The 144,179-nt window shown below is 36.3% G+C and overlaps 4 protein-coding genes and 1 long non-coding RNA gene across 5 annotated transcripts; 1 reads left to right on the top strand and 4 right to left on the bottom strand.

The window, feature by feature from the left end:
- Positions 1-56,060: 56,060 nt before the first annotated feature.
- Positions 56,061-62,204, top strand: LOC143545789 (uncharacterized). The gene is made up of 3 exons (XR_013137492.1): positions 56,061-56,100; positions 56,302-56,381; positions 61,636-62,204. It is a non-coding gene; the product is annotated as an uncharacterized LOC143545789 (long non-coding RNA).
- A 17,224-nt stretch (positions 62,205-79,428) lies between these two features.
- On the bottom strand, positions 79,429-79,908 carry LOC143545795 (uncharacterized). The gene has a single exon (XM_077037613.1). It carries the CDS (start codon positions 79,906-79,908, stop codon positions 79,429-79,431), a length of 480 nt encoding a protein of 159 aa, XP_076893728.1.
- A 4,628-nt stretch (positions 79,909-84,536) lies between these two features.
- Positions 84,537-89,011, bottom strand: LOC143545793 (UDP-galactose transporter 1-like). The gene is made up of 5 exons (XM_077037611.1): positions 88,835-89,011; positions 87,784-88,033; positions 87,501-87,708; positions 85,839-86,070; positions 84,537-84,872 (listed from the first exon to the last, which is right to left on the bottom strand). The coding sequence occupies exons 1-5, from the start codon at positions 88,943-88,945 to the stop codon at positions 84,651-84,653; spliced, it is 1,023 nt and encodes a 340-aa protein (XP_076893726.1). The 5' UTR covers positions 88,946-89,011; the 3' UTR covers positions 84,537-84,650.
- A 7,395-nt stretch (positions 89,012-96,406) lies between these two features.
- LOC143545792 (phosphatidylinositol 4-phosphate 5-kinase 1-like) lies at positions 96,407-100,952 on the bottom strand. Its single transcript, XM_077037610.1, has 8 exons — positions 99,644-100,952; positions 99,400-99,564; positions 99,149-99,314; positions 98,956-99,066; positions 98,673-98,866; positions 98,455-98,585; positions 98,277-98,370; positions 96,407-96,995 (listed from the first exon to the last, which is right to left on the bottom strand). Exons 1-8 carry the CDS (start codon positions 100,738-100,740, stop codon positions 96,686-96,688), a joined length of 2,268 nt encoding a protein of 755 aa, XP_076893725.1. The 5' UTR covers positions 100,741-100,952; the 3' UTR covers positions 96,407-96,685.
- A 37,561-nt stretch (positions 100,953-138,513) lies between these two features.
- Positions 138,514-139,243, bottom strand: LOC143545794 (uncharacterized). Its single transcript, XM_077037612.1, has 2 exons — positions 139,110-139,243; positions 138,514-138,997 (listed from the first exon to the last, which is right to left on the bottom strand). Exons 1-2 carry the CDS (start codon positions 139,241-139,243, stop codon positions 138,514-138,516), a joined length of 618 nt encoding a protein of 205 aa, XP_076893727.1.
- Between the last annotated feature and the right edge of the window lie 4,936 nt (positions 139,244-144,179).

Genomic DNA, 144,179 nt, shown 5'->3' with positions numbered 1-144,179 from the left:
ACACTTGAGGTTTACATTGTCCTCAATGTAAGAATACTTAAACATTGTCCTCAAAGTTAAAATAGATAAAACGATTAATGAACATTTGGGGGACGGGGTTGAAATTGACTTTTTGACTATTAAGCAATTTTAAAATTCGGGGCTCAAATGTGGCGGTTCAACTAACAATTATACAATTACACTTTTAACATTTAAAGTAATAAAAACAAATTAAATTATGAAAATGAAATCACCTGATATCAACGGGTCTTGAAAAGGACTAGTTGGCTCGCGAACTCTCGTAAACACTCGTATACCCTTGTCTCAACCAATTACCAAACTGACAATCAAACCTTCAAAATCTCGAGACGTGTAGAAAGCATGCTTCTCACAAGTGTAAGACATAGGTCTTTTAAGAGTTATGAAAATGCTTTTCTATTAATTTTGTTAAAACAATTACCGAGCCGAATTAAGTAGTTTCATAAGAAATTTTTGTTAAACAAGTTAAAACATTTAAAGACCTAACTCACTTTCGTAGGAATCACGGTTGCATTTAGCGTATGCAACAAGCCCTTTAAACCTCCCGGTAGCCCGGGAAGACGAGTGGGGTCTCGTGAGGGTTTATAGTGAACAACACCCACAAAGTTCAAAATACAACATAATATACACGTACCTGGATTAACCATAGTAAAACGAACATGAAAGCACTCTGGGAAGCTAAACTGAAACCTCGTTTTCTGATAAAAACTTTGTCGAACACATCAAAATCCCAACTTTTCTCATGAAGTATCCCCGCACTTAGCTTTTGCTATGATGGTACGCTTAAAATACAATTAGTAATATAAAAATTAAAACAAAATAGAAACTAAAAAAAATATACAAATGTACAATTACCACCCTTTTGAAATTTGTATGGCATTCAAGGTGGGCGTCTAGCCCGCTCCCGTGCAACCTTCTCATTATAAGCACACGTTTCTTCAATCATTTAGATGTGTAGTAAAACACACTTACTTTCCTTATGATTTTATCATGGTTTTTATGCTTAATTGCTTATTTTATGAAAGTATTGGGGGTTAAGTGCAATAATTTACAAAGTTTAAATGTTAATTGTAGGTTTATGAAAGATGGTGAAAAAAGAGTTAAGTTGGAAGACTTTAGGGGCCTTTTTGGTCAAGTTTCAAAGCTACAACTAAAGGCCCGACCCAAGCCCACAAGTTAGAAGCCTTACATGATATTATATTAAGTTAATTAACTTAATTTCCAGCCATTATCCAGCCCTAAAAAACCGAAATAAAAAAAAACCCTAACTCCTGCCATAGTTGCGATCGGCAGCAGCAAAGGAAAAGAAAAAAAGAACTTGTGGCGGCTGTGGTGGCTGTTGTGACGGCTGGAGAGGAAGAAGAACACCAAGGAGAGTCTTGTGCAGATTCTAGGCATCAAATACATCCATAAACTCAGCTCAATAAACCCTAAGGAATCATTCATAAACTTTGTTTTTGTTCAAGAACCCTAACTAGTTGAATTGATCTTTTTCTTTGGATTGTTTTGCAAGTAATTGATTGTTTGACTTTGATTTAGTTATTCTTGGATCTTGAATGAGTTTGATTATGTTTATGTTGATGTTTATGATGTTATACTTGAATGTTAAGGGCTGTCCAAACTTAATGAGTAGCTAATCTTGTTTGTTCTACCTAGGTTTGATGAATATTGTTAGGTTTTGACTAGTAATATGGATTGTTAATGATCATGGCTTAAATTGTTAATGTAAAGTTTGATTTAATAGTAAATTAGATTGTGTTTAGTGGCTGTGTTTTGTTTGATTATACCTAATAACCTCGTGCTTTAATTAATTGAATCGGTTTTGATTAGTTGTTGCATGTTTAAGGCTCTTTACTTTGTGTTTAGGGTTTATTTGCGGGAAGTACAACCGTAGGGATAAGTGGGTAAATTAATTAGAGAAAATCAGTTGTGAAACACCTTCTTAGAGACCGAGAGGTGATAAGAAGTAAACTCGTCTCATTACTTTTACTTGTTAGAATTAAGATCGCGCGAGAGCGGGTTTTGTTCTTGTCGGGTTTGGGTGTTTGAGCGATTAGTTGGTCTAGTTTAAGTTAAGTTGAATTGTTCCTCTATCCTTGGTTGCATAGTATTCGTTTCCATTAGGCTAGTGTGTTGGTGAGACCTAGAGGTGAGTCGGTATTAGAACACGTTAATAATTTGTTTTCCCGGTTTGTTCTTAAAATCAACTATAATAAGTTAGAGTTTGTTGGTGAGACCGAGAGGTGATCAGACCTTCTTGAGCGAACCTTAGTTGTGTCATCCTTTAGAACCGGTATCGTAAGAGTTTTCAATCCATTGTCTTGTTATCTCCTTCAATATGATTCTTATCTAGGTAGACGTTTTTATCACTGCAGTCAAAGTTTCCAAAGTTTTGTTAAAAGTTTTCATTTAGTTAAGTTAAGTAGTTAAATCAAATCTAAAAAAAAATCAATTAAATATTTTGGTGAGTCTTGGTTAGAGTTTAGTGATTATAAACGTTTTCACGTGTCTTCGAGTTCGATATCCAGACTTTCCTCATCTGTGCTATACGCGACAGGTACACTTCCCGTTTGTGTGAACTAGGATAAGTTGTTTGGTTTTTAAAGCTTAGTTGCGACTTGTGTTTTATTTTTATATATATATTTTCGCATATCACGTTTGTTTCCAGTCTTCCGATAGGCCAGAATCTGGCCCGAACATCCTCAATCTCCACTCTCGATCATTTTGGTTGGGTGGATGTCTCACTTTCTTCTTCCTTGGCCGGCTACCTTTCTCTTACACCTTCTCACTATGTTGTTTCTCAAATCCCTTCTTATCTATCCTGTCAATCACAAAACATTCCTCTTTTGTGTGATCCTTGTGCAAGGATACACACTTGTCAACAAGAGGGTTAATAGATTTTTCAAACAATAATAACCGTTTATCACGGTCTCCAAACTTAATTCTCAAAACCCCCTTAGCACTGTCAATTACTGCATGTGATGTGGCAATGAATGGCCTACCCAATATGACTTGTAGTTGTGCATTATTGACACGTTTAGCATAGTCAAGTACAAGAAAGTCAACTGGGTAGAAAAATTCATCCTCCTGAACCATTACATTAGTCACCATGCCCCGAGGAAGTGTATGAGCTTGGTCTGCCAATACCACGGTGGTGTTTACCCTTTATAACGGGCCAAATTCATACTGATCATATAAACTACCGGGCATGATACTAACACATGCTCCAAGATCTAGAAGTGCCCGATCAGTTTTAAATTTCCCATTTTGAATTCATAAAAGCGGCACTCCCGGGTCTTGAAGTTTACTTGAGGTGGTATTATTGTCCACCTCCTCATCTCCCATGTTGGCCAATTTACCCTTTAAACATTTTTCACATGTGCAATTTTCACAAAAAGACATTTCATATGTTTTTGGTTCTGATTCATTTTGGAAAATTAATTCATTTTGACCGACACAATCACTCTCAACACTAACATCTTCCACCACCCCCTCAACAAACTGTGGTGGTGAATCAACTTCAACACAAGAAATTTCAAAATGAGGCCAAAGACTTACAGCATTGATGTGCACATTGTTTCCCTTTTTGGAGCTTGTGCAGTAATGGTTCGGGTTGACTGTAGTATCACTCGGGAGTTGACCTGCGCTCTTTTGCAACTTTGCCATATCTTCTGCGAGCTGATCAATCTACTTTGACATTGCCTCTGCTGACTTATCATGTAACTCAAACTGTTTCTTCGTTTTAGCCTTATGATCTGCCATTATCTTAATCAACTTTGAGTGCACCGACTCATCCGCATTTCCCGAGGACCCCCTCTGCTGGTCCTGATTACCCGGTGAATTTCCACCCCGGTTACCGTCTTTGTTATACCCCCGATTCTGATCATATGAACCCTGCTGACCACCTTGGCGGTAATTCCCTGCAATCTGTTCTGGCTCGATCCCTGAAAGTTCGGGTTCAACTGTGTCGACGTGTTCCCGTAATGAAAATTCGGGTGATTCCTCAAGCCCGGGTGATAGGTGTTTGAATTCAACCCTTGACCCTTAGAATCCCCGTAAGCATAATTAACTTCTTCGGGCTCATCCTCCTCGTCATCATCAAACTCGGGGCAATTTTCTGCCTTATGCCCGAGTTCTCCACAATCTTCACAAACCGGGAATTTAACACCAACTTTCCCGACTTCTTTCTTCTTACCCTTTTTTAACCCAGCCAGTTCACGTTCTAACTCAACAATTCGTTCATATTCACTTGTGACTGACTTAACTGACCAGGAGGAAGTACCAAGTCTTCGTCTATCAGCTGCTGCTTCTACCTTGGAATCTTCACACATGAACTCTAAAAATTCCCAATCATCTTCCTCGGGCTGATTCAACAACTGACCATTACACGAGGCCTTAAGATGCTTTCGGTCCTCATATGTCAAACCATCAACAAAGCACTTTACCAGTTTCCACAGTTCGATTTGGTGATGTGGGCATTTCCTGATCATATCCTTATACCTGGTAAAAGATTCATTGAATAATTCGCCCGAAAACTGTGAAAAATTACGAATTTCTATTCGGGCCTCGCTCGTCTTCGACTGCGAATAATACTTGTTTAGAAACACTTGTTGCATCTCGGCCCAATTTCTGATACTGTTTGTCGGTAATGAGTTAAACCAAAGTTTTGCTTTGTCTTTTAGGGAGAACTGGAATAACCGCAACCGAACCTCGTCTCGATCAAAAGTACCATCACCAATAGACCCGCAAATCGCCGAAAAATTGGTCAAGTGAGAATACGGGTCCTCCGAAGCCATCCCGTGAAAATGAGGAACAATATTAATATATGATGGCCGGGACTTAAAAGTTTGTCGTCCCGGCACTCGTTCCGGTGGAACCAATGGGGATGCTCCATCTGAAATAGCCGGTCTGAACCGACCGTTTACACCCTGAACCGGGGCTACATAATTGCTTCTTAGCCCCCCGGGGTTTGCAAAACCGCCCCGGTTAACCTGAATATTCCGAACTCTTTCGGGGCGTTCCGCCCGATTCACCCTATCTCGACCCCTTCCATTTCTGTTAAGTGGTTCAGCCCGTCTTCGATTAACGGGTTCTTCTACCTCTTCATTCCAATTATCATCACCCACATCTTCTCACTCAACATTCTCGTTCTCGTGCTCAACATTTTCATTCTCAGGCTCAACTGCCCGATTTCTCCTAACCCACCGATCCACCTCGTTCTCAATCTCAAAACCCTCGTTCCCATTATTATTTTATCCCTCTTATTCATCTTCTGTAGGGATACTAGGTTGAACATCATCAAGATCTCTCTGAACTCTGCGATTACGGTTATTATTTGGAGCTGATGGTCTGACTTGGTCAACGTTTCGGTTTCGGGTTCAGTTTCTGTTTCGGGTTCTGGAAGCACGAACTGAGTTATTTTGGTTGTTTTGGTTCAGTGGTGGAAGTATGTTATCTGGGTGAAACTCGCTATTTTGTGGGAGTGGGTCTTGGTTCTGGTTCACATTTTGGTTTTGGTTTTGGTTCTGGTTTTGGTTCTGGTTCTGATCTTCCATCTTTGAAATTTGGTTTTGTGCTCGGTTCTGCCGAGCTAACCTCTCGATTTCGGGCTCGTAAATTAACGGAGACCGTCGGCCCGAGTGGTAGGTGCGCATAAACCTGTTATCTGCACAACTAACACAACCCGCGTAAAATAAAGAAAAATACAATTTAAACTAAAAACTGAAAATTAAAAGCTAAAATTAAAACTCAAATAAACAAAAAAAAATTAACACGAAAAACACTAAGCACACTAACTCCCCGGCAACGGCGCCATTTTGATGACCGTCGTTTGAGTCAATCAAAAATCTAATTAAACTAAATAGTTAGAGCAAGTAGGGTATCGTGTCACAAGGAATATGTGGTCAATGCAATTCGTGTACAGATTTAATATTATGAAGTAACTAGTGTTTAATGCTGATCACACACGCAATTTAAGTAAATTTAGAGAACTAAGCAATGGACAAGTAAACGAGTTTTAAGCAGTTAACAAAGCAAATCACACCCGGAAATTCAAGTAAGCAACCAACAGTTATCTCATGCAACCGAACAGATTAATTATTAATGATTAACTAAAAACTGATCAATCAGACAAAACCTTAGACATCAACAATTACTTTACACACGGCACTGGTTATCAAACAGTCCTTGCCAATGTGACTCAGTTAAGGGCAATTGTATGTTTTATCGTATTCAATCACAGTTATATGATTAATTATCTAGCAACTGGTAACAGATCGTTCAGACCAACGTAAACCTAAATCAACCGAACACACAGAAATACCAAACATCAATAATCATATATCAATCATCAATAATTATACACAAGTGTTCTTAATCACATGAGAAAAACTGTAAAGATTACAAACTATACATCCCGGGTGCGATTATAAGAGATTAGCGGAGCCTTGACATCATTGAATCTTCGATATGGATGATATGAATTGTAAGGCCCCGAACCCGGTAGCCCTACTTTAGCGTCGGATTTACTCATAAACACAGTTCTTGCAATCAGAGTTAATTAAAACTTTCGCGGAAACGTTTACTTGAAGCATTCGCTACAAAACATTCAATCTCTTATCTGATACTATAAAACAAATCATTATATTTAAAACATCTTTTCTTCCATCTTAAGATGCCAGCCGTTCAATCCATGCCATGTGCCATCCTCATGCTAGTTCTTTGGTCTGATCACCTGCGTGCATACTAAAAGTCAGCTACGCTGAGTGAGTTCTAGTTAATCAAGCAACTTATCATACAACCACTACATTCATCATATACGTATCCGAAGACACTTAACCCACTGTCTAACCCGCTACTTCTCAACCACTTAATTTCCCCTACAGCTTAGCCAATTAATTACCCCTACAGCTTAACCATTAATGCCACTTATGCCACTTATGCCACTTTATGCCACTTGTGCCACTTTATGCCACTTGTGCCACTTTATGCCACTTATGCCACTTTATGGCACTTGTGCCACTTTATGCCACTTTATGCCACTTATGCCACTTTATGCCACTTGTGCCACTTTATGCCACTTTAATAACGAAGACACGCATAGACTCACTCTACCACGAGCTCACGTTATACCCCTAACTCTATTACTAGACCCCTATCCACTTCTATCACACTATACTTCTACTTGTCTATAACCCACTTCCTATCAGCACATTATTTACGTAATAAACAAGTCACATCATAACATTCATACACCCTATCAACCACTTGGAAATTTACTATCCTTGGCGATGCGTGCAATATCTGAAGATCGTTCACGCACCAACAAGTATTATATAATAGCTACCTCGTATAACATCTATAGCATACATTTACCACTTAAGGTAAGTGTATTCACACTTCACATCGAGTATGCACACAGCCCCGAAAACATAACAAGGAATGGGGCTAGAAACTCACCTGAACTCTGCTTCTTCTTTCGATAGTTGTAAATCCCTTCTTTAACTGAGCTCGGCTGACTGTATAAGTTACACGTATCAATACTCGCCTGATCTAATCTGGTGGCCTAGTATTAGCTTACTTTTACTTATCGCTTATAATTTATTTTCTAATCGAACTTGACTTTAGGCGAAGTTAAACCTTAGGCGAACTTAGCTTTAGGCGAAGTTAAACCTTAGGCGAACTTGGCTTTAGGCGAAGTTGTCATCATGCGAACTTGGCTTTAGGCGAAGTTGTCATCAGGCGAACTTGGCTTTAGGCGAAGTTGTCATCAGGCGAACTTGGCTTTAGGCGAAGTTGTCATCAGGCGAACTTGGCTTTAGGCGAAGTTGTCATCAGGCGAACTTGGCTTTAGGCGAAGTTGCCATCAGGCGAACTTGGCTTTAGGCGAAGTTGTTATCAGGCGAACTTAGCTTTGCAGGCGAAGTTCATCAGGCGAACTTAGCTTGCAGGCGAAGTTCATCAGGCGAACTTAGCTTGCAGGCGAAGTTGTCGTCTGCAGCTACTGTTCGTTCTTAAATCCCTTAATCACCTTCGTTTCTTAACCAAATAACTCAATTTAGGTACCCACGGGATCGTCTGACCAGCGCCTACAAACCCCAACCATCAAATAGACCTAACATCGGTGTTTAAAGGATGCGATTTAGGCATATAGGTTACGGGTTCTTTTTATCAATCGATTAACCCATCAAATCATAACCATTTTCAGTAAGATTAGCTTTGTTGGATTCGTGTTTACCATACAAACTCAGATCTATCATTTCTCAAATCAACCTGAACCTACACGAACGATTTCTAATTATAAACGTACCTTGAACGAGTCGAACTACGAACACGGTTAAGCCTCGATGTTGTTTTGGTCCGTCACAATGTTCCAGCACCAACAAGCTCGGGTTTTCGCCTTCGGATCTTGGTTTGGGTCGTGTGTGTTTTGGGTGTGTGTGTATGGAATATGTGAGAATAAGGATTAAATGGTGGTTAATGGTATTTATATTTAGGGATCATGGGCTTAAGCCCATGGACTCTCCTTCCTTCTTTCATAACCCAAGTCCATAACCCATATCCATAACCCAACACTAGCCCGACCCATACCAACTCCTACTCTATTTATTTATTACCCGATAACCCGAGTAAACTTTCCCTCTATTATTAAGTAATATAATTAATATCCTTTTGGAAATTTCGGGTTGTTACATGAATCATATGTAGGGTCTTAGCACAAGCTATGGTGGTGAAAATTGCCTCTATGGACTGCTGTAATCGCCTCTTGGTCATCAAAACGAAGTTAGGGTTCTTTATGATGAAAAAGATGTTATAAACCTAATTTTCCTGTTTTTTATGTCCGTCACGATACGCGATGGCCATATGACCATCTCATCGGGTATCGCGACTTAAGAAACCTCATATTCAGATTCCTCTCGTCGAGAAACCCAAAATTCATATATTATGGCTCTCGTAACTCATTTTCGAGCCTAGGATATGCTCGTTTTACTTCAGGGTCGCATTTTGACAACCCATCTTGTTTAGTTTTAGCGTCGGCTTATGATTTCTCATCCATACTCTTCCCGAATCCTTGTAACACTTCCCAAGACATCAAATCATGCTTCGGTCCTCCCGACATCAAATCATATTCAGATTCCTCTCGTCGAGAAACCCAAAATTCATATATTATGGCTCTCGTAACTCATTTTCTAGCCTAGGATATGCTCGTTTTACTTCAGGGTCGCATTTTGACAACCCATCTTGTTTAGTTTTAGCGTCAGCTTATGATTTCTCATCCATACTCTTCCCGAATCCTTGTAACACTTCCCAAGACATCAAATCATGCTTCGGTCCTCCCGAGATATCATTCCATGCTCGTACAGGTCTCTCATTTAGCATCTTTAAAGATCAATGACCTGAAATACAAAAGCACGTATGAAGTACCAAAGTTCTAACAGTATACTCAATAAAACTACATAATTAATACACTAATATATATACAAAATACCCGACCATCACATGTTTAATACAACTTTTCAAATATTCTTTCACATGCACCAACACAAACACAATCTTTTGTGATTTACACACAACAAACACAAACTTTAACACACTTTTACCATCATCTTGAACAAGAATTACTTTATTTTCTTAAAACTAGAAGAAAACAAGAACACGAAAACCACTTATTTTCTCAAAAAATCCGTCTTTTCACACACAAGACCAAAATCCAAGGTTATGACCCAAGATCTACAACTAGTAGAACCCGAAAGCTCTGATACCAATTGTAGGTCCCGTGACCGGATCAAAAAACACAACAAACTAAATACTAGTCGTTCTTGAATCAACCTCACAACTAGTTGGCGAAAGCAACTAGCTAGACCGAGATCTCGGATCTTGTGGTGATGCAATATGAGCCGAAAACTAAGAAAGAAAGCAAGAAGGTTGAGAGAGTTTTAAGGACTTGAAAAAATATTATGCAAAAGGGTTTATTCACAATGGTTGTGGAGAAATGAGTTAAGTGACCCTTTATATAGGGTCCCCTATTTCTCCAAGTTTACATAACATGATGCAAAATAAACATACTGAGGTACGTATTACACCGACTCTAAGCAAATATAAAACATACACAATCCTAAAACCAATATAGAATATTGGCCCTACAATGATTACAACAGAAAGCGTGCTACTTAATATTTTATTAAAAATACTCTTTATTTCTATTATTGGTTTCATCACGTGTATTACATGGGTTAAAAGGCTAGAAAAAGATAAATAAATAAATAAATTTAAAAGATCAAAATACCCCTCATATAGAAAGTAGATAGAGTTGTCAATTTAGACGCATTGGCAAACAATGAGAAACCTAAATGTTTCTCTCTAAACCGACCAGTTAATTTTATTATAACCTGTTTGAAATTTAACGTTTTCCAAATTTTTAATGCTCTAATCTCCATGAAAGTTTGTTTTTTTATATGAAAATAATACAACTATTAAAGCATATTTCACATGAAAAAAAGCACGTGTGTGATACACGTATGACTTAAATGAGAATATAACTATTGTATAAATGTAAAGAATCAGGTTTTGTAATTAGCACTTCTAGACTAGATTTTTGTTTCTCTTATAGAAAATTGTCCCTTATAGACTATATTTTTGTTTATTTCCATATCCCAATTGTTAGTTTATGTTTGAGCTATACCAAAGGCATGGTTACATAGGGTAAAGTTGGTTGGATGGTTAGGACGGAACATGAACCTCTGCACACACCTAGGGCCTTTTGGTTCACAGAAAGTTTATTTAACGAAACTAGTGTAACAATTCGGGTTTTCCGTATTTTCTTTGTAATCGTTACCCGACCCATTTACGAGCCGGGCTTTTTCATCAATAAAATTCCCGCAAATTATTGAGTTTAAATTTATTAATGTATTATTATTTTAATTATTTATAATTATATCTTTACTATACCGGCATTTTCAACCCAAAGTACAAAGTTTAACCTCTTTTGTACCCATCCTCAAACATCAAGGACTAAAAAGAAAATTATATTATAACCCATTTTTCTTTACTTGGATATCCATAACCCAAACCCATATCCATTTTGCTTTTCTTGAACCCGAATCCAAGAATCAGTATCTTGGACAATAATTCTCGTTTATTTGTTGAGATTGATCTTGTAAATCACTTAACTATGGTATTTTCGGCCTTAACCGACGATTTTATTATGTTAATTATACCATTCTTGGCATGTTCTTCCATATTAACCTAACCGACGCTCGTTAATCCTTGTTGGAAACGAAATACTCAATGATATTTCAATTAACTATACAGATACGTTCCTTATTAAGTGGCCGACCTTAACCCTCTATATAATTGGATCTGTTTCATCGTTTAACTGTTCGTTCATAACCATATTGCGCCGGCCTTGTTTCTGTCCGATTAATCCTTCTCCGTTCGTTGTTCGAGGTACTTAAACACATGGTTAGAATCGCGATTTAGTGTTTTTCAAAAGCCCCATAATCGATTTGTTTAATTATAAAGGGATAAACAAATCGATTTGATTAGGGTTTATAATCAAAATTGATTTAACTGCTTGTTTTTTCAATAATGGGAATTGGTTCTTAACGCACGTCGCTAGTAGGCCAGCTGGTTAAACACTTGATTTACGGGCGGAGGTCGTGGGTTCGACCCTTTGCCCCGAAATTTTTGTTTATTTTCTTATTTTTTTAGACATTTAATAAATATATTAATATTAATAATAACTACTTAAAACCATTTTAATAAAAACCGACTTTACAATACTCGTTTAACTCTCGTTGTCGTTCGTGTATATACGTATATGTAAGCATATACGTATATATGTGTGTGTGTATATATACATATATAATAACTTTACAAACTAATATTTTGATTTGTGTATATGAACTAAGTAAACTAATTTTATATATATTTATAAAACTAAAACTAATATTTATCAAGATATGTTTTCATAAATCGAACTAATTATTTTATATAATAAATCCTAATATATAATATTATATTATTATAATATTAACTTAATATTGTTTATCAAGTTGTCGTAATAAATTTTGCACTTTACTTAGCGTATCCGTTTTCTCTTTGTTCCTCATTAGGCTTTAACATTCGCGTGTGATTTCCTGTATTCTTGATATCTCAAGTCACCTCTGTTCGTCTTTGAGGTGGGTACCACATTCCCCCATATTTTACTCGTTTTTCCACGTTTTTGGGACATATGCGTAAACATATTTTTCATATATTCTTATACTCAAAACCGCAACTATTGTCTTATTTGCTAACGAATTTTATACCATACTTGTTATGTGCTTATTTTGCTTTACGTGAACCGCATTTGGAGAGGTCCAACATAATCTCAAAACAGTATGATCATACGCCGGTCGTTATAGCCATCGTGCTTCTCGACATCTCATTTATATTTGCTCATTGGTTAATTTGTTATTCTCATATGACTTGTTGCACTACTTACTTTGATATATTATATGTACACTAAACTGGTGTTTTGCTCAATCAACCTTGTGTTGACAAATCTACTTTATTTTCAACGCATATGCAGGTAATCATGTAATGTGAAGTAATTGAAGTAGGAAGATCACTTAAAGAATAATATTAGAGGAATTAAATGAGACAATTGTTTATGGTTTTTGTTTGTTCAATGCACTACTTGATTTTGTTTGGATATTGTATTGAATATTTGTTTATTTGAATTTATTAAATAGATAATGAAATTTATAATATTGCATGATAGTACCTCGAGAGCTGTAGCAATCAGTTCATGTCCCGGTATTTTCGCCGTAAGTTGGGGTGTGACAACTAGGAATGGAATTAGAAATGGAATTGAATGGAATCTTTTGAAAATTGATAAGGTGTTTGTTTGATTCTTTAATATTAATAACCCATTCATTCCAACCCTAACTATCTCCTTCCACATTAACTTCACCCTTCAACGAACAACAATTCCAATAATACAAGAAGTAAAGTAAAATAGGTCCAACAATAGGGAAATCCATTATTTTTATTGTCAACATAGGAATTCCATTTTGCCTTAAATTTATTTTGTAGTTCATCATCTAATGAGATGGCTTCTATTCACACCAAGCTCTCTAAAATGTGTATTTTATTCTTCAAGAAACCAATTATAATAAAAGGAAGATGTGTATGATTCTAGATCTTTTTAATTCCAATTGCACATTTTGGTACATTCACTATGAACCGGACATTGTTTGTTTTTCTTATATTGATACTTTGAAAACAAATAATTTTTTTTTGTTTCGTAATTAAAGGGTATTTATGTAATGTTAAACATTCTAACGGATGTTTTAAAATCCTTATGGTATGTAAATGATTAAACATTCCTTTGATCCGAGGAATTTGTGTTAATGAACTCTAATTCCTTGATCAACCAAACAAAATTTTGAAATAAATTAATTGCAATTCCAATTCCAATTCCAAATCCTAAGAATTCCATCCAAACAACCTCATAAATTCCAAGAAAAATTATTTTATGAGGTATAATGGAAAATTGCATAAGTCTAGAAATCCAAAAGAAATAAGGACATAAGAGTGGTTGGAGTGACCCTCCCACCTCTAACCATATTTTACCCTATTTCTTTTCCATATGGGCATCACATCATTCTGCCCCTAACCATCTTTTAACCCTGGAAATACTCAGTTGCACCATTATTTATATTTTAAAGAATATTGCTTTAGTACTCACAATCAGTCACTTTTCATTAATTTTCTAAAATAACAATAAATAGCATTTACTTTCTTTATTTATTTAAACGAAATTTCATAGCATAGAATGCTTGTTTAAACGCCGCATATATCTATGAGTCGTTTTACCTGTAGCTTACTCGTATACTAACATTTGAAATATGAATTTCAAAATTTTTTTATCCACAAAACTGGATGTTGCAGCAAGGAAAAAAGTATTGACCACAAGAAGAAGACAGCTAACTACAGAAAAACTCCTTGCAAAAGAAGCTAAAATTGAACTCACCATTGATTTGAGATCCATAGCTTCAAAAACACCACATTCTTCTGCACAACTCCAATCGAAGCCGAAGAACACAAGATGGTGCCACAAGAAACCAAGCCTATGTGTGACAATTAGACAGGATAATGGAGAATTTAATGATGTGCAACTATATGATGTACTCATTGTTGATGAAGAAGCTTTGTAGGTCCTCTTTGGAATGGATCTAACAATCTTACTCGGATCAATTCGTGTTGTTAGTAGCGAAAATCCCTAATAATACTCGGATCTCGAATCTTAGTTTATAATAAAAAGGAAAAGATGAAGTTTGGTAGTGGAGAGAGAGTTTCTCCTTATTTTCATGGAAGACTTTATTTCAAATTGAGTTGTGAGGGGTTGGTGGAGAAATGGGTTAAGTGACCCTTTTATAGAGACCCATTTCTCCAACTTTTACATATCGTACGTACAAAATAAATGTACTGAGGTACGTAATACACCGACAATAAGCAAATATAAAGACATACATAATCCTAATAATAATATATATTAATAGCCCTACAATCTCCCTCTATGATTGAGTATGTCAAGGAACCTTCATCAAGTTTTTTGTTTCGTCATTATTTCTTGAAATTTAGTATTTGTCTTGATCCAAAAGCTTGAACGAGATCTTGGACAAGTCTTTATTTTCCATACTTCGAGACTTGAACTATAATCTTACCAGTTAACCTCTTTATAATTAGCTTTGTACAGATCAATTTCAGTTCTGGCTCTGGTTTTTCCTAATATATTACACTACCATTACACTACCTGTTTTGTTGATATACTGTTGTCATGTACTATATTGCACGGGAAACTGGTACGGGAACGGGAAACGGGCACGGGTACGGGAACGGGAAACGGCAAAACTCAAAAAATCAAGAAACGGGTACGGCAATGGTACGACAATAAATGCATATAAAAATACATATATTATATATAATGTACCACAAAGCCCAAAATATATTCATACATCTTCCAATGATAATCAATCATAAGTCTTTCAAAATCAATCATAATCAATCATAGTAATAATAGAGAGGGTTAAATATTGAAATACACAAACTAATTTTAAACTTTTTATGTTAAAACTTATAAGTTTTGGGGACTAGATACAAACAATTAAAAGTTAAAGGGGTAAAATGTTAAAATATCTAAAGTTATTTAAACCTAAATAACCTAAAAGGAAGTTATACAAACAATCGAAGTTACAGCCACCAGATACTCTTCTTATTCCTTGTTTCCAACAAATACTACAGCTCCGGCGCCGGAATATGCCACCGGAAACCTTTAAAAAACATCCCCAAATTCTGGAAACGTATGGAAACGCCCTTTGAATTATCGAAACGGTTAGCAACCGTCCCCAAATCTTAGGAAAAGGTCAAGAAACGTTTCCCGGCGTCCCCAGCGAGTTTCCGGGACGGGGTACTGTAACATCACCAAAATTTCGATCCAAATTTGACAACTTAGGAAATGTGAGGGATCAAAAATAATATCAAGACAAGTCATGAGAAAATATTAAATAAGGAAATATAAGAAAAATAAGGAAATAAAAATATTTCCTAAGTTAAGTTTTCCTACATAAAGGAAATAATAAAAAAAGAAACTCCATCCCACATGGAAGGATGTAAGAAAATGGAAGCACTTTACTTAGGTATAAATAAGGAATATAAATTACATCCCACATGGAAAGTGGTAAAGAAATGTAGGCTATTTATAAGGAAGAGATTTTCCATAGTAATATTCTTTTATGCATATCATGCACCAAGTGGTCCTAGCGGAGGGTGCGTAGCACCCGACGCGCACGCGCTCGGGCGAGGACAAGGACAAGGACAAGGACGATGGCGATGGCGATGGCGATGGCTAAGGGCGTAATGTGGCGCTTTGATGGCGCACTTCGCACGCTCGCATCGCCACGAGCCACTTTGAGAGCCGCCTTAGTATTTTTGGACAACAAGAGTTAGACCCAGATATGACAAGCTACTAAAAGATAAAAGACTAAAAATGAAAAATAATATCCAGGGACCCATCGCGATACGCGATGAGTCCAAGGAAACGGGCATCGCATATCGCGTTGACCCGTGGCAGCAGGGCAGGACACGTGGCGACACGTGGCGTGATCTCAGCGTCGCGATACGCGACGCGGTTGAAGAAGGGCCCATCGCGGATCGCGATGGGACCAAAAATCAGCTATAAAAGGGTGAGAGCTACGGCTCATTTCTCACACCCACATCCACTCTCTCTCTAGAAAATTACTCTCTCTACCTCGTTTTACGTAGCGAACATTGTTTTGCGTGCCACCGACCTGACAAATCATTACCTCGTAATCCGTGCCAAATACCCGGTGTTTTCCTCGAAGTGCATGCCACCCAAAAGTAACCCGACATTCCGTCTCAAAGTACGTGCACTACCCGACGACAACTTAACACCGCCTCGATTTGCGTGCCAAGAAAGGTGGATCAGGAATGCCTCGATAAACATGCATATAGAGTAGAAGTGTTGCCCGTATAAATTTAGGAATATCTAACTTCGAATACCCGTGCGAGGTAGGGGTTCTGCCTAAGTTATTATTATATTATTATAAATGGCTTAGACCATAGTCGGTGGTATAGCCCAAACCTTGATTACGATTAAGAATAATATAACTTTTCTTAAGCAAAGGTTATAGTTAAAATAGTATTTCTTTAAGAAATATAATATTTATACAATGAATTATATTTAAGAAATCAATGTTCCTTCTTGAAGAAGAAAGTCAGTATAGACGTTTCCTCCTGAAGAAGAAACGTAGCATATAATTGGTAAATAAAGAAAGGGACTAAAGGTCCAAATGTTTTATATAAACAAATGATTTTATCAAGGTTAAAGCTATACAAAACAGACTAAAGGTCTGAAGCTAGATCGATGATCTAGTTATTTATACAAAATGTTATTCTCGTACTATAGGTCCGAGGTAACAAAACAAAAAGCAGAATCAGAAAACAGGAATCAGTAACATAAACTGATTATAAACAGAAAAGGTGAATACGCCCCAAACCTTTTATAAACTCGTTGATTCAGAATGATTGCATAGGATTTACGAATCCTTAAAACTTTGTATTACAATAATAAGAAACGGACACTCTGATTAAGAGTATACATGAATCTGGATCCATTCATACATGGTGTATCGGCCTTTCCCGAGGCCATGCATATCATCAACATGCCTTTGGAAGTCTACGGGACTGTTCAAAGAAATGATATTATGTATATAATTAATTGTACAAGGTACTTAGGGTAATTTGATCCCAATTTAGTTGGGTGCCTAATGAGTAGTCACAAATGTATTATTGTTGGTTTCACAAAGGTATTGAAAAGATATTTTTAGAGTCAGCGTCATTCACCCGCTATGTGCTGACGTATTTTCCAACCCATTTTACAGGAAAACAAGAAAGGTTAGAATAGACAAGCAAGAAGGAATAGAAGATTGGAGTTATAGTCATTAAATGCTATCTGGTGGCTCAGATATTTTATTTGAAAATATTATAAAGAATTATGTTTTCTAAAGAAATGTATTTAAAACATCAAACGGGTATTTAAACCCGGGTTTTTAATAAGTTTCCAATATAATAATATTTTAAAGACTTCAGCTATAATCCGCAACTCTGATTTATTTACAAAACAGATACCAACTATTAGTCACACGCCTAGGCCCTAAGTCGGGGTAGGTACGGCATGTTAGAGCCGTTTCCGTGCATCAGATACCAATTCTGATAAGATATTAGTATTATATGTCTAGTTTGGTAGTAGATTTAGCGCTGCATGTACAGTACTAGTTATGTAATCACTTATCTGTTATTCTGTTAAGCGTTTTGATTGCTATGTTATGAAAATTCGTTATCATCTGTTTCCCTCAGTCCGCTAATTGAGTGTTATGCTAGGTGTGTTTTTGTTTCCATGCTTGTTAGGTAATAAAGGAAATCCGAGGATACAGTGTGAGGAGCATTTGGAGCTCAAAATCAATTTATTCCAGCTAATATAGTGATTACTTAATTAGGTCTTTTTGAGTATCATGGAAGTTTTAAGCCTTCAGACCGTTACTAATTAATCAGGCATTTTCATTTGTGTAATAATAGAGACGCTTCAGGTCTTCCGAGGTGGGGTGTTGCATTATGTATTAGGAATTTCAAGACTTTCGCAATTTCATGGGACATAGGAAAACCCCTTGTTTTTTTTCCCTAGAAATTAGGTGTGTGGAGAGATCCTGCTTACCCTATTTATACTTATACACACTTGGGGATTTGATCGTATTGTATTTCAAAATACGTATTCCATAGTAAAAAAATCATTTAGTTTTGGATACGGAAACAAACAAAAATCTAGTCTATAATTGGCTATTGATGTGGAAACATACAAAATTCTCATCTAGAAGTGCTAATTACGTTACCTGATTCTTAAAACGTTTACGATAGTTTTATTCTCATTTAACTCACACATATACAGTGTCAAATATGGTTCCAAAAATTATATTATTTGCATAAACAAAAAACTTCTATGGAGATTTAAAGCATTAAAACTGATATCTTGTGTGGCAATTGCATACAAGAAGCCAAAATCATGGTAGAGTTGTGAGACAGAACCATAGCTCGCTACATATCCGCTTATTCATTTCTGTCTGCACCTGGTGGTGGTGGTCCTGGTGGATCATCTGCATATGCATCTTTATCAGCACTTGCTTCACGTACTCTTGCTTTAGCTTCACGTACTCTTGCTTCAGTTTATTCTCTTGTAAAAAAAAATTAACCAAAAGAATCCCTACTTGACAATCAACCTTACAAGCACCATTCGTGAACTGTAACTTACTTAACATACACATTTGCGTTTTATTACGCACCTAGTTGCTTTATTTGCATTCTAATAGTCCCAAAGGGTTAAGAAAAAGTAAATCAGTTGGATCACTTGTAAAAGTAATTAAAATATCATAGTTGTTGTGTTACTAGATCAAGAAGCTGTTGAGGATGAGCTGGAACAACTAAATTGTCTAGAGGGATCGATTCTAACACTTTAGAGTGATTTGATTTAGAAAGTGTTTCTTTATAAAATGAGTTGAGGTTGAAAAGAGGCTGAATCAAAATTTATACACAAGAGAAAATTTCCAAACTTTATCGGACTGCAAAAAGAAACTATTACAGTTAAAGTTTCTTCTCATCAATACAAACTTTATCAGATAAATAATAAGAAGTAATAATTATTACAATAAATCTACCTATCTAATAAACCAATGGGTTTTTAAACAACCCTTTTTATAATTAACCAGGACCTTTCAAAGTGTCACATGGCAATTTCTAAATTATTTAATTAAGTTTAATAATCCACCAGATTTTAGCATTTATTCTTTAGAAGGGAAGATGTGCAGTTTCTTCCATATTTCTAGGTTTAGTCAGTTTTTTCTTCTAGGAAGTTGTGCAAATTCTCTACCTTTGATTCATGGATTGTAATCGTGATTCTCTATTATCGATTTGTAATAACGATTTTGTATCGTGATTCTTGGTAAGCGGGATTCTCTGTTTCACGATAGCGCCATTTATTTCACGAATTCATGATTTGTGCATGATATCAATGTCATTGATTATGATTACATGGTGGATGTTTAGGTTACCGTATGTTTGATTTGTTGATCAGGTGTGATTTTGCATAACTTTTATTTTGGTTTCACTTCTCTATTATTTATCATGATGAATTCAAATTAATTTTGTGTTTTAATTCATTATTCCCACTGGATTGGTTTGTATTTCCTCAGAAATAAATATTAAGTTTTCTTCTAAACTATGATACTGGAATCTGTTTATGAGATTCTGAATTTGTAATTTATGATGATGTTGATATGAAGGCAACGTGCTCAACAAAGAATTGAATCCCAATGGTACACACTATAAAAATTTTTAAGCTTGCATTTTTAAAGATTGATTCGTTAATACTAAATTGAACATCTTAAGTTATAATTTTTCCCCCCTGCAATAGGCTCGGTTATTTGGTAATGTTGATGTCATAAAGGTCACTGTTGAAGGTGCCGGGAAACTAAACTCATCACAGATGGAGTTTGCAAAGGATAGTAGTGATCTTCGGTCTTCTAAATAAATGGTATTTCACTCAACTCATGTGAATCCTGTTTTTTTTTCTTTTTCTTTTTTCATGTATTGCTTATTATGCACAGTGGCGAAGGCCCCCTGTTTTTTTACGCAGCAGTGTAAATTTACCCGTTTTCGTCCGGAATTTTTTATACGTAGTGTAAATTTAGCCGTTTTCGGCCCAAATTTTTAATACGTAGTGTAAAATTTAGCCGTTTCGACCGAAATTTCTTATACGTAGTGTAAAATTTAGCCGTTTTCAACAGAAATTTCTTATACGTAGTGTAAAATTTAGCCGTTTTCGGCCGAAATGTCTTATACGTAATGTAAAATTTAGCCGTTTTCAGCCAAAAAATTTTATACGTAGTGTAAACTTAGCCCTTTTTGGCCGAAAATTTGAGCCCGGCCACCTTCGTTTGTGAAATTTTGTATACATTTTGAATCCGCCCCCGGTGTCTTATTCCAAGCTTCGCCACTGATTATGCATGTATCTTGTACTATCTTAAACCCTCATCATTTAGGATGAGTAATCAATAATCCACTTCGTATAAAAGAAAAACTAGGATTTGAGACGCAATCATCTCTTGATGCGAAGCATATATTTTGAGTTTGCACAATTTAGCATCATTTTATGTGCATATTTTGAGTTTTTTTTCCTTCTATTTTGTAGCTTAATCATTTAAATGTTACAAGTTTCACCAGCTTAATTTGTTACTGCTTTAACAGGCAATTTCTATTTCAGGTTTAAACATATATATGGTCATGTTATGGTAATAAATTCTCTTTATTTTCCTTATTATATCGCAAATCTAAACAATTTACTTGATATCAGCAGCTCCGGTTTGTAGTTGTTTTCGTATCTACATTTTGAATTTATAAGTGGATTATATTTTTCGTATCCATATAATGTGTGTAGAAGTGCATCATAACTACATTATCGGTAGCTACTAAGAGGTTTGAGCTCAATTATTTGAGACCGACGTTATAAAGCTTTACTCGGATCTACAAATTTTGTTCCTACAATGAGCGACTCAGTTATCTCCAATGCAGATTAGAAGTTTATTTATAGTTTCTTTACTCTAGCATGTTCAATTGCTTGTGCTACCGGTACTCTAGGTACGCTGAATATAAATTACATCATCTTAATAAATAGAGCAATGCATTGGTTAGAGAGAATTTAATAAAAACGGGTTATATACATATTAGGTTTGGGTCAAGGAGTTTACCTTGAAAAGCATGTGGAAGAGTCCAAATGGGACGGTCAATAATATATTGAATGGTTAGTCACTTTTCTCCAAAGTTGCAAAAGTCGCTAGACGGATTCTAGACGGCCGACTGGGGAGTTGGGTGTACTCGGAGTACTCAGGGAGTACTCGAACATGGTATATATAAAGAAAATTAGTTTTGGATATTATATATATGTCGAATATCATAAATTTATTAATATTTATAACAAAATAGGTAAATATCAATATAAATTAGAGAAATACATTTTTAAATAAATTATTCTAAAAATTGTTAGTCATTAAGTAAAAAAATGTCATTTATTCTTTAATATTAACGAAATGTGGGTTATGTTATATTTTTTTAAGCCAAAATCGGTCGAAATGCACCGACTAGTTGCGATTTTGACTAAGGTTGACCACCTTTAGCCAATTTTTAGTAACTAGGCGGAATTAAAGAAACTCGTCTCGGCGACATACCTTGTAGCGAGTACTCGGGGAGTACTCGGCCTTAGAAACCTACTTTTACAACATTGATTTTTTCATTAATTATTTTTTTACAAGTATGAATTTCAATTTTTATGAAATTACTACATTTTCACTTTTTTGCAAGAACTGGTTCTTTGCAAAACATTGTCAAGGTAGCTACCATTTCGGATTTCAGTTTGTTGTTTTCATGTGGTATTTGACTTTGTTGGTCTTTATAGATTTGTTTTTTAGAATCGCTGCTTAGAAGGAGCTGAAGAATTTTTCTAGACCTAAGTTCTGCTTGGTTTGGGTTTCTTTTGCTCAATGGATCTTCATATTGTTCAATTCTCTCCCACTCTAAGGAACTATCTTCAAATTATATGTTTTGCATATCTTGGTTCCCATTTATTACTTTTCTTAATTTAAGTAGTATGAATTCAAATTTGTAATATTATATATTTTTTGATTTATGTTTTATAAAAATCTATTGTGATACGTTGGCTCTAACCTGATCAAGTTAGGAGTTATAAGTGGCTATTAGTTTTAGGTTTTAAAATGATTGTTTGGAAGTATGTCTAGTCAAGTGAAGTTAATTTTTAGGTCTAAATGAGTGTTTAGGAGTAGATAAGACTTGAATGTCCATTCAAGTGAAATTAATATACAATTTTAAATGATAAATGAAATATTGTTAATTAAATATAATTTGTATTTATTTATTAATAAATTGTTTTTAATTTCAGATGTTCGGCCCGTGTATTACATGGGTTATAACCTAGTATAATTATATAATAATAGATATGTAAATGAAATATGTTTTATGGATTTGTAATAATTTCTATTGATAGATATATGGGCAACTTAATTATTTTTTAGTTAATTATAGCCGGTTCCAATCCAGATTAACGAAATATGGTTAATAACAATGAAATTTCCAACCGTAGCTAGTCTACCACCTTTGTCTTATCGATTCAAAAGATTTTAGCATCAGGATTTTCGACCAAACACAAATTTGTCACAACATCCGATTTTGCTAACATTAAAGAACGTGATAACGCTGGAGTCTCATGTCTTAACGTATTAAATGTTGCCATGACACCCTTGTCCAACAATGTTAATAATATTTTAGTGAATATTATTAAAAATAATCTTGATCGTATACTATTATATTTAATAATGAAACAAAGTAATATAATGACAATAATAGATTCCTTAATTTTAATTATGTGCCTTTGATGCAAATATGCCACACACACAATTTAAAGATGATCATAAAACTCATTAAAAAAACCATAGATAAGCTTAACAAAGTTCATAATCCACAACACATAGCTACATGCTCAAATTATGAACCGGTAATCAAAAAGTAAACACGAACACAATATGATCGAGTATTTATAATGACTAACTATCTCCTAGATTTACTCGAATTCAAATAAACTGTCTTTATCTAACAACCATTAACAGATACAATAAACTTGTTTAAATTAATATCATAACCTTAGACCAAGTGTAGTCATCTTCAAATTAACTCTTTGAAAACAGGTGACTCGTTAGGCCAGATTCAGAACTCACCAACACATGCATGCATCTGATTAATCCACCATCACCTGGTCCGAACCAGTGTTGGTAGGTGGCTCAAGTAGATAAACTGCGCCATCAGACAGTCCCAGTGCAAACTGGTTGAAATGGAATTAGGGCGCACCCTTATCGGACTGCAAAAAGAAATTATTACAGTTAAGGTTTCTTCTCATCAATACAAACTTTATCAGATAAATAATTAGAAGCAATAATTATTACAACAAATATAATTATGTAATTGAAATGTGTAATATTATTTGGAAGAGATATATAAAAGTAATAATATTATTATAATATATAAGTTTTGAACTTTGTAATATACTGGTGTTAGTATGGTTATTATGATTCAATGTTATTATCTTATTACACAAGCCGCACCGGATTTGTTCTGAAAATTACGATGTACATAAACACTATAACAAAGATAAATGATTGTAAATTCTTTTAAAAACGAAATAACAACATGTATCAATAAACACACCTGAAGATAAATCAAACAGTTGCAACATCCACCAGCTATACCACCATGAAACCGGAAGTAGGCGTTTCTTTAAAGACTTTATTAGCCATCATCGTGGTTCTTCATGCATGAATGTTGAGGGGTAAAATTATGGAGGTAGAGCTCTCTGTAAAATAAAATATCAAGTTCATTCCCATCAAACATAAATGTGTAATTAAGCTTAAAATCAGACAGGAAATAAACCATTGTCTGTGCTCAAAAGTTTAAAATAAAAGCATCATTTTGTTGACACAATCAAACATTTTAGAAATAACAAGAAGGTATCATATAGCATAAACGAAATGAAAATGAAATACCTTCTTTTGATAGATTGAAGCATTTGTTTCCTGGCGTTGGTGCTTAATTAGATGAACAAGGAAAGCGCAGCCGTAGAATACAAAGTTAATAGTAGAAGTGGTGGTTTTATACAGAAATAAATTAGGGCATCCATGTTTTATGGTTATTTGGGCTTTTTCTTTATTATACAATTCTGGGCCATTGATTCTTCTAGAGATAATATTTTCACATATAATAATTAATTGGTTTTATACAGATATAAATGTCTTATATTTTTTATATAGAATATAAGCATATAAAAACGTACATCAATAATCAGATATTGAGGAAAAAATTATGTAACGTCAATACATTTTCTTGATATTTCCTAACATGAATGTCAACATTCTTAATTTGTGTTATGCAACAAACATGGTTTCCGCTACGTTTAACTTTGCTAATTTGTATGATGATGTCATTCCAAATTTGAGGTCCAGCTTTGGAGACTATGATGGTAAGTGGTATAATTTGTGACGGTGGTCTGCACACAAAGTGAACAACAAGAGGCAAGTTGGTTAATTTGGGGAGCCTTGTTTTTTTTCTTGGAGAGGATAACATCAATTAGATGTAGTCGCCGCATCGACCAGCATCCTCTTGATCGGTTCGTTAGATTCCAAAATTTAAACAACTATATAAAATCAAGATAATTTTAAGAGTTCAACTTATTTTCTATATAAACTCATGCTTTGTTGGAAACTTTCGTGATGCAAGCTCTTGCGTTCATATTCATATTTTAAGTACCAGCTTGGACGATATTACGATACATGGATATGGACCTTTACCAAATAATAGAGGACGGGATACCGATATGGGTAGGGTATGTGGCTTACAAACCAGTAAAGCACATGGCAACACCGCCACCACCTCATGTGGGTAGGGTGCATGGCTTCATTCCATAACAAAGGTTTGTCACAGAAAATTGATTCCGTGGCAAAGGTTGGAGAACTGGAATGAATTAATAACTAACTTATTATACATGTAGGTAGGTGCTTCCAGTAATTTCATAGTTTGTGGTACTTAAAGGTAAAAATGATGTGGCAGTGCAGGATTGGCCGTGTATGGGCAATACCCATGAGTTCCCCTTCCCCCTAAGAATATGAGGGTTTACGACCTTCACCAGATAACAAGTAACGGATCCTTTATAAATAAACAACCTAATCGCTTCATTCGTCTCTCCCTATTATCAACTATCCTAGTCCTAATCGCTCTCAATCGCTTACCATTGCTCCATCGTCTTCAATAAAGGACTTATCAAATACTGTTATTGTATATTGTGAGCAAATGTTTATTTAATTTTCAATCCAGTTCACTCTATTTGTTATTAGTAATAATGTGGAAAGAAATTTGTTGATCTTTTTGTTTCTTAGTTAATCGTAGTTATCCAATTTATTCTAAGATTTTATTATATTTTAAATTTTTTTCATAAGAACACGAATATTTTTATGAAAATTATGATTTTAGTATAAATATAGGTTTATCCCAAGATGTGGTCAATCTGTTGATGAATTCGACCGACTGTTTTGGGGTTCATGAAGGAGTTTTGATTTTTATTTTTGAACACTAGATTGTATTGTAATCATTCCTTATGATGATCTATAGTCTTTTCAAGCTTAGGCATATTTTCAAAGGTTCATGCTTTTCAGGATTAGGATATACCGTTATAGAGCAAGGTTATAATAAGTAGATTTTTTCTAAGAAATGTAGAAAGTGTGTTTTCATCATTAGATTAACAAAACACACCGCACAATAAACACACCGCAACTAAAATAAAACATGCATAATAAACACACTTTTCATATCCATTGTCATATCAACATATCTAACGCATCATATTACTTCTTACACTTCATAGACACACTCCACTTCTTATTTTAAACTCACCCTAATGTTATATACTCATACTGAAGTGTTTGATTTAGAATGTAAAGAGTTGGACCTTGTGGCAACTCAAGCAATTAGGTTATAGTGCGCCTTATTTTGTGGAGACATATTCAAAAATAAAATGCAAGTTTCATTTTTTACTAGAAACTGTGAAGTTAGTATAATGTCAAATAAATCTTTTATTCTCTCTTTTGTGCAAGATATAGTTTTTACACGATGTTAATGTCAGTAAATATTCTCATCAGACGAGACATGCTGAATTACTCCAATCTGGTAATGTTGGAAATGGAAATTGTAGAGCCCATTTTGTCCACCTATATAAGGTGAGGCATACATATACTAAACTTAACCTTTTGCAAAACAAATATCTTATCTATATCACTCTCTCTACTCCCTCTCCTCTCTTTCTACTTCTGGAAATAACCCAACAACAACAACAACATCCGAGATCTCGGTTAACCACTAGTGATTTCCGCTAGCTAGGCGATCGAGATTGATCATAGAACATTCGTTGTAGTTGTTTGATCCGTTTTTAAGGACCTACAATTGGTATCAAAGCTTTCGGCTCTACTTGTTGTGGTTCTTGGTTCACAACCTTGAATTTTGGTCTTGCTTGTGTGTTGAAGACTTGTGTTCAAGTGTTGAAGTGGGTTTAAGGGTTCACTTGGTGTTTTGGTGTGTTCACGAGTTATGGAAATCAAGTGTACAAGTGTTTTTGTATGTGTTTACAGGTTTGGGGTTGTGTGTTTGTGAAGATTGTATTGGCTAAAGTTTGTGTTCTTGTAGTTCTTGTAGATATAAGGGTGTTCATTGGGTTTTTGAAGATTAATCGACTTTCCAAAAATGGAAAAAATTAACTTGTATGAAAAGTTGTGCAAAAAATATATTTTGTACTTTTTGAAGACGGAAACGAATCGAATCGACCAAGAGAAAGTAATCGAATCACCAAGAGAAAGAAATCAAATCAACCAAGAATGTAATCAAATCGACCAAGAAAAAGTAATCGAAACGACTAGAGAAACTAATCGAATCAAATTCTATTTTATTCGATTCCTTTCAAATCAATTCGATTCGTTTGAATTAGATTAGATTCCTTTGAGATTCAATTCAATTCCTTCAATTCGATTCGTTTCCTTTGAATTCAATTCGATTCAAAAGCAGTTTGATTCCTTTGTACTTGTTGTCTAAAACAAAGGTTGGTAAGAGTTTGATTGTGTACTAACCAAGTTTTTGAAAATGTCTACTGATCAAGAAGCATTGAAAAGCTGCATGATGCTAGAAATGAAGCTGGTACTACTACAAAGCCTCCATAGTTGATGACTTTCGAGAGTAACTTTGATGATTTAAGTGGAGGTTTAAAAACTACATATGAATGACTAACACCGCCCTCCTCAGATCACTTCAAATTGTACACATAAACCAGTTTCTCAAACCCTGATGGTACAGTTGACACTCTCGTTGAAGCCTACGGGGATGAGGACAAGAAACTCATTCAGGAAGATTAAAAAGCTTATGGAATTCTCACTGTCTGCGTGTCAGCTAAAATTGCCCAAAATTTAAAGAAGAAACATCCGCCAAAGGACTCTGGGACGCTCTGGTTGTAAAGTTTGAATGGACAAACTATCCTAGTCCTAATCACTCGCAATCGCTTACCATTGCTCTGCTTCTGCCATGGTCTTCCATAAAGAAGGAATGATCAAATACTGTTATTGTGTCAATCAATCAATCATACCCAGTGGAGTCCCACCAATACTGTTATTGTGTATTGCAAGCAAATGCTTATTTAATTTTCAATCCAGTTCACTGTATTTGTAATTAGTAATAATGTGGAAAGCCATTTGTTGATCTTTTTGTTTCTTAGTTAATCGTAATTATCCAATTTATTCTAAGATTTGATTTATGTTTTATAATTTTTTCATAAGACACGAATATTTTTATGAAAATTATGATTTTAGTATAAAAATAGGTTTATCTCAAGATGTGGTCATTCTGTTGATGAATTCGACTGACTGTTTCTGGTTCATGATGAAGTTTTGATTTTTATTTGTGAACACTAAATTGTATTGTAATCATTCCGCCTGATGATCTATAGTCTTTTCAAGCTTAGGGACATTTTCAAAGGTTCATACTTTTCGGGATTAGGATTTACTTCTATATTGCATTTTTCATAAAAACACGAATATTATTATGAAAATTATGCTTTTAATATATAGATTTTTGTTATAGTGTGCCTTATTTTGTGGAGACATATTCAAAAAGAAAATGCAAGTTTCATTTTTAACTAGAAACTGTGAAGTTAGTATAATGTCAAATACATTTTTTTTGTACTTTTGTGTAACTTACATTTTTTACACGATGTTAATGTTGGTAAAAATTCTCATAAGACGCAACATGCTGAATTACTCCCATCTGCTAATGTTGGAAATGGAAAATTCCATGACCAAAAACCGAATGTTACAAATGATTTCGTTTTAGTTTAAACTTTACATGAGTTAAAAGTTCTTTTTTGAACCCATAGGCCGTAAACACATTTTTTTGTGTAGGATAATTTTCAAGTTAGTTAATATGATCAGAGAAGACATACTTGCCTAGGGCTCTTTTTACCAAGCTTCTTGAAATAAAAAACATGTCTCGTGAACTTATGAAATGACCGATTTGGGTTACTTTTAACTACAAACGGGTCAAATGGGTATAAAAACATATTTATCACAAATCACAATTGTTCTTACTTAAATACTTTGAGATTGGCTTCTAGATGGAGTATTGAGTAAAGCGACAGCTTGATTATCAAAGCTGCAAAGTTTGTATTCTTGGTTTAATGAGTCTCATATTAGCCCCACATTCTTCCTTTTCTATGGTTTTTGGATGTGCATTTTACAAGTTATAGTCTCTTTGTGTATTCTAATTAGATTTTGTGCTACATTAATAGCTTTTTATTCCTTCTGTTGCTGTTTTAAAGAATTTGGTATCTTAATATTCTCAATTTCTTTCCTTATGATGATGACTTTAAATTGCTTGATTTAGGGTCACTTTAATATATTTTAATCTAACTTAAGAATTATGTTTTCCAATTAATTGGGGTCGATTGATATGAAGGGTAAATCTAGGGCGAGCAAAACTATGAGGAAAGAATATGAAGGTTGAATGAAACTAGGGTAGGGTAGGGTAGTGCATGTAGGTTTGTGATTTATGAAGAGAACGTGACTGAGGAACCACAAAGGATGGTAATGGAAAAGGAGAGTACTAATATAGAAGACTTACATGGTATAAATGAAAAAAGTTAAAAAGTTGGTTGACTGGAACAGATGATTTAAATGGGGAAAATTGTTGATTTATTACTTAAAGATGCAACATATATGAAATGATATAAAGATAAGGAAGGGTCCATATATAATCCATATAAAGGTATTGACTTATTAGCTTTTTCAAAAAGTCATTTTGAAAAGACAATCATTTTTGTGGTTTTTAGAATACAGTTTTTAACTCTTTCAAAAAATAATATAATATATAGATTTTTGTGATTGCCAAACAATTTTTTAACTTATTTAAGTTGTTTTCAAACTCAATCTCAAACATGCTCTAAATGTGTGTTTGTTGGTACATGTTCTTAAGAAGAATGACGTAAAAAAGGGCCATAATTTAGTAGTTGAATACTACTAGGACACTTATTTGATGGATATGTCCTGACTTTGGATATTTTAGTTAAAGATATTTCTATTTGTACATGTAATAGAAGCAAGCGTTTGTCATTAAAGTTTTATGATACTAGATAGTTATTCTTTTTGAGTTTATGATTAATATAACTTTGAGCTAAATTATGATCAAGATTTGATTTACAGTGTCACACCCTGACTAGGGGGCTGGACGTGGCGATTGAATACCAATCAAAACAAGCGGAAATTAGGTAACAAACTTATATTAAGACACTAGGTCAAAGTTACAATTAAATGTCTAATACAACTACAAAGCTACAAATTCAACTACCATCTAATTAGGAGAAAATGTTCTACTATCTATCACGGCTTCTTCGGGTTAAGATCTACGGTTCGATATAAGTCTTCTAAAAGGATCTTCTATCTCCAAGCGAGCTCTTATCTAAGACTCTAAATTTCCATATCCGAATAAAAAGTACCCGGACGCATACTTAAAATAATTGGGTCAACTAAAAAGTTTGTGAGTTCATGAGTTTAATTTATAAAATACACATATATAAATTATCTAAATAGTATGGTGCACATTAAGCAAGTTCACAATCAAACTTGTGTCCACGGCCTGTGAACATCTAAAATATATAAAACCCTTATCCATACCCTTATTGTTATGGGTCAAATTTACTTATGTCTGCCAACATAAGATACAAAACCGCGCAGATATATGTCACAAGATAACCATTATATAATTCAGTGGGAGGTCGTCCATGATATACGCCTACTGTGTGCGGGGTCTTCCCCGGATAGTAATACCCATATATCCCGTGGCTCCGAGTGGAGTTAATGATTGTTCTACAAAGTCAGGAATTGTTTATGGAAGCTAAATTGGTCTTGATTAATAATACACCAATAATTTTAAAACATATGGAAGCATGTGTAACATTTGTCATTTTTCGGTTTAACTTGCATTTGTATTTGTATCAAAAACCCAAACCGTTCTGATCTTTCGGATTCATCGTTATTAATAAAATGTTGGATTTTATGTTCGTTTATGTTTCACAAATGTCGGGTCAAGAAAACATCATTTTCGGTACGTTAAAACACCTCTTTAAGATGAAAAATAACTTAAAACAAACTTTAGGGACTATTATTATCAATTATCAAAAGCTTGTTTGACCATTTTAACCATCACATGCATTTTTACCCTATTTGAATGAACCATACTCTTACCATTATAAAAGCAAGGTTCCATACACCACTTTGGTTGTTCATCTTCTCCAAACTCTCTCTCAAATATAAGTATTCATCTTCAACCTCTTAAGGTCAAACTAATGCTAACCTTGTTCTAACTAGTTCTTATTACTTGAAGCTTGATGTTGCAACATATATGTAATATACACCCCTTTTTTCCTTCGGCTTGCACTTCTCCAGTCACGGTCGGTTGAAGTGTTGTGCTACAAGGCAAGACTACATGGAGGACTATTATAGTCCTTGATATATACTTAACTTGCTTATCAATATTGTTTAGTTCTTTCTTACTTTTAGTTTCTAAATCACTTATAATAGTTCAATGGTATTGGGTATGTGGGCCACCAATTTCGGTTTCATCCCGAGTCAAGAGCCGAACCAAAACCGAACTTTTGTTTAAATACTTTATTATTAACATATTGTATGAAAGATTTGAGTATTACTATTTTTAAGTTTATTTTAATGAGTTCTATGGTATTGGATATGTGGCCACCATTTTCGGTTTCATTCCGAGTCAAGAGCCGAACCCAAACCGAACTCTTGTTTAAATAATTTATATTTAAAATGATTTATTAATATGTTACAAGTATGAATTGTGTATTATAATTTCTAAGTTCATTTTAATAAGTTCTATGGTATTGGGTATGTGGCAACCATCCTTGGTTTTATTCCGAGTCAAGGACCGAACCAAGACCGAACTAAACCTAGTTCACTCGCTTAAGACACACTAGTGTGTTTTGAGCCAACGAATCTCATATTTTCTCTAAAACTATTTTTTAAACTAATTTTAAATTGTTTTCTCAAAACACTTGGTATGTTGAATCTAACCTGGTCTTATAACAAGTTTGGACCGACAAAACCAAACACTCGCTTAACGAACGTTGAGGTTCTTCTTAATAGAACTACACACTTGACTAAGCTTCTTCTGATTTCATTGAGTTATCTCATAACATATTGGAACCTCGGCTTCGAGCTTGACAAATTATCAAGACTCGAACCGACAAATTCGAACACTCGTAAAGTCTCGTTTGGTATCTATTTAACTTTGCAATACTGCAATTACACCCAAATATTCACTTAACAAAGGTTAAGTAAAAGCTAATAAATAGAATGCCAAGACCCGACTTCGAGTAAACTTACTTTTCAAAATCATTACTTTAATTCCTTATGTGTTTACATTTTAGCCTTCAAACTTAAATTATTTATGTTACTTGTCAAGTTATTTTACTTTAAAAGCTTTCAAAACCATCTCCTAACTTAAGACCCGTTTAATCTAGGTCTTGCTCGTTAAATCGATCTCCGATTATTCATGAATCAATCTTTCAAGTTACTTAGTTAATGTGAGTACATTTCATCCCCTGTTTTCCCTATTATACTTTGGGGGGGGTAACATGCATACTTATTCAAAACAAGAATGATTAATATACTCGATCCTCAAACCACAAACTTTAGGGTGTATGATACTTAGAATAGTTGCTCTATTGTGTGTTATATGTTTCATATGCTTTACATGCACGAGTGTTTATTTTTATGTTGTTGTTGAGCCTCAAAAAGTATGATCATACGCTCCCCTAATTACATTAGCCTTGTGCTAGTAGAATAGGGCCTCATTATCCAAGTATGTCGGTTGTTACCAATTAGAAAGGATCCTCATTTATATATGTTTTATATACCACTATCGAAACACACCCAAACATATTTAACGGCCTTACTTGAGGATTCGTAAGACATGACGTTTGGATATCTTAGAATAATAAATGACACTTTTAAATTGAATAACTCGATGGGTCACCCGAATTTTTCTATAGGATAAGACATAGAAATCTGACATAAACAATGTATGTATGTTTGTCCGATTGATGTTTTTATTTATAGTCTCATATACGTTTGTGGATTTCGCTCATATTATACATATACTCAAAACTATGAAATTGCTCACCAACATGTTTGTTGACAAATATTATTTTATGCATTGTTACAGGTTTGATTATTACTTGACTTGGAGTTGAAGACGCCATTCTTTTTACCGCTAAGTTATTAGAAGAATGAACAATATTTATTTCTTGTATTTGGTATTTATTTGTATGAACGAGATGTGCTACTTTTATGATTGAATGAAATTAATGAGTTAATTAAATATTGTCACTTTAATAGTGTCTTGTGTTCATGGGCAATCTGTTGCACCCCGACATATTCCGCCGCCTTTGGTCGGGGTGTGACAACATGTATCCACCCAAAAATTTAAGAAAAAGGGTAGTGCATAAACTCACCTGGGTCTATGCGTGAAGATCAAAATACTAAAGAAATCTTGTAAGCTATACCAGAAACAACTTCAAGTAATAGGCATCCCTAAATACAAATAATGTGTCACTAATAGTAGGGGCGGATCCATCCCATTAGAAGGGTGGGCCAAGGCCCACCGTCCAGTCCAGCTTCAACCCATATTTCCAGTGTATTTGATACCCTAATCTTTTGTTTAAGCCCAAATGCCCACCCTCCATAACTCCAAGCTAATGGCCTAAGGCCCAAACCAGTTTTGAAATTGGTCACCTGAACAGACGTGACGAACAAAAACACCTCCATGGACCACGACTTAACTCTACAACTGTCGGTGCCGGCCGCCCGTTGCAGCCGCAAAATATTGTCGGAGAAGTGCCGTTGTCCGCTTAATCGTAGGTATTGATATATAATAACTTTTGTTGAATAAAAGATAATAAGTGATTATATATTGATGTTATATATTTTCATTATTGACCTGTTGTCGGTATTGTTTGTTAGTTAATAGCCTATATATTAATTCAATTTTGTTATGATATTTTTTAACGCTTCAAACTGTCAAATTGTAAGTTATGGGAATTTTGTGGTTTAAGAGTTTTCATTTTGTAATCTTGTTAATTGTTAAGTTTTTTTTAATTGAATTGTTAGTTGATAATTTTTCATGTCTTGTTTGTTGTACCGAACATGTCTAACTTTCTTATTTACATAATTTCTTGTAGATCGTTTTTAGATAATATAGTGAATTGGTGATTTGCTCACTTAGTGAATTGGTGATGTATTCAGAAATAAAACAAAAACAAGGTACTTATTTTTTATCTTCTTATATAATTGTGTTGATTGTTACAATTATTGTTTTACAACTGAAATCCAAACAAGATTGTTCAAGTGAAATCCTTTTGGACCAGCTTTGATTAAATTAGAACCTTAAACGTAATACAGTATATATATATATATATATATATATATATTGATACTTTACTCTTAATTTGGCATATGCAAACCGAGAGATAATCTGCAAATTAAAATAAAAAGAAAGAAAGCAAAACAAATAATACATATGCACAAACATATAAAATTCAAGGGCAATAAATTTTAGAATATGACTCGAATTTTTATCTAGTTTTAGGCCTCTTAAATGGTTGTGTCGCCCCTTCATATTGTGCCCACCGTTAAAAAAATTATGTATCCGATACTGACTTATAGTAATATATATGTTGCATCACATATGCTTGTGACCTAAGTGATATCGTAACATATAGTTCCAAACTCATATATGCTAGTGTCATTGTGTGAAGTTTTCCGTTTTAGTAAGTTACGAACAGTAAGTATTTTAAGTTATAAACTTTGCTTATGAATACGTAGTAATACAATTTATAAGTAAGATCACATAAGTTTTTCATTATATAATTAGCATGTACAAATTTGTACAAAGTTTTTTAAATTGTAACTTGCAATATCTTGTGTTTTAGATTTATGTTCTACTAATATATATTATTTATATATTATTGTTATCCATATGATAGAATAACCAAAACAAAGCATTAGATATAATATTTTATATATTATTGTTATCCATATGATAGGATAACCAAAACAAAACATTAGATATAATATTGTTGTTCATATTTTGTGTGTAATATAACCTGCAATGAAATACAAACATTTTGTTTCGTTTTTGTTTGTTTAAACGAAAAATGCTAATTAAGATTTCAAATGCACTTTAATTGTTAAAAAGTTATTATCGAAATAATTGTTATTAGAACATACAATGTGAAGAAATACATAATCTGAGTTGGAATAATCTTTAGCAAAAATATCTTTATATTAAAATTACCTTGTCGGTTATTGCAAAAACATAAATTTTTATTATGTAAATATATTAAATATTAAATACTTAGACCATCAATTTATGATTCATAAAATTGTTTTTATCTTGTTTTATTATTATGTACGGTTTTCAAGTTTAATGCTTTATATACGTACATAATGTCGGTTTTATGGTTTTAATGCTATGTAAAACGGGTTTTCAAGCAAAGGACCATTATGTACAAATTAGAGTGATTAGTTTACTGTAAATTTAGTGTTTATAATATTTTGGTTGTTATGGATATCATCTGTGCCTATATGATGTGTAAAACTCATTAATAGACGTATTTAACGAATGTTTTCGGATAGGATTCGTGTACCTTGAGTTTGGGCTGAGACTTAGTATGATTAGAAAGCTTCAGAATGTCCAAAGAGCTAGGAAATACATGGGTACAATAACATAGAAAGTTTAGGTGAAACGCCTATAGTATTTACTTTCTTTACATGTGAATTGTACGGAAACAATTTAAGGTTTTTCGGCTACCTTGACGGGATCGGCTATAGGACTCAAATTGTAGTCGAAGCATGTCGAGATCATGGTCACAAGAGGCTGATTACATTCTGTGAAAACAAGATAAAAGATTATCAGAAACCAAACGTGCACATAGCAGCATGAAACTTATAAGGTTGGTGTGTAAGTGTGATAACTTGTTTAAGGATTCTTCGGGTCTTCCTCTTGCCGAACACAACAGCAAGCGAGAGAGGGTCATGGGCCTCCTGGATCGGATTCAAGGCTGGAATTAAATGTATTATACTTGAGAATTGAAATATAAACTAACAAGGATGAAACTTACACATAGGATCATGAAACTGGCCCTCCTCGCCGAACAACAAGAGCTTATTGTACGGGCCGCCACCCTCGATGACCGGGGAGACTAGAAGAGTCTGTCGACTCTTTCTAGAAGAATTAAATAAGTGTCTGTAGACCACGGGATCTTACCGTCTAGCCGTTGGTACTCCGCATCTTCACGGAGAATTCAATTTCACCGGGTCCATGTCGGAGACAGGGGCGGTCGTTACACCATTCGTGCAGGTCGCTACTTATGCCACACACACAAACACAACTAATCTGCAAGAGAAAAATAAACGAAGATGAACACGCAAGATTTACGTGGTTCGGTCGGCTGACCTACGCCCACGGGCTGCAACCAGGATACTTTTATTATTGCTTTCTGCCTCACTCGCGATGAGGAATTACAAGTACAATATATCTATTTATTATTACAAGATTATGGTCAACAACTTGTTTCCCAAGAATATAATAAGGGCCTTATAAAGTAAAACCGGGCCATCTGCCTCTTTAATTAACTGCCACCAATATAGTCTTCTAAAGTGAACCGGTCCAACACCAATCGAGCCTCCATAACCCAACACAAACTTCATGTATATAGTAACAAAATATAAGGTGCTTTCAGGTATTTGTAGGGCTTCAAGAGGGATTTCAATGGCTGGAAACTGAGACAAAATAATGGACTGTTAAGAAGGATGAATGACCAGGAGATTAACTTGAAGGATTTTATAGAGTTGTAAAAGTCTTTGTATGGACTATGGTTGGCCAAGACTTCTGCAACATTGATTTTCCTATATCTAACATTGGAATTGAAAAGATATGGAAGGATATTGGAGGATTCTTGCAGGGATTGATGAGATCAGGGGAAGATTTACAAGCAAGACATTTTGATCAAATCTTTAAAAGATTTAGAGAGACTTTATAAGATATGGTAGGGTTTTAAAAAAAATTATATCTAGAGATGGTGAGGACGAATTTTAAGAGATAGAAAGGGTCATGGTTGAGATTTTATAGAATACTTAACTTACATATATACAATTATCATTCCCGCTGATTAACTTGGTATCAAAGCCAGTTATTCCTAACCCTAATTTCTGTAGCGCAAACCCGCCGGCCCTACCTCTATTTTTTTTCTGATCACAGAACAGCAGCCTTGCTACTGTTGTCTTCCTCTGTTGTACCACCCCTCCAATCTTCCTCTTTCTTTATGTTTCTAAAACCAATTACCTATGGCCACCCTCACTGCTTTTGATCAAAAAGAAAAGGCAGTCCACAACTCCAACAAGTTTGGATTTACCCTCAACTCCGATAACTACTGTTCCTGGTTATTGGTTATTCACCCGTTCTTAGTCATCAATAATCTTTTTGGTTATATTGACAGAACCATACCCTGCCCACCAACCACCATCCTGCAGACCCTCCCAAAGATAATGCACCTGCACCACCACCCGAATCCCAACCCAATCCACAGTACCCAATCTGGCTTTCCAACGATGCACACGTTCGGATGCTACTTATCTCCACTAACTCTAAGGGCGCTTTACATCATGCCAGAGTCACTCTTACTGTTCATGACCTTTGGCTTTCCCTAGAGAGGGCCTTTGCACCTCACACTTCCTCCCGAGAACATACCTTAAAAACACAACTTTTAAGGATTTAGATGAAGGATGATGAAACCCCTACAGCATACCTCCAATGTGCACAAAAATATGCTTCTGCCCTAGCTAATATTGGCGAACCCTTGAAAGAAAAAGAACTTGTTATGATGGTTATTTCTGGCCTACGTGACGAATACCATGGCGTTAATACCATGGCCCTTACTCGTCAACTTGCTTAAAACGAACTTCATGTCGTGATTGCTGATCACGACTATATGCTTAAACGTTCTGCTCCAATTGTTCCACCCACTCAAGCATTCTCAGCCATGGCTCCATCTTGGCTAAAGCCACCGGAGGCAGCCCTACACCGCCATCAGATGCGGCTGTTCAGACGGTCCAAAAACTGGCGGCCTAACTTGGTATGCAACTTCAGTTGCCATCTCAGCCCCAAGCCTTCTACACTAACCGATCCGACAACAATCGCTTCAACAATTGGCAGGGTAACAGTCGTGGACGTGGTAGTTCTAATCACTCGGGTGCCCTAGTGGTGGAAATCGCAGTCAATTATGTTGGGCATCAAATCAGAACGTAGTTTATGGATCCTGTCACAGGTTTGGCATAGGGCATCTCCCCACTCACTGTCTTAATCGGGACACATCCACTGTTCGCCCAAGACAGCAGCCATCGACTAATTTTGCAGTTACCAGGTCATATGCTTCTTCTTCTTGGCTCCCGGACACGGGCACTAGTCATCATGTTGCCCCAGATCTCTCTAGTTTCGAGCATTCTGATGAGCATATCATGGCGGTGACAACCTCCATGTTGGCAATGGTAAGGGTCTACCAAGTTTACATATTGGCTCATCCACTTTTAATTCCCTAAACCGTACCTTTAACCTTACCAATATCCTACATGTTCTTGGAATTAAAAGAAAAAACCTCCTTTTTGTTCAAAAATTTTGGGACACTATCCTCCTCACGGGTCCAAGTAATGATGGGCTCTACTCTCTTCGGATTCCAAGACAACAAGCTATTTCTAAAACTGCCTTTTCTGCTCATCGTGCTTCCTCCAACATTTGGCATCAAAGATTGGGACATCCTCAGCTTTTGAAGTCAATGTTGTCTTTTTATCATTTACCTTTGAAGAACAATAATGGTTTTGTTTCTTTTTGTGAACCTTGTTCTATTGGAAAATCATCAAAATTACATTTTTTATCTTCTACTTTTAAAATTACACATATTTCGGATTTGCTTATTTGTGACGTCTAGGACCACCCCGATTCCATCTAGTGAGGGGTCACACTTATTTTCTTTTGTGTATAGATCACTTTTCCAAATTCATGTAGATTTTTCCATTTAAACATAAATTTGATATCTATAATATTTTTAAACAGTTTCTGGTTATGGTTGAACGACAATTTGACACCATACTTAAACAAGTCCAAACTGATGGGGGTGGAGAATTTCGGTCCACCTTCTTTCAATAATTAGGCATTCTTCATCGCCTTTTATGTCCACACACCGGCGATCAAAATTGTGCCACATCATTTCTGGCATTTTGCCTCTGAAACCATTGTCTACCTTATTAACCGCATGCCTTCACGCTCCAATTTTGCTCTCTCTCCTTTTCAACATCTTTTTCGTCATCCACTCAATTACTCATTTTTAAAAGTCTTTGGTTCACAATGTTTTCCCCACCTACGTCCTTACAACGGACACAAAATTGACTTCCGCTCCACTCCATGTGTCTTTCTTGGATATAGCTCCCATCATCATGGTTATCGGTGCTTTGACCCTGAAACCGAGCGGACATACATTTCCCGGCATGTTCGCTTCAATGAACTCTGTTTCCATTCAAATCTTCTCAACTTAACAATCTTCACTCCCATTCACCCTCTCCCACCCTTATGTCTCTATATATCCCAATCCACCTGACACCGATACTTTATCCCACCTTCCGTACAACAAAATACCACCTCTACGGCTGTTGGTAACCCACCAGACCAGCCTTCACCAGCTGCTGTCCCAGCCTCCCCAGCAACGGGAATACCAGTCCGACCTCCTCACCTCCAAGGCCTCCCCTAATCCATACCTACCATCTCCACCACAAACCCTCCCAAACAACCACCAACCAGCCCCAAAACAACACTTATATAGCCACCAAACAGCCCCAAAACAGTAACCAGACATCCCCAAACCAGTACCCAAACAACTCCTCGTCCTCGACCTTCTAATCATCGGTCCAACCCAAAACCTACCACACCCTACAACATATCATCCTTACCTCTTCTACCATCGACCCTAACACCGAACTAGCCTACTTTACTATTGCAAACACTTTTCCTCAAAGGCGTCAAGCTATGCCAGATGAATACTCGGAACTTTTGAAAAATGACACATGGTCACTAGTTCCTCGTGTTCCGGGTTCTAATATCGTCGATTGCAAATGGGTTTACAAGATTAAACATGATCCAAATGGGACAATTCAACGTTATTTGTCTCGGTTAGTGGCAAAAGGGTTTCGACAACAACCGGGTATTGACTACAATGAAACATTCAGTCATGTAGTCAAGGCAACCACTATTCGTATTGCGCTTTCTTTGGCGATCACGCAAAAGTAGGCCCTTCGTCAGTTAGACGTTCAAAATGATTTCCTGCATCGAGCTTTAAAAGAGACTACTATATAATGTTGTGGAAAGAATAGGGATACTACTACCATTATTCAGCAAGCTAAGTATATATAAGATGCATCCTAATAAGAAAAGAATTTTGAGAAGAATGAGCAAGGTAGGAGTGTGTAGAGGTAACTAATTCCAGTAATATATTTTTTGTCCATGTTCATGGATGGCTAGTCATCATAGGTAAGATGCCTTATGTTCATTAGGAAGATATATTAGACGAAGAAGTCAACATGACTTAAAATAAGTAAGGCGGGCATACAAACGAGGTATAATGTTGGTCCAGAAGACACTTAAAAGGATGCACGATCACTATTATAATAATATTAGCAACAACAAATTTATCGGAAAAAATTCTCTTTTAGATTATTATAAAAGTCGTTGTCGTCATATAAAGATCACATTAATTGTAAAAAAAATCTTAGTAATAAAATATCTAAGTTGATCCGAAAATAATTTCTATCCGTGATAGTAAAATTTGTAAGTAGAATGATAATAATAATAATAATAATAATAATAATAATAATAATAATAATAATAATAATGATAATAATAATAATACTTATAAGAGATGAAAAAAAAAATAAAAAAAATTATGGTAATTGTAATACTAGTACAATTGTTAACAGTACAAAGGTAATACTAAAAATAATGTTTAATTAGAGTTCATTAATAATAATAATGACGATGTTTAACCTGTTTTCAAAATATGTATGTATGTATGTGTAACATGCCGAAATTTCAAATAATAATATTCTATATACTTCTTGCAATTGACAAGTTTACTTAAGTTGTTAAAGAAATAATAAAACTATAACGAAGGAAAGATAAATAGGCTAAGTAGATGGAAATTAATTATGGACTAAAAAGGAAAGATGGGCCTTAGGTCCATGGGCTTAAGGGAGTATAAATACCCCTTAAACCATAATCCTTTCCATTTCCATCCATTCCACACCTTGCCTACACCATAAAACACACACATACTCTCCCACCTACGGCCGCATGAGGGAGAGGAGGATCCAAGATCCGGCCGAGCTAAATCCTAGTAGATATTTGATATACAATCCAAACACAAGATCAAGATTCATAACCAAAACTAATCGTGACCTAGAAACATCAAAAGGCATGTTCTTTACGATTAAAGGTTACATTTTTATGAACGGTTGGCCATGAAACTTAACCCTAGAGTAGAACGGGTCTAGATGTTTCATAAAAATGCAAACTTGATGATTAAAATGGACAGGTGGACTCATGGGTATATACGATTCTTAAATGAAACCCTAGATCTAGCCTAGAACGTTTTAAATCTATAAAGGTCTAAGCTTTATGCCTAAAACAGGTTAGATCTAGATGATGAAATAGTGACAAGTGTGAAACGGTTAGTATAAATAGAAAGGGGTGGTTAAAGTTCATGATATGAACCATAAAAACAGTTAAGCGAGTTAGGTAAAAATGATAAAGATGGAAGGATGAGCTGAACACACCTAACCTGAGGGATCTCTGCCAGGACTGAGGGTTCTCGGCCACTCTATAGAGTTCTCGGCGAACCTATGTTCTCGGACAAATATGGAATTTCAGTCAACACGAGATCTCGATCAAACCTGGGTTCTCGGTTAAATCTGAGTTCTCGGTTAGACCATAGTTCTCGGTCAGGAAGGGTTCTCGGTCAAGATGGGTTCTCGGTCATGAGCTGGGCTCTCTGTCAAGAGTTCTCGGCGGACCCAGCCTCCGTTGGGTTTTGGGCCCGAATCCAGTTGGGCCAAGATACCATAATGGACAATTGGGCCTGACCTAGCTAAACCCGCAAACCTTAAGCCCATAACCCATACAAACTAAATGAGCCCAACTTAGAAAGTGTGTTGGTTAATTAAAATACCAACTTAAATAATAGTACGGTTAATTAACAAATATATATTTAATAGTTAGCCGGGCTCAGTTAAAGAAGGGAATTACGATAAACGGAGAAAGAAACAGGATCCAGGTGAGTTTCTAGCCCCATTTCCTTGTTATGTTTTCAGGGCTGTGTGCATACTCGATGTGAATGTTAATACACTTACCTTAAATGGTAAGTGTATGTCTTAATGACGATTGTGATAGTATGTATGTAAGCTTGACAGTACGTGAACGACCTTCGGGTATTGCACGTATTGTTAAGGCAAGTATAGTGTAGTATGTATGATATGTTTATGTGAGTAAGGAAGTATGTATGACTATGATATGTATGGTATTAAAGGTATGGATATGATAATGAAAGGTAAGGTAAGGTTAAAGGGTTGCATACCCTAATAATATATGCGAAGGTTAAAGGGTTGCATATCCTAATAATATATGCGAAGGTTAAAGGGTTGCATACCCTAATAATATATGTGAAGGTTAAAGGGTTGCATACCCTAATAATGTATGCAAAAGTTATAGGGCGCAATGTTCTTTAAAACGTAAGATATGGCTATGTAAATATGAAAGTACGAAGTATGTACGAAAGTATGTAGTTATTAATGTGTTGTATGTGGTATGATTAACTAAAACTCACTCAGCGTAGCTGACTTTTAGTATGCACGCAGGTGAGTAGAATGAGATAGCTGGCTTGAGCGGGGGCACATGGTAGAGGAATAAGAGTCTGGCATCTTAAGACCTAAGACGTTTTTAATTAATGTTTTGATTCGAAAGACAATATGTTCGTTAAAGACAAAGTTATGGATTTGATTGTAACGTTTATGAAAGTTTTTAATATTCTGCGAATGTTTTAATTAACTCTAATATTAGAAGTGTGTTTATGAGTAAATCCAACATCCAAATGTGAGGCACCAGTATCGGGGCCTTACAAGTTGGTATCAGAGCAAAGTTCGAGAGATTTAAGCATCCTACATGCTTAGACTCGAACAGAGAATGGAATTTAAGTAAAAAAAGAAAGAAGATGCCAGTTCAAGAATTCCATGTGTCACTCAAGCAATCTCAGTAAAGGTAAAGGTATAGTAAATAATGAATGATAATTGCTAAGGAAAAGATATGTGAATGTAGAGATAGGATTTCTTGATCTTTGATTGATTAACTGTTTGAGGTTAGAACCAGCACAAATAGACTCATAAGAGGAAGTGTATATGACACAGAAAGTTATGTGATCAGCTAATCACAACTGGCCACTATGATTACCTGTTAGCCTTACTATCCTTGTACTAAATAGTTCCTTGAGTGATGACGTTTGTATTTTCCCTTTTAGAATACAATGGCTGGAACGGGAGAAAATGGGGGAGCTGGAGGAATGGTGAGAGCCGGAGGTCTGGACGCCGTGGCAGGCCTCGTCATGTCCAACGACCTTCGGTCGAAATAGCTTCCAACACCAGAGATGAAGTAAGCGCAGCTGGAGGAAACCCAAACAACAACGAAGGAGTTCAACTGGATCCCGCAATTCAAGCAGCTATTGTTCAAGCTGTAGCCACTCCTGTTAAGAATATAACTCCTGAAGGGTTTGCTGGAAGCCGTGAAAGAACTGCTGAATGGGCAGGTGGTGATGGTAGGAGAGATGAGGAAGGAGAGAGGGAGGCCTCGAGTGGGGTTAAGTCTATGAAAGTCGATGACAGGAAAAGAGGCCGAGGTGGATGCAACTATAAGTCCTTCAAAGGATGCAACCCACCGATGTTGACTGGTTTGGGAGACGCAATCGCTACCCTCCAATGGATAGCCACTATGGACAAGATTATCCGCATTAGAGAGTGTCATCCCGATCAAGCTGTCGGTTATGCCACCCAATCGTTTGGTGATGAGGCGATGTATTGGTGGGAATCAATTGAGCAGAGGAAGAGTCCAGAGGAAATCAAGGCTATGAGGTGGGAGGATCTGAAAGAACTGGTTATGAAGAAATTTTGTGCTGACGCCGAGGTTGAGAGGGCGGAGATGAAGATCCTGAACTTGAAAGCTGGAACGATGACACATCGTGAGTACACCACAGATTTCAACTTAATGTCTAGGTTGGTACCCGATATGGTTAACACTGAGGCTAAGAGAATCAAGTGCTATGTGAGGGGATTGCCACAAAAAGTTCGCGTATTAGTCATGGCGAATAAACCTGCCACTTTTGACTCTGCTGTCGAACTCGCAGAGATGGTTTATGAGGACCTGGCTGTGGATGATGTTGTGGTGGGGGAGGAAAAGAAGGATAAGAGGTGGATCACTCCAGTTAAACGGCCCGGTACTCTTTTGTGGAATCCTAAAGACAAGAAGCAGAAGGTATGGGAGAAAAGGTCATGCAAGACGTGTGGTAAAATGCACGGTGGTGAGTGCAAGTGGGGTAAGGGATCAGATGTTTGTTACAAATGTGGGAAGATGCATGGAGGAGAGTGCAGAGTAGGGTCAAACGCCTGTTATACGTGCGGAAAGGCGGGGCACTATGCTCATGAGTGCAGCGAGAAGCCGGCATGTTTCCAGTGTGGTAAGACGGGCCACATGGCCATAGAGTGTACTAAAGTTGGGGGAAGTGGGAAGAAGGATGCTGAACCATCAAGACCAAAGACCGGAGCTTACATGCTAAACCAGGAGCAAGCCAAGCAAATTCCAGATGTCGTCACAGGTACGTTTCTAGTAAACGGTATTTCCACTTCGGTATTGTTTGATTCGGGTGCGAACAAAAGTTTCGTAGCCACGCCCTTTAGTAAATTAGCTAAAATGAAATATTGCTGAGTGTCTGAAACTTTTATAGTAGAAACCGCTAGTGACACTTCGGTTAAAATAATGAAAATGGTTAAGGACTATAAGATAGAGTTAGAGGGACACGAGTTCCCTGTTACCTTGTATGTGATGACCTTAGGAGGGTTCAATGTCATTTTGGGAATGGATTGGTTGTTTGAGTATAAAGCTCAGATAGTGTGTAAGAGTAGGATAATAAGGTTAAAGTCCTTGGATAGTAGTGTGATGACGGTTTATGGTGATAAGGAAAGTTCTGGGCTTAATGTCATTTCAATGATAAAAGCCGAGGGTTTATTAAGGCGAGGGTGCGGTGCCTACCTAGCGTATTTTGTCAATGCTATCGCCGAGACGAAAGAAATGAAAGATGTTCCTATCGTGCGCGACTACCCAGAAGTATTCCCCGAGGATCTTCCGGGGTTGCCACCGAAGCGAGAGATAGAATTCTAGATAGATTTAATACCAGGAGCCTACTCAAGTTCTCCATGCCTATGCAGTTTCAACCTTCAACAATCTGTCCGCTTTCTCAAATGTTGACTGGGCTGGGTGTCCAGATGACCGTCGTTCCACGGGGTGATTTTCTATCTATTTAGGGTGTAATCTTGTCTCGTGGTGTGCACGTAAACAGAAAAATGTCTCTCGGTTATCTACAGAATCGGAGTATAAAGCTCTAGCTAATGCAATTTCTAAACTCACTTGGATACAATCCGTTTTACAAGAATTACGGGTCCATGTTTGCTCAACTCCCACATTGTGGTGTGATAATCTCGGAGCCACATACTTATCAGCCAATCCGGTATTTCATGCCCGCACAAAGCATATTGAAGTTGATTTCCATTTAGTTCGTGAAAGAGTCGCTAGAGGTCAACTCTCAGTACAATTCATCACTACAGATGATCAAATTGCCGACATCTTTACAAAACCTCTGTCTACTCAGCGTTTTCTCTTTCTTCGATCCAAGCTAAGAGTCACTTCCCGGCCTTAGCTTGCGGGGAGGATGTTAGACAAGATATTTTTCCATATTTAAATAATGTATAATTGTATAGGGTCTAGTTTTTATTATTCACATTTATATAGATCTTGTAATCTCCTTATTATTATTCACAATAACAATTATCCTGTGATTAACTTAATATAATGAGTTTATAATGAATATATAATTTATTTTATGTGTAGTATGTATGGGACGATTTTGACAGAGTGGTTTAATAAAAATGTAGTTTATTTTGCTTGGTGATAAGTTTACATATATTAGTTTGAATTAAATATATATTAGTTATGTAAATATTAACTCATAATAACTCTACAAATAATATTTATTAGTGTGTGATTATATATGTATATAAGCTTATTAGTGGACAAGGTAATTACAACTTCATGGATCATATATACACGAATTCGTATGGTTGTATTTGGTGTTTCACAAGTGAAATACGTCGGGTTTGATTTGAATGCTTCAGATCAAATTTTAATTTATGTTCGAGTTTGTTGGATCATCATTTTAATAGGCTTTGGTATGCTTTGCACCAAATTCATCGTTTTTTATTGATCTTAGATCATGCTCTAATGTCATAAAGGGTTGTTTATCTACCGTAGCATAGCATGGAACACTAAGTTAAATTTGTAATAAGTAAATGATGAGAAAAAAATGGCCCTGTAGATGGGGTTGTTACATACAGGGTTACGAAATAGAAACGGAATAATTTTAAGGTTTCTCCATGCACTCTTTATGACTAAAAGAGTTCGCTTTAGGACTCCCAAAATGTTGAACCACCTCTGTTAGATTGGGTACGGGTAAAAATCTAATATTGAAGTTAAAATTATAGCATGATTGCAACGAAAGAGTGCTACTTAATATTTTATTAAAATTATTCTTTATTTTTATTATTGTTTTTTATCCCGTGTATTACATGGATTATAAAGCTAGCTAATAAATAAATTCAAAAGATCAAAATAACCCCTCATTTAAAGATAGAAAATAGACAAAGTTGTCAATTTGGACGGTATTGGCAAACAATGAGAAACCTCAATGTTTCTCTCTAAACAGACCAGTTAACTTTATTATACCATGTTTCAGGTTTAAAGTCTTCCAAATTTTTAATGCTCTAAAACTATATGGAATTTTATTTATTTTTTAAGGAAATAGTACAACTTTTAAACCATATTTAACAGGGGGGAAAAGTACGTGTAATGCACGTGTGACTTAAATGAGAATAAAACTATTGTATACGCGCGTAATACACGTGTTACTACAACAAGTGTTTTATATATAAGGCTTGATTACAAGTACAAGTGTGTAACTTGTTAAGTGTTTGGGTGATTACAAATTAGTGCCATGATCACCTATTTATACTACTTTACGTAGTTATTCTAGATCATTTCTAATCTAGAAATTTCTATCCATACAATCTTTGATACTTTGATATATCTTTCTTGGCCTTTCATAGTTAATATCTTGGATATTTAGCAAGACGATTCTAGAACCAGATTTGTGGCTTATTAGACCAGCCGTGTTCCAGCAATTTCCCAACCCTATTAAGTTCATTCTAGAGAGTTCTGGGGGCTGCATCCTAGTCCAGGTTTTTGTGCACGTTTTCCGGAGATTTGTAGCAGCTTCAGGGCCTCTATGGACTGATTTAGGATGTCTTAAATGTGTTGGTTTGGTCCAGAAGTTTGGGGCTGATTCGGAGAGTTCCGGGCAGCCCTTGATGCACCCAAAGTGTTCCGAAAGCATACGAAAGTCGTGAAAAATTTCCTGTATTTAGGCGGATCGTGACATTCTCCCCCACTTAAATTCGCAACGTCCTCGTCGCGATACTTGCGTGACCCAAATTTTGTTCTCACGATCCGCATAGCAGTTATGGTCTTTCCTTCATACCTTAAATTTGTCTTTACTGGAGTTGTGTGGACTTCGTCTCCCTTAACCATATATAGTGTAATAAGATATGTTGGTAGAACGGCTCTAACCTTCCTAAATAATGTCATCCCGAGCACCATCTTGTAGTCATTCATAAGCACGGCTGGCAAGTTTTACTTTCCTTTTCATGTACTGATCTTAGCTCTGGCGTTATAAGTTACTCCTTTGATTGGTTTGGTGTTTCCACTAGCTACTTTTATAATTAGTCCTTCTATAGTGTTGATATGTAAGCCATACTTTTGGCCTCATCCCCGGTGATGAATTTGTGACTACCCCAGTTTCAAGCAAGGATTTAGCAGGTTGCCCATTTGTTTCTAAAGTTACGAATCAAAGACCTTTCGGTTCTCCATTTGTATAAGTGCCCTTTGTGGTGGGGCTGGTTTGTTTCATCTTCAACGGTCTTCTTATTGTGCCATCATGACATTAAGGACTTGTAATTGCATTGCCCCAAAACGAACCTCTTCATTTTCATGTGGCTCATATTCGGTCCTTACAACCATTGCTTTAAGGTTCGACTTCTTTTGGAAATCACAAACAGAATGTTGCCTGTTGCATAACAACCAGTATTTTGGGGGTGTTGTTGTAGCCTAGTGTCTTTGGGGTTTCGGTCTTCTGTGTGTAATTTGTCTTGGCGCCCCCACCAATTTCTTCGTTACCCTCGTCGTTTTTTGGCATGTATGGACGCTTTTCTATATGGTTGATCAAGCTTTCGGCATGGTTATGGTCGAAGTGAGATCTTGGATATTACAATGTTCCAATTATGTTTTGACCCATATTTTTTAGCCATCAAGGCAGTATAAGAGAGAGTCTTTGTCCGACATGTTCGTTATCTCAAAGACAAGTGTCGTAAATTGTTTGACGTAATCCTTGATGGTTCCAGTTTGCTTGAGCTTGCGTAGTCGACTCTTTACCTCATGCTCAGAATTGACCGGATAAAATTTCCTCTTGAGTTCTTAACAAAACCAGCCCATGTATCAATGATGCACGTACCTCGTTCGATATTCATGTAGCTGCACCTCTACCATAGTGCAACGGTGTCTTTGAGGTATTGTGATCTTTGTTGCGTCGTCTACGATGTTGACCCCCTTAAAGTACCGCTCCACCTCCCATATGAAGTATTTTACAACACGTGCTTCTCGTTGGCTAAGTAATTGATGCAGTTTAGGCAATGGCTCGAGAGACTCATGATTAACAAAGACCATAAAACCGAACCAAAGGTTCAAGAATAAAGTTCTTATAATTCAAATTCAATATCAAAAACTAAGAAAATAGACAATCATGGATCCCTATTTATACTAAAAAATGAAAAAGATAAATTAGGAAATGAGATAAACATAAATAATAAAATATATTAAAATCTTAATTCAAATTAGAAGATAAATCTGCATCATTCTCCCTGTCTCTAAAAAAACTCGTCCTCGACTTTTGCCTTTCGACCAAAGTGGATCAAATGGAACATCAACCCATTCTTTAGTTATTAACACCATGACACGCCCATGTTGGAATTATGGACCGGCTTGGTTAAGTCAACGCGGCCGACCGGGTTATGACCCGTGAGAGTTACACCGTGGGTAATGAACTATAACACCCGCTTAAGTTAGTTAACTGGGATTGACTAAATAACGAGATAAATGGATGGAACGGGCTTTGGAGTTAGAGATGGACTTGGTGGCCTGTTGGGTTTAACTAGTTCGTTTAACCTAATTAGTTTTATATAATATGGGATATTGTTATAAACAAGAATTAAGAAGAATAACCCTAGCCACCACAAGTCCTAACTCTCTCTTCCTCCTACCCTAGCCGCCGGCCAGCCACCCTTTCGCTCACCATAGACCGCCATCGTTGTCAACAGCCGTCGCGTTGCTGCTGTCGCTGCTGTTCGCCAACTGTCCAACCACCACCGCCGCTGCCGGTTATCGTCGTGCACCGCCATCGTCGATTTTTGTCTCGTTTGGTCACCTAGTGTTGTTCGTTAGCTCTCCGTGTCTCAACCGGTTATTTATTAACCGAGGTAAACTTAAATATTGTTTGTTAATATATTTATGTTTCTTTGGTTGTTTTGAATCTTGCTCGTATTGTTTGTAACCGGATCCTGTACGGTTCCTAAAAGTGATGATTACTCGTTTTGTATTCAGTTGTGTATCCATTATTAATATGATTAATAATTATAAAACCAATTTTGTTAAACCGGGTTTAAAAGTTAAACTGCTGACTAATCACCACCGAACCCAATCGGGATTTACACTGATGCTAGCTTCCAGACTGACCGAGATGATTCTCACTCACAATCAGGATTTGTATTCACTCTCAATGGAGGAGATATTTACTAAAAAACCTCCAAGCAGAGTGTGGCGGCAGATTCCACAACTGAGTCTGAATACATAGCTGCATCAGATGCTGCTAACGAAGATGCTTGGATGGAGAAGTTCATCGTTGATCTCGATGTGGTTTCGAGTATTCGCAAACCGATCGAGGTGTTCTGTTATAACATAGGTGCTATTGCTCAGGCCAAATAGCCCAGATCTCATCACAGAGCCAAGCACATTTTAAGGAAGTTCAACCTTATTCGGGAAATAATGGAACGAGGTGACATTATAATAAGCAAAATAGACACCGATCAAACCTAGCAAACCCGTTCACCAAACCGATGACTCAGGACAAGCATTACCAACACAGGGATGCAATTGGTCTTAGATTAGCTAGTAATTTGTTTTGATTTAGTATTTGGATGTATGAACATTTAAATAGTTATACTTTTGAGTTCACTTTTGATTTAATGGTTAAATGCAAACGTTGAATATTATAACTGTGTTCATTTCAATACGTGTAATCCATAAATATTATATTCTAAATTATCCATAGTCGGTCAGACTCGTGGGAACGATTCTGAATTAAGACTATTCTGACTTTGGACTCAAGGAGTTGACTTCCAAACTCACAACATACCTCATTATGAATGACGTTGGATTTAACTCGTATAAAATCATCTTCATGGATCTTGATCAAAAGATGGTTTGATATTGGTATACTCATTTAGTATCCTTAGACCTGAGATACATATTAGAACTTTCGTTTACTAAAGGCTATTCTTTGATCAGTGTCAACCGTTGTCGCGTAACTGCCGGCTACAAAGGCATTGATCGGGAATATTCTGAAGTTTAGTGGGAGTTATATGTAATCAAGATGGGATTCTAAATCTTACATGGTAAGTAACAGTTAGACATCTTGGCGCCTTAGTTGATTCAAACTGGTAAAGTGTGAGGCCTCGCCCAAACTTATTGTGTGTTTGATTGGACCACTTAGACTCGAGAACGAAAACGATAATGATTGAACGCCATATGAGATTGATCTGATCCATGTCTCATTGTTCAGTTGGTGTCTTATACGGAAAGGATAGATGACAACGATTACTATAAGTTCATTATCTTGCAATAGTGTATTCCAAAATCTTTTGGTTAATGAATTTAAAATGTCATTACATGTTGGGGGCAGCTATGTGTAGTTAGAGCACCACTGACTTAACCAGAGACCGTCCAAGTGGGAGACTGTTGGAATTATGGACCGGCTCGGTTAAGTCAACGCGGCCGACCGGGTTATGACCCGTGAGAGTTACACCGTGGGTAACGAACTATAACACCCGCTTAAGTTAGTTAACCGGGATTGACTAAATAACGAGATAAATGGATGGAACAGGCTTTGGAGTTAGAGATGGACTTGGTGGCCCATTGGGTTTAACTAGTTAGTTTAACCTAATTAGTTTTATATAATATGGGATATTATTATAAACAAGGATTAAGGAGAATAACCCTAGCCAACACAAGTCCTAACTCTCTCTTCTTCCTACCCTAGCCGCCAACCAGCCACCCTCTCTCTCACCGGAGATCGCCACCGTTGTGAAAAAAAAGTAAGAATAGGTTTTTCAAAAAAAAAGTATTTTTCTTCATTTTTTTTCTTTTTTTCAAGTTTCAAATTTTCTTGATTCCCATACATATAATCAACTTCTTCTTCTTCCATTTTGTCGAGCTCGTTCAGTTTATCACTAAAAATAGGTGACGGTATTCTGCCTATATAGTAGACACGGGTAACTAATAATAAAATACTAAAGATACCCGCCATCTTTTTTTTTAATTCTGACATTTTAAATTCTGACACAAGGTATTTATTAGATCGAATGTACTTTCGAATGGATCGATTTTGCCGTATCCAAACTAATAGCAATCCAATCCTCATGAATAAAATGTGACCAATTGTCCAACCAACAAAACTACTTGTTACAAATAAAATCTTGCTGTTGCATCGAAACATAAAAATGTTGACTAATCTCGCTAACATTGAACTTGGTAAAATGAAATGATTCAATAATTAAAAAATGAGATTATTCAGGAATACACATTGAATGCTGAGATTACGCATTTAATTTCTGGTGGTAGATCCATAATAAAAGGAGTTTTTGTGATTATTGCAGAAGAAATGAAACAAAAGATACGGTAGAGCTAGGACAGTTATTGTATGAGGTCTACCCAGTGCTAGATGCAGAGGTGCATAATAGATCGATATGAACATTATTAGTTGTCCCGTAATAAAACCAGCTGTTGCTGATACCCTCTTCTCGGCTCCTTCTTCTCCTTCTTCCATAACGTGAGCTCGGATAAGAAAGAGATAGGAGGGTCCTATGGAGAATGTGGTCAGAAATCCATAATAGAGTCCGACCACAATGACCGAATTGATTATCTTCATGCATAAGGATACTAGATTACCTAGTAGAAAAGATTTCAAAATCATCACAAACCTCTCTTTTTCTTTTCTATTGCAATTTCTGGATTATTATATGATGATTTTGAAACTTTCCATATATAGAAAAGAAATAGACAGCCGCCGCGTTGCTGTTGCCGCTGCAGGCCAGCCACCACCGCCGCTACCGGTTGTCGTCGTGCACCGCCATTGTCGGTCGGTGTCTCGTTTGGTCACCTAGCGTTGTTTGTTAGATCTCGGTGTCTCAACCGGTTATTTATTAACCGAGGTAAACTTAAATATTTTTTGTTAATATATATATATGTTTCTTTGGTTGTTTCGAATCGTGCTCGTATGTTTGTGACCGGATCCTGTACTGTTCCTAAAAGTTATGATTACTCATTTTGTATTCCACTGCGTATTCATTATTAATATGATTAATAATTATGAAACCAATTTTATTAAACCGGGTTTAAAAGTTAAATCGTTGATTGATCACCGGAACCCAACAGCCGAAACCGTTCAACTTTACGGGTCGTCTCACCCGGATCTAAATTCGTACCACCTGGGTCTATTGGGTTATCGGATCTCTCAACCTCCTACTCCCCGTCTTTGAAAACGACTCGTCCTCGAGTCTTGAGAATGTCAAAAAGATTAACTCCTTGGACTTCTTGTTTATTACTATGCATTTATTACTATGCATTGGATTGGACACAAATTGGATTTGGGTGTCAACTTTTTGTAATCGTTTGCCATCTTATGGTGATACTCCATTTGTAAAGTCTATGTTAACCACCAAAGTCTTGCTCCCGATTAAATCACATGGGGGCTCCTTAGTTTGATTCGTGTGTGGGCCATCACTGTTGTTTGCATGATGACCACTAGAGTTACAAGTCCCATTCTTTGGTTTGTTTATTTGTGGGCTTTGGTTTTCATTAACGAATCCATGTAGTCCTTCATTATTTGATTTAAGAAGATTTATGGTCTTAGTAACCACATATATTTTCATACATTTTATGAGGCCCACCGTTAGAAAGAGCATGACAATATTTTTATCAAAATTTCCGATATATTTTGGTGGACCATGTATACACCCATAACGGAATGGTGGCATGATGAATTTAAAGCACGCTACCAATATTTACTAAATTTGCATGGCCATCGGTAATCACCGCCAAAAACCTCACTAAGAAGCATTTGCACCAAAGAACATTCTTCTTCATCGAAATCAATCCCGTCTTCATCAAATCTGGGTTTGTCTTCCGATAAACACCCTTCTTGATAGATCGGTTCGTAGAACCGGGGTGGGTGACGGCCAAACGGATGCCGCTCTTCGTCGCCACCTTCGTCCCAAACGACGGTGCTCGACTCGGTTTTCGCCTTGCGCATCTCCCGTTGTAACTTGAGATCACGGACTCGTTTTCATTTGGATCTCTTCAAGATCGCGGACTCGTTGCTGGAGTTGTTTGATATTCTTAAGATCTCCTGGGTCGGAATAGACTCCACCGTTGCCTCGATCAGCGACTCTGCGAGTAGGTAGTCAATATTCTCCACGAGCACGTGAAAAGAAAACACTTATGTCGTTGCCTCTGTCAGCGACTCTACGATCAAGAAAGTATTCACCCCCACGAGGAGCCATTTGAGAACCAAAAGATCTGATACCAACTAATGCAGTTTCGGAAGCGATCAAAAGCTCGAGAGACTCATGATTAACAAAGACTATAAAAAACACCCAAAGGTTCAAGAACAAAGTTCTTATAATTCAAATTCAATATCAAAAGCTAGGAAAATAGACAATCATGGATCCCTATTTATACTAAACAATGAAAAAGATAAATTAGGAAACTGAGATAAAAATAAATAATAAAAGATATTAAAATCTTAATTCAAAATAGGAGATAAATATGCATAAGTAATGGTGATGGTTTCCGGATTTCTATCCTTGGAACATGAGATAGGGTGTTAGTGTTGGCCCAACGTTGACAACAGCTCGATTGCATTCATTAACTTTGGCTTCCAGCTGGAGAAAACTTTGATGGCAGTCACGAATCTCGTTATCTAGCTCTTGATGAAGCTTTGACATCTCTTCTTTGAACAAAACAGTGAGTTTACAACGCCAAACGTCCATTGCAGTCTTGCAATCTTCCTTGAACTCATCAAGTTTTGTCTCTAATGTTTGTAGTTGTTGAAAGACCAAATCAACTTGGGCTCTCAGTACTGTAACGAATGCTTCAACTATGCATAGCCGTTTTTCTAAGGTTTTGTCCTTTGACAATCTTGTTCCCTCTTTGATTCTTCGCGTGAATCATCTCGTCCACATTTCTAATCAATGGATTCGACATACTTGCTTGCTTTGGTCGCCATCCCCAACGAATCGTTGTGTTCTGATACAAATGCCACGGGGTAATTTCACTAACTCGCATGCGACTCTTAGATGCATCTAAGATAAGCCTTCACACCAATACTTGTGACGTTTCTTGACGACTAAATATATTGTACAAGCTAAGTTAACCAAAGATGCTTTATTTTACTACAACTAGAGTTTTACAAGGCTTGATTACAATTACAAGTGTGTAACTTGTTAAGTGTTTGGGTGATTACAAATGAGTGTCATGATCACCTATTTATACTACTTTGTTAGTTATTATAGATCATTCCTAATCTAGAGATTTCTATCCATAAAATCTATGATACTTTGATAGATCTTTCTAGGCCTTTCATAGTTAATATCTTGGATGTTTGGGTGTGTTTGGGATTCCTTATTTATGTTGAAAAGGCCTTTTTGTGATAAGTAGAAAAGGACTTATGAATTTTTAATAAGAAGTTTCCAAAAAAGTGTTTGGATTAACACAAGTCAATAAATTTTTATTAAAAGTGTTTGATTTAACTTATTGATGTAAATGACCAAAATAACATTTTTTATAAGTGAATAAGTTGATTTTATAAATGTTTGGGTGAAATGAAAGGGTGGAATGGGTTATCTAAACCAATAAGGAGATAAGTTACCATATATCAACTTATTCAAAACCTATTTTTTAGTCTTATTGATAAGGAGAAAGTTAAAAGGACTTATTAGTTCTCAGACACTCTATAAACATAATAAGAACTTATCCATCCTTCATAAGTCATAACGAGAGAAAAATAAAGAATCCCAAACACATTAGGCGGATCATGGCATTAAGCTGTGCTTAGTATCGTTTAACGTTTTTCTCAAAATATATTATAACAATAACTATAAAAGTTTTCTTAAATTAATCAGTGAATAATTAAAAGCCAAGCTTAGAAAAAACAAGTGACAAGGTGAACTTGAATTCTAGAAAAAGAGCTCAAAACAAACCGAGATCGACGGCTTGTTTAGTTAACCCCGTAGAATTAAGTATATCTATGTGGCTTTTGGTCGGTCCAAAACGACGTTTGAACCTCTAAATTGCTTGCCTGTCTGTCTGTCTGTCTGCCAACAAAAAGAAGATGTCATCGTCATCATCGTTGCAGCATATAAATTCTCCCTTGTTCATATACCACATTCACAGGTAGTAGTAAATGTTAGGTTTAATTTCTCACCATAGTTATTTGAATCCGGTGAATAACTGTTAGGGAGGGTTAATTGAATGGATTCATCAAAGTGTCTGATTACAGTAATATATTAAAATCTACATCTCATGAATTAGGGCTACGATCTACTTGGACTAAATAAAAAACTACTTGTTATTATTATTATTATGCAGCAGCAGCAGCAGCAGCAGCAGGAATGCTGGGGACTTCCTTGCCTTGTACTAATACTACTTTACTCACCTTTCACTCTCGCTTATCCACTGTAAGTCTTTTGTTTATACTCTAATTATTATAAAATTTATAACCTTACTGTCTCACGAATTAGAATGTAATTACGAGCTATCCCGTTATTCTTTACATTCATTGGTTACATGCCCTTTGGTGCTTGCATATTAGGATTTAAAACCTTGAATTTAAAGACTTGTACATATTTGATGGTATCAAACTTGTTAAAAACAGGGTAAACCGACAGAGTTTTATATTTGTTTCTTTGGCGAATAAGGAAATGTTGCATAATGTATGGGCGTAAGTGTCTGCCTTTAATCCTTGCTGTATTTCTGGTAGATCAGAACAGTGAGGAACAGCAAGTGTACAAAAATTAGCTACTTAGGGATGCCTTGAAACAGCAGCGGCCTCTTTATGCTATTTATTTTTCTTACAAATAGGGCGTTAATTTAAGCAATAAACGCTGCTGTTCGGCAGTGGCAACCCATTCAATAAAAATTTTCAGAGTGTAATGGTCAGTTTGAACAAAAAAATTCCTACCTATCAAACAATGACTCCATTTTTGAACTGCTAAGATGAGTGCGAGCAGTTCCTGCTCATAGGCAGACTTGAAAGGGGTTAAAGGTGGAACACCTTTGCTGACACACTCACTGGATGATCATCTTGAATCAATATAGCGCCAACCCCTTCCTAAGAGGCATCACACTCAACCATAAATGTGGCTGAAAAATCCAGTAGGTGCAACACAGGGGCCGGAATTTAGGCCTGTTTGAGAGCCTCGAAAGCCACGAGCGCCTCTTCATGCCACTTAAATCCACCCTTCTTGGTCAATGGGGTAAGTGGACGAGCGATAATACCCGTTAACCCTAAAAATTTCCTGACTTCACGCACATTGGTGGGGATTGGTCAAGCTTGAACTGCTGCAATCTTCTCCTACTCCTTCAGTAACCACATGACCCAAAAACAACACCTAAGATTGACCGAAACAACATTTAGTAGCGTTAGCATAAAATTGTTGGGTTTGCTAGAGATTTAAAGCTGCGTGTAGGTGTTGTCTATGAAGCTCAACATTACGGCTGTAAACGAGAATATCATCAAAGAAAATTAAGATTGAACTGTCGGAGATAAGGCCAAAATAAACCATTCATTGCTGCTTGAAAGGTTGATGGAGCATTTGTCAACCCGAAAGACATCACCATGAATGGCCTGAGTGTGTACGAAAGACTGTTTTTTCAATGTTGTAGGGGACAAGGGGTTAACTCTAATCTGATAATAATCGGAGTGCATGTCTAGTTTTGAAAAAACAGTAGCTCCATGTAACTCGTCAAGTAATTCATCAATATTAGGAATCGGGTATTTATCAGCGATGGTAATCCGATTTAATGCTCTATAGTCCACACACGTACACCCTGAGGCATCTTTTTTCTTGACCAGGAGAACATGACTAGGAAAAGGAATCGTGCTGGGGCTATGAATCCCGCAGTTAGTAATTCATCTATCTGCATTTCAATTTCGGTCTCTTGTGAATGAGGGTACCGGTAGGGTCGGATGTTAGTGGGTAGGCTGTTTGGGAGAAGGGGAATGGAATGATAGTGTGATCAGAAAGGTGGAAGGGAAGTAGGTTCTTCGAAGACTTGTTGGAAGTCGGTTAAGTTGGGTTGCAAAAAAGAAGGGATCTTCGTTGTACATGCAGGTTCAACACACAAGTGCTAAAAAGCTGCTTATTTCTGTGGATCTGATGATATTCCCTGTAATTAATACTTCTGCAGTTCTGCTCGTTGATGGTAAAGCTTAGGAACATTTTGTTCCAATTTGCTTGCGACCATGTTGAGTGATGCGAGCCGGTGGATTCCTAATACCACATCTGCCCCTTCAATTGAAAGAGGGTAGAAATCTTGGATTATTTTCAGCTTCCTGCAAATGAGCATTTCAACACACCTGGTGACATCTTTTTATGTCACCGTCTCCAATTTGTACCCCAAAGGGGGTAAGCAGTTGAGTCGTTAATTTCTACTCTTGAACAAGCTAGTCAGAGGTGAAATTATGGGTAGAACGACTTTCAATGAGAGTAAGTACGTCAGTCGAATTGACGGTACCGTATAATTTCACAGCAGTAGTTTCGGACTTACCCAGAATAGCATGCAAACTTGTCTCAGGCAGATCTTCCTGTTGAACGACTTTTCATTCGTTTTCACCAGACTCTGTTCATCTTGTTTGTCTATCTCCAATTTTAGTGTGTGCCTGTCTTGCATCTATGCCTGGGCTAATACTTATCGCCACATCTATAACATTCCCCACGTATATGTCAGGCCTGTTTTTCTGCATCAGAAATGTGAAGAGGAGATTTTGTTGTGTTGGTTACGGATTAGTTTCGGATTCGGTTGGGGCTTTTTTTTGACAAAGTGTTCCCAAGAGTTGTCTTTTGGGAGCGGGTGCGATTGATTTTTTGAATTCGTACTCAATGGCTATGCTCATGGCCTTGTAAACTGTTCTGGGTTTATGTAATCGAGCATCGGCCTTGAGTTCTTTCTTAAACCCATTAAAAAACACCCCGAGAAGACAGTGTTTGGGTCAATCGGAAACGCGAAAAAATTGTTTTGCGAACTCTTGTCGGTACTCCAGCACTGATCTGATTTGTGTAATGCTGAAGAAGTGAAAATTCAGCAGGACCAAGATTCTTTTGTAGAAGACGAACCAGGTCCTCCCAAAATTCTATACTCTGATTGGTTAAAAGTCACGAGTAGAAATCGAGTGCATCCCCGGGCGACATCAACCTCTTTTTCCTCGAGGATATCATAGTGGCGAAAGCACTTTTCGTCTTTCAGAATCCATCCTCAAGGGCCTCCTTCGCTAATGGAAGGGAATCGAGTTTGATGTAGGGCTTGTAGTGGCGGTGGTTGCTTCCCGATGAAACCTCATCTTCAAATTGGTTGCGCTCTCCACTTGATTTCTCTGCCTGCTTGCTGCGTTTTGACTTTTGATTGCTGCCAATTTATTATTGTTGTAAAAATCGCGCCTGGGTGCCGAGTACTCAACGAGTAACCTCCCCCCCCCCCCCTAGGCCGATTTCTCGGTGAGCCATCCCCGAGTACTCTCCGACTAAGGCTGAGCATTCCCAACTCCCCAGTCGGCCGCCTAGGGTCCGCCTAGCGACTTTTGCAACCTTGGCTGCAGAGATTCCATGGCGGATGTAATGGCTGTCAATTGGGCAGCCACAGGGTCGGGGTTCGAATTATTTGGGTCTGGATTACTCCTGTTCTGAGGAGCCATTGAATTTCCCCGCAATGGAGCCAAAATGGTAGAACCTGAAGTTTAGAGTAAAGCAAAAGGTTTGATTACTAAATTAAAAGCCCCAATTCGAGAAGGGAAGGTCTCCAAATACAAAGTAGAAACTGAGATAACAAAACATGAACAGCGAAACTGAAATGCTAACATCGAAATTAAAGCTACTTTTAGCAGTTAAGTAACCACTCATAACTCTCCACTAGCCACTAATACTGAACGGGTGAACAGGGGTACCCAAAATGACTTGGAGCTGCTCCAAAGACCCGCCCATTTCCCCCTTCTTTCAGCAGGAATGCACCCTAATGGGTGGAATCGTATCAGTACAACTCACAGATAAGCAAGCAGAAAACATAGTCCTTTAAATTTGATGAGGTATGTCAAACTATGCATCATGATACCATCATTGTCCTCAAAACATTAACGTTTTAATTTAACTATCCAACCCTCACGATTAACTTCTATGCTCAAGCTTGAGAGGGAGTTCTAGATCATGTGTCATCGTTACTTTATGTTATAGTCTAGTGTGTAGCCTGTGAGCCTAAAGAGTGTAGGTTAGAGGTGTTTCCTCTTCTATATATGCATAACGTTGTATGTTGTATATATATGTGAAATACACAATAATTATATTTTGGTTTGTCTTACATAGCTATATATATATTATTATCACTTGTATAGATTTACTAAATTTTGTGACGTGTTATGTTTGGTATTATAGATTCTATTATTTGTTAGCTGATTATTTTAAGTGTTATTATTGAGAGGCATTTTTTTTTCAAGTTAAGAATGTTGGCACAGGCCCTTTATTGCAGCAGATAACACACAGCAAATGATCAAAACTAATGATCAACTCTTTCTTGATTAATTGAAATGTATACTGAACAAAACAAAGAAGACACTTACTACCGTTCCTAACCCTAGCTGCTGAAATAAATAGGCCCATTCACACACACGTAGCATAAACTTGTTGCAGTAGCCCACGACTAAAAACTGAAAAACTTGACCCACTACTTTGACTTACAATTAAACATAACAAAACATGTGATTTAATAAATAACATCTTATTAACTTGACCCTTTAAACTTGAGTTTCCTGCTGACCCATATCCAAGTTTAAAGAAGTTGCTGATTATTTCATAATGATGGAAATATTTGGAACTTTAATCAAGAATAATACCAAAGGAGAGACAAGAATTTAGTAACTCATATACAAAACTAATTAAAAGAAGCTAAACTTCCTAGTTTGCAGAAACAAATTAGCAGACCCACACAGACTGATCGTGGAGTGATCTAAGATTAATTGATTACAGAATTAGTGTAACATTTCAGTTTACAGTTGATCCCCTTAATGACAATCTTAGAGTGATCTAAGATGGTTTAATTACCTAACCTAATGTGACCCATACCACGTTTTCTGATGTTGACCCCCTTAATGCCAAATTTAGAGTGATCTTAGATGGTTTGATTACCTAACTTTCATGTGACTCGTACCATGTTCTCTACGAGCCATCATACTCAACCCACTAATATTATGCGTCTAGTGGTTACATCATGACTTCAATGTTCATTATGGCATTATCCCTTTGTAGTTTGTTGACAGTTTTGTATTAAGTTGTTTGGACCACTATGGCTAGTGACGGATTAGGCCCGTTATTCTCTCTAGCATGAGATTCTCATGGTTCTTTGATAGGTTCTTACTAATTTACATGGTGGACTTAATAGTCTTGTATAGTGGTATGTTTTGAAACATAGTTTTCCCCCCTTGCTTGCTTTGTACTCTAGTGGATTTTGGCAAGGTTCAAACAAGTCATTTTTACCTTTTTACTACCGTCTAAACGGGTCGGTTCAATCTTTTATTTTTTATAATAATTTCATTACACTAGTAATATTTGAATAATAAAATAATAGATAATCCTTGGATGATTTTAACACGTTTGACTTGTTTCAAGTATTTCTTCTTTTTGATATGAATAATAGCACATGAATTTAATTTTTTTTCTACCTTTTCAGCCTTATCTTGAATCAAACCCATCAAATTCCATATCATTCATTTCAAAGCGACATTTTCTGGCTAAAAATCTTGCATTTACAAGATGGAAAACGCATTCAACCGCAAAAACGCCAGAGGCGGTTTTAAGTGAGGAAGAATTGAACAAATGGGAATCTTGCAGACAAGCTTTTTCAAGATTTGAGTTTAGTACAGAAGAACAAGACAAAATACTAGGAAAAGCATTTGGGTTTGTCCGCTCGCCTTACTGGGGAGAAGAACGCGAAAAAGTTGTACCGGAAATTGAAAATATTAACGCAATAATCGATTATTTGACGGGCCTAGGTCTTTCGGACGATGACGTCATCAAGATTCTCAAGAAATTCCCGGAGGTTGTCGGTTGTAGCCTTGAAAATGAGTTGAAGACGAATGTTGAGATTCTTGAAAAACAGTGGAGTATAAAAGGGAAAACGTTAAGGAATCTTTTACTCCGGAATCCTAAAGTATTGGGTTATATTATCGACTGTAAGGGAGATTGCAAGGCGCTCTGTACTCGATGTTGGGTTCGGTTTCAATGGTTTTTTATAGTATTTTTTAGTGTAAAATCAAAAGAACAACTTGTAATATTCTTAATCATATTATAAACAATAATTATTTGTAAATGCAAGAAAAGAATTACAAAAAAAGTGTTTTACCATCTCTAGTTTCATTTGTTAAAAACAGGATCTTTGATATATGATTGGGGTTTGTTTTTTCAACCATCTTATGATTTTTGTGAAGTGGAAGAGGCCCCAAAAGATACCATATGTGGGAACGTGGGGCCCACCAGTTTTGGCATTTTGGAGGTTTGGTTGATGTCACTTGTTCTTGGTTTTGGACTCGAGGTTTCTAATTAATAATTGTGAATTTGAGACCCATAATTGAATTTTTCACTTTTTATACTGTGATTAGAGGTGACAACAAAATCGCTCGTTTACCGTTATGAATATAATACCGCCAATTGAAAGAAATGAGTAGAGATGGCAAAAAGGATGGGTCTAAGATGCCAGAAGGTTGACCAACGAATTTTTGAAGGTAAGGCCATTTTAAGCGCGAGCCAACTTATGTATCTTTCAATGGTCATCTTATGGAAGTTTTACTCAACGTTTGATGGATAAAACTCGTGATTAGATGCTGGTATATAGAATTAGAACTAGGAGCAATGATTTTAGGCATAGATCTGGAGTTGGTAGTGTAAACATGGAGAATGAGTTGTTAACCCTAATTTGACTTTTATAAATTATCATCGAGCTGTAAATTATACTCTTAGCGACATTGGAAAGTGTCTTGTGTTATTAAAATGAACTACTAGGTAGCATTGTGTCACATACAGAAATAATGTGTTATTCATTTGTTTCACTGAGCCAACCCAACATCAATTCAAGCTCAAGCTCGTAACAATATGAAACGGGTTAACTCCGCTCTAAAGCCTCAATCCAAACGCAAAACTTAACCTCGTATTCAACTCGAGTCGGCTTGTGGCTTATACACTAAACGAACAATATACAAGAAAAAAAAGGATTTGAAATTTATTCAATCGAGCTAGCTTCGGCTCGAACTTGGTTCAACAGTTTATATGAGACAAATTGGTTTGAGTTGTATCACGAGTCAGACACTCATCAAGCGAGTTGGAAACCGGTTCAACAACTTGAAATATAAACATCGTACTCGAAAACGGGCCCGACCCATGGGTTGGCAGCCACACTTTTAAACTAGGAATTTCAGTGTGGTAGGAATCACATAGGCCCACATGAGCACAATCACCAAACACTACTCCAACCTTCCCCCTAAATGTAAATTTATAAAAAAAAAATTATATTTGTATAGTTTCTATAACCTAACTGAATTAAAAACATTTCAAATACACCGATTAATTAACAATATATATATGGGTTCCCTTTAAATTTTAATCACATATTACTTCTTTATACAACAAAAAAAAAAACATGCTTTTATTTTCATCAAAAAGATGGATTTGTTTGAATCATGGTGCATCGGTTTTGTTTAAAAACGGTTCACAAGGGTGTGGAGGTGGCAGTGATGGTGGAGCGGACGGTGGTTAGCAAAGGCGGGGAATGGCGGAACCATTGATGATTATGTGGTTCTTTAAGTTTTCAGATATTGTTTCTGAAATAAACGATTAGTTGTCCTTTTATTGAGGTGTTTTCTATAAAAGTTGTAAATGTATTCTGTTAATTTATTTTAGTAAATATCTTAAATACTTGTACAAGGCATTCACATAATTTTTATAAAATACACTGTTACAAGGCTATTTTAATTCAGTATTGGTACTAATTCATTTTAATAAACTGAGTAAAGTTAAAATGCAAAGGAGACAAAAATGAGATGTGTGAGAAAGATTTGTGGCCACACAAAAAACCTCTAAAATAATTCAGAAAAATAATAAAAAAATCATAACTCAAAATATATATAAAAAAACGAAAAAAAATTTAAAAACCCGAATGTTTCCCCCGTCATTCCCGTTAGTTTTCTTTTTTTTGATGTATTTGTTCTTTCAATAAATCAGAAAAGAGTTTGACAATTTTGTTAATTCACTTGTCTAAGGTTTAACAACTACCACCCTCTACGAGACTCATATTAGAGATAAAGTTCGTCGTATTATCTTAAACATAACATATATACATATACAGACTCTCATACTTTGTGTAAAAGGATTTTGATTTAGAGATTGTACACGACAAATTTACAAGTACTTGTCGCGATGTATAAGAGCCTTAAAGGAGCATCTCTAACACAAGCCTCAAGTCTGACTTACCAAAACTTGTTTTTAGCAAACCCGATATAACAAAACTTGCATTTGCAATTTTGCATAACATTTCCTGCAACCAGCAAATGAATAGTTTGACAATTTTGTTGCCATGTTTTAGGCTAAACATTTTTATCAATTCCACAGGGAAATTCTCCAGTTTACGGTACGGGTGTGCATGGTTCGATTAATGGCAATAATCGAAACCATAACTGAACACTTGGGGTATATTAAAGAACAATAACCGTTCGGTTTCGGTTAATCAGTTATTAAAGTAACCGCTAAACCCAAACTTTTAACACGGACTAAATTTTTGTTGACCTTTGTTAAGAATTTTACTAATATCAGCACAATGAACATTATAAGCAATTAGATTATACATATTAGTTCCAAATTACACATAGATGATTACTCATGAACTCAGTTTTAAGTTTTAATATGTGAAGAGCTAACTGTATAAGAGAAAAATCTAATTTAAAAGACACAGTCATTCGAAACGAATTAATATGTGTTACTAACGGAATGAAATGTCTAAGATCAAAAATACAGTGTTCAAAGAAAGTTGGATAAATATCATTTTGAAGTATTAGAACATAATATCATTACAAGAAGATGATTATTACGGATAAAAGTATTGGTTAATCGGTTCGGTTATTTTCATATATTAAAAAATGGTTAAGCGAATCGATTATTCAAAAAATAAATTAATTAATTAACCGTCCCTTAATGCTTTGACTCGGTTTTTCTGTTAATTCGTTTAGATTTCGATTCGGTTAATTCGGTTTTCTGTTCACCCTAGTTGTGGGCAATGTAGATCAGGCCAGACACCGAATACTAATTAGTTGGGTGCGTTCTCAAGTTGGTCCGGGTTGGTTTCTCTAGTGTAGGTGTAGCCCCCGGACCTTGCTTATTCCAGTCCACACATAAAATAAGAACTGGTAATAATACATATTAATGCTGGTTCATTAAAGATGTGTCATACATTTATTTTATATTTTGTTTTGTTTTCTCTTTTTATTTAAGTATTGTATTGAAATTTTTCTAATTAAATTTTAAATAAGAATTATAAAATAAAAGTAAAACTCATTTTTTTTATACGTTAAGAAAAATAATAGTTGAACGTTCGAATCGATACCGATTAAATTCATGTTCCTGCTCAACACATGAGTTGAATACTTCTGATTCCTTATTATTTAAGACATAAAGATTCTTATTTTAATCTAGAAAAAAGCCACTTTAATAAATCACAAACGACATGTACCCAACATATTATATAGAAAGGAACAACAAAAAAAAACTATCAACCTCATACCCGTAGTCATAAATATCAAAGGGTGATGCAGTGTTAATTGTTAAACGAATGCATGCAACTTGTACGGTCTCTATCTCTCAATCCAAATCGTATATATACTTTCATTAAATTGACATCACATGCTACATATGCCTTAAAATTGCTAAATTTAATATTTATTTATTCAAAAAGATGTTGTTAACGATTGTAAGGGTGTATGTAGTGGGCGGCAAGTTGGATGGTTTTGGGGCGATAAAGAGGTTACAACACCGCCCCCTGAGCTACAAATGGACGAATTGTTTTTTTTTGGGGGGGGGGGGGGGCGACAACTGCCTCTCGCCCTTTCTTCCTTCTCTTTTATTATTATTATATTTAATGTTACACCCCTAAAACAAAAACTCATATTTTGCTGACTGAACGCCACATATCATAAAATGCCCCAGTTTGTAGCCCATCCACTACACATAGCATAACACACCTAACAAAATATGCAAATGATTTTTAAGAGTTTATGTAGGAAACCAATGAAAACAAGATTCAAAGCTGAAACTCGGCTATAGGGAAGTTAAGTGCTTACTACTCCACAAGTCTACAACTCCCCAAAGGTTTTGTAGGTCAACAATAATTTCCTAATGTGAAAAAAGAAATCCGGTAAAAGAATTAACCTTTCAAATAATGCATAAAACTTACTTCATTTTAAAGGAACTGCATGCAATACACAAAGTCTTTTAAAAATATGGATATTTGTTTTAAATACTCTCAACTTTGATCAATTGATAGATAGCACTTCAAACTTACGAATTTTTTCCCAACACTACCAACTTTTAACACATTTTCTTCTGACACTCCCGGGGGTAAATAGACACTAACTCCGTTAGTGTTTGGGGTAAAAAATATCATTTTTCAAAGTTTAAGGGATAAATCAAAACTTTGTTTATTTTATATTTCATCATCTTTTTCCACCAACCGCCACCCCTCTTCCTTCTTCCCTGCCGACAACAACCAACCACCACCACTACTGACAACCACTTAAATCCATCAATCACTTTAATAAACAACTCACTATACTCAAGTCAAGAGGAATGGAAAATTGAAAAAATTGGATGTGTTTATGGTTGAATTTTGGGGAAATTGGTAAGTGGGTAATGATAATGGCTTGTGTAAGGATGTGGACTGAAGAAGAAGTGAAGTGAAGTGAAGTGAAGGACTAGGTGGCTCTGATTTTCTACCGACTCGAACCCATTAAAATCCGAGTAAACTGAACCAAAATTGTCGACGTTATCGGTGCCGGAGTTGATAAACTCGCCGCCGACACGGATGTCAAAATTCCGGCGGACTCTCTTGGAAGCATAAGAAGTGCTCCGGATGTAGTCGTTTAATGAAAGACTTGTGAAGAAACACTAATTGACCCCGGGCAGATTACGGATAATCTGGGGGTTAAATAGATGTTTCCCACGAGGGGTTAGGTCCGGCAAAGATGGTTCTTCTGATGACCTGCAAAACAGACACCGTGAGCTCGTCACTGAGAAGGGGGGGTACCTCCTTGTGACCACCCTCCGGCGTGAGAATCAGACTAGATTGCTCTTGAATATAAGTGTATATTAAGAGATTGCTAGAGAAGATAAGATAATGAGATATCAGATCATGTAAGATAATGTAATGTGTCCATACCATTCCAAGGTGTTGGAGTATTTATAGCCGAATGTAGGTTTCCAAGAAGGTACAGCCGGCTGAATAGTATTCCTGTTCTGCCAACTGTGGGCTACACACATGCCATGCTGGTAGTTGGTGGGTAGGCAGCGGCTGATAGTGACCAGGCTGGCTGTGTACTATTCTTTTCCAACAACTGCAGGCTATGCACGTGCTACGACAGGTTGGTGAGTAGGTAGCGGCTAATAGTGACAGGGGTTGGTGAGTAGGCAGCGGCTGATAGTGACCAGGCCGGCTGTGTACTATTCCTTTGTCACAGTGAGCTGTCGCTGCTTTGGTCAGACCTTTTGTCTATACCTCGTCAGGTACAGTACAAAAGGTCCTCCAGTAGCGTACGGACTGGCTCATTTGGGCGGGAGTATTCCCGGCTTTGGGTGGGAGTGCTCCCGGCTTGCTCACTCCTTCTTCAGGTGACATTACTGAGTTATTTAAGAGTTAAGTGCCTTGTGCGTGTAGCCTTACTGCGCGGGTAGCCTTCCCTGATGGCTAGTATCCGTTACTGCGGGAACAGGCGGAGTATGTCGACCATTGGGAGGCTTTCCTGCGGGAACAGCTTGCGTACTGCGCGTAAGGACGTCACGTCTCTGAGCATGGTGGGTCCTGCGGATCCAGTTGGTTTCTGCGCAGACGTCTCTCTTCAAGGTGAGTCTTGCGAGTTTAGCCTTTGCGCAGACGTCCCTGTTGAAGGTGAGTCTTGCGGTTTCAACTGCGCAGACGTCCCTCTTTGAGGTGAGTCTTGCGGATCCAACTGGGCTCTGCTGGGACCTACCTCTTCAAGTCCCCCCAGTCCAATGTTCTTCTCATGAATTGTTAATAAGTGAGGTGAACTTTTGGACTTAAGCAAAGGGTTTTGAAAAGGGTTTAGTTTTAAGGTTTTCTATGGGGATTCTTCCCGCGGAAGTCCTAATGTCACATGCAGAAATTCCTGACTTTTCTGCTTGATCTTTGGGTATGATGCGGGTAGGTCTGTAACCTCCTCGCAAGTCAGGAGCGTTGAGTTCCACTTGTGTAGATTCTCCATGAGGTTTTGGTAGTTTTGAACATAGTGATCAATTATGTTAAAACAACCAATTCCATCTTGGAGCTTCCAACAATCTAGTTCTCGACGTTCCCGCTATGCGGGGATGTTATTCCCGTTTCCGCAAGCATGGCCCAGAAGATCCTTCTTGGTTTCAATTCCCTGCGGAGTGCTCGGTATGTGAAGGGTTTCGCCTTGACACTGTACCCGCACTCGTCTTATAGTTACTTTACTTCCAAGGTATTCCTGGCTTCAATTCCCTACGGGTGCTAAGTATGTGAAGGGTTTTGCCTTGACACTGTACCCGCACCCGTCTTATAGTTACTTGGTTGCCGAGGTATTCTTGGCTTCAATTTCCTGCAGGTGCTAAGTATGTGAAGGGTTTTGCCTTAACACTGTACTCGCACCTGTCTTATAGTTACTTGGTTGCCAAGGTAAGGGGTATAGTCCCGCTTACTTTTGAATCTTTTTTGAATCTTTTTGAATCTTTTTAAAATTTGAAGAGTTGGTGAAAGGATAAGAACAGTCCAGACTGTTGAGACGTCGTCCGACGGTTTCTTCTGACAGTGTCAGGACGTGCAGGAAGTTATGGCGACGTGACAGTATATGGTCATTCCAGACGCTTTTTCAGGCGCGTGGGCGCGAGTTTTCGGGCTCGTGGCCGCGAAGTTTACAGCACGCGTCCTGTCAACAGTTGTTGCCAGCTTGCATATTCCACGTGTCATAGTTTCATTGCACCTGCGTTTTCCTCTCTCTTCCGCATTAAATTCATCGCATTCATTGCGATGAGTATATAAAGGGAGGAGAGGTTGCATCTCAACTCACAGTTTCACCTCTCTTCTTCTTCTAAACGATTTCCGGCGAATACTCTAACTTTTCTGTCGAGCATTCTCCTGAAATCGTTTTTTACATTCAAAACATGTCTTCTCATGATCTTGAAGTTACTGCTGAAGAGTCGGACGTGTATTTCGAGAACCCGACGTCCACTTCTGATAGGGACGATAAGAGTACTGCTGGCGAGTGCCAGTGTGCTCTTCCCGTCGACCAGTATCAGTACATCGTCAGGAAGTTCATGCTCGAGCCTTTCGATCCTGAGTTTCCTGAGCCACACCAGACGGTGTACGATGCCCCCAAGGGCAAAATAGGGGTGTTTGCTGCATTCATTATCTATGGGAATCTCAGGTTCCCATTGACGAAGTTTGTGTACCGTGTTTTGGAGAGACACGGTGTACATTTGACGGAGGTACACCCAATGGCGATCGCCAAGATTCGGCATTTTGAATGGGTGTGCCTCATTCTGGGCGTGGAGCCCCATGTCGACCGCCTGATGACCTTCTATTCCTGGAGGTGCATCCAGGGGTGGTATACCTTGGTCACTCGGATCAGGGGTTTGAAGATCTGCGCTACCGAGCGCAGTCTTCGGTCTTGGAAGCGGGAGTTCTTCTATATCTCCGCTCGCGTCGTCCCCATAGCGATGACGTTCAAGAACGGGAGAGCTCTCCCGAACCTTCACGCCTTCAACTATGAGGAGGCGGAATGGTTCTCCAAGATTTCCCGGGTCCAGTCTCCGGTTTACCGCTTTGCGGAGTCCGGGATGGTGATGCTCGGGATGAGCCGGGTGTGGAAAGATGCTGGGGCGGAGGCGCCACAGATTCCTATTGTCCTCGAATACGGTTTGAACTCTGTCCCTTACGGTATGGTTTATATCTTCTTGCTGATTTAGGGTTTTTCCGCTAAACTGTTTTTCTTTTTATTTTCAGAGGGAAACGACCTGCAATCGCTCCTGCATCCGCGGGAAGCTGATGGTCCCGCTCGGATGGGTACCCGTGCTCTTGATGAGAACGAGTTGCCCATCTTGGAGCATTCGGCGGATCGGTTTGTGGAGGTCTACCCGCCAAGCCACGAGGTTTTGAGTGCCACGCGGCCAGGTAAGGAACTTTTTAACCCCCGCCCTCTCCATGCTCAAACCTCTGCTGGAGTTCCTCTAATCTTGTCATCTTCTGATGAGGAATCCGCAGATGGTCCTTTCTTGGTGAGAAAGAAGAAGGCTGCTGGCGCGAAGGGCAAGGCGTAGGTTGCCTCTACTGCCGATCCGGTGAATCGGTCTGACTCAGAGACCGAAAGCGAAGAGGTGGCGGGGAACTCTGGTGGTGGTGAGACAACAGTCTCGGAGGTTGAGACAGCTGCCACTGCCGCGCGACCAAGTTCTACGACGGTGACCGGCGTGAAGAGGCCGGCTTCGTCGGGTTCGTCCCCGCCGGTCAGAACCTTCAAGTTAAAGAGAACTCGTATGTATAAATTAATCTTACCCGCAATTTCTTTCCGCCATTGTTTTTAATATCTTGTCTTCATGCAGGCGTGGATGCTAACGCATTCCAAGGTGATGCGGGGAGGAGCAGCGTTGGACCCATGACGGTAGGTTTGGTCAACCTACCCGAGGCGATGACCCAGGCTGCTGCGCCTGTTTGCAGCATTGGTTAAGTTGCTCATCCGATTGAGGCAACTGTTCCAATTGTGACGTCTCCGCCGGCTGTCAGTGCCATATTCACTGCGTCCTTCACTGAGCCGGCGGTGAGTTTTTCTGCGGGTTCCTCCACAGCGGCGGCCACGGTTGTGAGTTCACCTCCAGTGAGTTCACCACCGGTGGTCTCTACCGCGGCGGCTTCAACCGTGCCTCCGGCACCGGCGACTACTTCGCCCCCGGCCGGTTCAGCAGGTATGTTTGGGGCTTCTAGCCAATCTCTGCCTCCTTCCCATCTGCCTGACCTCTTGGATGGATATCCGTTAGGTTCAGGTGATGGGTTCGGCGGCTACCGGCCTGTTGTCGACCCTACAGGTGCGTAGGGTTATTTTGGCCTTTTTATATATATATATTTTTTTATATCATCTTTTCCTAACTGCTTTTTGTTTTTGCAGTGTCGGATTCGAATGAGGTGTATGTTCCACGGTGGAACATCCGCCGGGGAACAACCCTTCGGACGGCTGTGGACTGCGTCGAGTGGGCGCGTCACGCGGCCCCCAGTGGTGCACTGGGAGAAGCTATGTCAAGCTACCAGGAGGGTAGGCTGACAAACGAGCTTCGAATTCTCCTTGCCCGGATGCAGCCGCGCGTCGAGCTGCTTTGTCGTGAAAACGACAAGTTAAAGGCGGCTCGTATCCAAGAAGTAGCTCAGGCGCGGGCCATCCGGGAGGAGAACAGGAGACTCTCCGCTGTCGCTGCGGAGAAGGAGAAGGCCTTCAAGGCCCTTGAGGTTGAAGTTCAGGCCCGTCTCGAGGCCCGTTCCAAGGCTACCCAAGCTGTTAATGAACAGCTTCGGTTGGCTAAGGAAACTGCACGGAACGCAACTGAGAGGGCCACCAAGGCTGAAGCTGTTGCTGAGCCTCTACGCACTGAGAATGAAGAGCTCAAAGCCAAATTAGAGAGGCTCCAGCAGGCTCATGATGCCTTGGCCATGGAAGATGCCAAGAAGCTTCAAGAGATCTTGGACCAGAGGGGGGTGCTTGACCACACTGAGCGTAAGCTAAAAGGCGTCGAAGAGGCTGCAGCCAAAGATGTGTTGCTTGCCAACCTTACAAAGAACGAAGCCGAACGCGCCCGTAATGAAGCTCAAGCTGCCCTCCAGGAGGCTCTGGTTACCAAGGAATGGCTTCTACGAGAAGCGTTGTCGCAGGTATGCATAGCTTCATAATATCTTTACGCTTTTCTTTGTACTTAGAAAAGGTTTTGATACTTGTATTTTTGTTTCGTAGGTTGTGCATCGGGTCTTCACGGACACATCATATGACGATGCCATGAGCGCAGCCCTCAACGCTTCTCATGAGGATGGGGAAAAGGCTGGCTTCCTGCTTGGTCTAGGGTTCGTTGAGAAGGGCATCCCGCCTTCCAACTTCCCTTTATATGATGTGGATACTGAAGCTGTATATGACCAAGCAGTGAACCAGTATGCCGCCTTCCCGCACCCGGTGGTGGAGAAGGTGAACGAAGTTGCTGCTGCTGATGATGGGCTAACCATTCTCAAGACCTTCCTTGAACCGCCACAGCCAACTGATGGTGCGGGTACAAGTGGGTTTGGAGGGAGTGGCCCTGAAGCTTGATCTTTTAAATCCTTTCCCACTGTTAGGATAGATTTACGTCTTTGTATAGATTTATATTCTTGTAGGCGGGTAGATACCCGGCCATTCTGGTAACAGTTGAATTTTTATGGAATATAAATCTTTTGTGCGGGTAGGACCGTCACTCTTGCTTTATAAACGTCATACGACTTGCTCATGCATATTATAGTTTAATTTGGCACTTGTTTTGCCGCATAAACAATATATGATTCGCTTGTGCATACTTTAGTTTAACTTAGCAATTTCTTAAGTACTTTGGATAAGTTAACCTTTCAACGTGGCAGATAATAGGTTAAAGTTTTGCTTCCTCTTTCGTGATTGTGCGGGTAAGACCATCACTTTCACTTAGTAGGATGGCTAAACTTTACCTATATCTGACCTGCGTGGAGGTTTTCCTCATTTTTTCCTTAAGAGATTTTCTAAGTGCTCTGAATAAGTTAACCTTTCGACGCGCGGTTGTCAATAGGTTAATGTTCAGTTTCCTCTATCATGATTGTGCGGGTAAGACCGTCACTTGCATTTAGTAGGATGACCAAACTTTACCTATGACTGACCTGCGTGAAGGTTTTCCTCATCTTTTCCTTAGAAATTCTTGCCGTTTTTTGTGTTTATGCGGGTTTTGCCGCCTTCCACACGCAACGACTTCTTTTCACACTTATTTATGCGGTGAATACCGGCATATCAGTGTTTTGGATAAGATAACCGTTCGACGCGCGGTTGTCAATAGGTTAACGTTCAGTTTCCTCTATGATGATTGTGCGGGTAGGACCGGCACTTTCATTTAGTGGGATGACCGAACTTCACCTATGACTGACCTGCGTGAAGGTTTGCCGTTTTTTGTGTTTATGCGGGTTTTGCCGCCTTCCACACGCAACGACTTCTTCACATTTATTTATGCGGTGAAGACCGGCATATCAGTGTTTTGAATAAATTAACCGTTCGACGCGCGGTTGTCAATAGGTTAGTTCGGTTTCCTCTATCATGATTTGTGCGGGTAGGACCGGCACTTTCATTTAGTGGGATGACCCAACGTTACCTATAACTGACCTGCGTGAAGGTTGGCCGTTTTTTGTGTTTATGTGGGTTTTGCCGCCTTCCACACGCAACGACTTACTTCCCCACTTATGTATGCGGTGAAGACCGGCATATCAGTGTGGAAAGTTCATAAGTATAAATGTAAGATTATCAGCGTCAATGTGATAAAGAGAATCATTTCCATTAGAAGTGGCTCTGGGCCTTTTCTTTTACAAGTTTGGAATTGATCTACATGCACTGTGTAATTGAGCTCCCTTCCATGTTGTTTGGATGGGAGTGCCATCGAGCCGATATGCACTTGGTTCGGAATCTCGTTGTTTACGCAGTATGTATTCTCCAACATTGTAGCTGTAGTTTCGTGTTTTTCCCAACTGAGGTTCTACACGCGTTGGCCTGCTCAGCATCCTTTACGCCACGAGGTGTGCGAGTTCTCCATCTCTGACGAATGTCTCGATGATGCCTTTCAAGTCTATGCATTTGTCGGTGTTGTGGCCTTTTGTCCTGTGGAAGTTACAGAATTTGCTCTGATCGGCGTTGTGACGCTCTCGGATTATTGAAGCCTTTGTCCATGGGAGCCTCTCGGTGTCGAAAATCTCGGTGACGCTTTTGGTGAGCGGCGTCCACCGGGGGGGTTCCGGTTCGACGACTGCCTGTTGTCCTTTCCGCCTAACCGAGGGTGCGAGCCGGATGAGGAGTCGAAGTTTACCCTTGACTGCCAAATACCTAGCTTCCTCTTTTTGTTTAGTCGGGCGGTAAGGACGTTATTTTCTCTTGTTTTCTGGGTGTAGAGGTTTGTGCTTTGGGGAAGATCTCTACCCAGTTGCTTTTCCGTTTCCGCGAAGCGTTTAGCTGCTGTCATGATGGCATCCCATGTGGATGGCATGACATCTTTACCCGTTAAGGTGCGGATGAGCTCTGGGTCTTTCGCGCCCTGGATGAAAGCAGCGCGAACAAGATCTTCGCTAATACTGCCCAGACTTAGCTTCTTTGAATTGAAGCGCGTGATGAAGTCTAGTAAAGACTCATCTTCCTCTCGGATGCAGTTGAGGATTGTCCATTGCTCTTCAGTGTACTTTCTTTGTTGACTGAAGTGTTGGCTGAACTTCTGTTGGAAGTCTGCCCAATCGTAGATGTGGTGGACCGGTAGACGGTCGAACCACGCTCTGGCTGCTCCAACCAACGTCATCTGGAACATATAACACCACGTGGGTTCCGTCCAGTTGCTGACGGTTGCCTCCGCTATGAATCTGTTCAAATGATCGTCTGGGTCGGATATACCATCATAGGTGCCGATGTTGGACATCTGTTTGGCACTTCTTGGGGCGATTGCTTCCGCAATGTCCCTTGCAAACTTGGAGGTTCCCGCATTTGCAGCGGTTGGTCTGAAGGTTTTAGAGAAGTCACGTGGGTTTCCACCCGCGTTTTATGGTTTAAAGGTTTCTCCAAAATTCCTTCTTGGTTGGAAGTCCGTTTCCTTACGCTTCCCTTACGCCTTATGGCGAGGGTTTACGTCGGTGTCGGATTCCTCCGAATCATCGTCCAAGTACTCGCACTCATTGCTCATGTTGAGCTGTTGTCGAGTGCTTCCGAATTCGACAGCCTGTTGGAGTGAACGTAAGCGTTCATCCAACTCAGCTTGGAATTCCCTTTGACGTTTTTCCGCCCACGCTTTAACTTGTTCAAGTGTTTGGCGGGGGGGCCTCGTCTGTTGTCTTTCCACCTGGGTATCAATGAATCCCAGGGGAGGATTGTTTACTGCACTTGCCCCAGCTCGGGTAACCGGGGTAGTGTTCGTAAAATTTACTGCACTTGCCCCGGCTTGGGTAACCGGGGTAGTGTTCGTAAAATGTGTGTATTCGCCGGTGTTCCCCCCAGTAGCTGGGGTTGTGGTTACCGGGGTTTCTTGGTTACTCTCTGGCCTGGGGACCGGAGTAACGTTAACCATCTTTTCGGAGGTTTTGAAAAAACTGAGAGAATTAGTTCTAGCTTTATGCACGGATGGCGCCAATGAAGAAACACTAATTGACCCCGGGCAGATTACGGATAATCTGGGGGTTAAATAGATGTTTCCCACGAGGGGTTAGGTCCGGCAAAGATGGTTCTTCTGATGACCTGCAAAACAGACACCGTGAGCTCGTCACTGAGAAGGGGGGGTACCTCCTTGTGACCACCCTCCGGCGTGAGAATCAGACTAGATTGCTCTTGAATATAAGTGTATATTAAGAGATTGCTAGAGAAGATAAGATAATGAGATATCAGATCATGTAAGATAATGTAATGTGTCCATACCATTCCAAGGTGTTGGAGTATTTATAGCCGAAGGTAGGTTTCCAAGAAGGTACAGCCGGCTGAATAGTATTCCTGTTCTGCCAACTGTGGGCTACGCACATGCCATGCTGGTAGTTGGTGGGTAGGCAGCGGCTGATAGTGACCAGGCCGGCTGTGTACTATTCTTTTCCAGCAACTGCAGGCTATGCACGTGCTACGACAGGTTGGTGAGTAGGCAGCGGCTAATAGTGACAGGGGTTGGTGAGTAGGCAGCGGCTGATAGTGACCAGGCCGGCTGTGTAGTATTCCTTTGTCACAGTGAGCTGTCGCTGCTTTGGTCAGACCTTTTGTCTATACCTCGTCAGGTACAGTACAAAAGGTCCTCTAGTAGCGTACGGACTGGCTCATTTGGGCGGGAGTATTCTCGGCTTTGGGCGGGAGTGCTCCCGGCTTGCTCACTCCTTCTTCAGGTGACATTACTGAATTATTTAAGAGTTAAGTGCCTTGTGCCTGTAGCCTTGCTGCGCGGGTAGCCTTCCCTGATGGCTAGTATCCGTTACTGCGGGAACAGGCGGAGTACGTCGACCATTGGGAGGCTTTTCCTGCGGGAACAGCTTGCATACTGCGCGTAAGGACGTCACGTCTCTGAGCATGGTGGGTCCTGCGGATCCAGTTGGTTTCTGCGCAGACGTCTCTCTTCAAGGTGAGTCTTGCGAGTTTAGCCTTTGCGCAGACGTCCCTGTTGAAGGTGAGTCTTGCGGTTTCAACTGCGCAGACGTCCCTCTTTGAGGTGAGTCTTGCGGGTCCAACTGGGCTCTGCTGGGACCTACCTCTTCAAAATTCCGGCGTTATCGGTGCCGGAGTTGATAAACTCGCCGCCGACACGGATGTCAAAATTCCGGCGGACTCTCTTGGAAGCATAAGAAGTGCTCCGGATGTAGTCGTTTAATGAAAGACTTGAAAGATTGTTGTTTTGGACACGAAGTTGGACGCCAAACTGCCAAAAAAATGATTGATTGTTGGTATCCATCATTCAAGATTTATTCAAGATTTATGGTTTGTTGATATACCCAGATGGAAAATTTGAAACTTTATGTAGTAAAGAGAGATTTGAAGTGGTTTGTTAGCTGTCAGTGGTGGTGGTGGTGGTGGCTGTCAGTAGCGGTGGTGGTTGGCGGTTGTCGGCAGCGAAGAAGGAAGAGGGGTGGTGGTTGGGTGGAGAGGATGATAGAATATAAAATAAAGAGAATTTTGATTTTGTTCCTTGAAATTTGAAAAATGACACTTTTTATCCCAAACACTAACGAAGTTATTGTCTCGTTACACCGGGAGTGTCAGAAGAAAATATGTTTAAGTTCGAAGTGTTGGAGAACAATTCGTAAGTTTAAAATGATATCTAACAATTGGTCAAAGTTAGAAGTATTTAAAACCAATATCCCTTAAAAATACAATGTTTTTCTTCCTAAAAGTTACAATTCAAATTTATTCATAAATAAGCATTAAAAGATATATCTTTTACTTCATTATTCAATTATGAATCTTTAAACTGTTAATAAGTTATATATTAAATATGATAAAATGTTTTTATATAGTACTTTTCTTTTGGACCAGTGGGAGAAATTTACAAAACGAACATGTGGAGTTGTGAACTCTTGGTCCTTCACTCCTTCACACAGGGGCGGATCTATATATGGCTTAGGGTAGCCTGGGTTATCCTTCAACTTTGTCGGTAAAGTGTAAAATTAGTGTAATTTTTTTTCTTTTTTATGTATAGGTTACCCCTGAGTAAGTATTAGGATACCCTTAGAGACAAAGCAGACCTAAAATGAACTTGGGCTCAGAAAATTTCCGATGTATTTCCGGTGAATTTGAGAAGATGATGGGAGCTTAAAGTGGAGGACTAGAGGTTGAAGAAGATGTTTAAAAAGGGTGAATTAAATATAGAAAATGGGTAAATGGTAGGTCTAGTGAGTATAGGTGTAAAAGTAAAGTCAGATATAGGCTCATATTATCAATAGTCAACTTTTGCCTTTTTTTATTACATAACATTTTCTTTTTCAGTACTAGTTAAACTATTTCCTTTCAATAAGTAATTTTAATCACTGCCCCCACTAGATTGTTTTCATTTTAATTTTAAGAAGAAACTCACATATAAGTGAAAAATCGAAGTATTTGGATGACTCGTCATAATCACCTCGACTAGAAATAATTGACTAGTCAAATTAGATACATATTGATAAACCAAATTTTGGCTTCTTTTTGGGTTGAATATATATTTTTTTACTTTACTGATTATCGTTTTTTAGTTGATGATTTATGAATATTTAATGATGTTTTCTTAATGCTTACTATGTATAGAAATAATGTTTATAATATATAAACATATTATTTCTATGAAATAAAAAGCTAAATGAATAGATGATTATATGAGATACAAATATGATTCGACCCGTTCACGATCGGTCAATGATCTAAATAGTCATTTGAAAAATAAAATATGAATGGTCAATGATCCAAACAGCCATTTAAAAAATAAAATATGAACATGTGGTTTGTGAGCCCTCAATGATACAAATGAAAATATGATTCGACCCGAACCAATTAGTTTATTAGGCATGCATCTAGCGTAAAAATCTAATCCCTATGGAAAAAATTTATGGATCCGCTACCGCCCCTCCGTTCAAGACAAAATTTTAGGTTATCCCTGAGATGTTTTTCTAGATCCGTCAGTGCCTCTGCATGCAATATTTTAGCCCATGCATTATTGGTCATGTGAAAATTACAAAAAAAAAAAGAAAAAAATGCATCTCTCTCTCTCTCTCTCTCTCTCTCTCTCTCTCTAGATGTATTACAGATAATTAATAATTAAAACTAATTTAAATGCATTATTGAATAAATAAAAAAGTGAAATAGACAAAGGAACATGTATAGGTGTATGTTTGGATTTTTAAATCAATCACATACTTGTCTTTTCTCATTATTATCGAAGCATCAAATTTAGGTCGGATCAAGTGCTACTACGTGACATCTGATTCTTATAGGGATATGTTATTCATACACATTTTATAGGGTATACATAAAATATAAATATATGTTAAAAAGGTGTATGAATATAAAAAAAAGGTGTGTGAATATTAGTTTAGATGCATTGATTACTGCTATATTAAAAAAATGAGCTAAAAAAACATATATCAAATAACTTCGGAAAAATTCTTTTTATGTGTTACAATATTTCAACTTGTTTGTATGTGTTATTTACGTATCAAACTAATATTTAACAATTGCTACCGTTTTATTAAACATTTTTAAAAGACCAACTCAAGTAAGAATAACATTAGAATTAAAGATCATCACTTGTCATATTCAAACCAAAATAAAATAGTGGCATAAACCATCCCCAAGATAGGTTTCTATTTAAAAAAAAATACTAAAAAAAACAAGAAAAACAAAAACAAAATTTTATTAGCTTTGTTTTAAAATATCACAATCATTTACCAAATTCTATACAAAAATTACCAATACATCATAACACCCTAAAAGCTTCACAAAATGGAGAAGATGCATAATAATATATATCATGGCTTACTTTTAGAGACACTTAGATCTTCATCATTCGCTAAAATATAACCCGAAGCCGATCGTGGTCGATAAACAATCGATTCAGAAACCGCACATGTTCGTTTACACGACGAATACATACTCACCACAAATCTCTTTGAGTTCTTCCCACCACCACCTTCCATCTCAACATTATTATTATTAACATCTTTTGAACACTCCACACAAGCGGCTAAAAACGGGTCGTTGTTGAAACTCCTGCTGCTTCTATACTTCTTGATCGCCAGAGAATGGTTAGCTGCCACGTGGCTTGATGGCGGTAGAGGAAGGAGGTTTTGTGTTGAGTCATTGTTTTTGTTGGTGGTTTTGGGGATTCCGGGATATTGTTCCCAAGAGAAGGGGATGCTGAGGTAGTGGAGTGGGGTCGGAGGGTCGTCGGCGATGGTTTCGGAGAAGGAATAAGACTTGCTCCGGCGGGTGGGTCGCCGGATATCCATGGTAGATGTGTTGGTTAATAAAGACAAAGGTGTTCTCATATATGGATACTAGATGTAAGGGTTTTATTATGTATAAAATGAGATTAATGTACAAGGTGGTACATCAGATGTCTTGGCTTTCATGTGACACATGTGTTGGATTTTTTGTTTTTGTTTTTGTTTTTCTTTTTTTTCAGTTTTTTGTTTAAAGAACATAGTAATATACATGTGTAGAAAAGGGGCCAAGTAAAATAGGGTTTTTTTTTTGGAAAATTGGATTTTAATAATCTCAACTTAGTGCAGTTGGCCGATAATAATCCCAACTTTAAAAATAGCTATCACTGGTCCCAACTTTCACACTATTTGTTTTCATTAGACCTCCGTTAAAAAAAATTTAACGACGTTAAGTTTTTTTCAAATTTTAGATTGATATTTTATGGCTTTTGATCAGAATGAGAATATGAATCGACTTATGTAAAACTTAACTCGAAATGGCGCTTTAAACAGTTTAATTTTTGTTAATTAAAAGTTTAAACATCGGAATTGAAGCATCATTTAGTCATTTGGACCCACCGTTTGATGGTAAGTTTTACATCATCGACCCGTATCCTCATTCCGAACAAAAGCACTAAAATATCAGTTTGAAATTTGGAAAAAACTTAACGTCGTTAAGTTTTTTTTAATGGATGTCCAATGAAAACAAATAGTGTGAAAGTTGGGATCAGTGACAGCTATTTTCAAAGTTGGGATTATTATCGACCAACTGCCACTAGTAGAAAACTGATTATTTGACGCAGTTGGGTTTTTTTATTTGACACGGTGCAGTCCTAAAACCGCTTCTAAAGATGGTTTTTCACTATTACTATAAATCAGGTGCCAACAAACTAGTTTGTAACCGCGTCTAAAAATTGAGTTAACAACTTTAGCAGCGGATTTGAGAACCGTGTCTATAACTGCGGTTGTATAATACTTATCCACTCTGTAACCGTAACCAATTCGATCAGTTTTCAATCTAATTGAGCCCATTTATAACCGTAACCCTCTCCAAAAACCCACCAAATCACCACTTTAGGAACGATTTTGAAGAACATCAAGTTGTTTTTCTCTTCAAAAAGGTAAAGTTCACAATCGTTTGTTATTACTTCCTCGTGTGCTTTTCCCCTTATTGCCCAATTTTGGGTTAACCTAGTTTTTATTTGGCCAAAATTATTTTTATTAATTCTAGCTGTTGTTTCTCGTACGTTTCCAACATGTTTCTTGCGGTTGGTCTAACTATTACAATTTCAGGATTAAGGTTGTGGCAAAGATGGTTTGTTTCAGATATGGACTTGTTTTATAGCAATTTGGTGAGTAAGCTTGTTGTCAACATCTTATTATTTGGTTAAGGCTTGTAAACTTTTAATACTTTGATTCCAGATGTGCCCAAAAGTTTCTTATCAACATCTTATTACTTAATTACTGTTAGTTATTTACTTACCCCAGAAATATGAGTGGCATGCTTAATGTCTCGATGTGAATATCATATATTAGGGCTTATATGTTTTTCTTTTATATATAAGGTATAAGGCTTTTAGTGAATAACCTGTGTTTGGTAGCTATTGAACAAATTAACTGATGAGCATCTTAAAAGGACCATTAGATTATTAATTCTACACCATTCTATTTCATTTTTCCAATTTTATTCAAAATTGATGATGGTTATTTGTGTTTCTCGATTCAGAACTCGTTTTTGTGTGTCGGATTCTGTATAAACCAGTTTGTTAGATTAAGTTCTACTCGGCAAATAAGAAAGCATGCAGGTACACCTTTTAACCTTTTTTATGTCAAACATAATGATTTGAAGTTGAATAAACTGATATTTATTAGTTAACTACAATATCGTTGAAGTACAGGTACTAACAGTTTCTTTAAAGCATGAGGAGTTATGTCTAAGCACAAACGAGGCCAATGCGGTGTCGCTTGCAAAAAGAAAGCGAGAGATGATCAAATGGACACTGTATATGATGAAAATTAGCTACCGAATGGTCTAAACAAAACTCTATTTGCTTCAATGCTTGGAATCTCACTTAAATCACGGTTGCCATATTGGATTGAAAACAATAAAATTGGAAAGGAAAGACGAAAATACTTTGTGGTTGCAAAACAAGGTATTATGTATTATGTTTTGTTAATTTTTAGAAATATGAAGTATGTTCACTTTTATATATGTTTTAACTATTTGTTTGTATAAAACTAGGAAATCTGGCATATTACAAAATGATGATGCAGGGAAACTTGCAATTACAAGAGCTCAGTTTGTAAGCTTAGTTCACTAGTGAACAAACACCTGGACCGGATAGCACACTTCGGATATAGGACTTTGAATTAGCAATTTAACAAATTATGGGCTCCACTTGCGAACAACTAGTGACAACTTACTCAAGGACATGATGTTGCAGCTTTTTTACAAACTTTGCTATTCACTGAATAGAGTATTTGTCGTTTCGATTTACATGTCGATTAAAATATTTTAGTATAGTTTGTAAAAGATCCTAGCAGAAAACTCTATTTTGATGTGTAAAATTCTGATTTAATGCATTGTGGTTATTCAGTGATTTTTGGTGGATTTGGGTTGTTAAAATTCTTGTGGTGAAACAGATTTTGCGGGTTAAATTCTGGATTTGGCGCGAAATTGCTATTTAATTTTTTATAAATGTTAAATATCCTTTTGACGTGGTTTTAAAACCGTGTCTAAAGATGATTAATGGAAAATATAACACCCTTTTTTGACGCGGTTTTGTGAGCATTTGACACGGTTTTAGAAACCGCGGCTAAAAACAAACTAGCTTTTGCATCACCATTTTTAGACGCGGTTTTAGACTACGTCTAAAAACCAAATTCACCGCGTCAAAAAATCATTTTTCTACTAGTGTGCATTAAGTTGGGATTATTAAAATCCAATTTTCTTTTTTTTTTAATATAGTAAGTGTTTTGAATAATTGATTGTATGAAGTATGAAGGTTAAAATTTATATGGTGACAAAGTTGAAGTTGATTAAATCTTTACATGTATGGAAAATCAAAAATATAATGTAGGTGTATGTTAAACTTTTCATTTAAATCCTAATTAAAATATATTTTATTAAAATACTTTATAGTTGGCACTAGTTTTGTTGTATACTTTTTTTAGAAGGCCTGATTTATTACCGTGCTGGCAGTCGGAGATCGTGATGTCGATGGTGGTGGTGACAATTGATGGTGGTGGTGGCGACCGATGACGGTGGTGATGGTGCCGACGACGACAAGAGGTGGTTGCCAGTGGTCGATGGTTGGGTTGGGGGGGGGGGGGGGTTGAATGATTATGGGGTGTTAGGGAATAAGATTGTAAAATAAGTTATTCCATTTTATGTAGCAACTAAACATTTTTGTTTTTTCATTCTCTCACAATGGTCTATTTCATTCGGTTTGTGATTTTTGTATACGAGCAATACCTAATTGTTTAGATGATTTTAAAGGTGATCTCAGTTTGAATTTCATTTTAAACTTACCCGAACAATAAGCTAACAAGTACAATAAAAGAAAAAAAAATCCAATAGCATAAGCTATTATGTAGTAATAAAAATCCAGAACACATGTATGTACTATGTTATAAATTAGGTTTGCTATGGAGGGGGACGAATATCATGTGAGTGGCAATGAACTCCTAAACAATATCATTTTCAATATTCCATCACACCCCTTATTATCCAATGATGTTGATAGCACATTAGCACTAGTGTCAAGTGTCAACATAATAATCATAAATAAATATCTAAACAGTTGACAATTTTAAAGATTAACATGTTAGTGAAGCAAATATCAAAATCCACCATCAAATTTTAAGTATACTTACTAATAATTATTGATAAAAGGATAAAGTTTGATTTGAGTTGAACTATCATGAAGTCCTATTCCTAACAACTCATGATTTATTATTGTTTTTGAAGTCACAAATGATTACAAATACCCCAGAGGCGAGTGATTGACAAGCGGGTGTCGCGATGAGAGATTAGGATATCAATGAGACAATGAATATGAGGAATGTGTTCTGAGGCCGGGATTAAAATGAGCTCCTTGAAAATCAACTTTTTTTTTCTAGTGAGATTCTACTTGTTTTATCTAAAAAAAACATCGATCCTTAAACAAATGATAAATGATGAGCATAGCATGTGAACTCGGGTCGCTTAGGTGTTTAATGCAGAGGCGACTTGGTAACCATATCAACTATATGTCTTCTTTTGTTTTATTACTCAAATTACATATAAAACAACTCTTGAGCCACTTGATTCGTTGGCCCTTAAGCATATAAATCAATGTAGTAAAGCAATTAATTGAGATGAAAAAGATATAAAGGAATTTGGCCTATAATAGTTTACTTTTTATGTAATATTCCTTGTGATTGAAGGATCATTTGACATAAAATGCCAACAACTAAACATCTTACGTTAAAGCGACATTTTCATCTTTAAATTATATAAATATATATATATATATATATATATATATATATATATATGTATATATATATATATATATATTTTAAATATATGTTTAGAAAACCAGGCACGGTCCTAAAATGACCATTGGGCCCAGACCTTAAACAGGTTATAGAGTAAGCTCTAAACTAGCCTTTAGGCAAAAGCTATAAGGTGTACCAAGTCCTCAAAAGGCTCAAATAATCTTTAAAAACTGCATCATAACTCAGAGTAAATGATGATGTATTTCTAAACACTGATAACAAAACTACTAAACTTTATCATCTATTTTATCGTTTACAAGTGGAGTCATTTCCAAGCGAGAACGTGGGGTCCGCGGAGTACGAGGAGTTACCGGTAGTTGGTTAGCAAGCCTGTGTCTAACATACCCGTAAAACGTGCATCCTGCAAGTGTTATCGCACACCCAAACGCGTTCATTGGGGAAATCGGGTTCTTAAATATCATCCATGAAAATGCAACCGCAAACGCCACCTTTACAAACAACAAACCGCAGGTTAAACAAGTCAACTAGAAACATTAGCTACAAATAGAATCTGGTCCAACGGGTAAGTCAAAAGTCTCACAAAGTGTCATACAAATGCATAAAACCTCCTAAGTTGTTTTGCTTTAAAAAGTATATTTATGTAATGTTGCAATAATACAGCTTTTGATAGAGGTGCATGAAAGTGAAAACTGATCCATAACCGATTAACCGAACCTAAACAAAAACCGACGGTTTGGTTTTATGTTTTCGTAGAACCGCATTTCCGGTCCGTTTTCGGTTTTGCGTGTAATTAAAACCAAAAAACGAACTGAACTAAACTGAACTTATGAATTTTCATTTTTAATGTTAAGTAATTAATAAGAACTTAACATATACTGTAACTCAAATATTTTAGCCTAAATGCATAACAATCAATTAATCATTAATTAACAAAAATATTTTGGACCAAAGTTTTATACCTAAATTCATTATCATGGGTCAATTTTTTTCAACCCAAATAGTAAAATCAAACCCGACCCGGAAGGCCAGAAACAGAAAAACACCCCAACGATTTTCAAAAACTCAAAAAACTAATTTTGGGTTTTTGGTTCGGTTTGAGCAGAAAACCAACCCAAAACGACCATACACACCCCTAGATTTTTGAATCATACAGAACACATTTATTTTTTAAAACTACCAAGTACAAGCGTTTCGGGTCAACCAAACCTGTTTGACCCACGCTACAAAATTCTTACATCGTCTTTAGTTCCAACAGGTCAAACAAGTCAACTTTAAAAACCGCATAAAACGTCTTAATCTGTTTTATTTAAAAAATTATATTCATGTAGTTTTTTGTAATCACACTGAACAAATTCTTTTAAGTATACTAACAACAGGCATTTTGGGTCAACCCAACCTGTTTGACCAACACTACAAGATGTAAAGTGGATTATGAGGATTTGGTAAATGAATACCTTAAGGTTTCCAGCAACATTGAAAGTGACAGCGGTTGTTGAATGAATGACATAGAATATGGAGAAGTTAAGGCAAAAGGCGGTTACACCTGAGCCAATAATGATTATGAAAGCGGACATAGGATTGGGGTGTGTCTGAATCCATTGTAAGACTCCGGTACCTTCTAGAAGAAGTGCAGGGACGGCTAATATCATAGTTGCAAATGGTGCCATATAGTATACCGTGTTTATGCTGTCAATATAGAACATGAGTGTCAGGCATAATAAAGATCAAATCCGAAAGAACCAATGCTTTAATTTTAAATCAGTGATTTTCTATTACAGAACGTACTTTTAAAAATAAAGTTTAGGGGAGTTTGTTAAAAGTTTATAATCAAATAAGGGACTTCGTTAACTGGTCCTTAACTGAATTTAAACTTATAATAAATGGTCTTAATCATTGATTTTATAAGTACATAATAGATAGATATTTACTAAAAGCATGTTTTTTGTACATGCAGTTTGCTCGACCATCAATTAGTAATTTAAGCGTATGCTGTAATTTCTATGTCAACTGAAGAATGCTATGTTTGACTTGGTTTGAAGTTGTTAAATATCATATTTTACCAAATCATGCATACTTTATAAGAATGATACATTATGCATAGAAAACCGGTGTTTTGAGAAACATGATTCTTTACAAATCACACATGCTTTAACTATATGTTGATAAGGAGCATACATGTGATCTTAGTCCACAATAATTCCACAGGAAAAAAAGAGAAAAAATAACTTTTAATAAGCACAAGTAGGACAAACACATAGGCTACGCAGTTAATGCGGAAAAATATCTGATATCGGTCAAGGGCCAATATTTGAGATATCAGTTATCGCGGTGGGATATTGGTATTTTTGATATCATGTAAAATTCATATATATAGCAATAACACTAATAATTCAGTATACTCTCCTGCCATTAACAAATTAACCTTTTACAACTTGCAAAACACTAGCAATCGCTGCAAGTAGGAACTAATTAAGACTTAAAACACTAACATTGAACACTAAAAATTGATAATTAAAACTTATCATCATCATCATCATCATCGTACTCAGTATATCCCACCAATAGCAAAGCTATGGTAGGGTCTGAGGAGGGTAAGATGTAGGCAGCCTTACCTCTACCCCATAGGGATAGAGAGGCTGCTTCCGGTGAGACCCCCGGCTCGATAGTAGTTTTGCATCAAGCCTTGGACATAAGGCACATGGCACTCAATCATCGGGACACCGGCTGATCGGTGCATGTACCCTTATCTTTCAGCTATCAACGCCACTACATGATGCCTGATTAACCGTCCGTCACTTTTAACGTCATTTTCACGAGATTAGTAAAATAACGTCAAAATTAGTAAGACTTAAAACGCTGATATCGGAAATATCGGCCAATATTGCCAATATTATCGGTACCGATATTTTGACTGATATTTTGACCGATATTTTACCAAGGGACCAGAATGGTGATATATCGGCGATATTGACTACATAGGCACATAGCACATAGGCAACATCGTATTCGGCATAAAAAATACCTTTTCTCTATTAAAAAATGGCATCTCTCTAAATATTACAACAAGAGGAAAAAATGGCTATTGTAGGGGTAAAGTCGTAAACAATGAAGAATACCTGTCAAACTTATAACCATGAAGCAAAGACTCTGCAAGAATAGTTTTCGTTGACGTGGCAAGACAGCCGAACAAAGCAGCACAAAACCCAAACACATTAAAACTAAGTTCTGTAACTGAAGTAAGAAGAATCCCACCGACAATTGGGACAAGAGAAGCCCAAATTCTCCAATCAAAGTACTTTCTCCACACCATCCACTGCAAAATCACTGTTCCAAATGATTTAGCATCAAACACCTCTTAGAATACAATATTTGTGTGTTTAATTTAATTATCCATCTAACCTGTTGTTGCAGGTGTAAATGACTTGATAGTTTGCATAAACGAAACAGGGATGTATCGTAAGCTGACATTTCCCAAAACTATATTGATACAAAACACAAACGACATTGGAAAGATTCTTCTCCATCGATCTTCAGGTTCAACAGATATAAGCGGTTTAACTTTTAGCACTTTGATCATCACATACGCACCAATTGACGAGCAGATAAAGTGCACACATGATACCGTCAGAGGGAATTTAAAATCAAGTTTCTGAAAGTTAACAAAGATTTACCACATGTTAGGAATTACATAGACAAAAAGGTTATAAAGAAGTGCTGCCATAGATACACCGCCCCAATCCTCATATGGGTCGTCGTATAGACAGTAAAAAAAGGGTCATCAGGGCCCGTATAGCCTATTTCAGTAGTACGAACTGTCACAACTCACATCAGTCGCTTCTGTGTCAGTAACACATCATACGACCCATATGATGTGTATGAACAGCAACTTATATCGCCAGTATAAACATTTTGGCCGGTACGACTAACCACTATAACACTCGTACAACTCATATAACCACTCATACGGTGCGTATGATTTTTCAGCGGTGTGCTTTGTCGCATCAATCGCTTATGCGTCAAACTAACACATCATACGACCCGTATGATTTCTAAAAGCACCAACTCGTATAAACATTTTGGCTATCGTGTACGCACTTAACACAAGTATCAAACATGAATACGACCCATTTAACTAGTTTATATCTCATGGCTATAAGACAGTTTTAAAAATCATGTACCAATAAAGAGAAATGACAGACCCTAGCCTACTAATTTCAATTATTTAAAAAAAAATTACATAGCGCTTTAATCGTGTCATAAACAACAGGTGCCTAATTGACAGCCCACAATCTGTAACTCACATATATAAGCCTATGAGTCAAATAATAAAGCAAGCTATTCTAATCCAAAGTCAAATAATAAACCTATTCTAAGTGAAAGTGAATATTGCAATCAGAAAGGTGAATAATAATAATAATACGCAAATGAAATAGAAAAGGAAATGGTTGACCTGAAAGATCCATTTGTTCATGATGATGACGGCAACGTTGAAAGTCCACCATTGGAAGATGGCGAATACGGATCGGAACACGCTCCAAGAACACAATCGGCTTTCCTCCATTATTATTATTATGAATTCAGATCCAAATTACAATTGTCCAGCTACCTCAGATCCAAATGATATTAAATTAAAAACATATATTCTCTATACCCAAGCGATGAAAGAGGATGATGCTTTTGTAAGTGTGAGGTGAGTGGTGTTCAACATCAACATGATTATGATTGTGGATTTGGATCTGGTATTAGGCACCCACACCCATTGGCCTTCTCTTTTTCCTCTTCACGCCACCCCCTACTTAATATTTTTATTATTATTATTATTATTATTATTATTATTATTATTCCGTTTAATGGTATTTTCAAGACTCAAGAATCAACCTTATTGTATATAACTGGCTTGGGTTGATTCCAGTCTTACTCGGTTTATGCTCACTCATATACAAGCAATCAAGTCAAACCCAATCCGACACAGACCCGTTTACTCAGGAGACGTGTTTCTCAAACTAGAGAAATTCATTAAACTTAAGCACCAAAATCATTCAACACAACATGGTGTCTTTAACTAAACATAAATAAAAACAAATTCCTAGAGGTATGTCGGTCATTATTCCATATAGCCAGTCGTGCTACTCCATACCAACACCACACATACGTACAATTAACTTGATATGAATAATAGCAGTCAATTACCCTGAATGAGTTGTAGTTTCAAGGTCATTCTGAGCTTTGATAACATATCATAGTATACTCATCATGGTTATAGCATAACTACGTTTATAACTCTAAAGTCATCATCATAAACATCATATAGCATGCACATTCATCCCCCTCACATATCATACACATCATGATAACATTATACATGGAACACATGTAAGGGTAGCAGGCCTTCCATGTGTTCTCATATCCATTTAGTACATACCTAAGTAAAGTGAACATGTACAAGGGTCGTAGGTTTTCATATGTTCACATATCCATTCCACATGCATGGTTTGCTCCTACCCGGCTCGAAACTTATGTTTTTCTTTGTGTTTTAGGTTATATGTATAATTTTCTTACAGATTTTAAGGCCCCACCCATGTAACATTCGTCATTTTTGATCTTTTTTGTATTTGTATTTGTATCAAAACCTGACCCGATTTGTAAACCAAATCTTTCACTAATATAAAATGTTGGATTTTTATGTTTCATGATCATCTCTTACCTTTTGGATTTGTTACTAGATTGTATTATTTAAACCTTTTTTTTAAAAAAAAAACACATGCAAGTATTGATATAAAACAAGGAAAACAAGTTTGACTCCTTCCCTATATAAACAACCCCATCCTCTTCATTATTCTTTGCTCATTCATCTTCTTTCTCTCCCAAATAAAGTTTATATCTCTAACTAGAGGTTCTTAATAATCAAGCAATAACCTTCTTTAATTCTTATTTGTTACTTATTAATTCATATCTTGTGGCACAACATATATATAATATGCACCCCTTGTTTCCTTCGGCTTTCATCTTCTTCGGGAGGTGATATGCTACAAGGCAAGGCTACATGGAGAACTTTTTGTAGTTCTTGTTTATACTATTTTCCTTTAATGCTTTTCTAGTCTTGTTCATATTGTAAGTAGTTTAGCTTTTAATTCATGTTTAAAGAGTTTCATGGTATTGGTTATGAAGTCACTAGTCTCGGTTTTATCCCAAGATTAGACCCGAATCAAGACCGAACCAAGATCAAACTCTTGTTTACTAGTCTTGTTTATACTATTTCCCTTTAATGCTTTTGTTTATATTGTAAGTAGTTTAGTTTTAATTCATGTTTAAAGAGTTTCATGGTATTGGTTATGAAGTCACTAGTCTCGGTTTCATCCCGAGATTAGACCCGAATCAAGACCGAACTAAGACCGAACTCTTGTTTACTAGCTTTTGTTTTAAATAGTTTTGTTTAAAATAGTTAAATAAACATGTTTATGAAAGATTTGAACTTTGGAACTTCTAAAACCATTTTGATAGTTCTATGGTATTTGGGTATGTGGCAACCATCCTCGGTATCATTCCGAGTCAAGGACCGAACCAAAACCGAACTAAACCGAGTTCACTTGCCTAAGACACACAAGTGTGTTTTTGGCCATCGAAATTCATCTTTTCTTCAAGAATGTATTTTAAACAAATTTTAAGTATTTTTATCAACTTACTTGGTGTGTCGGTATCCAACTTGATCTTATAACAAGCTTGGAACGGTGATACCAAATACACACTTAACGGACGTTAAGGTTCTTCATAATAGAACTATATACTTAGTTAAGTCTTTCGATTTTATTGAGTTGTCTCAAAACATTTTGGAAAGTTAACTTTGAGTTTAGTTAATTATCTAGACCCAAATTAACAAATCCGAACACTCGATTAAAACCTTGTTTTGGTGTTCATATACCCAAAGGGTCTTGCATTAGTGCATTATAACCCACATAAGTTACTTAACATAGGTTGAGTAATAATTATGAATGAAATACCAAGACCCGGTTTCGAGTAAACTTACTTTTTAGAACATGTCTTTAATTTCCCAAGTATTTACATTTTTAAACCATAAACTTCATTTATTTACTTTACTTGTCATATTTTATTTTAAACCCTTCCATGACTACCTACTAACTTAAGACCCGTTTAATCTAGGTCTTGCTCGTTAAACCCGATCTCCAATTATTCACGAATCAATCTTTCAAGTTACTTAGTTAACATGAGTACATTTCATCCCCCCTTTTCACTTTTATCTTTTGGGGGTAACATGCATACTTATTCAAACAAAAATGACTTATATTATACTCATTTCTCAAACCACAAACTTTAGGGTATATGATGCTAGAATACTTGCTCTATTGTGTGTTATATGTCTCATATGCTTTACGTGCGCGAGTGTTTATTTTTATGTTGTTGTTGAGCCTCATTAAGTATGATCATACGCTCCCCTAACCACTTAGCCTTGTGCTAGTAGAATAGGGCCTCATTATCCAAGTATGTCGGTATTCTTACCGATTAGAAAGGATCCTCATTTACATATGTTTATATACCATGATTGGTGCTTTTATTTATAGTCTCATATACGTTTGTGGATTTCACTCATATTATAGATACTCAAAACTATGAAATTGCTCACCAACATACGTGTTGACAAATGTTATTTTATGCATGTTACAGGTTTGATTATTACTTGAGTTGGAGTTTAAAGACGTCATTCTATTTTGATACCGCTAGGTTATTAGAAGAATGAACAATATCTATTTCTTATGTTTTGATGTTATTTGTATGAACAATATGTGTTACTTTGGTGATTGAATGAAATTAATGAGTTGATTAAATATTGTCACTTTAATAATGTCTTGTGTATTTGTCAAATCACGTTGCACCCCGGCATATTTCGCCGCCTTTGGTCGGGGTGTGACAACCCATGCTTCAATTACTTGTGAAGAAAATTTCATATAGGTGATATTAGTGTTTTCGTGTTTCTTTAGGTAATTAGATTAACTTAAAACCAATAAAAATTACAATATAAATTAGCTTGAGCTAAGAATACTCTTACTTTACTGATGTGGAACCTCTAAGTTTATTAGGGGTGAAATTAAAATCAGGTTCTACAAAGTCTTACTTTGCTAATGTGGAACCTCTTAGTTTATTATGGTCCGAAGATAGCCCTTAAATCATATATAGCCCGAAGATAGCCCCCCTAGTGGTTTCAACATGAATTCATTAAAAACTAAAATACATGAACCATTTTAGATTTGGGTTTTATGGTTCTTGGATTTATTGAGCCGGGTTATATCGGGTTTTGGGTTAAGTAGCAAGTTGTGAAAGGGCTACAATTTGGTGGGCAAAGTGCTACAACAAGCTTCAATTTGATGGGATGTGTTTGTTTTATTTAATTCGGCCCACAAATGAGATTAGAGAAAAAATGGTTATAAGTATATCGTTGTGCATATTTTATTATAGCGATCAAACTATCAAGTATCAACACTCTTAACATAACTCTAGAGTAATACTTAAAAACTATCAAACACTAAGAGTTAAATCATTTAAATAGAATCAAACGAAACAACCATCTTAATTACCTAGGAAAAATCAGTTTTGATTATTGAAATACATCGGGTTAATTGGACTAACCCAAATTACCAAAAGCACATCCAACTACTGAACCAATTAAGAGACCTTGGGGTACGGGTTAAACAGGTTTACTAGTTTATCGGGTCAGGTTCTGATTAAAATAGAATGAGAACGAAACAACCATCTTAACAACCATCATTTAATTAAATCATTTAAATAGAATCAAACGAAACAACCATCTTAATTACCTAGGAAAAATCAGTTTTGATTATTGAAATACATCGGGTTAATTGGACTAACCCAAATTACCAAAAGCACATCCAACTACTGAACCAATTAAGAGACCTTGGGGTACGGGTTAAACAGGTTTACTAGTTTATCGGGTCAGGTTCAGATTAAAAAGGGCGGCCTTGAATAACGGGGCCTTGTGAAAGAATTATAAAAAAATCACAAATTGAATTAGGAGTTACAAAAAATAATGTCCACTAACTCACGAGTAGTTTGAATTTTTTGTGGTCCAATTTCTGTCGTTGGATCCATGAGTTAGTTGACTTGTTAGCATTATTTAGGAGATCAATAGATGCTTCAATCTAAATCTAAAGTTAAAGGCCTACATGTATCATGATCTTCTTATGTTTGTTCCTTTGTTCTTGATCATAATTCATACTGACTTGGATCTGAACCGTAGGACTAGAAGTGCCATTAGGCCCATTGGCCATTACAACTGTTACTTGAGTTTTATTTAAGTCCAAAGATGTGCAAATTGTTGGACCTAACATTTGGGCTAAAAGCCCAAAAAAGTTCCTCACGTTAATTAAGTTACAATCTAGTATCATCTCTCTTTAATGATCAACGATAATCTGCTTAGATGCATAGTCAAGGAAAACAATTAAAGACGAACAAGTGAAACATGAAGAAAGAAACAAACCGAGGCGGTGGTGGCGACGGTGGTAGTGATGATGACAACAATGTTACGATGATATGACAAATTTTAATTCCTTTGGTTGAATTCATTCACCATTTAAAAGAATACTAAATTAGTAAATTCTTTTACATGAAAGAATTTTAAGGATTTCAATTCATTTATTCTCGACCAAACATGTCAACCTTTAAATTCAGATTTTAATTTAATGTCAACAGATCAATTATGTAAAGAATATAATCCATATTAAAATTTCTTCTAGCAAATTTCAGTGACCATACACCCTCTTAAATATATACATATAATCATTTGACTTTAATAACTTAATATGAAAACCTAAATACATACTAACCTAAATTAATAATCTAAATCATTAGCCATGTTATACTATTATTTATATAATGTGTTATTTGAGTTTTCAATAAAGTTTGAATTATTTTATTTTGAATGTAGAAAAGTTACAAAGTGTTTGTATTTTCCCAAAATAAGTAACAATTTTATTATATCACAAATGACAAGTCCATGGATATTTTTCAGATTCAGACCCATGCTTCGGATCTCTGAAAACAGAGGTGATACTTTGGTCAACAAAGTTGTTCATAGCCACCCACCATGTTTCCTGTTATTTACCCTTTTACCCCTCCTGTGGGTCCCACCAGGGTTAGTGAAATGACCGAACAGCCCCCACCCTTTCTACCAGATATATTACAGGATGCAGACGTGACATGTCCCAGCACCAAACACATCATCTATCTGGACATATACTAATATTTTATCACACTAAATCAAAAGAGATATATTTTTTGCAGAGTTTTGTTCTACCTTTATATTAAAAAAACAATCATGTTTATTGGTATAAGTTTAAGAGTTCAATCCATTGTCGCGTCTCACTTTTTTAAGCTTAAAGATACTTTAATCCTACCTATGTTGGTTTAAAACTATGTTACACACATATAACGGTCAAGCTCGAGTTTTGTTCAGGTTTAGTGCTTCTGGTGGTAGTTAGCTGACAAAAATTACATAAAATAAACTCGTGTATTATATGTTTTCACCACATCTATGAGACATACATGATATACTACTAGGGTGTTCCCTCTTGTCGGGCTTAGGGATACCGGGTTTGTTGCTAGGCAGACGGTGTTAAAGACAGAAGCAGGAAAAATTACTAAGCACGAGAACGCTTGTGCTGAGAATCAACATGCCTTCATCCCTTTTGCTTTTGATACATTTGGGTCTCTCGCCCCCGATGGTGCTGCATTTTTAAAAAGAGTTCAGTGGGTCGTGCACGGTAACTCAACGACGCCGAAGAACGATAACTGTGTTTTCAGTATGATCGGTTTTGCCATTCAAAAGAGGGTGGCGGCGCAGCTTGTTGCCCGCTTACCTGCCTCTCTGTTGTAACTGAATCCTTTTTTTAGTTAAATAAACTAAACTTATTTATTGTAATAAAGGCATTTATATTGATGCTTTTTTTAATTAATGATGATAATGCTCTTAAAGGTGGTGTCACAATGGTTGTAAGTAGTAGTAAAGACTATCATTCATCATATTGAAGAGAGTTTAAAACCTTGAAAACGTTATTCAAAATAAATCAATTACGATCAAACGTAATAGAAGACCTTGTAATTACAAGATCAATTGTTGTTCGTTATTAGTGCATATAATGCAGAGTCCAACTACTTATGCTGGTGGTTTTTTACATTGTTTTCTATATATAGGGTGTGGGTAACCGACACTACTTTCTTTACTTTTGAATGTACCATATATTAGAGCATTTCGACCGATGTCTAAGATTTTATTATATATTTGTGGTCAAGACTCAAGATTACCATAAAACCAATTTTTAGCTTAGTTTAACATGGTTACACTTACAACAACAATGTATCACTATTTATAATTAAAAAAAACTATCGATATAATGATTTAAAAGGAAAGGTTATCAATAAAAATTAGTTATAATTGGTTTTGGTTACACTACGAATTTTGTTTTGGTTTTGGTTATAATTAGTCATAATGTTTTTAACGGCGAACAAACAGAGAATCATCTAGATACTCTATACGGATGACCCGATGACAATAGGTCACTACCAGCTGGCCCAACGCTGACATACAGAGCCCTTAAACACCTCCAACTTGTCTCCGGCTTCGAATACCAAAGACCAGTTAATTGTAAAATCCAAATACCATCAGAATCAAACTGAATATCACAAAAATTTCAATGTTCATTATTAACATAATAAATCATATTCAAAAAATAACTATATATTGACGATAATAAATATATAATTAATATAAAAGTTAGCTGGTCTAGATAGTAAATTTACCAATTTGGCCAATTTGCTTTCACATCTTTTTATGCAGACTTCTGTACCCCCCTCCCAACACAAAACAAAAGTCATTCAACCACACATTCCTGTTCTGGTCCTCCCCCTAACTTACCCTAATTACCAAATTAACCTTCCAAATATAAACTTACAAAAATTCACCTTCCAATATATAAAATTGTCAAATTAGCACCATTTCATTTCTCACTCTATAACAACACCCTGTACACTTTCACTTATTCCCAAACTCCCTATAACCTTCCTTTTTTTTTTTACTTTTCATTTTCTTCACATATTCCTTGCTACCCACAAAAATTTCAAGGAAAACAATTCAAGAAAATAACACATTAACAACAATAATCCAACCCCCCCCCCTCACCCAACATGTACACAAACAACCGGTGGCCCGACTCCGTTCCGAGCTTGTTGACTTTTCAACAAGTCAACACGAACGAGCAAATGGTTTGATGATCAATCATCTGTCTTCAACGAAGATTCTGCCTATGAAATCACGAAAGCGTTTGGAATAAAGCTTTGGATCCACAGCCGAGATGGACGTGGGGTCCGCTTGCAAGGATTTGTATGCATGCTCTAGCTTCTTGCTAATATCGTAATCTTGTAAAATGTCGATGATTCCAAAGTAGAGGACTACCTCGTATGTTTCACCGGTTCTTGAAGGTGTCAACAGGTTGAATCCACCAGGGGTATATTGGTCAAAATCACTTCTCCTGCCCATTCTCTCCGCCCTAGCTGGCATGTTGGCTCCCAATCTGATCAACGGTTTCCTGATAAAGAAATATAATACTTTTTTATTAAAAAAATACCATTGTAGTAACAACTATGTATGTAGATAAAGTCAAACCATTACCCATATGCCATATGAATCATGCATATTATTTAAATGATTATATTTGGCAAATTTGACCAAAATATAAATTTAGATAATATCAACCATTACCCACCCATATGCCAAATGTACCAAATATAACATCTAAAAGAATATTTTGTTTACAAATTTGAGAATAAAATTCAAAGCCAAAGCCAAAGCCAAAGCCAAAGCCAAAACATGAACATATGTCAAGAAATGGAATTAGAAAGCCATAATAATACTATATGAAGAATATCATTTGAAAGACTATTTTCGACAAATTTTAGTTTAAAAAGGTCAAAGTCAAAGCCAAAACACAAACATATGTCAAGAAATGGAATTAGAAAGCCAATAATAATACTATATGAAGAATATCATTTGAAAGACTATTTTCGACAAATTTTAGTTTAAAAAGGTCAAAGTCAAAGCCAAAACACAAACATATGTCAAGAAATGCAATTAGAATTTAGAAGACTATAATAACACTTATCAATGATTAGAAGATATCAACCGTTACTCGTATGTCATATGGATCAAGAAGAGCATTTGCAGGATAATTTTCGGCAAAGTTAAGAATAAAATGCCAAAGTCAAGGTCAAAAACATTAATGTGTCAAGAAATGCAATTAGAAGACCACAAAAATACTTAATATGCTAATTTCGATGGTATTAACCATTACCATTATGACATATGGATCAAGAAGAGTATTTCCAGGATTAAATTTGGCAAATTTATTAGATAAGGTCAAAGTCAAAGCTAACACAAACAGGTTACAGGTGTCAAGAAATGCAATTAGAAGGCTATAATAATACTTAGACATGAACTTGGGTAAAGTCAACGATTACCCATATGACATATGGATCAAGAAGAGCATTTCCAGAATTGTTTTTGGCAAATATGAAAAGATGGGGTCAAAGTCAAGAGCAAAACACAAACATGTGGCACGACACGCATTAGAAGGCCATAATAATACATAGAGGTCCCCACGAACAAACCTTGTCTAATGAACTATATCAAATTATAAATTTCCCAACCACCATAATCAAAACACCATTTATAAAAAATGGTTGTCAACTTAAAAGACCATTAAAACTTATCAACCACCAATGCAATGTCACAATAATAAGCCTATTAAACCGAAAATTCAATGGGAAAAGTTAAATAATTAATTAAGACATGTGACAACACGAAAACATACCGGCCAGACAAAACACGATCCATGTCTTGTAATTCCGCTTCAAGAAACCGACATCCTCGCATAAACTTTTCGTTTTGGTATGAATCACTCTTTCCTAAAATGGCATTAATTAATTAATGTTACAACTAATAAGCACCAAATATTGTTTTAACAAAAAAAAAGAAGATAAGATAATTACCGTTTCTCAATAAAAATGGCGATAAGCCCATTTTGTCACCGGTATTATCTTGACGAAAGTGCATGCCAACTAGAAGACTATAATCCATTATTTTCTCGCCCTCTAAAAACTCACAATCTCGGTTTATTTGTCTGAAAACACATAAAACAAACACAATATGTAAGCTAAATGAGTTAATATAAACCGCATAAGCTGAAAAAGTAACAAATTATACTAACTTGATTAGTTCTTTGAACCAATTTTCTTGAAGACGAAACACATAGTTGAGGTCAAGATCTTTAAGTGTGGTGGTTTCATCAATTTCTTCCTCCGGTTTATCGGTTGTGCGCCCGTGAGATGATCCTTTAAGATCGAATCTTCTATGGATTCGATACTCGGAGCAAAATAGATTCCCCATAACAATAAAGCGAGTCTACATGACAATAAAATAGAAACATTGTAATTAGTTGCAAAACCAAAATCCAAAAAACCCTAAACTGCTAAAACCGGATATTAACTTACCTTAACGCCACCGACGGGTTTGACACAATGAACACCAAAAAACTTTGTGACGAGAGAATTCTCGTAACGACAAACGTGCTGGTAATAACTTGGCAGCATTTTAATTAAAACCTGATATCATTCAAACTTCAAACTTTAGCTTCAATGCATCAATAAGAAACAATCAATCAAGATTCAAGATCTTTATATATACCTTGACTTCAGACTTTTTAACAGTTTTGATCATAAACCGATCATCCTGCGTTAAATAAAAAAAGCTCCCACTTTTCCCAGGAGACGAAAGCTCACGAAGCGCATCGTTCCCACAAATTGCCAACATATAATCCGCGGGATCCACTTGAAACAACTTGCGTAAACGTCTAAAAACATTAACAATTCATCAACAAAATATGAACACTAATAACAAATTCAATATTCAAGCATCTGAATTAAACTTAAAATTACCTAAACACGATCGGACAATAATCCTTCCACCGAAACTCTCCCGATTGATGCGGAGGCGTAAGCTTGGTTCCTTCCGGTGGAAACCGTGTCCAAAACTTTTCTTTCGGTTCAAAATCAGTCGTCTTTAGGTCTCGTATTACCGAAGCATGTTTCCCAACAGAATACCTATAACAAACCATAAACTTTTATCACTTAAACAGATTGTTCAAATTCATACAAATTGTAGAATATATCAAACTTTTACCTGATACCCAATTGGAGATTAAGCATCAAATCATAATTCTTATGCCCTTTTGAAATCATCTGTCCGGGCTTCTTCGCCTCACCGCCATTAAAACAACACGGGTTCCTCCGAAACTGCCTAATCTCGTGCCCACCCAAACCCATTGAATCCCTATACAACATTGTAGCTTCAGCATTATCAATAATATCACAAGTAATATCCCCAGCTTCACCATCAGACTCCCAAATACAAATCCTCGGAAAACTCCTTTCGGTTAAACTCCCTCGAGACCCATCCACCGAAGACCGCTTTCGCCCCGTCGAAACCGTAAACCCGTCATCCAAAAATGGCGCAGCAAGCTTATGACTAAACCCTAACTTATTATTAATATCGCCTGCATAAAATGTTCCGTTAAGTTTTTTATTATCATTATCCGTCCCGCCGTTAGTCCAGTTACCAGCATAACAGGCACCATCCGGCCACGTGTAAATCCCGTCATCTTTCGGCACACCATTCTCCCATTTCCCGTCATAACGGTTTCCGTTAGCCCAAATAAAAACACCCCTACCGTTAATAACGCCGTTTCTCCACTCACCCACATACTCATTCCCATTCTTCCAAACATAACTGCCGTTACCGTCTCGTAAATTCCGCCACCACATGCCATCATAATAATCTCCATTACTATAATGCTTCACACCGTACCCATGTTTCCGGTCAGCCAGCCACGCGCCGCGGTACGTGTGGCCGTCAAAGCCAGTAAACGTGCCGGAGCCTTCCATCCGGCCGGACTTAAACTCGCCTTCGTACGTGGCACCGGACGGCCACGAGAACCTGCCCTTGCCGGAAGCTTTGCCGCGTTTCCATTCGCCTTCGTACATACATCCGTCGGACCATAAGTACTTGCCGGATCCGTGAGGGACGTTGCCGGAGAAGCTGCCGATGTAAAGATCGCCGTTTTTTAAGTGTTTTTCTAGGGTGGTTGTTGGGGTTACACGGCGGCCGGAGGTGGACTGAGATCTGCTCCGGTGGGTTGAAGCTAAAGAGTCTGTTTCGTCGTCGGATTTCTTCTTTTTGGTGGTGACATTGTCTGATAATATTATTAGTTGTTCCGGCATGGTTTTGGAAGGTTTTAAAATAAACCCAGAAATGGTGAAGAGATTGGAAGCATTTAGAGAGAGAAAGAGAGAGTGAATGGGTAAAATCTGGAAGAGAAAAAGTGCAGATTATTATTATTATTATTATTATTATTGTGAGAGAGAGAGAGAGAGAGAGATTGTAAATGTAAAGGGAATCGTCGTGGATCCGGCGTTGTTGTTGCATTGGAAAACGTTAAGTTAATATTATGAATATGATTTATGCTTTACGTCGTCGTTTTATGCCATGTATTTTTGCTACTAATCACACAAAACCCACCCTTCTTCTTCTTATTATTGTTATTTACTTTTTTTATTACATGTGAATAATCATCTTTCACTTTGGAACACCTTCATATTAATTTCCATCTTTTTAAAGTCATACTTAATTTATAGTGGTATATATTGTTGTTGTTTTCAAGTTTATATCTAAATAATTAAAGGCATACATGAATTGAATATTTAAAATTATCAATACTAAAATAATCACTTTTTATAATAATAACTAGAAGATGATAAAATTTAATAGAGTACTTAAATTTATGTGTTTTTTTCTATTTAATATATACAAAATATAAAAATATTAGTTACTAAATATATGAATTGTTATAAATTAAATAAAAAAAATGCAAGTAATAAGATGGATGGTGAGCTGGCAGTTTGAAACAAAAACGTGTAAATAATCACTGGGAGAGAAACAATGGTTTTTTTAGATTGGTTTGAATTTTAAAATATAACATGGAATGATAAGTTAATTATTTGAAACAAAAACATGTATGTTACACTTAGATGCTCTAAGATCAGGTTTTATAGGGATGTAATTATGTAAAGTATGAAGTCACGGTGAAGGAATTTGGCCACAACATTACAACATGTTTGGTGTGAAGTGTGAAAGGGTGTTGCCTATATTTTGGTGACCACCATAGTGAGTGTTGCTTCTCTTTTGATCTCATCATTTGTTTTTTAATGTCAATTATACATGCTACCTCTTTTTACTTCACCCATAGTCACATTTTACTTGTAATAAATGTCAAAACCCATTTTTCTCTTTCGCATTGTATGTTTCACCGCTCTCATAACATATAGTCTAATATAAAAAAATTGAAAGTATAAATTATGTGTTGTTATCCTGATACAAAGAAAAGGTGTTTGCTTTTACATACATGTATTACAACTTTAATACGTTACAAACACTAGTATAAACTTTGTATCTATACATTACCTAATAGATGGTGTTTTGGTAACTGAATTGGTTATTGAATAGTCCTTTTTATAAGTTTGAATAGTCCTTTTTATAAGTTTGTCGGTTAGATCGATGATTCCAAATTAATGATTGATGTTTAAGTATTTTTGAAAAATATTTAAATACTAAGTAAAATATAAATTCTGTACTAGGTTAACAAAAATGTATTTTTTTCCATAAAATTAATGGAAAAGATATTTTTGGAAATAAAAGAAAATAAGTGTGTGTGTGAAATTATATTATTAATATCTTTCTAATAAATTTGGTAAACGTTCTCTTATTTGGTTTCATATATTGGTAGGTAATTTTTTTTTCAAAAACTTTTGTAAAGAAAAACATTTATACCCTTCCAACCTTTTTAACCAAACCAATAAAAGGTAAAAAAAATTGAGGTTTTGTTGTATGTATTAAAAAAACTTACTACAACCCTAATGTAGTTTTGTTATATGAAATCAAATGACAAAGGTAACACTTGCAATCTTGTTGACTTGTTGTATGTAATTTTCATTTCTATAGTATTTCTACTCTAATCTTGTTATATTCAATGAACTAGGTTACTAACCCGTGTAGTACACGGGTAAAAATTAGGAAATTCGCCACGTAAAGAATTATATATTTGAATATTATATTATTTACTTTTTAACCATTATAAAATGTTTTTTTATAGCTTCATATAAGATATATTTTTTTCTATCTAATTAAATAAAGTTTTACATGTTAATTAACATAAAAATAATTTTAGATTGGGCCAAAGATAAAATTAATAAACGTTTGGAATATTAATAGACTTTTGGTGAATCTCGTAAACAAATTAGAATCTTGAACTATTCATATAAATTGGATTCACAAAACTGTTTGGAATTTTAAAAAACATTTTGAAGTAAACTAAGCATTCATGTCACGTGGTTTCATATCCATTCACATGTTCCACTTCCACTAAGGCTAAGCAATAAAAACCAAGTTGGTTTCATTCTCACGTAGGAACACATAATGTCGGAAGATACATTGTATTATCATGTATGATTTAATTCTACTGCTCTGTTTAATTCATTATGAATTAATCAAATGATAGTTATAAGACAAAAAGTTAAAACAAATAGCAATCTAGTTTTGAAAAACAGTTAAAGAATGATAAATTACTCTCTCATCTATTAGTATCGTCTCTATTGATCAGTCTTCGTTTGATTTGCTTTTGTCCTTCAAATGTCACATATCTAGAATATGAACTTTCAAAACACAATACTCTTTTCGGACATTGTGACCATTCAACAGGATAATCTTGGGTTGTTCCATTAGCCTATTTATAAAATGATAAAGTAGACCTTGAATGCACTAATATAAAATAAAATTATAGACCTTCAATGCTAATGAAAAGAATGAGTTGTAGAGAATTGGTGTGAAAAATGAAAGAATTAGTGATGTGTTATACACTTGAAGTAAATGTTGAATTACTTTTGAAAATGAAATTATTAAAAATTATATTTACTATAATTATAATATTGTAAAATTAAATAAAATTTAATTCTCTATGAAAATGTCAAAATTTAAAAATATACTTATATTGTTTCCAAATAACAGATAATGAATATCATATGTGTTTCTAAATTTTTATAAAAGTATTGACTGAACAGTATATGGTAAACCAAAATATTTTATTACTGTTTTTAATAAATAAATTAATTAATGGTGATTAAAAAAGGAATGTCGTTTCAAAATGATTCAATTTAAAGTGAGACCATGGAATGAAATTAGAATGAAAGTTATGATACTTAATGTATGCATCTACGTATAAATTAAAATTTAAATAATCAAATTATAATTGGAAATGTAAAACCAAGTTTATGGTCCATTATTGAATTTAAATTGGAAGTTACCATACTTAATACATGTTTATCATAAAGGTATAATGTAGTTAATAATAAATATATTAAAAATCATTTATAATTTTATGTTATAAGTGCCTAATTTTTAGTTAATAACATATTAATTTTTATTTACTATATTTTAGTTAATAAAAAAATTGTATTTTAATACAATATAGTGTATTAATGCGTTTAAAATAAAATGTTACCGTTCAAAATGCTAGTAAGTAGTTCTCTTGGCGTTAAAAAAAACTCTATAACTTTTTCAGAAACTTCCAAATGAATTTGTGGAAACTAATAACGATAAAAAATTGTAATATTTCTATCAATTATAATATTTTAGGTAGGTTTTCTATATTTTAATTTATAATAATTTTTTCTGAAACTTCCAAATGAATTTGTGGAAACTATTAACGATAAGTTTAAAGATATACCTCAAACACTTCAAATTCAAAATTATAAGGTGTCGTGTTATAATGCTTTGTTAACAAATATTGTAAAGGTGTATGTTTTGCAAATGGATTGGTTGAAATACTCGCTGATGTGTGTTCGTCGAATACAATTGATTATATTTATTTTAAATAAACATGACAACAAATGGACAGTTAGAACTCCATCCAAGGAGGCAACTTCAACTGGTTTTTCGATGCCATTGTGTTATACAATCATCATAAAATGAACTGCAAATTGGTATATTTCAGTAATTATGTATTTCATTTTTTTTATTTATAATTATTCATTGTAATTAACCATATATTTGTTTTCTTTTAATAGGTTGTATCAAAGAAAGGTATTGTAATTAACCATTTTTATAATTTTTCTTGGTTTTGAATTTATAAAGTATTGATATTTTCTTGTATTTATTTTTGTACTATTGCCATAATATGTTTGTTAAATTTGAATTGTTTATGTTAATCTTTCCATTTTGTATACATTTTGAAGTTAAATATCTCGCATTAAAAATTTTCCAATCTCAAAATCTTTCCAACATTTTTTTAGAATTCCATTAAAGTAACAATTAATTGTTACACGTTCTATTTGAATTTGAATTCCATATCAAAATTATATTATAATATTTTAATTATTGTTTAAAATAAAGCCATATGGTCCTTAAATTATTCATAATTATATATTCGTATAATAGTTCTAATATTAAAGCATTTTAATTATGTTAAAATGAATACTATGCATTAAAATTTTTCAATCTTAAAATACTTTCCAGTTTAAGGTTAAAATTCTATTATAATACCAATTAATGATTATATAATGTTAGTTGAAGTTAAAAAATTAGCCTTTAAATATTTTCCAATATCAAAATATTATCAAGACTTTTTTAGAATTTCATTAAAATACCAATTAATGATTACACGATTCTAATTGAATTTGAATTCAATATTATACTATAATAATATGTTAATTATGTCAAAATTATTGCTTAAAATAAAACCCCATATTCCTTAATTTATGCATAATTATGTGTATAATAGTTGTAAGATTATAATCTTTTAATTATGAAAAATTGAATGCTTAAAATAAAACTCTCATTACAAGTTTTTAAATCTTAAAATACTTTCCATGTTAATGTTATTTGAATAATTTAAGATAATATTAATATATTTTAATTATGTCAAAAATGTTGCATAAAATAAAACTACATAATCCTTAATTTATACATAATTATGCATATAATAGTTGTAAAATGAAAACTTGAATCTTTTAATTATGGAAAAATTAATTGTAAAAATAAAACCTGTATTAAAATTTTTCCATCCTCAAAATAGTTTCCATCTTTTTATTAAAATTTTATTTAAATACCAATTAATCGTAATATAATATTGTTAGAATTTTAATGAAAGATTATAATAAAGTCTTTTAATTACGTCAAAGTTATGGCCTAAAATAAAACCATTTAGTCCTTAATTTGTGCATATAATAGTGGTAAGAAGATTAAAACATTTTAATTATGTCAAAATGAATGTTTAATATAAACACAAATATTTTTAACCGATCATTAATTTATGCATAATCTAACTATACTATTAAAACAAAATGATTTTTCCACATTGCGTCCTTATAAAGTGTCCACATTGGATTCCACATACGCAATTCCCTTAAATACATTTTCCACCTAATTAACATTTATTAAAATGTATAACAATTCATTAAATGCATAAAATCCTTTATCCATTGCTTTTCATTTAATTACCATTCTAAAATTATATTAACTTATTCATATAAATTTATAAAGAATAATATTTGACTTTTACAATTCTATATAAAATTCTTCATTAATTTTATTTTATAATAATTTAATTCAATAACAAAAATTCGACTTTATAAATTAATACTATGGCTAAATCTTGGAAAATTATCAAATGCTGAAAATTATGGACAAATCTTTTAATTTCTTTATATACATGTATTTCAATTTTAGTACTTTAAGTTATAATTTGATTTAAATGAATATAAAATAAAAGTCGTAAATAAAAAGTATCATATGAAATAATTGAATTTACGTATTACATATAATATTTTTTTTTATTTTTATTACAATTTCCATACGTGTGGAACACGGGCTCTAACCTATAACATATTTTATTAAAATAATTAATATAATGCAATTCGGTTTTTTAACAAATGGTGAAATTAAAACTCTATAACATATTTTTGTAAATTTCATATAAATAGTGAGAAATTAATTTATATATATATGTGTGTGTGTGTGTGTGTGTGTGTTTGTGTGTGTGTGACATTTGAATGTGGAAAATCGGTTTCTCAGATGCCATATTAAATGTGTATAAATCTAAAAATGTAAAGCAAGATAATATTCAGAAGTATAATAATGTTTTAAATTGCGTTTACATTGATGATTTAATTGAACTTTGACCAACAACAATATAAGATTGATTATATTACTATAGATAATTTAATGTCTTATAGTATAATCAACTAAATTTCATTTCCGGATTAAATAATAATCAATTGAATTACATAAATTGTGAAAAATAAATAAATACATGAATACTAATAGAAATATACATCAATATTAAACAAAAATAAAAGGCATCTTATCAAACAATCTTCAATCCATGAAATTTGCTATATCAAGTTGGGGACAATAACTTGAAATGATAAAATTAAATATTAATATTAATATCACATAATAAATAAATTACAAATTATGGAAGATTTGAATCATGTGATAAAAATGTAAAATTGATGTTATAATTTACAACTGGAAAATTTGAATCGCGTTACCAGAAAAATGAAATAGTGAAGATCTCCATTGAATCTTCGATTTTGATATATAACCTAAAGAGATTATAAGAAAAAATCATATAGTTATTAATATAAATACAAACAAAAATGAAAAACAAAATTAATTGTAATTGATATAAAACCTTACCGGAATATAATAAGATTAGAGTATCAAAATTAACTGTAATTGATATAAAACTTTACCGGAATAATATTATAACAAAGTAATATAAAAATTAAAATAAATATAAAACCTTACTGGAAAACGTTACCGGAAAACCGTAATAACTTCAACATATCAATTAAATCTTGGATTTTGATTTACAACCTAAAGAGATTATAAAAAAAATCATATAACACTTAAAATAAATGTAAAACATTACTGGAAAAAACAATAGAACCTTACCGGAAAAACACATTACAAAATCCGCCATTACCGGAATATAAGAGACGGTGGAAGAATTAACCGAAAGAGAGACGAAACAGAGAGAAAGAGAGAGAGAGAGAGAGAGAGAGAGAGAGAGTGAGGGAGATATTAAAATGATTAGAATTTTCAATCTTGAGATTTATATAATATAAATAAGGTAATTTAGTAAGTTTTTGAATTCTTATAATAATTAGAATAATTAATATCATAATTACATTAATAGGTTAGTTATGATGTTTGACCATATTTTAAAAATAATTACATTAATAGGTTAATTATGATGTTTGACCAGATTTTAAAAATATTTAATAATTATTAATAATCATTAATTGTCTTGTATTTTAATTTATTTTAACATTTTTTTATTCACATGAATTATTAATAATCATTGATTGTTTAGTAATTTAATTTATTTTTGATCTATTTTATTAAGATGAAAATTAGACAAGTGATTGATATACATGGAAAGTCTAATGAAAAATCAATAGGAAGAGGGGAATTTGACTTAAAGCCTATTGCTTTAATAGTATAGTTAGATTTTCTTTTATCGGTATAATTAAAGCTTGAAAACTGGAATGTGTTAATGTTATTTTGTATAAGGAAAGGTATACTTGAAAATCTTGGATGCAATATTTGTAAATCAATGTCTATCATGTTGCAAAACTGTTTATGATGGACTATGCAAGGTATGAATGCACTTTCACTTGATGGGTTGGTCCGCAAATAGAACAAGGTTGAAATTCATTATGGTTTCTATTTCTAGAATGAGTTCTTGGAAGAGTTAAAACAAAGTAGGACCATGAGGAGGTTTGATGTTTTATGCATGTTGGAGGCGAATATTTAACAATAATAACCCTTAAATAGAATATACAAAAAAGAAAATGTATATCATAAGTTTTATTTGTCTTGATTGTTAAAAGTTAGCCAAATTCATCTTCCTTCTTTAGGTTGATTTTTTATTAGAAAACATGCACCGCACAATGCATTGCAATTTGGGTTATATTCAATTCACTGTTAATATAATCTTTAAGTGTGGATAATAGTTAAAGTGAAGACTAAGTCTCAGTATTAATTAAATAAAGTCGCTTGTATTTTTTTCTATACGTGTTTAATTATTGTTTTATTGTAACAAAATCACTATATAGATGTTAAAGTATTTAAATAAATAGATGATTTATATGCAATATACATGAACTTGGTTACTGTGTTTTTAACCAGGTTATGCAATCATCTTAGTGTGTGCACGGTTCTACTATTAGGTTAAATGGAAATCGAATCATCGGTTAATATGTTATATTAATCAATCGGTTTTCGATTAATTGGTTTGATTTATTCGGTAAGTTTGCTGGTTTTCGGTTCGTTTCTTTTCGATTTGATAATAACCAAAGCCAAATTTTGGCTAAATTTTTGCTTAGAAATACATGAAGTGAAGGTTTAAATACATGAAATAAATAAAGTTGATGTATTAAAGCTATAAATATGAATGGTTTGGTTTGGTTTAATTAGTTTTGCTTAATGAGGGTAAAAAATAATTGATATCCGGATTTCTGTGAATTTGTTTTTCAATTTCGTTACGCCGGTTTTTGGTTTGGATTTAATTAACGGTTAGGTTGCTACTCACCCATGTAACCATTTATTGTTACTTCTATCCAATACGATTTCAATCAACCTTGTTAGTACACTCATTTAACAACCTCCACCACTAAAAATTTCCCACAATCCTCGATCAATTTCAGGCTTGATTCTTATTTAACCAGTTACGACATTGTAGATCTTAGCTTATTTGGTATTATTTTCTGAATATTTAAAAGTGCTAAACTAAAACAAAACATTACGAAAATATGTTTTCAGAAAAATAAAATTGCACGCGCAACGGTAACATCTGATCTACACCTTAGAGGCAGCCCTCGATACGTCACAACCTCCAAAGACAACCCACTAAAGGACCATAGAATCAAAACACGATCAAACAAACATTTTCATGATGTATTAACTTGTACGATAACAGTTATGATTTGTTTTGTCAAAGATATATATCATGATAAACATTGGAACGAATTTACAAATACCATGCATACACATTTTTAATAAAGATACTCATTAACTAGCCATTACTCATGTAAATGATAAGTTGTACAATATAACACAAAATTGCATTTAACTTGACTGACAAGGCACTTTGGTCATGTTTAATACATATAGCCGAAAATGTTGATTGATAATGAATTGGGCGACTAACGTGGTGTAATACCCCCATCATCAAAATGTTAGAGAAAATTCAAATCTTCATATATTTATATATTAGAGAACTATCTTATATCCCGTGTGACACACGGGTTGAAAAAAGAAAGATTTTTAAACATAATAAATATGATTTATGAAATTTTAAAAATTAAAGCATGTAACCAAGCAAGTTAAACAAAATGTTTTCACATGTGTCGGATTTATTTTCCATCTTAAATTTTGTAAACACCAGTTTAAATTTACTACGATGTTAACCAAATAGAAGTCAATGTCTCATTTTTACGAATGTTCTTGTAATATGTTGAAAACTGTCATAAATATTTCTTTGAAAGTCTTATTATAAAACCCATATACCGAATTTTGAAATCATATGTAATATTAAAAACACTAAATACGTATAAAACATACCCAACATCCAATCGGGTGAGAATAAACTTCCAAATAAATTCTCATTAATCAAACTAACTAACAGTTATGTTTAACAAACATTTAAAAGAAAAATGTTAAGGCACTAAAGAAAAAATATTTTTAAAACATGTGAAGCTGGTTTTTAAAACTAAATTTCTTTTATTGACCAAGTTTGAACCATAACTACGTTCGAATTCCTCAATACTCTTCATTTATTTGCCAAAATAGAAACCCTGTTGTTTTTTGACAATCTGCACAAATTTTTAAATTACGTTACCAATCAAAATGGTATCAATCAAAAGTTTATTTGGTTGATTAATGACATAGAGTTAGATAAACAGGATAAATTTTAATGAATTAAAACATTTTATCATCGTATCGATTTAGTCAAACTTAGGCCATGTTGTACAAAGTTATATAAAAATCTGAATAGAACTCTTTAATTTCAAACCAAAGTTATAAAATTTGAGAAGTCCCATTTCATAAATTGGATTTAATCAAAGATCCAAAAGGATATAATTAATTTATCAAAACTCATGTTTTTACCAACGAATCTCCTATGAATGTTTTAATTTTGTGTTGCATTCGTTAAATCGATACCCATGTTGATGAATATCGATTGAAACACATGTAAAAAGAAGAAATCAAACAAACCCTATATTATAATGTAGAAGACGAATGCATAATCAGACGACCGTCGTTAATTGAATATGTATAGTCTAATCGTATTTATCCTTTGAATCAGGGTTTAATCATTATAGAATTAAGGTTGAGGATTACATTACATAAGAATATGTATATTCCAATAGAATATGTAAATAGAACCCGTTATATATGAATTCAATTTTAATTTTTATGAAAAGGAAAAAATAAAAAAAAAATGCCAAAATGCCATGTGGTAATTTAAAAAGATTTGATGAAAAGTATTTTAATAAAAAGGAAAAAATAAATAAAATAACAAAATGCAATGTGACAATTTAAATAGATTTGTTGAAAAGTATTTTAATAAAAAGAAAAAATTTTAAAAAATGTCAAAATGCCATGTGACAATATAAAGAAATTTGATAAAAAGTAGGAGGAGATGGTTGCTTAAAAGTCCACTATTTTATTATATAGGTAGACTAGCTTTAGACCATATGTATTACACGGGATGATCCAATAATTACAATAAAGTTAATCAATATAAGTATATAATGTATGTGAAAAAAAATGTATTGCATATATATTTTTTATTACTGAAATTTTAAAACTATTTCTCGAATACCAATTATGAGATTGAAATCAAATTTAGTGTAACTTATCAAATAAATTTCGAAAATACCATAATGTTCGTAAATAATGTGCTAAATATGACCACAACCTATAATACTACAAAGTAATATATTTTATTTATATAGAAAACATTAAATGGTACTTGTACTGTTGTACACTTAAATATATATTTTTGATTATTTTTAACTTGTTTCCTTTTAGTAAAACAAATGTAGCTTAACTTATTCTATCCATTGGGAATAAGTCATAACCCAACTTTACAACATAAAAACAACACTAAACCATCCAATTAAGATAAAACACATTCAAGATAAGAATTTAGTACGAATCAATTCAGCGAAATACAAGAAACCCTTAATAATCATATGAATCAAATAATAAGCAAACTTATCAAAATAAAATCAAAAAATATTGTTAAATTCCAAGGAATACTTTGAGAACCCAAAATGAAACTATTTATTCCAATTAAAGTTGAAAATTAGAGGGTTGAGAACAAACTCCACATTAATCTAAGTCGTGTACTTTTTACAATATATTAAGTTACATGTCAAATGAGATGTTATAATAATGATTTACATTTGAAATATACTTCTTGGTATACAACTTGACGTTGATAACTTTCTCAAATTTCTTAAAGATTAATAACTTGAGTCCCTTTTTTTACTTTTTACTCTAAATAATGCAACATATAACTTACCATTAGTAAAAACTAGACATTTTAAATATAAACCAACAATTGAAAATTATTGTCATTGACTTTTATTTATAATAATTCCAAAACGACCCTTAATTAAAAATTGTCTTCTTTGAAATTTCAATGGAATTATCTTGTCTGAAGCCGATAAAAGTATGATGACTAATGTTGTTTCAAGATATATTCTCCGCTTTTATAACATGATTTTCATTTAATTTGACATAAAGTCTTGCTTCATTATATAAATCGTTTTTATTAAACAATATTTTTAATAACATAACTGAAACACTGACCTTTAGAATTATCATAAATTGATATTTGATAGTTTATGGTTTGAAAAACCTGATACTTTTAGCTCATTTAGAAAAATCGAAAGTATCAACCAATACTTCGTCAACAAATACCGTATGCACATAGATATTCCATTGAATCTTCTGAAAATATTGACATCAAGAGGTTATCACTTCTTGTACAAGATCACTTTTTGGGGCATCACATGTGAAAAAAGAAAAAACTTTATAAGGAAGAACATATATTTGGGGTTTTTATTGCCAATTAATAAATGTCATCAACACGTTCATTTGTTTGTTAATTTATTTATAATAAGATTTATTTAACAATTCAGTGAACGTTTAATATAATCCTTTCATTTTTTTTAAATTGGAATATGATTATTGTATATGTTATAAAGAAACCAATCTTTTTGTTTATTAAAAAAATTATATTAGTTAAATAAATTTGATTTTATATAAAATAAGAATGACTTTAATTTGGAAATGATATAAAACTTATATTTTTTATAACTAAAATTTGAACTTAAATATAATATTTAGGTAGATATAATCTATTATGATTAACTTATATAGCAAATATATATTAACTAGGTTAGTTACCCGTGTAGTACACGGGTTAGAATAAATAAATTTAATTAAATAATAACACAATGTAAAATACAAAAAATATATTCAAAAAATATAAAGATATATTATATGGTAGAATAAATTACACATTACACAATATGAAAATAAAAAATTATTAAAAATTAATAAATCTTCAAATATTTATTTGTACACAATACTTGTAGTTTTATTTGTAACTTTATTTTCTATATAAAAACATTGTAGTTTCACATTGTTTTTGTTTATAACTCTAAATAATTAAACATATAACTATCATGAGTTAAAATAAATTGTCTCAAAAGCAAACCAACCATCTATAATAATTGACCTTAACTTTTATTAATCTTTAATGCAAAACAAAGATAAAGTGAAAATTTCATACTTTGAAATTAATCATTTTATCTAAAGGTATAAGATTTTTTTAAGAATAAAAATGTGAGTTCCAATATTGCTTTCGAATATGATTTCGTCTTCTATAACACGATTATCATATTGTATTTTCACATATAGTTTAGTATCATTGCATATACCAATTTTTAAGCAACATTACTTCAACGTCAACTTTTATGACTAATCTATAACATGACAACCTTAGATTTTAAGGTCATTTAAAACATCAGGAAACTAATACTTTCTTGTAACGTATCATTTTATGACTGATAAAACATGGATAGCGAACGCTTGCTGGTTTCTTGAGTGGCCACATTTTTCGGTGCAAGTATAACTCGCTCACTAAAGAAAAATGAATTTTTAATATCTTCAATAATAGAAGAATATACAAAGTCCATTTGCCATATGATTAATAGTGTGTTAATGTATAACATGTGTATTCCAAAGATAAGTGATTTTATCCACCTGAAAAACCAAAACATCTTCCGCAATCATTTATAGTGAAAGATGTTGTTAAAAGTTAACATTATTTTTAGTTATAAGTTTTTTTTAGATATACTGGTATTGGAATGACCTATAAGGGCTAATAGTCAGCCTTAACTTAATGACACTTCTAATTCTTTAATGCACTTAAGGTACTTTCCTTTTTTATGATACAATCATTCAGTAGTAATAAGTATACAATAAATTGATCTTAAATAAACTTTGTAATGAACTTAGCATAAATGATGGGTTGATTAAATAGTTAATTAAAAAGAAGTTGTAAACGGCTACTTTTTTAAACTAACCCGTGGACCGAAACTCGTTTTAACTATAAACTGTTTTGACTTGAACCATGTTTGATATTTTAACCCGCTAAAGAAACCCGCTTGTTTAAGTTAACATAAACATTAAGAATACATCAATAGTGAATCTGTCTTTTCAGGGTTTGAAAGAAAAAAACTTGTAATTTAATAAATAATCATATATATTTAATAAGTAAAAGTTTATTGAAATTTAATTTTAAAATTAATCTTGCCTCTTCATCTAATAATATCATTTTTTATAAAACCTTAATTAATATAATATATTTACAACCTTAATTTTTAAAATCATTATTCAATATCAACGTGACAATTAGTTACTTAAAAAAACCTAATATTAATAACTAATATATTATATTTAATAAAACAAAAAAATATATTTATGTTGATATTTAATTGTTTAAATCAGGAAAGTGTTATTAAAAAGAGCAAATGAAAGATTAAAAAGTAAAAAAAAATAATATACAAAATTATTAATAGCAAAGAATTATTAAAAAGAGAAAATGAAAGATTAAAAAGTAAAAAAAAAATGAAATACAAGATTATTAATAAGAAAGAGAATTGTTAAATGTATTTAATATGAGAGAGATGAAGAAATTTTTTTGTAAAGATGAATTTGATGATGACATGTGACACTTAGTAAGTTTTATTTATTATATAATATAGATTATAATTAAAAATCTTAATTTATGAGATATAAAAGTAAAGATGTTTGGTGGGAAAAATAATTGTTAGATGAAACATGGTGATAACATGTGGTACAATTATTTCTTATTATTAGAACTAGGTTATAAACTCGTGTATTACACGGGTTTGAAAAATTAAATCTCATAAATTATCTTATTATATTATTATTGTTTTTGAAGTTATAATAATTATGTACAAAAAAACACATCAAAACTCTTAAAAAAGTAAAAGAGCTGAAAATTGTAAACAAACTGCTTCTAAATATATTGTTATGTTAGTTTCAACATATCTTGCTACCGAACTAACAGTTGCAAGAGTTTTATCAGTAAAAAAAATTTCCAAATGATTCAAATTGAGGGTTTAATGATATTAAATTATTAACCATCCATAACTAATAAAAAATAAACTTTCTAACTCATGCCTTAGGTTATAAAATTAGAAGCATATAAAGTGCAATGCTAAAAAAGTTATATGCATTTTATCATAATTTTTTTCAGTTTCAAACATGTCATCTTATTAAACCTTTAATTTTAGATGATCTTAACACATTTTACTCAAGTCCAACGACATACAAAAAACTAAACAGTTATAATGAGTTTTATATTTTTGTGTAAAAGTAAAATAAAAAGTGTAAGGAAAACATGTTCCGAACCAAAAGTAATATTTCTCCCATCCGATTAAAAGTGTCTATATTTCATTTTTTAGTTTGTCACATTACAGTTGTTCACTTTCAAATTTATTAGCCAATTTTTAAGTTTATCCTTAAACACACACAACTAACAATAATAAACAATATTGATAAACCCAATTTCCAAGGGCGTTATTGTCATTTGGTAAGCAAAAAAAGTAATCATTCAATCTACCTTAAACTTTGTGTTTTTCAAACATGACACTTTTAAGGTGACGGAGGGAGTATTTTCTTAAAATGATTAGTTTTGACTCTAACTTGTACCCACCAAACCGGTTCTTATGCGTTGCGCCTACTGACATGATCTGCCCGTTTTGCCAGCTATAAGAGAACACGAGTAGCAAATTTGACCCGTTTACTTAAAGGGTCGACCACAAGTTGAACTTGCCCAAAATGTTCCAAGTCATACTAAAAGTGGGTATGTTTCAAGTGTGTAGGTTCCCTGGACGGATCGCACGAGATATCGCGGTCTACTCAGGTGCGGAATCCCTGCGTAGATCGTTACGAGTATAGAACACAAATACACGAATACACGAAACACGTTATATATTATAACCGAACTCACGTGATGTAAATATCACTGTTACAAAACACACGTTACCGAACAAACTTGATAACCAACACTGCTAACTAACTGATTCAACTATTAACCCTAAACCAAGCCGTAACCTATCAATATAAATACACGACAACTTCGCCTGATATGTTCAGGCGAAGTTGTCCATAACTTCGCTTGTTCAACAAGTTCGCCGAGGCGAACTTGTTGACAACTTCGCTTATAAACAAAATCATAAATAACATTACAGACTCGATTACAGACACTAGACTATGAACTACTGACATTTATGCACCAACAGTAGCTTCATATCTCGATCTTTAAGCTCTTGTCTTGTAATCCTGTATCTTCACGCATGCACTCCTTCTCTAACACATACCGTGACTACTCGTTGATATTTCCTTGCTTCATCCTTCCAAGCAGGAATATAGAATATCTTCTTTTCATTCAACACTTGCAGATCAGCTTTCGATAAGTTAACAAGATGCATCGGATTATACACCCTCAGCACTTCTTGTTCGTCTTCGTCTTCCATCACGGCTTCAGCAGTCTGGCAATCAACATACCACCATTTTAGATTCTTCAACACATCTTGAGGCATAGTCTTCATTGGAACCTCCTTGATGCATCGGATCGGTTTGTACTTCATCACCATCCATGGCTTGCCATCTGCTCTCATTCCCTTTTCTGTATCCTCCACGAGCTTTCCCTTCTGTGGCTTTAATAATTCAAACTTCTTCTCTTTTATGCTTTCTTTCCACACGATCTTCCCAATCACTCTTGCCATGTTGTCGTCACTTCTATTTATCAGGCCCAACCTGGCCAAATCCTTCACCTCACATTCCGGCAACGTATTGAGAGATCTTAAGGTTCTTTTGAAGTATTGAATACCATCATAACGCTTCACCACAAACAACTTTATCTGTTCATCATATATCCAACAGATAATTCCCTTCTTCGACTCAGCATAGCCTTTGATGTTATAACTCTTCTTGAACATGGCTGGAACAGCAGGCTTCTTGGTCTTAATAAACCAATGAGCACAGCCTTCCTTCCACCTAGGCTGCTCCTCCCACTCAGTCTCATCCATCTCAGTACCCATGTTGGCTTTCTCAACATCTGAGATCTCGTGTTCAACGTCTTCTTCTACTATCTCCCCATCTTCTATCCCATCTTCAATCACAATCTGTGCGCCAATCTTCTCAATCTCCTCACACGGCAGCACATCATCATCAAACACATCATCATCTAGCATATCATCATCTAACTCTCTCAACGCATCAATCACATCATCTTCGTCATCAACCATCACCACCTCATCACCACCAACTGCACCTGCAGACTCCCCCTGAGCTGTGGAAGTCCCAAGAGCTTGAGTAGTTCTTGTCAACTCACCACCTGCACCTTTCGGTGCATTGGGATCATCGTCTCTGTCGTTTCTCTTCTTAGTCCTTAACTCGTCGCCTCTACAGCCTGTCTCCCCCTGAGATGCCAAGAACTCCTTCATAGCATCTATAATACGCCCATGTTCAACCAGGAGGGACGACTGTAGTTGATTTTCTGCTACAAGGCGTTGAATAGCCTGGGTCTGGATAAAGTTGATCCTTGATTGCTCTGCCACGACCCGCTCAAGTGCAGCTATTCTCTCCGAGTCTGAGATGGTTGCATCGAAATCAAATCTCATATTAGATGTATCTGGAGTATACTCAGCAGGGATTTCGAATGCAACTGGGACTTCAGAAGCAGTTGTGGACGTAACCGCAGGTGGTATCGTGACCGACAACCCTGCAGTTGCGACGACCGTCGACTCTACAAACCGTGCCACCACCTCTGAAGGAGTAAGCGTTGGAGGTGGTAACGACACAATCTCCGGAGTCGTCGTCTGTAGTGTGATGGATGGGATGCCAACAGCTGATGTAGCCACCACAGGAACATCTGCAGCGCTTGTAACCTGTACAGAAGTAGGAACAATTGACATACCTGACAGTGCGGATGGAGCAAAACGTATAACACGTGAAGTCTCTCCAGCTCCCATACCAGCACCTGTCCTTTCACGTCTCGAACGTCTGATCAACTTGTGTATGTCCTCCTCTTCTTCCTCTGACTCACTATCATCCACCGTCCTCTTTCTCTTCCCTAACGTTCTCTCTCGTCTCACCATCATCCTTCTCGCCTCATCCATAACCTCGTCAAGATCGGAGTCAGCCACCGTTGTAGCTGCTCTAGTCACAATCACTTCCCTCACCTGTGTAGCAGAGACCTGCACTTCTTCATGTGGATCAAAACGATCCATGTCAAAGAAACCTTGACCGCCAAATGCAGCATCAAGGTCAACATCCTCTTCAGCCAGCACAACAGGCGCATCAGGTACAGCTTGAGGTGCTCCCGCCTGTCATGGTTGAGGATCTCTGAACTCGTCCCCAGCAGCAGGAACATACCCCGGGTTTATTAAGAACCCAAAGAGTGGAGTATGCCTTGGACGACGTTCAGGCTTGCTCCTCGCACTGGATGTACGGCATTGAGCAAAGATACGTTTGCTCACATTCTCCACGTATCTTATCGGGCGTCGTTGAGGCAAAGCTGGAGCCACATGGTTCAAGATCATCTGGATGAATCTTGGATACATTATGAACCGCTCACGAGCCATCGCCCTCCTCTGTCTATCAATCTCGTAAAAGACCATCTGACTGAAGCTATAACGTTTGTTATAGGTCAGTGCAGTCATTGCGGACTGCATGGTCGCACCCATACCGTCAGTGCCCGCCTTCCTCCCAGACATGCATACTATCATAACGTGCATGAGGAAGCGCCACTGATCAAGTAGGAACCCCTTCCGTCTCTGGGTATCGCCCAATGGACCAGAATAGCCCATTCTTAGAAATGCTCCATCACGAAACGGAGCCACAAACTCAGTCGGGTCGTCCCGAGTCTCCTCTCCAAAGCGTAACGCCACCCGTATCTGTTCAGACGAGAACTGAACTTCTTGGTTGTTGACTGTTGCTCTCATGACCGGGGGCTCAACACGACAATCATACTCCACCGTCTGCCAGAAATCCTCGATATTGGGTAAGGATATCGGCAGAGTCGTCGTGATTGCGTGAAATATCCTCGAGCGTATGAGGAAAGAAATGATCTCACGGTAGTCTTCAACACCGCTCATTTCCGGGTCTAAGGTGATGAACATGTTGTGACCCGGAAAGAATTGCCTCTGGTTATCACCGTCATCTCCTCCAGCACCTCCAGCACCGGCAACAGCAGCCATCTCTGCAACAAACGAACCAAGTTAGATAAACATTAAGACATAACACAAGTTCGCTTGTTACCATGAGCGAAGTTGTGATAAAAACTGTATAGGCGAAGTTAAAGTTTGGGCGAAGTTGGGAACAACTTCGCTTCAGCTTTAAGTTCGACTAAAAATTATTAAGTTAAAAAGGTTCCAGGCGAAGTTAAAGTTGGGGCGAAGTTGGGAACAACTTCGCTTCATCTTTAAGTTCGCCTCTCCACAACATCGCCTCAGGCGAATTTAAGCTCTAGGCGAAGTTAAGCATCAGGCGAATTTAAGCTCCAGGCGAAGTTACGGATAACTTCGCCTAAACCTTAACTTCGCCTGAATCTGAAACGGCGACAGTAAGGTTAATCGACATCCGTAAAACTGGTGTTTCGATTAACTTTGACGATTAAGGAGGCTAAAACACATGATATTAAGGATAACTAAACGACCAGTTTACTCATGAACACGTAAAACAAGTTTTGAACTCGGGTTTAAAGATCGGTTGTTCGAGGTTATTAACCGGTTGTCGAAACAACCTTAGATTAACATCAATGAACATATAACATTTGATAAAAGAACCCAAACAACCTTTAGATCGGTTTGAAATCGAAGAACAAGATAACAAGTTTTGTATCTGTGTAAGTTCGCTGTGAAGACGAGAATAAGTTCGCTGATTTTTAGAATAATGAACGAATTGACTGTTGAAAATCCATATATATGGGCGGAGTTATTCAGGCGAAGTTACGAATAACTTCGCCTAGGCGAAGTTATCCACAACTTCGCCTGTTCAACAACATCGCCTATATATTTACAAAATTTAACCTTATAAGTTTAACATTTTTCCAATTAAGTTATAAAACTTTCCTTTAAGAACTAAATGACACGTTCAAATATTGATGCCTCCTATCTATCCTCAAAGCGTATTTGGCTTTCCCCAAGTCACCCCGAATTGACTTCGACCCATAGTGTCTGATTAAGTTGTAAGTACTCTTCATCTGGTTCCCGTTCTTATTCTTACTCTAAAATTAAGAAGTCTTGATATGTTGAACTCTAAAATGTTTCAATAACTCATAAGTTTTTTTTTTTTTTTTTTTTTTTATGATAAACTTTACATAGACTTCAGAGTAGTAAACCAATTGCAAGTCCCGAATCTGGATCACTGCAGTTTCTTGAAACGCTATCTTCACGGGAATCAGAACACTTACGGGCTCATGTATGACTGGGTAATCGCTTTTCTGCCTATCATTCGGAAAGATATGTATGAAGACATGCAAAACTCATAAGGAGTTTCCACGTAAAATCAAGTAGTTTTAGTTTGTATCACATCTACTTTTACGCACCATAAAAAGTTACCATGACATACAATGACTGTCCTAAAGCCTTTTAAGCCTAATAACTTCACTAGTTAAGCACACAGAATCAGTATATATATCATTTTCCAAGGTTGGATCAATTTTCCGTTTAACATAGCAAACGTACTTCTTACGAAGTAGTAGACTTGAAAAATAATTTCCTTTCCCTTAAAAAATTTTTTTAACATTAATCGCCCCGACCAAAACAAAGTCTTCAGGTAGACGGCTATCCCGAAGATCCAATGGATCAGCTGGACCGACCACATACAAGTATGTGTCCCTCTAACCAAGTATGATCGACTAATTTTAAGCGAAAGAATGAAAACTCATCATACACCGCCCCGGTCACTTTCAGTCATCTGGTTAATGGCTATCCTCAAATTCTACAAGTAGAAAATGAGGACCAAAACATATCCGAAGACCAGTCCTTCAAACTGAGGTAACCGACATACTTTTAAGCGATAGTGACGTTTTTTTTTTTTTTTTTAATATAACTTGAAAAGCATGGTTACTCGGGATTGATCATCCCATTCAACTCAATAAGGTTTTGAAATCTCGTTTTGTCAAACGCTTTTGTATAAAGATCAGCGAAATTATCAAGCGTATCCACCTTTTCAAGTACAATCAGTTTCTTCTCAGCACAATCCCGTATAAAATGATGACGTATGTCAATATGTTTAGTTTTACTATGCTTCACGGGATTGTTAGTTACTGAGATAGCAGCTGTGTTATCAATGCAAATAGGTGTAAGTAAGAAATTCAGACCATAGTCGCGCAATTGTTGTTGAATCCAAAGAACCTGGGAGCAGCAGTTGGATGCTGCCATGTATTCTGCTTCACAGGTTGAAATTGCGACCGAAGTCTGTTTCTTGCATTGCCACGACACCAATCTGCCACCAAGAAACTGACATCCTCCTGTTGTTGACTTCCGACTCTGATTGCACCCACCATAATCAGAGTCTGTGTAGGCGACTAGCTCCAAGTCTCCTCCTCTCGGGTACCACAACCCCAGCTTCGGTTTGCCCTTGTGATACCGCAAGATCCTCTTCACACCCTTCATGTGAGATTCCTTTGGGTTTGCCTGAAAACGAGCACAAAGACAAACAGCAAACATTATATCAGGCCTAGAAGCAGTTAAGTACATTAAAGAACCTATTATAGCCCGATACTGAGTTGGGTCCACATCTGCATCACCGTCTGACTCAGCACCCAATTTGTGATTGACGCAGATAGGAGTGTCGAATGGAGTGCTGTCCTCCATCTTGAAGCGTTTGAGCACATCATGGACATACTTGGTCTGATGAATGAACATCCCATCCTTCTTCTGATCAACCTGCAATCCTAAAAAGAAAGTTAGTTCACCCATAGCACTCATTTCAAACCTTTTCTTCATGACGTCCTCAAACTCCTGACACATGGAGACTTTAGATGCAGCAAAGATAATGTCATCCACGTAGACTTGCACCAGCAGGAAGTCGCTTCCTTCTCTCTTAACGAACAACGCGCTATCAATTTTCCCTCTTTCAAACCCATTTTCAAGCAAGTAGTCTGATAAAGTTGAGTACCAGGCACGAGGTGCCTGATGTAGTCCATACAATGCCTTGCTTAACTTGTACACGTGATCAGAAAAGTCTGGGTCAGGAAAACCCGGAGGTTGCTCAACATACACTACCTCATCAACTTTTTCATTCAGAAACGCACTCTTCACATCCAACTGAAATACCTTCATCTTCTTATAAGCAGCGAACGCCAAAAACAATCTAATGGCTTCCAACCTTGCGACAGGAGCGAACACTTCATTATAATCAATACCCTCTTGTTGATTAAATCCTTTCACAACTAGCCTCGCCTTGTTTCTTATGATAATCCCTTTCTCATCTCTCTTGCACTTAAACACCCATTTTGTGCCTATCGCATGCACATTCTTCGGTTTTTCAACCAAATCCCAAACTTCCATTTTCTTGAACTGAGCTAACTCTTCTTGCATGGCTTCGACCCACGAGCTGTCCTTTAATGCCATTTGATAATTTTTCGGTTCAATCTGGCTGATAAAGCAGGTGTACAAGCATTCGTTGATTATTCCTGTCTCCTTAATGCTTGTGTAAACACAGGTGTGCTCATCCAAGCTACGTCTTGTTTGTACACCGGAGGACACATCACCAATCACATTCTCCAAAGGGTGATCTTTATGAATTCTCGTGGTCGGAACAGAACCGACATGCAAATTGTCTTCCAAGTTAGAAGAGAGCTCGTCAATGGTTGTTTCATGCTGAGAGTGAAAAGGATTGATAAATTCTTATTCAGTTGAGGCAGCAGGGGTATCGATAGTATTTGATGAGGAAGGTTGACAATTATCAATCAGCTGTCTTTGCAATAGATTTTCTTCCTCATCAAGGATCATCTTCGTAGCAACTCTTTCTTCTTCTTCAGAGATATCTAAATCCGGTATGTTAAAAGACTTAAAAAGTTTAACATAGTCGAAAAACTCCGCAGGTCCGTTGCTTGGTTTTGGCGGTTGGTAACTTGTGATATCTGTGTTACACACCACCTCAATCTTGCTTGTCGATGTATTGAAGACACGTCTGTTGGGAGTCCCAACAACATAACCGACTAAGATTCCTTCATCGGCTACTTCACCAAATTTAGAATTTGTCTTCAAAATCGAACAAGGGGACCCGAATGGTTCTAGACCACTCAAGTTGGGCTTTCTTCCATGCATAAGCTCATAACATGTCTTACCCAGTCTTTTAACAGTTAAGACTCTATTAAGAACATAACAGGCTGTAGCAACAGCTTCAGCCCAAAACACCACAGGAAGCTTTGAATCAGCCAGCATAGTTCTGGCTCCTTCAATTAACGTTCGGTTCTTCCTTTCAGCCACTCCATTCTGTTGCGGTGTATAAGGAGCGCTGTATTGGTGTTCAATCCCTCTCTGAAGACAGAAGATCTCCATCTCAAAATTCTTGAACTCTGTTCCGTTGTCACTTTTGATGAACTTAACCCTTTTATCCATAACGTTCTCAACTTTGGTAATCAAATTCTTCACCATCTGAGCCGTTTCATCTTTTGATTTCAGGAAATATACCCACGAATATCGTGAGTAGTCATTAGTGATCACCAAGCAGTATGAAGTACCTCCTAGACTTTTTGCATACACGGGACCGAAGAGATCCATGTGAAGCAATTCTAGAGTACTGGCAATTGAATTTACTTTCTTGGTGAGATGGGATTTCTTGTGCTGCTTTCCCTTCTTGCATGCTATACATTTATCTTCAAAATTGAAATTTTTCAAGGGAACGCCCAGCACAAGCCCATTCCTGACAATGTTGTTCATCTTCCGAAGATGAATGTGTCCCATTCTCCTATGCCACAACTCGGACTCTATTTCACTCGCTTTTGTCAAAAGGCATGACTCTGCCGTGGCCATTTCAGTTGATCTCATATCCATAATGTACGTATTCCTATCACGAGGAGCCTTCATCACAATCCACTCCTCTGGTATCTGAAAACCCGGTTTCAGCACGATCGCCTCGTTCTTTGTAAAATGAACGGTGTACTCCTTATCACAAATCTGCGACACACTCAGCAGATTGTGCTTCAATTCTTCTACAAAGTTGACATTCTCCAACGTCATCTTTCCGTTTGACACCGTTCCCTTTCCAGTAATATTGCCTCCACTTTCTTCGGCAAAACTTACTCTCCCTCCTTGAACAGGTTTCAAATCGTGTAACAAATATTTGTTACCCGTCATGTGCCGGGAACAGCCGCTATTTACAACCCAAAGATTGTTGGCAGCCCTGTTCAACTGTTCCTGCACAATAAAGCAAAAGATTAGAATATCGGGACCCAAGACCAATTGGTCTTGGATCTATACATCCCAAACTTTGGCTTTCCAAAGTTAGTATCTCGGTAACTCCTGTAAGTCCCATTAGGATATCTCATTGAAAATTGATTGTAAGGCCTTCCAAACCTTTGAGAATTGAAAGAATTATAGCTTGTGGTTTGGTTATTAGAAGTGTAAAACTGAGATTTGTTTCTATGAAAACCAGAATTATTCACATTTTTGAATTTTAAGTGGTTTTCATTTTTAGGAGCATAATAATTACTATTAGGTCTATTCTCAGCTTTAGTAGGCCTTACACCTCTGAATCGCTGCTTCAGAGGGCAATTTGCAACAAGATGTCCTAATTGATTACATCTAAAACAACACCTATGCTCAACTTTTTTATCAACCGGTGTTTTAGATGTCGAGGCTATATTACCGGCCGTTCGTCTCACATATGGTGGGACGTACGGGTTTAGTGGAGTACTCTTTTTATTCATTTTATCTTTTTCTCCACTCTTGGGTAACACAACTTCCTCTTTTACCTTACCAGACTCGGATGACTTATCCGAATCTGACGAGACTGGACTTTGATCAGAAATTTCAACACTTGAAACAGGTGAACTTGTTTCGCCTCTACTAACATTTGGTTCTTTGACAGTTACTTTAATCGGCACTGTCTGAGCAACCTCAAAATCAACAGATCTCTGAACACTAGGGTTAAAAGTGTAATTGTGATTGTACGGTGGTGGAACCTCATGATAACCGATTCCTCCTCTCTTGGTAGAGGAACCTTGATCACTAACAAGGTGATCAAGAATAGCAGAGGAATTTCTGAACTGCTCCAGTTTTCGATTCAGTTCCACCACTTTCACCTGGTGGTCAGCAATCTGTTTTTCTCTCTCAGCAATTAGTTTGGTCTTTTCTTCCAAAACCTCATAACTTAAATCAATCACTTCAATTTTTTTAGCAAGTTTTGTTTTTAAATTTTTCACATCTTTTTCACAAGCTTTTATTTTAATTTTATAATTATTTTCTCTTGATTTAGTAAAGTGATGATCTTCTTTTAAGGTTTTAAATTCAGCATCCAACCTAACATACTGATCGGTAATAGTTGCTAATTGCTCAGATAAGTTCTCACATTTTGAACAAGTAGTTTTAGAGCATACCTCGGAGAGCTTGTCATTAACGTCTGCCATAAGAGCCTTGTCTTCTCCGGCAGCCTTCTCATTTTCTTCTGTTTCGACCTTTGCCAAATTTGCCTGCTCGAAAGATTCTTTAGAAAGCAGGTTCCAGTTGTATTCTCCATCTGCTCTAGACATCATGGCACTGTAATCTTTTCTACCCTCACTTTGCTGTGGAGACTTACCCTGACTTCGTTCCACACGCTCATTCCTGCATTCTTTTGCAAAGTGACCGTTTTGTTGACAATTGTAGCACCTTACCTTTGACTTGTCGAACCCTGGTCTTCCTCCGACAAACTTTCTACCGGTCTTATTCATAAACCTCTTCACCCTCCTTACAATCATGGCCATCTGCCATTGTAGATCCATTTCTTCCATATCGTCAGCATCAATCTGATCGTAATCTTCATCCAACATAGCTGGATCAACAATCTTCCCTTGAATATAGTTCTCATAGGAAGCTATGAAAGAAGCATAGAGGCCAAACTGCTCTTCAGCAGACTTGACACTCATAGGCATCTTGGAGTAGTTGTTGCTGGGAGCACTTGAAGAGCAACTACTCTTGCTTGCCTGGGGTTGAGAACCACTAGATCCAGCTGCTACATAGCAAACATCCCCATTTTTGTTAACTGACACATGCCCCTCATGTGATGAGTTGGGGCCCGACTCTCCCTTCGAGTAGTAAGCAGCCGATTCAGTCTTTGATCCTGAGCTAGTGTTGACTTTAGCTCCATACATACTTGGATCTTGAACTTGATCCATAGATGTCTCCTTTCTTACCATGTTAAGCTCAAAGGTCATGTTGATTGTTGTTTCTAGATCATAAATGGGAAAGTCCTTGTCTTCCCTCATCAGCACCGTGTACATCTCCCATTTTGGTGGGAGAGCATCCAGAAGCTTCTCAACTATCTCTTCTTCTCTGTAAGAAATGGAATAGTTGCTCAGTTCGGTCATCAGATGATAATATCGAGTGATGATATCATCTAATACTCGATATTATCATCTGATGATTCATTCTTCAAATACTTGAAGACTGAGAACTGGGTCTTGAGCAGTTTTATTTTTGAAGCTAGGATTCCTACATTTCCTTCAAATCTGCTCTCAAGGGCTTCCCAAAGCTCCCTTGCTGAAGTGTACTTCCTAAAAGTATGAAGGATCTCCTGTGGAAGAGCCATGGTAATAGCAGCATGAGCCTTGCTCTCAGCCTCATACATCTTCTTCTCTTCTTCTTCCATTTTACTATACTTCTTGATTTGGTCACGACCTTCATACTCCATAATTGGTGGAATATAACCATCCTGGATGCATACCCACATCTTCGCATCCTGGTATTTGACGTACTGTATGAACCGATCCTTCCATGCAAGGAAATCGGTTCCCTTCAGCAATCTTGGGGCCTTGGTAGCTGACCCTGCTTCAACTTCCATCTTCACCAACTCAGAGATGTTGATCGACGACATCTTTCCCGAAAAGTAAGCAACCTGAAAAAAATTAAGAAATTTTTTTTTTAAGTACCGAAGGCGAAGTTACGGATAACTTCGCTTGAAGTAGGCGAAGTTGTAGAGAACTTCGCTGAAGAACTTCGCTGAGAACTCTGGGGATTAACTTCGCTGATTCTTAACTTCGCTTAAGGTAAGCGAACTTAGGAATGAGGCGAAGTTGTAGATAACTTCGCTGATACAGGCGAACTTGAGAATGTAGGCGAAGTTGTGGATAACTTCGCTTAACCTTATATCTTCGCCGAAACCCTACGTACAGTGACGACAACTTCGCCTGATGAACACGGACGTTTTTGAAGATCTGGAATCTGGATTTAACAAGGTTTTTGATGGTGCAAAGGCTTGAATACTGTGGTAGTAGGTAAGATTGACTTAGAAACACGAAAACACGTCCCGCGAATAGTCAAAACGGGACGAAATCTATACCCGCATGAATATCCCGAACCTCACAATCGAGCAAATGCTCTGATACCAATTGTAGGTTCCCTGGACGGATCGCACGAGATATCGCGGTCTACTCAGGTGCGGAATCCCTGCGTAGATCGTTACGAGTATAGAACACAAACACACGAATACACGAAACACGTTATATATTATAACCGAACTCACGTGATGTAAATATCACTGTTACAAAACACACGTTACCGAACAAACTTGATAACCAACACTGCTAACTAACTGATTCAACTATTAACCCTAAACCAAGCCGTAACCTATCAATATAAATACACGACAACTTCGCCTGATATGTTCAGGCAAAGTTGTCCATAACTTCGCTTGTTCAACAAGTTCGCCTAGGCGAACTTGTTGACAACTTCGCTTATAAACAAAATCATAAATAACATTACAGACTCGATTACAGACACTAGACTATGAACTACTGACATTTATGCACCAACAAAGTGGAAATTGTTGTGACCGAGATTAGGTCATGTGTGTATTGTGAGATTTTTCATTGTATTGAGAGTTTGCCTCCGGGGAAGAGCTCTCCCCGAGTGGCCGTTCGTTTTATGTATGTATGTATGTATGTATGTATGTATGTACGAGTGTTCTTGATGAGAATCATTCGATTAATGAAATCATGCTACTACATCTATCTTTTGTGTTTTGATTACAATTATTTATCATATATTGATTGCTAATCAAATCGAACTCTCCTGATCCATCCATTATCATTGTTCAAGAGTGAATACATGTTATTGATCGATCCTGAACCGAGCTCGTTGATCACCGTTCTACACGCTTCCGCACCGGGGCTCAGTTCTGTCAACGTAGAAGACACAACTCCTTCAGAGTATGAAGAGCCTAAGGTAGCCCATGTGTATCCTATGCCTTCTCCGATACTTATTATTCCGAAAAACAAGTGTTTGGATGAAGGCTTGGTAACGAATAACAAGAAAGTAAGCTTGCATGATATTGGACAAATAATTAAGAAGCGGCCTCACGGCAATTATTCAAGTAGCATGCCAATCATTGTAAAGCGGTTATGGACTTGGTATGTAAGCTACCGAGCGTATATTGGAAACTCGTTGGGTAAGTGTTCACTTCGACCGCCATGAGGAATTCAGGTTTTGTCGAGCTGTAGACATCTAATTCAGCGCAAACCAGAATTCTGTACTTTCTTTTTATGATGTGCTTTTGTTTTTATCTTTGTATATTACTAATCGTTTATTTCAAGCGTGCCATCATAGCAAAAGCTAAGTGTGGGAAACCACACGGGGAAAATTGGGATTTTGATGTGTTCGGTAAAGTTTTTTTTTTTTTTACAGAATACGAGGTTTCAATTAAGCTACCCAGAGTGCTTTCGTGTTCTTTTTGTTGTGGTTAATCCAGGTACGTGTATATTTTTTTGCATTTGGAACTTGGTGGGTGTAGTTCACTATAAACCCTCACGAGACGTCACTCGTCCACCCGGGCTACCGGGGGGTATAAAGGGTTTGTTGCATAAGCTAAATGCAATCGTGATTCCTACGAAAGTGAGTTAGGTCTTTTAACATTTTTAACTTTTTTAATAAAATTTATTATAAAAATTAATTAATCTGGCTCAATAATTGTTTTAATAAAATTAACATAAAATTTTTTTTACACAACTTTTAAAAGACCTATGTCTTACACTTGTGAGAAGCTTGCTTCTACACGTCTCGAGACTTTGCATATTTGGCTGTTCAGTTGGTACTTAGATGAGACGAGTGTGCACAAGTGTTTACGAGAGTTACGAGCCACATTTTTGCATTGCTTTGTCATTCATATCAGGTGTTTCATTTTCATAATCTATTTTGCTATTTTTGTTTTAAGTGTTAGAAGTGTAATTGTATAATTGTTTAGTTAAACCATCACATTAGAACCGCGAGCTTTAAAATGGTTAAGTAAATTATAACCCAATCTCTCAAAGGTTCGTCAATTGTTTAAAACTCTTAACATTGAGGACAATGTAAACCTCAAGTGTGGGGATGGGGGAAATTATAAATTTTTAGCCTGATAGTACCTCGAAGAGTGTTCGGAAACCAAAGTTATTAACTGTTAATTATTGTCATTAATGCCAAGTTATGTCATGGTTGGTTTTTCAGCTTCTCGAATAGTTTTCCTAACAATTTTTTTTCAAAAATAGAAGTTGAAAATGGGGTCGTTTAGGCGGGGATAACGAGTCTAGGGGACAGGTATACATGTTACATATCGGCAACCCATAATTCCAAACATATTGTGAGATAGCCCCTATATTAATACACATATTATATAATAAATATAAAACATTTCTTATCATTTATTGAGGAAAAATTGTATGTTTCACGGAATTATAACTTGCTTGTTATATGATTATCGAGATCTTAATACCACCACCTGTATGGAGATTAGGACTTCAGAAAACGTGTACATTCATTTTACCCACTAAATAAATTTCCTTACCCAACATTATCCCCCTATGAGCCCCATTTGGACCTTATTCCTTTTTAATTTGCTAAACCCACATTACACACCATTTCAGCCTTGACCTTTATTTTGTTTTTACCCATGTGATGAAATCCTGTTTGTTATCGAGTTGTATATAGTCAGTTGTAGAGAATAGTACACAATGTACATATGTCTCGGTAGAGTTGTAGATATTTGTTTATCAGTTCGTGGTAAAAAAAAAGCAGAAGAAAAAAATTCAGCATGCAAAGCTCAATTGTCTTGAACGAACTTCGCCAAACTAGAGATACCCCGGACAGTATCATAAACGGCGTCAGAAACCAAGCCTTCACGGTGTTAGAACTTGAGGTCAACACGTTCCCTAGGAGGAAGCGTGTGCTCCAAAAATTCAGCGCAGACTGCCGGATCTTCAAAATTGGTGTTGCGCGTAATGCTCTATTTAGGCCGATAAGCTTGATCAGCTTCGATTGAGTCACGGGGGTTTGTATTCACTTCCCCCGCCCCACCACCAACGCCACCTCCGCTGCAACCACCGATGTCAAAAAACTTTCCACTTACAATTGCCACAATTTTAAAAGGAGGTGGTTGAATAGGCTCATCTCCACTAAGGACAAGATCCTTGGGCGGTGACGTCTCCGTTGACTTTAAAAGGTCGACAAAAGACATAGGACTAGAGGCCTTATCCACCGACTTCCCAAATGGAACCTCAGAAGACTTGTCTAAGGCCGCCGTCACAGGTTGAAAAATTGTCGCCGAAGTTTTGACCTCATGCGAAACAACCAACTCCGCTGTCAAAGGCTCCGACGTCACAATGGTCTCGGCCTCAGATGGACCAACCATCCCCGTCGTTATTGGTAAAGTCACCAATTGAAGAATAGGAAGAGCCTCAGACAAGTTGCCCACACTTTTCTTCATAGGCAAACAAACTTGTGCAATAGAAGCCGTATCATAACATCCTTCGACGCAACCTATTTAGTTAGTTCTTTCATATCCAAAAGCGCCTTATGTGCCCCTACATAGGAAAAATTTATGAATACGAGAGAGAAGTAAAAGAACCAAAAGAAATGAAGTCAAGCAAATACATGGAGACTTAACCAGATCATTTATCTTGATGAACCCGTCAAGTCGAGGTTTCTTAAAAAGAGTAGCCTCCTCCTTTCCTCACCATCGCCTACCATCGTGATCCTCATGAGGTGTGGAACAGTGAACACCCTGGTGCCCACGGCGGACCCAACCGAAGAACTTTGGGCATCATTGTATCCCTAACAGTTCCAGACTGAAACCAACGTTGTGCCTTCAACAGCCTGGATGCAAGCTATTGGGCGCATCAAGAGCAATCGCCTTAGCATCGAATCGGGTGTACAGATTGTACCACCTCTAAGAGTTTCGCCACTCATAAAACGCCACCAACTTGTCATCTGAAGGGGTTATACCCAAACAGTGACACGTAAACGCGAAATGTAGAAGTAGCACCATTTCGAGAGGATGCACTTGGCTCAAATGCAACCCAAACACATCCAAAACCTCCAACAAAAACCGAGTGATCGGAAACTAGAAGTTACCAAGCACGAAATACTTTTTATAAATGGCAATCTTGCCGGCAGGAGCATCCATCTCCGTTTTGTCGGGAGCCGGAAACTCCGGCTCAAACATAGGGTCGATTCAGTAGTCCTTTACTACCTCGTCGAAGTCGAAGCGCGCCATCCAACAACCAACAAACTCCATAGTGTGTGGTTTTTTGGGCCTTCTTCTTATCCGGATGGGAAGAGCCAGCCATAAAAAACAGGAACGATCAACAAATTGAATGCTCGTCGAAACAAGGATAGTTGATGGTACATATGAGAGAAAGAAGCTAGGTGGAAAGGAATAGGGAAGAAATAAAAGGTTAACCCTCCCTTTTATACCCATCGTAATTATTGTCAAGGAAAAAAATCGACGCAGACAAGATGGGTGAGCCAATAGAAAATAGGCACATTACAGACAAACCATGAAGATGTGTTACAGCTGGTCGCGTGACCGGGATTGTCGCCCACGCACCTGACACAGGCGAAAAAACTGCCTGTAAGATGTAACCGTCATTGATGTACTAAAAGTAGTCAAATAAAAATACACTAAAACTAGACACTAAGTAATACTATAGACTCATAAACTTAACTTAAATTACTAACCGGCAAGTGTACCGGTCGACTCTAGTACTACTAAGTAAGTCCGGATATCGAACCCACGAGACTCTTTAAATTACAAAACTAGCAAATTAGACTCGACAAAAAGACGCGCCTATTTAATAATATTGTTTGGGGGGGGGGGGGTTAAACTAAAGAATAATAGACAATCAACTAAACCCTAACTAATCAAATAATAATAAAGCATAATGATTACTTAAACTTAATTAATTATTTTATTAATAAACTTAACCCTAATTAAATAATATAAACTATTAAAACACTTAGATTAATTCAGATGATGGAAGTAACTACCTAGGCTAGAATCCCCTAAGTTATAGCTATCAATTAACTGAGAAACTTAAGTTATGGAACTAGGATAACAAGATAGACCCTTGACATAAAACCCGAACAGGACCCTCGAACCTTCAAGAAGACACCGATGAGTTTCTACAAGTTTTAAGACTCACCAGTTTTATATTAAACTTCCTTACGGTTATTTAATTATTTATGTCTAAGTATCTTTATAATGAAATCCTACCTTACAACGCGGAAATCAAAGATAGTTAAGCGGACTTAATTGACTTAATAGACTACGTTGACAATCAAATCTAGACGGACTCTTTACGAAGAATAAAATCTAGCAATCCTGACCAACAAAGATATATCAATAACTTATCACCTTACAGCTTTCTAGTCTAGCAGCTCACTTTAATTTAATTAATTAGTTTTATTGTTTCTATGATCTTATTCGAATTCAGTCACAAACTAGTCAAGAACACATAGTAAATGACCTAACAAAACCCTATCCTATGAAATAATCAACAAAGGCAATGTGAAACAATAAATCCAAGTAAATAAAACCAAGTAATCATACGCATCAATTAACTCAAACTCAACAATTTACTTAAAGCATAAAATCCATAGCGAACGAAATCCCAATCAAAATCAAACCGAACAAAGGTTCATCACGACCTAGGTAGTTTATAAAGTTTAGCCTAGCATCGTGTAATCTAACTCAAACAAAGTAAATAAAACCGAAAACATGGTGAAAATATAAAGAACGGGAAACAAGAATGATAAAACCCGTAATCTTCACTCCCGTACGTCTAACTATTCACCGGTTGTTCTCGTGCCTTCAAAACCACCGCGAAACTCGAATAATAGCTCTCGTAAACTCTAATTTTGTCTGGTGGCAGCAGGGTAAACTCCGATTTTCGCCCTTTTTGATCACGATCAATTTCCGGAACCTACCAAACAAAATAATGTTAGTAGTATACAAATCTCGACTAAAAACGAACAGAAACTATTAAAATATTAAATAAAATATACACGTGAAACATAAATATTTAGCATTATATCAGTCATCAACATGTCCCATCTCACGCGCCCTTATCCTGACATTCATTAAATTCATCTCTCCGCCAAAAGATAACACGTGGGATTTCACATGCAACCACAAAACTTAACAAATATTCACTAACACCCTCCGATGATAAAGGCTACGCCTAAAGAAGGTTCACACCCCGCTTAAAGAAGGTTCACAAAACCTTCCGCCATATAAGGCTCAGCCTAAAGAAGGTTCACAAAAACCTTCCGGCATTAAAGGCCCCGCCAAAAGAAGGTTCACAAAAACCTCCGCCATAAAAGGCTCCGCCTAAAGAAGGTTCACAAAAACTTCCGCCAATACAGGCACCATCTCACTGAAAAAGATTTCCAACAAATAATCCAACGGGGGAAAAATAATGGGAGAAATATTTGAAGGACAAACAATAACATTCACTCAGTCTATAGGTCCCCTGATGTAACGTACTAATAGAGAACGAAGTCTAATCAAGTTGATTCTGTGAATACCCATGATGATCCTTCCCCAAACCCCCAAATTCGACCCCAAATGGCAGAAATTTGAAGAGCCAAAGTATTTTTATTAAATTTTGATCAGTGATCAGTCACATGGCAATCATAACATATTAATAGAGAATCCAAAATGGAGTTGGGCCAACACAAACAACCACAAGCCCAACAACAGCCAAACATAAAACCCAAAAACTAAACAAAAAACAGAAAAGTGGCCTAAACGTGTATCCAAAAAGGATTATTTTGGAAATATATACGGGATAAACCACCTACAGCTGGTTGCGACAACGTGGCCCACATACCAACGGTCGTTTTGATTGGTAGCACGCTTGAAACGAAGGCCCGTAACCCAAGTTATGCCCATTTTCGTGCAGCACCTTGGGAAGTGCGATCTTGGGCTTCCAGAAACATCATGGCCCGGTCTTCTACACTTGGGCCTACATCATCCCCTCAATTTCGACATTAAAGGACAACAATGTACTAGGGGAACTTGTAGATGTAGGGTATCCAACCCACCTATTAGTCAAAAACACTCCCACGTCGGGTGTTTGTGTCATGCGCTATATAACATGGCATTGGATATTATGTCATCGGACGCCAAACATTCCCTAACACCTCGGGAATGGAAGCGCCAAAGATTTCCATAAGCATGGTACAAAAAGAAGATATAATCATTGGAAAAGACACCCAGCCAATGGGGAATTGACAACGCACAGTCAATAGTAGGGCTGTGCACGGTTCGGTTCGGTTTTTAGGCAAAACCGAAACCGAAGTCATCGGTTTTTGAATATATAAGTCGTTCGGTTTAGGTTTTATCGGTTTTTCAGTTTTTGGTTTTTCGGTTTTGGTTCGGTTATAGTCGGTTTATTTCAATTATGTTTAGACATTGCAAAAAAAATAAAAAATGAAGATGATAATTTTTAAGCTTGTAAGAGTGTATTTGATGCGACGGTAAAACGATAATGAAGATCAAATCAAGTTGATTCAAAGAATTTCTGTGATGAACTTCCAACACCCCCAATCCCACCCAGAGGTCAAGGAAATTGAAGAGAAAAATTATTATTGATAATATTCAAGTCTAACTTTTCAGATTACATTACCAACATATAAAAAAACTTTCAAATACGAAATGGGCCCTAAAAAGGCCATGGGCCAAACACAAACCCCAAATGAAAAATGCAAAAACTGACAAAAAAACATAAAAATACCCATAACTTTATTTAGAAGGCGTTTTTGGGCTTCGTACAAGGGCCAAACCGCCATAGGCTGTTTGCCACAATTTGCTACTCATCTCAAGCTTCGATTTGACTACTAATAGCCTTGAAACAGAGCTTTGTGGGCCAAGTTATGCCCATTTTCGTGGGCCACCTTTGGAAACACGATCATGGGCCTCCAAATATAGCATGGCACGTTCTTCAATACTTTGGCCTCCATCATTCCCTCCTGGATAGACAAAATTCGACCTCGAATCAGCAGTGACCTCATCATCCGACGAATCCCCATGAAATGGCAGCAAGTGCTTGACATTGAAAACATCCGAACAACAAATATGACTTGGTAACTTCAGACGGTAAGCATTCAAATTTATTTTATGCACAATCTTCACTGGCCCGATTTTCTTGGCTGACAATTTATTATACTCCCCGACTAGAAAAGATCTTTAGTCAAAACAGCCCAAACAAAGTCACCCACTTCAAAATCAACTTTCCTACGGTTTCGGTCTACAGCTTGCTTGTACTTTGAATTAGCGTTGGCCAAATTTTCCTGCACAGCTGCATGAACTTCATGTAACCCCATCAAAAAATCTTGTACCTTCTTGGGAACAAAATCCGGAACAGGAAGCGACATCAAATCGAGAGGACCCTGGGGCTTAGCAGAATAGACCACCTCAAACGGGCTAAAACCAGTACTCCGATTAACCGCACTATTATAAGCAAACTCCGCCTGACATAACTTTTGATCCCAAGACTTCACATGATCACCTACAAGACATCGTAAAATATTACCAAGTGACCGATTAACAACCTCCGTTTTCCCATTCGTTTGAGGGTGGTAGGCAGTTAGGCACTGCTGAAATTAAGCTGAGTGTTCACCATTTTCCATAGGCTGCGGCAAAAATGACTCAAGAAACGAGTGTCCCGATAAGAAACAATAGAAGATGGTAAACCATGCAAACGATAAACATCCCGAAAGAATAACTGAGCCACATTAACTGCATTTATCGTCTTCTTTCAAGGAATAAAGTGCACCATATTAGAGAACCGATCAACAACAATAAAGATCGAATCGCTACCCCTCTGAGTCTGAGGTAACCCCAACACAAAATCCATACTAATATCAGTCCAAGGCTGTGAAGGGATAGGCAAAGGCATATAAAGACCCGCATAAGTAGTCGCACCCTTTGAGACTTGGCAAATTCGACACCTTTTAGCATAACGATCTACCTCTTTCTTCATAGTAGGCCAGAAGTAAGAAGACTGCACCAATTGTAAAGTACGATCACGACCAACATGACCCTCCCCATGTAACTCCTGAATAATTTTCAACCGAAGACTTTAGTCATGAATACATAGCTTATTTCCCTTGAACAACAACCCATCATGCAAAAGAAAGTCTGATTTCCGACCCGTCTGCACACCCGGCAGCACAACTGAAAAATAAGGGTCAGTGGCTAACTGCTCACGAATAACATCCAATCCCAGTACATTGACTCTCACGGATACAAGCAGATTTCCCCTCCTGCTTAAGGCATCAGCAACTCAGTTTGAAACACTAGTCTTGTGTTTGACCACAAAAGTAAACTTTTAAAGAAAGGCTAACCAACGTCCGTGAATAAAACAAACTCTTTATGAAACAAATAGTGATGCCAATGCCTTACAGCCTGAACCACCGCATAAAACTCCAGGTCATATGTACTATATCTAAACTTTTTCCCTGTTAACTTCTCACTAAAATAAGAAATAGGTCGACCCCCATTGACTAAGGACCCCGCCAATCCCAACCTTTGAGGCATTAGTATAAATTTCAAAAACTTGCGAAAAGTCAGGAAATACCAGAATTGGTGCGGTAGTGAGATTTTCCTTCATAACTTGAAAAGTATACTCTGCCCCCTCTGTCCATACGAACGTCTTTCCCTTCATGCAATCTGTCATAGGGGCCATAATGGAACTGAAGTGTGGAATGCAATGTTTTAAAAACCGGTTCAAACCGGCCGGTTGAACCGGTTAAACCGGATTTCAAACAGCAAGCCGGTATTTTGAGTCCGGTATTTTTGGCCGGTTTGCTAGAACATCGTACCGGCGGTTTTTGTCTAAAATACCGTTTTTTACCGGCAAACCGGTTTTATGTCCGAGAATTTTTTTATATTTGCGGCCCATATTTTTCAAAATTACTTTAAACCCTACAAATTAACTTTCAAACGTATAAACTTTAGGACTATTTTTTTTAAATGGAGTGCTTTTGTATTATTTTTTTTAATATGAATTAACTTTTGAATTATTTTTTGTTTGAATCATTTACTTTTGGGTTATTTTTGGATTGAAGTTACATTTATAGGATATTATAAGGTAAAGTATTCAACCGGTTGAACCTTCCGGTATAACCCGGTTCAACCAGTTGTACCATTTTTAGCCCAATCCGGTACAAGTAAAATACCGGTTTTTAAAACATTGGTGGAATGAACCGTCTATAAAAAGAAGCAAGCCCATGAAAACGGCGGACTTCAGTAATGGTGGTAGGAGTTGGCTAGTTTTGAACAGCTGCAACTTTAGACTCATCCACCTGCATCCCATCACCTGAAATAACATACCCTAAGGACAAAACTTTAGGGGTCATGAATACACATTTCTTTGTTGCTGCATAAAAATTGTCTTTGTGAAGTAAGGCCAAAAACCTTCCTGACATGCATGACGTGCTCACTGAAAGAAGCACTATAAATAAGAATATCATCAAAATACACCACAACAAACTTCCTAATAAAAGGCCTGAGCAACTGATTCATCACATGCATAAAAGTACTAGGCGCGTTTGATAAACCAAAAGGCATCACCAACCACTCGTTCAACCCTTCATGAGTCTTGGAGGCCGTTTTCCATTCATCCCCAGGTCTAAGAAGAATCTGGTAATAACCACTCTTCAAAGCCAACTTTGTGAAATAGTAGCACCACTAATCTGGTCAAGCAAATCATCAAGTCGAGGAATAGGAAACATGTACCACACAGTAATCTTTTTGATGGCTCGACTATCAGCACACATCCGCCATGTGCCATCTTACTTTGGATTTAACAAAGCAGGAACGGCACAAGGGCTCATACTTTCACGAATATGAGCCTTAGAAATCAACTCCTCAACCTGTCTACGCAACTCTTCATGCTCTCTCGGGCTCATCCTGTAATGTGGCCTATTGGACAATGGTGAACCAGGCTCCAAATCAATATGATGTTGGATGTCACGCAAAGGTGGCAGCCCATCCGGCAATTCATCAGGGAAAACATCAGAAAATTCCTCAAGTAAAGGAATCATAGCTTCAGGAATCTGAATTTCCTCGGGCACCGGCTTCCCTATCAAAACAAAAACACTGTCTGTCTCCACCAAATCATCTTCAAACTGACTAATGGTCAACAGGTTACCCGAGTGCTTTGTGGCTAGCTGCTTGGGCTTGCTAGGAACAAGCGTTATTATAACCCCACCAAACATGAAGCTATAAGAATTGGACCGCCCGTCATAATCTATACTTCGGTCATACTCCCAAGGTCTATCCAACAACAAATGACATGCATCCATAGAAACCACATCACACACAACATCATCTTTATATGTGGCCCCGATAGAAAAAGAAAAAAAAGGGCCTTCTTAGAGACCGTTACCTCTCCCACTTTTTAAGCCATTGAAGCTTGTAAGGCTTGGGGTAACTCTCCGTGTTCAAGGCCGACTTTTGGACTGCCTTTTCAGAAATCAGATTGTCACAACTTCCAGAATCGATAACACACGTGCAAACCATTATGCTTAAGCCATCTGTCCCCATCAGCCTTTGGTGTATAGCAAGAACGCCTAACCAACAAGTTCATCCCCACATCACCTGTCACAACCTCCTCCTCATACTCGGGTTCTTCTCATACTCTGGGGCCTTTTCATACTCTTCATACTGCTCATCCTCAGATTCAACAAACAAATGCCTCTTACCCGCTTGTTTACAATCGACATGTCGATGGCCTGACTCACCACACTTGAAACACTTCACCCTGCTACTACTAGCCCCCTTAGAAGATGAACCGGCATTGTTAAACCTCGGCCTCTGCTGAGTAGACACGACACGAGGTCCTCCTCCACCCGGCCCCGAACCTCCTCAAGTAGGGGCTGATGAATATGAACCGCCCACCCGATGGTTTTGTTTTTCAAAAGTCGATGCCCGTTGGTGTGCCTCGGGGATTGTTAATGGATCAAAAAGATTTACTGAGTCCAAGATCTGAACCCTTAAACCCCCAATATACCGACCGAGTTGTTCATCTGTTTCTTGGATATCGTTACGAGCCACCAATTGGTAAAACTTGGTTGTATAATCAATCATCAACTGATCTGGATCCCTGCTTTAGATTCTACAAACGTTGATACATCAACCGTTGGAAGTTGTGAGGAAAAAAACTAGACCGCAAACATTTTTTCATCTTGGCCCATGTCACAATTCTTGACTTTCCAAGCGTGTTTCGTGTCACCTTCAATTGTTGCTACCATGTTGATGCCCTCCCACATAGCCTGGTAGCGATTAAAGGCACCCGCTTATTTTCAGGCACCTCCTTGAATTCAAACACCTCCTCTACCGTGGCCAGCCAATAAATGAACCCTTCCGGACCCAAACTAGTCCCATCAAATACTGGAATATCGATTCGCATCCCAGCATCCCAGTTGCCACCCCCATGTTCTCGCCTTCTCATCGGAAAACGAATCATCATCACCAAAAAAAGGGTTATCAAAGGCATGCCCATCCCTGTTTTCAGGTGCCTGTCTTTTACGATTCATCAAGTCAACCATTCGATCAGTCAGTTGAATGACCACTTGATCCAATCGTTGCTCCACCCGTGCAATAAACCGTTGTTCCAATTCTCGTTCATAAACTTCATCGATTGGTTGCATAGTTCTCCTTGGAGGCATTTTTTAGCCAAGAATTCGGCTTTGATACCAACTGATGCAGTTGTAAAACGATAATGAAGATTGAATCACGTTGATTCAAAGAATACCCGTGATGAACTTCCAACCCCCCCCCCCCCCCCCCAAAAATCCCACCCAAAGGTCAAGGAAATTGAAGAGAAATATAATTATTGATAATATTCAAGTCTAACTTTTCATATTACATTACCAGCATATAAAAAGACTTTCAAATACGAAACGGGCCCTAAAAAGGCCATGAGCCAAACACAAACCCAAAATGAAAAATGCAAAAACTGACCAAAAACATAAAAATGCCCATAACTTTATTTAGAAGGCATTTTTGGGCTTCTGACAAAAGCCAAGCCATTGTAGGATGTTTGCCACAATGTGATCCTCATCTCAAGCTTCGATTTGACTAGTAATAGGCTTGAAACGGAGCTTCGTGGGCCAAGTTATGCTTATTTTCGTGGGCCACATTTGGAAGCACGATCATGGGCCTCCAAATATAGCATGACACGTTCTTCAATACTTGGGCCTCCATCAGTATTAGTACCAAAAATGTATTGAACACAAAAAAAAAAAAATAGACGCATGTTATGTGAAACCATACGTATACAAAGTTGCTAGATTAATAGATTTTAAAATTCAACAAAGTTCTTAACCAAAAAACACTAAAAAGTTTAGTTCTAATCTTAAATCATCATCTTGTTCATCTTCAAAGTTTAATCCTAGTCTTCATAATCATCATCACCATTAATCGGTTCGGTTCGGTTTTTTTCGGTTCGGTATTTTCGGTTAATTCCGTTTCGGTTTGGTTAATTCGGTTTTCTGCTCACCCCTAGTCAATAGTACTACATAGTACAAAACCTCAACATCAATCGGCCATGCTGCCCACCAACTATCTTTAAGGCACGTACAAGGATTCTGATTGGTTGACCACCCAACATGGCAGATGGTCATACTTTCTCACTCCTCCCTACCGGCTATATATACTAAATTACCTCCTAACGGTAAACAATCCAATAACTAAGTACTCTCATATTACAATATTCTCTAGCTTTCTTTGGAGAATACAACTCCCTTATATTCATATACAAATATTGATTCTCACTCCGAAGGGTGGTTGTGAGAAGGCCCCTTATCTCCTTCTCGTAACTAGCTTACGATATTTTGTTTTGTAGGTGAATCTGCTCATTCGCATCAGATAATACCAAACCCATTGTGAGAAATACCTAATCTTCACCCTGGACTAAATTATTAGACCGAGAGGAATTTAGTGTTTCTTCCTAATGAATTGGCTTAAAATTTCCTAATGCTTTTGTAATCTTTTTCTCACCCTCTCGTTTTAGCTCCTTGTTAGGGTTTAATAAAATTCTCTTTTGTTCAAAAAATAATTACTAAATAGTAAAGTTTTAATAAAAATAATTAGTTTTAACTTTAAAAGGTTGCACGAATAAGATCTCTGGCTTATAATTTGTAAAGCGTTTGAGATTTAGCACTTATATTAAAAACTAGTGTTTCATCTGGCGCGTTGCGCCGGGCGGTTGGTAAAATTCGGACGATGATAAACATAAGTGTTGTCAGTCCTGGGCGTTGAGGCGGCACGTCGACATGACTTCGATCGGTGTAAGTTGATTGCGTTAAGATACCATAACTAAAATCTAGAAATAAGAGAAAAAACATATAAAATTTGAGGTGAATCAATTGGATGGCGTAGGTCGGTAAAACATGGGCGTTGGGAAGATCCGAGCATTGTCGATCCCAGACGTTGAGGTGATGAGTCTACACATATTCGACCTATTTCCGTCACATTCGTCACGGTACCAGAACTAAAATAGAGGAAAAAACACAAAATTGGCTAAGCAGGTTTTTGTTACGTTTGTTAAGGTACCAGAATTAAAACAATATGCGGATGAGTTTACGCGAATCCGTTCGGTTTCCGTCACATTCGTTACGATAACGAAACTAAAACAAATAAAAAAGCAAAAAAATTGGCATTCAGTCGAGTTTCACTCCGGTATCGGAGTATGAAGAAAGATGCTTCGTAGATATATAATCAACAAAATGATTTTGATAAATTACACAAAGGAAATTCTTGTATGTTGACGTTTAATTGAAATAGCTCCACCATTAATTTAACAAAAAGAATAAATTATAATGAAAAGAAATAAATGAAACATGTATTACTACTTACCAAAATTATGAAAAACTTATTATTACTAAAACACCCTTATGATTAAAGCAAATCATAAAATAAAAGAAAATTTTTGATTGGGTGATTTCATTTCTCTCATTTCTCACAATAAACACATTTCTTTCTTGAACTTAAACCTATATATATAATATGTTTACTATCTATGAAATATAAAACATACCTCTTATATTAAAAAGAGTGAATTACGGTTTTCATCCATGTGGTTTCATTTCCCTTGCAGTTAAACCCGAATTCACTATCCCGTTAAGTTTGGTCGTTAAACCCATCAGCGTGCACTTCATGCGAGAGGAAATTTTATTCCCCCCCACGTGAGAGGGCTTGCGAATTAGGACTAAGGTTTATTTGGGGAAAAAAGGCAAAACTGCATCTCACGTGAGGGGCATGTTGATAGGTTGAACGACCATACTTATTAACAGGGTTAATGAATTTGGGTTTAATTGTAAGTGAAATGAAACCATTGGGACGAAAATCGCAAATTTAAAACTATTGGACTAAAAACGCATATTTGAACAAACCATAGGGACGAAAACCGCAGTTTACTCTATTAAAATAGAGTTGGCTTGTACAAGGTTGTCCGTTTGAATTCCGAGTCCACCCGGGTTTTCGTTTCACCGTGTGTTACGTCAGAGAGTTCTGCTGTTGTGGCGACACAACGACTGTCAAGTGACAATCAACGATATGGTTTCCATGTGGAACACCCAAGCCAAACTCTGAAACTAGCGTGAGTCCGGTTAAAACAACATAATCTTATCAAAGTGAGACATTGGGGCTATCCAAATAATGAAAGTGTGGTAACTTAAATACCAGATAATCATCGTTATAAAAAATTATTAAGTAACAAAAAAAAGTTGTGAATACCAAGTGTCAATACGAAAAGCCTAACACGGAAGAGCCCGTTTGGACGCATGAGATGATGCAAAATTGGAGATGACGTGGAGATTATGAATTTATGATGGAAATTTGAGACCTGAGAGCGGGTTGTTCAACCTCTTTATTTTCTTTTTTATTAATAAATTTTAATTATATTAATTTTTCAGATTTAAGGGATTTTTTAAGCAAAACTAGTGTTAGAAAACATGTTAAAAATTGAAAAATCACATGTCTCAAATATGTATAATTTTATAAACAAAGCGAAACAACATCAACCAAGCACCCTCCAGAACCTGGAGTGGCGCTGCAAAACCCACAGCTATAAGAAAATGAAATTACACCAATTCAACTATTGAGTTATTTTTCTTTTTGATCTATGTTATACTAAAGAAAGCTTAAGGATCTGATATCGCCTATAATCTCTTCAATATTTACTTCAATTAGACTCATTAAACGTTACATTTTTAGTTATAGTTTAAAATGTCAAATACAAAATGCTTGGAGATACAAATAAACCCATAAACTTGATCATATTAAATATGGCATATTGAATTTTAATAATCCTAACTTTATTTCGTTGGTCGATGTTATGCCCCATTTTAAGAAATGTATAACAATTGTCCGGACTTTCAATCCATTTTCCTTCATCAAGCTTTTTACTAACAGAGTCAAACCCCATTAGTTTTTTATGACGTGGTTGCTTGCG

The sequence above is a fragment of the Bidens hawaiensis genome, unplaced genomic scaffold (genome assembly GCF_021521415.1).
Source record: "Bidens hawaiensis isolate Kalapana, Puna unplaced genomic scaffold, B.hawaiensis_p1.1 tig00014037_1, whole genome shotgun sequence".
Classification (NCBI taxonomy): Eukaryota; Viridiplantae; Streptophyta; class Magnoliopsida; order Asterales; family Asteraceae; genus Bidens; species Bidens hawaiensis.
The sequence above is the reverse complement of the archived record's forward strand: the minus strand, read 5'-3'. Positions and strand labels throughout refer to the sequence as shown.

What these genes read in the sequence shown, in the direction of transcription:
- LOC143545795 (XM_077037613.1), bottom strand. Translation starts at nt 79,908, where the DNA reads ATGGATATCCGGCGACCCACCCGCCGGAGCAAGTCTTATTCCTTCTCC.
- LOC143545793 (XM_077037611.1), bottom strand. Translation starts at nt 88,945, where the DNA reads ATGGAGGAAAGCCGATTGTGTTCTTGGAGCGTGTTCCGATCCGTATTC. An exon ending in ATTTACACCTGCAACAACAG is followed by an intron (nt 87,709 to 87,783) that starts GTTAGATGGATA and finishes CATTTGGAACAG; the next exon opens with TGATTTTGCAGTGGATGGTG. An exon ending in CATGGTTATAAGTTTGACAG is followed by an intron (nt 86,071 to 87,500) that starts GTATTCTTCATT and finishes CTATATTGACAG; the next exon opens with CATAAACACGGTATACTATA.
- LOC143545792 (XM_077037610.1), bottom strand. Translation starts at nt 100,740, where the DNA reads ATGCCGGAACAACTAATAATATTATCAGACAATGTCACCACCAAAAAG. An exon ending in AATCTCCAATTGGGTATCAG is followed by an intron (nt 99,565 to 99,643) that starts GTAAAAGTTTGA and finishes GGTTTGTTATAG; the next exon opens with GTATTCTGTTGGGAAACATG. An exon ending in TATTGTCCGATCGTGTTTAG is followed by an intron (nt 99,315 to 99,399) that starts GTAATTTTAAGT and finishes TAATGTTTTTAG; the next exon opens with ACGTTTACGCAAGTTGTTTC.
- LOC143545794 (XM_077037612.1), bottom strand. Translation starts at nt 139,243, where the DNA reads ATGGTTTGCACGTGTGTTATCGATTCTGGAAGTTGTGACAATCTGATT. An exon ending in TGGCTTAAAAAGTGGGAGAG is followed by an intron (nt 138,998 to 139,109) that starts GTAACGGTCTCT and finishes GTTGTTGGATAG; the next exon opens with ACCTTGGGAGTATGACCGAA.